Source organism: Stenella coeruleoalba (genome assembly GCF_951394435.1).
Source record: "Stenella coeruleoalba genome assembly, chromosome: 8".
Taxonomy (NCBI): domain Eukaryota; kingdom Metazoa; phylum Chordata; class Mammalia; order Artiodactyla; family Delphinidae; genus Stenella; species Stenella coeruleoalba.
The window spans coordinates 94008205-94151767 of NC_137154.1; the positions used below are offsets into that span (position 1 = coordinate 94008205).

At 45.1% G+C, this 143563-nt stretch overlaps 5 protein-coding genes and 1 pseudogene across 8 annotated transcripts in view; 1 reads left to right on the top strand and 5 right to left on the bottom strand.

Annotated features, from left to right (window-relative positions):
- The window catches only part of SCN4B (sodium voltage-gated channel beta subunit 4), a 15675-nt gene extending 8765 nt beyond the window's left edge, over nucleotides 1–6910 (bottom strand). Inside the window, exon 1 of the mRNA XM_079929703.1 lies at nucleotides 6812–6910. Within this exon, the coding sequence (XP_079785829.1) occupies nucleotides 6812–6872 (61 nt within the window). The 5' untranslated portion in view covers nucleotides 6873–6910. The remainder of the gene's footprint in view (nucleotides 1–6811) is intronic.
- A 12935-nt stretch (nucleotides 6911–19845) lies between these two features.
- Nucleotides 19846–30251, bottom strand: SCN2B (sodium voltage-gated channel beta subunit 2). Its single transcript, XM_079929267.1, has 4 exons — nucleotides 30167–30251; nucleotides 21436–21602; nucleotides 20924–21134; nucleotides 19846–20235 (listed from the first exon to the last, which is right to left on the bottom strand). Exons 1-4 carry the CDS (start codon nucleotides 30234–30236, stop codon nucleotides 20036–20038), a joined length of 648 nt encoding a protein of 215 aa, XP_079785393.1. The 5' UTR covers nucleotides 30237–30251; the 3' UTR covers nucleotides 19846–20035.
- Nucleotides 30252–40041: 9790 nt separating this feature from the next.
- Nucleotides 40042–72882, bottom strand: JAML (junction adhesion molecule like). The gene is made up of 10 exons (XM_079929896.1): nucleotides 72839–72882; nucleotides 62285–62347; nucleotides 59267–59421; nucleotides 57461–57686; nucleotides 53353–53465; nucleotides 49565–49802; nucleotides 45790–45928; nucleotides 43661–43721; nucleotides 42091–42174; nucleotides 40042–40478 (listed from the first exon to the last, which is right to left on the bottom strand). Exons 2-10 carry the CDS (start codon nucleotides 62325–62327, stop codon nucleotides 40386–40388), a joined length of 1152 nt encoding a protein of 383 aa, XP_079786022.1. The 5' UTR covers nucleotides 62328–62347; nucleotides 72839–72882; the 3' UTR covers nucleotides 40042–40385.
- A 1071-nt stretch (nucleotides 72883–73953) lies between these two features.
- MPZL3 (myelin protein zero like 3) lies at nucleotides 73954–100047 on the bottom strand. Of its 3 annotated transcripts, none has more exons than XM_079929898.1 (6): nucleotides 99917–100047; nucleotides 89588–89754; nucleotides 84070–84280; nucleotides 82557–82722; nucleotides 80981–81041; nucleotides 73954–76854 (listed from the first exon to the last, which is right to left on the bottom strand). In XM_079929898.1, exons 1-6 carry the CDS (start codon nucleotides 99987–99989, stop codon nucleotides 76828–76830), a joined length of 705 nt encoding a protein of 234 aa, XP_079786024.1. In that variant the 5' UTR covers nucleotides 99990–100047; the 3' UTR covers nucleotides 73954–76827. The 3 variants fall into 3 exon arrangements, with proteins under 3 accessions (XP_079786024.1, XP_079786025.1, XP_079786023.1); XM_079929899.1 differs by lacking the exons at nucleotides 73954–76854; nucleotides 99917–100047 and adding exons at nucleotides 91763–91824; nucleotides 99692–99743 and having other exon boundaries at nucleotides 80725–81041; XM_079929897.1 differs by lacking the exon at nucleotides 73954–76854 and having other exon boundaries at nucleotides 80725–81041.
- LOC307189824 (prolyl hydroxylase EGLN2-like) lies at nucleotides 86125–87919 on the top strand (annotated as a pseudogene). Its single transcript has 2 exons — nucleotides 86125–86209; nucleotides 86712–87919. The product of its transcript is annotated as a prolyl hydroxylase EGLN2-like (transcript).
- A 784-nt stretch (nucleotides 100048–100831) lies between the features above and the next one.
- MPZL2 (myelin protein zero like 2) lies at nucleotides 100832–113403 on the bottom strand. The gene is made up of 6 exons (XM_079929386.1): nucleotides 113123–113403; nucleotides 111978–112144; nucleotides 111501–111711; nucleotides 108597–108744; nucleotides 105233–105308; nucleotides 100832–102994 (listed from the first exon to the last, which is right to left on the bottom strand). The coding sequence occupies exons 1-5, from the start codon at nucleotides 113178–113180 to the stop codon at nucleotides 105245–105247; spliced, it is 648 nt and encodes a 215-aa protein (XP_079785512.1). The 5' UTR covers nucleotides 113181–113403; the 3' UTR covers nucleotides 100832–102994; nucleotides 105233–105244.
- Between the last annotated feature and the right edge of the window lie 30160 nt (nucleotides 113404–143563).

Here is a 143563-nt window from a genome sequence, read left to right on the forward strand (position 1 = left end):
CTGGACCTTGCTGAACCACCGAGCGGGACCCCGAGAAGAGAAGGGAGACAGGGCGGGATGGCGTCCAGAGGGGTGGGGTGGAACAGAGCACGTCTGGGCATCGGTCAGCAGCAGCGAGAACCGAACGGATAAAGCAATAACACAGAGAAAGTCAGGGCGGAAGACGCTTTGTGGAAGCCGACTGCGGGCAACCAGGTGCACGCAAGCGGGGTGCCTGGAGAGGGCGCTGCACACTCCGTCCCCTCGTGACCCGAAGTGGTCCATCCTGCCCCCCACTCCCCACAGCCCCACTGCGGCCTCTTGTCCTGGGAACATCCCCCGAGCCCTACACCCCCGCCCCTGCTTCTTTCCCACACCCTCGCATCAAAACCACCCCTACCGCTTGAGCAGGTGGCAATCGTGAATTTCCACTCGTGGCCCCCGGGTTCTGCCTCATGAGTTCTTGTAAGGAAACCTGGAACTCCTGTCCTACAAAGTCCTTGAGGATAGTCCACCGTACCTCAAGGTCATGGGGAAGAGGGGTGTCGGAATCAGAGAGTAGCTCTCCTTGCCCCTAGATGAACCAGGCACCCAGGGTCACCCTGGGTGAGGACTCAGAGGGAGTCCTTCTCAGGTTTCCAGTGATCCTGAGAATAATGACCTTTTCCTGGGCCGGGATGCTTGCTAAGGCTATGTGTGAGTAATCTCATATCACCCTCACCTCACACCTGTAAGGGGGTCTTATTAATCACATTTTACAGGTGGGAAAAATGAGGCTCAGAAGAGCAAAGTGCCCTGTGCCTTGGCCGAAGTCATACAACTGCTAGAGGCAGTTGAAATCTGAACTGGGGTCTGACCTCAGGTCTAGTGGGCAGTTGAGAGCATCCATCTGGCTGTACCAACTCCTATGCCAAAGTTTCCCTGGCATCTCTTCCCAGACTGTAATTTCTCTCAACTACTTGGACCTCCAGCCTAGAGCTCCCAGAGTGTAAGAGCTAAAGGATCCAGACTGATCCATGTTACAGACACTAAGTTGCCACTGCGTGATTTTAGAGACAGGACAAGACTTAAAATGGGAGGAAACTTGGCTGAACTGACTGGGTTTAGTGGCCGAGTGACTTGAGAACCCTTCTCAGGCCAGGTCAGCTCCCAGCTCTAAAGGCAATTCCCAGAACTGCCCTGGTTCCCAAGACAGCTAGGGTCAGTCTTTGTTTTAAAGGCCACCGACCTTGCTCTTTCTCCCATCCTCACTCTCAGGGAAGGACCTCTTTTGTCAAACTTAATTCCCTCGTGGTACATCATAAACCAGCTTCCTCTTGTTTTGCCCACATGAGATAATGATGCCTGGTACCACATGGGCGATGCTTTTTAACTAGGGGAGGAGGAGTTCCCCGGCGGTGGGGAGCTAAGATCACACATGCTGCGCGAAGCCCAATAAATAAATAAATAAGAGGAGCTCCAAGGAGAGCTGGCAGCCCAACTCTGCTCTCAGGGCCCCCCTCAGCTTCTCCATGTCCACTTCACTTCTGAAGGCAAAGTGGACTGCTCTTACCACGAAGCTCAGAGATAACACCCCGGGTCCAGGATCCCCTGCCACTGTCAACAACTGCTGATACTTACTCAGCAATTACTATGTGCCAGGCACATTTAACCTTCACATCCATGCTATGAGTGGTGTACTGTGATACCTCCCTATTACAGACACGGCAACTGACCATAGACAGGTTAGGTGACTTAACCTAAGATCAAAAAAAAAGAGACATTTCTAGCATCCCAAAGCCCCAAAGCAAGAAAGTCCTTCCTTACATCCTTAAGCAGCAGGGTTTGCCCACCTGCTGGGTTCCAATTAGTGCTGAGAGGTCATTTCAATTAGCCTTCATTCTTTGATCAGCTCCTCTGTGCCAGGAATTGTTCTAGAGCAGTGGCTTTCAAATTCACAGAGCGTCAGAATCACCTGGAGGGCAATTACAGCTAGCTCTGTGGGGGAGTTACTGATCTAGCATGTAGAATGGAGCCTGGAAATTTGCATTTCTAAGAAGGTCCCAGGGAATGCTGTGGTCAGGGATGACACTTTGAGAACCACTGTGCAAGAGGATTGCTACCTGTTAACTCCAAGTTTTATTAGAATGCCAAAAGGTAGGTATCATTTTTCTTATTTCACAGGCAATGAAACTGAGGCTCAGAGACGTTAAGTCACTTGCCCAGGGCCACATAATAAATGGTGAATCTGAGTTGAGCACCTATTATAAAATAGGACAGGCGTTTTACATGCACTGTCCCATTTAATCCTCATAATAATCCTATAAGGTAGTTAGTTATTATTTTTATCTCCAATATACAAAATGAAGAAAAGAGGCTGAGAGAGATTAACCTGCTCAAGGCCACACAACTGGTGAGTGGAATAAGCAGTGTACCGACGGCACTCTGCTGTCCACCCCTTTGTGACGGTGCCTCTCCAAGAGAACAGTGCTGTCAGGGCCAAGCTCTCCTTAGCACTCTTGGTTTTCTTTTTATCTCTCCCCTCCCCCAACCCCCTGCCCCAGAGGTCTAGGGATGGGAGCCAGACATGAGATCACCCTCCAGCCTAGAAGATGGCCTTCTGATCGGAGACCCCAGCTTTGCTGCTCTCCCCCTACCGCCCCCGCAAACCAAGGAACAGAGTACAGAGCTGTGACAGGGAAGCTCTCGGGAGAAGGCAGCTTCCTGATGGCTACAGTGCTCCCTTGGGGCCTGAGCATGTGCTCCAAGGATCACCACACCGCCAGCCTCCAGCGTTCGGAATCCTGGGGAAGGTGGCGGGGAATGCAAGTCAGGGGCCAAATCCCTCTCCCCAACCTCAGCCAGAATGGGCTCTCCAAGAGCACCAAAGATACACATCAAAAGTGAAATTATTTGACTGCTTTAAATAGAAGCAAAAAAAAAAAAAAAAGAAGCAAAAAAAAAAAAGTCCAGAACAGAGGAGAAAAGTATTTCTTTAAGGTCTGGCTGATGACAGTGCACATTTCTGCCTGATTAGTGTGTGCCCATGTGCATGACTTAACTCTAATACAATCGGGACTCCCCGACTCTCAGAGTGAAGCATTGCCATTTCCATCGTAGCCCGGAGGGGACAAAGGAAAGGCAGAGACGTTTCCACGGAGAAGTTCAGAGCCCTGCCCGAGTTAAGGCATCAGAGAGGCCAAACAAGCCTGGCTTCTCCACAGCACGCCCTCCCAGCAGGCAAAAGTCCTGCCAGCTGTGTCTGGGAGACTCGTGCACAGGAAAGCCCAGGGGCCTGCTTCTTGTACCTTCTCCCCTGTGAGCCTGCGCTGCGGGGAGAGGAGGGAGCAGGGGCAGGTATAAATCCACTAGAGGACCCCGAGAGGTACTTCAGCCAGGGTGGATGGGTCAGCAGACACAAGGCAGGCCCCACTCTGCCCGCTGACCTTGAGAAAGTCAGAGGTGCCATAGCCCCAAACCAGGGATGGCTGTCTTTCCTACCTTCTGAGCTTGGTATAACATGAGCTTATAAAACACGAGAAGGGGGCTTCCCTGGTGGCACAGTGGTTGAGAGTCCGCCTGCCGATGCAGGGGACGTGGGTTCGTGCCCCAGTCCGGGAGGATCCCACATGCCGCGGAGCGGCTGGGCCCGTGAGCCATGGCCGCTGAGCCTGCGCATCCGGAGCCTGCGCATCCGGAGCCTGTGCTCCGCAACGGGAGAGGCCACAGCAGTGAGAGGCCCGCGTACCGCAAAAAAAAAAAAAAAAAAAAAACACAAGAAGGGCTTCAGTGAGTCCATCCTCTGGCCTGGGCACTCTGCAGGTGGAGGCTAGTGTTTAAAGGGAGGGAGACAGAGGTGGCCCCCATCACAGGTCTAGATGTAACCAAGGCACCCCAACTCAATGACCAGTGTCAGTCAACAATATCTCCAGGCCATTCACATGCTGTTTTATACTTTCCCCTTGTATTACTTCTTGGAGGTAATTATTTCCATGTGGTTATTTCCTTAGATAAAGAAGGACTTCCTTTGCTTTGTCCCAAACTAAACTCTTCAGAATTTCTTGTGTGTGTTTCAGATTGAGGGCCTCTTTCTGGCATCGTGGGATTGATGAACAAGTCCTCCTACTCATGATCTTGTGGAATTCAATCCTAAGCCCCTAAGCCTTGCCTTTGCTCACTGAAAGACCCTAACCATGGAGCCACTCTCAGAGCAGCCGTTTCCTTTGCTATTTACTGATTGGCCCCCTCCTATATCATCTGGGTGCTGTGGTTTTGTCTAAGGATTGACTCAGGCCTCCCATTTAAAGTAAAAATGTGTTGGGTACATGCAAATGTTATCATTAAATACACCAGCAGGGATCTCAGGGCTACCATCAGACCTTCCAAGGCAGATGCCAAGGCAGAAACATTCTGCCACCTTTTCCCACGTCTGGGGACAGTGACACCCACCTTGGGGTGGAGGGAGGAAAGAGGGGCAGCGTGGTGCCCTCTCTAAGTTTAGCTCCCAGGGCTCTCCTGGCAGGGCAGGCGGAATCACAGCTGACGTTAATAAGGAAGCTGATACACTGGCCCCCGGGGGAGTCAGACAGGCTCAAAGTTAGAGCTGGGAGGCAGAAAGTGGGCCGAGGTCAGCAGGACAAGACCCCTCCTGGGGTGCAGGCCCTGGGGGCTGTGGGGGGGGGGCAAGGCTGAGCCAGGAAGCCCCCTGGGCCCAGAGACAGAGGAAAGATTTCAGCTCCCTCGCCCTAGGCAACCTGCCTCCTTCCGGCCCACACCGAGGGGCTTTGCCGGGATAGAAACATGCACCTGAGACAACACTGGATGCTCAACAAAACCAGCTCTGCAAGCAAGTCCAAGCAGAGTGCCCATCCCTCCTCCTGCAGGCCACGGAACGGGTGCACTGGTGCAGCCAGCCCGTGGCTTATGCAGAGAGCCCTACACCCACAGCAACAGGGCAAAGCGGGAGGATATGTACCTGGGGTCTACCATGCTGGTCCCACCAGCCAAGGCAGGCATTAGGGCTCGGGAGACCCCACAGGCCTGCATCTCCTGAAGAAGAACAAATCCCCCGTTCCAGATTCAAACCTGGGGTCTTTCTCCATTTCCCCCCTTTCCCATCCTCTTCTCCATGAACTCCTCACTTACCCTTTCCTTTTCCTTCCTCTGAGCGGGACTCAGCACCCTCTCCTTCATTGCCTTCTCGTTAAACAAGCCCTTAATAAACACGTACCAAGGGAAAGAGGGTGGGGCAACATAGCACCCTCACAAGTGATCATTACACAGAGGTCACAGTAATTAAGCAAATCAGGGAACACGAAGGGGTGGGCAGGACACGTACATTACCAGTTACATGCTTAGGAAGGGACTGGTACCCATTTTATCCTCAACTTCGCAGTTGAGGATAAAACGGCCATGGCCACAGTGGGAACTCGGGCCGATCAGGGATGGGGTGAGGGGCAGCTAGTGTAGAGTGGCCCTGTGCCTAGCCCGTGAAGAGGAGCCTCAGTCCTACAGAGGCCCACTTCCTAGGGTCACTGTGAAACCAGCACATCTGTGCCTAAGCTACAAGAGAGAACACCAGTGACTTCGATCCAGCTGTGGGGATGTAATAACATCAGTGGCTCCTGAGTGCAAGACATCCTCTATCCCCCTCCTCCACCAGGTGCCAACGTGACGGGTCTGCACACAGTTTACATTTGCAGAAGCAGCAGTGACCGCCCTTAAAGGCTTCTGTCTCCCTGTTTTCAGCCCAAATGCCTACATGGTGTGCCTGACCCGGCGAGGGGGGAGCTGCCAGAAGCCAAATGTGACTAATATAAACAGGAAGCGGTGCAGGTGCCGGAGATGGAGTCGGCTTACATTGAAATCCAGCTATGATTTGTGAGGCGGTTACATTCTGGCCTTAATAAATATCATCCCCCAATCTGTTGGAGTTTGACGCTCGAAACTATCGCGTGCATACTAATAATAATCTGTTCCTTCTGTGTCCTCTGGATGTGCCCCCTCCGTCTTCATACTCATCCCAAAAATGAAGAGCCAGGAGCAGGCTAAACAGGTTCCCCCACACCCCCATGGAACCTTTACCTAAGAAGAGAGATAAGATCCTTCCTAAAAGGGGGCTTGGGGAATTCCCTGGCGGTCCAGTGGTTACAACTCCGACTCCGCGCTTTCTCTGCCGAGGGCGCGGGTTCAGTCCCTGGTCCGGGAAATAAGATCCCGCAAGCAGGCGCGGGCCAAAAATAACTAAATAAATAAATAGGGGCTTAAACTGTCCTCCAAGTCCCTTCAACCCCATCCAGTCTGCAGGGAAGGCAATGGGCACTGGGGGAAGTAGAGAGCAGAGGAGTCAAACAGAAAAAGGACCAGGAGGAAGGGGAGCTCCCCCACCCCCAACTGGTGCACGCTACTGCCTGGGCAACAAGCATCCAAGTTGCAAACGGCTCTGGGCAGAGGTAGAAACCAGCATCCGAACAATCACACGTTGGGATGCAAACCCACCTGGCATCCCCTACACCCAAGGCAAAGACACCCTCCCCCAGCACGCTTAAACCTCCGAACTCTGGGCCCCAAGATTCAGCTTTAGAAGCCCGGGGCTGAAGGCACCACAGACAGCAAAGAACTAATCTCGGGGCTGGCTGGCCGGATGGGGCAGGGGACGGCGCACGGTCCCCAGGGAGCTCAGCAGTCCGAGCCCGCGTCCGGCAAGAAGCGGTAGCCGCGATGCTCATTCCGTGCCGCACTCCAAAGCCCACCCCGTCCAAGGCGCTGCTCTTCTAAGTGTCTCCTCCTCTGGGGGAAAGTGGGGGAAGGGTGGGGGAAAGAGGCAGAAGAAACCAAGCCGGGGCTGCCTTACCCAAAAGCCCAGTGCCCAGCCATCTCGCCCGGGCTGCGCCTCGGTGCCCAGCCCCGGGCATCGTGCTGTTCTCTGCCGAGCGCACCAGGGGTGCGGGGACAGGATACACAGGTCACAGCCGCGCTCGCAGCCCTCGGTCTGCAGTCGGCCCCGAGGCTGCCGGGGAGCTGTGCGCCGCCGGCCGGGGCTCGGGAAAGTTGGCGCGGAAAGGGCGAAGAGGGGGAGGGAGGGAGAGGAGGAGCCGGCTGCGGGAGCAGCCGCGGAGGGCAAGGGGAGGAGAAGGAGGGGCCCGAGGAGGAGGACCCGGAGCAGCAGGACCTCCGAGCTAGTGCAGACGCGAGCGACGCTGCTCCTTTGCTTTGGAAGCGCTCCAGCCGCAGGAGGGGCGGTGGCCGCCGCGGAGCCCCGGGCGCCCCCGCCTCGTGGTCCCCGAGCCCCGGGAGCCAGCCGTACCGGCCCCACCACCACCACCCCTGCTTCCGCTCTGGCTCGGGCTGGGCGGCTGCGGCTTCGCACTGCAGGGCCGCCCTCAGCCGCGCGCATCATCCCGTGCGCTGAGCTGCCAATTAGGAGGATAGTTTGGGGAGGGGTAGAGATGGAGCTTTTCGGCTGTTGGAAGGCTGTGATGTTCTGCTTTGAGGAACACGAGTAGGGTAGCGGCTCCCTCTCCCGGGGCCGCGAAGGGACCGCTCGGATGCCCGCAGCCAGCACTGCAGCAGCCGGCGGGCGTGTGCGGGCTTGCCCGCCGCGGCCGCCGACCCGCGAGTGGGCAGCCTCGCGGAGCCCAGCTGTGCAGGGTCCCGGGAACCCGGCTTCCAACTGTAAAGTACCCCCGTCACCGCCCACCATCCTCTCCCACTGCTTCATGGACTCCTCGAAAATCATGATGCTCCTAGTTAGGGAATCGGCCAGACACCGCCGATCGGGTCCAAGCCCTGCTTCACCCTCCCGCGGCACCCCTACTTCTCATTTTTCCCACCTAGGCCACCCCCCTCAGACCCTCCCCTTTTACCCCCCTCCAAGGGTGTCCTGAGTCCTTCAGAATCCTGGAGGACTCCCTTGGCCTCGCCTCCCTTTTGGGGTGGGGGTCGAGGAGCCCAGGGCAGATGTCCGGGCTTGGTGGGGGTCGCAGCCAGGTCAGAGGGCTTTTTCCCAGACCCTCTTGAGTTACAAGTGACTAGTGCTACTTGGGGTGGTTTGGTGACTCATGTCTGCTATCCTCCTCAGCAGCCCCTTCCCAGCCATCCCAGCCCCCTCCCGCCACCACAGGGCCTGTCTGAGGTCCTGACCCTCCAACCTTTGCCTGTCTGGAGACTGGTTCAGACCTGGAAACGTGCTCCCACTTCATGGCCTGACCTCTGCTACTGCCCCCGCACCGCCCACCTTCTTAACCTGGGGTCCCTGGGGGGCTTCAGAGATCATGGACCCCTTGAGGTTGTACTGGAAATGCTGAATGTCTCTCTTTTTTTCCAGGAGAGAGGTTTGCTCAGTATAGCTGTGATAGTGGTATAGGGGCTCTGGAGTTAGGCACTGGGGAATCAAGTCCCAGCTCCAGCATATGTTGTCGTATGACCTTGAGCAAGTTATGCAACCTTCTGCAGCAGCTTCATCTGTAATATGGTGAAAGTGACGATATTCACCTCTTGCAATCGTTAAGAGCAATGCCACCCTTAGACCTGGGCAACAGGGGCCTCAGCCCTGGGCTCCTGAGTTTGGAGGGCCTCACTCTGGCCCTCCTCTGGCCCTACACCTCCTCACTGGAAAAGTGGTTCCTGGGACAGAAGGGAGGGTAGTCTATACACCTCCTCTTCTAGACCATGCTCCGAACATCCGGGACCCTGGAATTCCCTGTTCACATGACCCGATTCCGAGCAGGCCTCTTCCCCGGGTCAATCCTCTCAGGAACTGCCCATGCCGGATGTGCACCCCCAGGCCGGGGCAAAGGGCAGCTGTTTACAGAGGGTGGGAAGTGGATGGAACTTGACATGCAGATGGAGGGTTCCCAGGCATGCCTGAGAGACCCTGTCCCAGCAAGACCAGGGAAGAGTGGACCAGGGAATGGCTTTTGGGCCTGGCCTTAAAATTAAGACTGAGGAAAATTCATCAAAGGTGGAGGATAATAGATGAGTTTTAACACTTTGTTATCTTGATTCATAACTTATATTTAGACATATATGTAATTATCATTTGTGCAGTTGCCCCAGGCCTCACAAACATCAGATGTGGACCTATGAAGACTGAATGAGATATTATCATACGTAAAAGTGCTAACAGAGTTCTAGGCACAGGGTCAGCCCGAAGTCCATTTTAGCTCTCATTATTCTCAAAGAGGTCTGTGGCCCTAAAAAGGCTAAGACTCTTCCTGTCTCCAAGTTTGCACGTTTACCCCCTCCTTCTCCAGGAGCTTCCAGACACTAGATCCACAGGGCCAGACATCCACACTGCCCACTTTATTTTTACAGCAGGGGTCAAGTTTCTCAGAGCCGGAGGCTGATTTGAGACAGGAGGTGAGCCAAAGGGAAGGAAAGTGACCCCTGCCCAGAGAAAGGGGAAGGGAGGGGACAGCATTCCCTGGATATCTTTAGACCCTGGGGACACAAAAACAGGCCAGCTTCCTCCGCACCCTCCACCTTCTCAGCTGCCTCGCTGCTCGCCAATTCTTAGAGCCAGAAGGGTCCTTAGGAAACCCACACGCCTCCCAAATGAAGAAACAGGCCCAAAGAGGTAGAATGTGTGGCCCAAGGTCACAGAGAAAGTGATTCTTAAAGTCAGAATTAGAACTTCCCCCATTATTTGATTCCCTCCCTCCACACCCCCAGCTTTCCTCCAGAGAGCAGGAGGGCTCCACAGCTGGGCAGGAAAAGTGCTTGAAAGATGCATTAGCGGCTAGAGGAATTTTACATTTAGAGAGCACTTTCCTCAAAAATTCTCAAAACCCTAGTGCATCCGTCAGATGGACGGGCACTTTGGCCCTTTCTGCACCTCCGGCTGCAAGTCCCTAGAGGGCAGGATGGTGGTTTGGACACAGCCCCCTGCTGTGCCCAGCAGGCTGGCTTCGTGGTGGTGGGGTCCTGGGCAGCCTGTCTCAGAAATACCTCGAAGAGCAAGTTTTCAGGGATACAGAGACGGACTGGACCCTGAGCCAAGGAGCTGCCAGGAAGCTGTTCTCAGGTGGGAGGAGATAGGGCCTAGATTTAAGGGGAAAGGAGATTTTTCCAGGGGGGTGGGTGTGCGGGGGAGGGCTCAGGGTCTTTGAAGCAGTTAGTCCAGCAGTCCTCTCTGAGACCAGGCAAGCCTCTGGGTTCCTGCCCTCCGCCTCCACCTCAGGGCCAGGATGGGAGCTAGGAAGCAGCGCAGGTATGAGGTTCAGTGTGTGGTGGGGAAGTGACACGGGCAGAAATGGGGGCCGAGCTCCGGCTCCCAGCCTCCGGGAGATGCTTTTATCCAGGCAGGTACTCAACCCTGGGGGTGGTCCCACCTTCCACCTACACCAGGGCGGGTAGGTGGAAGATTCCATCTCTGTCAATTCTCAGAAAGCTAGCCAAGACCCCGGCAGGGGAGGAAGGGAGAGCTCCGGTGAGGCCTCCAGAGCTATTTTGGGAGGAGTTCCTTCTAAGTAATAAGAGCCTGGCAGGGAGCCTCCTCCCCCTCTGGCTCCCCTATTGCCCTTGCCCTTGCCTGCCTCTCCCCCTCCCGCATAAGCCCTCTTGGCTCCTGTCGGGGCATTGCAGGTAACGGAGCTGGACGGCAGCCACGCTGACCCGGCTCAGAGAGGCAGAGAAGAGGGAGCTCTGCAGGGATCCATCCCCCCGCAATGCCCCCACCTCCCAGCCCCTCTCCCTCTGACCTCAGATCACTCAGATCGACACCAGGAGCTTATAGCCCAGTTATCAACAGGGCCCCAACCTCAGGACAGTGGAACTACAGGAGCCGGGATGCTCTGCATACAGTAACTTAAAGTTGAATGCTCCCAAATCCTTCTGCCTCTGGGGTTGGGGCTGCGTGGATGCTACCTGGCCAGGCATTTGGGTGTCTCCTAATGCACCTAGGTCTGTTCCCTGCCCATCCCGACTCACCATTCCTGCCCTCCAGCTCAGCGCTCACTTGCCTCAGCCACAGTCTCAGCATCCACTGAAGTTTGGCAGGTGCTGAGGGGGTTAACAGGACAGCATGCACCAAACCAACCCGCAGGCACGTGGCTCAGCAGCCCAGCAAGGAACCAGTACTGGCCCCCTCGCCCGCTGCTCCCCAGCCCACCTCGAATCCGACCTGGAGCAGCGATGAACTCTTCCTGAGCTCTCCTCACCCATCTCCACTTTCTCTAAGGGCTCTGGGCGCACGCACCTCCTCCATCCCTCCCTTCCTCTTTTTCTGTTTTCTGCCAGGTTCTTTCCAAACGTCCCTTCAGGCAAAGGGGGGTGGGGAGCCCCAGACAGATGAGCTCATTGGGAGGAGGAGGGCAGAGGGAGGAGGGAGCTAAAACATCCTGACCAGGGAGGTGCTCACTGGACAGTCCCAAGCTGGAGAGGGGCATGTGCCCCCTGGCAGGAGCAGGCGTCTGCTTCCCTCACTGCAGCTCAGAGATGGGGTGAGTCCTGGGCATCCCTTTATTCTGGGCCACTTTGGGGTAGGGCGTGAAGCCCCATGGCAGGGTCTCAGCCACCCTACCCAGCACCCCAGAGCTGTGTTTACCTCTGTGTTTCATGGATTACCATGCCCCACTGCTTGTCCATCATGGGAGGATGGGGGCTCAGGAGGGCTGGGGGTCGGAGGCATTGGGAAGGTTTGTCATTCATTGTAGGGGGACTGCCTAGTCCGCTGAATGGCTAGATGTCCTCCTGGAACCCTAGACCTGGTCCTGCCGCTGAACTGGGCGCTGGGACAGACTGACCAAACCAGAAGCATAAAAAGGTGCAGAGCGCCAGGCAGGGCTCCCCTAGTGTTCAGGTCCCATCCGCTATGAATATTTTAGTGTGAGAGCAGTGGATCTTGCAAAGTGAGAGGAGAGAGAGGATGTGGAGTAGAAGAGGAGATATGGCAGGGACAGAAGGTCAGGAGAGATGGCCGAGAGGAAGGGAAGAAGCATGGGAGCAAGGGAGAGTCTGCCTGGAATGAAGGGGAACCTGGGGAAGTTGGAGTGAGACACAGGCCGAGGAGGAGGGGTAGGGATGGAGACAACTGGTCAGCAGGTGAAGAAAAGGTTTTATAGGTTTTCAGAAACCAGGAGAGGAGAGGGTGGCCAGCGGGAGCCAGAGCTGTTTGCACAGAGCTGTGGGGTCAGGGGCCAGGCCAGGCAGGAGGTGGGATGTTAGAGACCCACTGGGAAGCCTTTGCCTCTGCTTCCAATCACTTTTGCCCATCTCTGGCTGTCCACGGTCATTTTGAGATTGGCTCCCAGTCACCCTTCCCCCACCCACTCCTAGGTCTCTGGGCTGCAAGAGGCCAGTCCACTGTCCTTTCCCAGTCACAGCCTGATGTGATTGATGGCTTTGGCATCGCTCCACCCTGGGTCTGAATTCTCTGCTATTTTCTGTGTCACCTTGAGTGTACCCATAACTTAGTATAACAGGTCTCCTCATCTGTAAAAGTGAGAAAAGAATGCATATTTGGGGAGCTGTCCTGAGTACTGTCAGCTAATACACATAGAATATTGAGCTCAGGGCCAGGCACAGAGTAGCTACTCAGTAAATGGTGTTCATCCTGATTAGTCTAGCCAGCTGTCACTCACCCTGCTACCACCCCGGCCCCACCCTCCAAACCCTTTGCGGCTGGATATGAGCCCTCCCATCCCACAGCCCTTCCCAAGAGCATCAGCTCCTGTGGAGAGCCCACAGGGTGTGAGCCTGCTATGGGACAAGGATGGGAAGGCTGAAGACTTTGACAAAGCTGGGAGGGTGAAGGGAGGAGAAGGCTGAAAAGATTGTCACCATTTTCTACAGTCTTGACTGAAGGACAGGGGAAGCTTTGCCCCAGCTGGAGGGCCAAAGATACAAGTTAGACTTGGCCTGATCTTTGGAAAGAAGTTCCTGAGGGTTCCTAACTCCAAATTTCCACCCTCTTCCGGCCTATTTCTCACTGTGAATAGGGGCTCGCCACCTACCCTCTCCCCACCACCATCGCTAAGTCGGGTAAAGATGAATAGGGCAAGCAGGTAGAAGAGTGCAGAGGCAGCCTGGGGTAGAGCGTGACTGAGTAACAAGGCAGAGGGACAGGAGTTTGCCCATTCATGTGTCCTGTTTATCTTCAGGCAGGCAAGCAAGAGTTAATCCTACTTCTATCATTTGAATCCTAAAATGAGGGCTGCAGAGGGCCATTGTCAGTAAATTTAGACAGCGTCTAAAAGTATGCCCTGATATATGAATCTTCTCGACAACACCCCCAAGCTATGCTTGAATACCTTCCGGGATGGGGAGCTCATTACCTCAGAGAAACTCAACCCTCTGCACAGCTCTGACTTCCATTGGATCAATATCTGCCTCTGTCCGCCAGCCCTAATGTTTCGCCCTGGGGCAGAATGGGTCAAGGCGAATCCCTCTCCTTGTGGCCACAGCCCCACCCGCTGTATTAGCCATCGGCTGTGACACACACTTCCCCTCCAGGAGGTACACACCCCCTTCTTTTGCCCATTTGCCCACAGGAGGGTCTCAGTCTGTTGAGGCAAACAGTTCTAGTCCTATGCCACCTGTTTACAGGGAATTTGTCGCCGTTGAGAAGCAGAGGCAGCTGCAGTTGGGATAAAAGTGCCTTTGCCAAGGCTGTAAGGGACAGCCCCTCTCATGGACTCCAGAGTAGCCAAGCTGAGCACCCAGTGTCCACTTGGCCCCCTTCCCAGCGCCTCGTGGGCTCTCGAAGTCATTATTGCCAGAGAAAAGGAGAAGCTGCTTTACAAGCTCCCTACTCCCAACTCACCTGCTCCCACCACCTCCCTCCCGCAGTCTTTCTCCCTTTTCTAGACAGAGGCCTCCTCAGCCCTGCAGAGGAGTGGGGTCCTAGGCTAATCTGTTTTAGGACCAAATTTATGGGCCATGTCACGATGCCAGGATATAGTTCTAAGATGGGCTTCCTTCCCCATGGCCCTCTGGAGCTCTCAAACACTGGGTGGCCAGAGCCTGTCCTAAAAGGTGGTTGGTACCCTGCACATCAGCATGGTAGCAGGCAGCCAGGAATGACTAGAACCTGGCAGGCTTCAGGGTCAATTTCACCATGGCCATCCGAGAAGAGCGCCTGCAGCGCCCTGCCAGCATGGACTTTCTGAGCCCCTGCAGTGCCAAAGGCAGAGGGCAGGAGACCTCAGTGGGGACCCAGCTGCCCAACCCATATCCCACCAGGCACTGCGCCAGCTTCCTCTCCCCCGAAGTTTTTTAGCACAACACCTGCAACATGGGAGGGAGACAAGTGGCCTAAGATGGACCATATACAAACCAGCATGAGGAAAGGCACTCTACTGAGGTGTGGAATGGGACTTGGAATGGCGACTAAAACCAAGCTCTGTCGTTAGCCTACTGTGTGACTTTGGGAGAATGACTTTCCCTCTCTGAACCTCAGCTTTCAAAACTGTGCCCTTACAAGAAGCATGGGGGCTTCTTTTTGTTCAACTCAAGCCCACTGGGAAGGGGCAGGCAGGAGCCTGGGCTGGTGTGGGCTGCTGTGCCGAGCTGTGCCGAGCGCTAGGCTCAGACTGGGTGTGGGCTGTGGGAAGAACAGGCGGCCTGGAGCCAGCTGGGAGATCCTGGATTGTCCTTGACTCATCTTGTGGCCTTAAGCAAATCACTTCCCCGACCTGGTCCTCAGTTTCCCCGTCAGGATAATCAGGAGACTTGGCCAAGTAGTCCCCGGGATCCCTCCCCTCTCTGATGTTGTAAAGATCTACTCTTCCCCCTCCCCCGCTCCTTTTGGGCCTCAAAACCTGTCCTGGGGACTCTGAGAGGCTCCGCATACAGCCTACCATTCCGCATACAGCCTACCATTCCGGGGCAGCCGGCCATGGGCAAGCCGATGGCTGTGCCTGAGCCCTGCAGGGGCTCCGGCGGGAAGCAAAGGAACGGTGGGAATGGAGAGGCACCAGCACCTCAGGTGGGGGACACGGGAAGCCGGTGAACAATTCTGAGTTGCGGGGTGGGAGCTAGCCCTTCCCGCACACGGCAGCCCCCTCCTCAATCAGAACTACCTCACCAGGCCCCAAGCAGGCTGAGCCCCAAAACATCAGTTTAGGGGAGACACCTGAGCCAAACCCAGTCCTCCCAGAAGCCAGGCCCAGCTCCACAGTGTCCTCCAAGTGTTCTGGGGGAGAAGCCTTGGACTGAGTTAGATGCTGTGTCCACCCGGAAGGAACCCAGCACCTGAGTCCACATCCCCTGCCTCAGTTTCCTATCTGTTAAGTAGGGAAGCATCCTCTCTGACATCCCATCCTTGGAAGGACTCAGGGGCTCCAAGGGCAGACATCCTTTCAAACCAAGGTACCTTTGGTTCTGTCAAATACCAGCCACCTCTGTTTAACACTGCCACCTTCTATCTGACTTCTTTCTCGGGTAGCAGCTGCCGACATTAGGACTACGAATGTTAGGCTACTCCTAGAATAGTCTAAAATGCATCTGACCACTAAACCAGTGGCGAAGGTCTCTGGGTTACCAGGGAGCAGGCAGAAATGACAAAGGAACCATGAGAAAAGTAGAAACCAAGCACTTCAGCATTCCCTTGCATTCAGAAAGCTGAGGACTTTCTTATCGGGTGAGCCTCCTTGGCAAGGGTGTGTGGGTGTGTGTGTAAGAAAGAGAAAAGTGCAAAGAGATACAAAACCAGAAGGCAAGAGAGAAGAAGACTGGGTTGTCTGGGAGAGCAGAGCCCCTGGGCCAGGTGGTTGCCTTTGGTCCTGAATTGAGGACCGATTCAGCAGCACGTAACTAGGATAGAGCAGTTCGCAGATGGGACATGAGCGACCTGATTCTTCCCTGCAGCCACCCTCATCCGTGAAGTTGCATGAGGGCAGACTCTGCACCAGCTGTCAGCTATTCCTCTTGAGCCCAGAGCAGATGAAACAGATGTCTGCCTAGTCAGACACAGCTTAGAAACAGGGGGCAGGAAGGATGGCCCGTCCACCCATGGAAAGAATAGACAACATCGGCATGACGGTTAGCCTTGGGGACATAAAGTGTTGTCATCTTCCAGAAATAACCAAGAGCCCTCCAAGAAGTGGGTGTTTAGACACCCTGTCCCCAGGGTGCTTTCAAGGTGGATGGAGTCCCCCAGGATTCTGTGAAGGCAATGAGGGGAAAAGAGGAAACATCTAACAAGAGGGGAGCAGAATGATCTCATCATTGATGGGGACCCAGCAGTGTCAATGGCATCACCAGGAAAGGAACAACAGGACTCCCTGTGAAAATCCTGGCACCGCCTCAACTTGCCCCACTCTGCACCCCTGAAAAAAGTCACACTCAAGGGATGTTCAGGGGAGACCATCTGTTTATTGCAGCCAATAAATCCAAGCAACGAGACAAACTGCAACAGAAACGGTCTGCTCCCCAAAGCAGACACATCACAGCAGTTGGGTCACAGAGGACCATTTCAGTTTCTCTCTCCACCACCTCTTCCATTACCACATAGCACATAAATCCTAGAAAGTGCATAAGTAGTTGTGTTTTCCCCTCCAAGTGCACAAAGAGCAATAAGAACGTTCCATAATTTGCCTTTGGTGAATCAACTCAAAACACTGAGAAATAATTGTTGCCCCCTCAACGTAACTTTTGGGGTAGATGTAGTGAGATGTTTTATATTTGTATATATCATATATCTCTACCTATATATAGACTATGTACAAACGCATCAGCAAGCTTCAATAAAGGAAGACATCAGCAAGAGGCACAGCAAGAGACACAGGCTTTCTATCCTTAAGACGTATGTAGGAAGAAAAATTTCTCCATTCATCACCCGTTCCAATTGCACCAAGCCATTCCTATGGCCTGGGACGGTCTTTTGGACCTGGCCAGCATTTTCAATTGTCCATCTGCTTAACCTGACCTTGCAAATACTTACCAGCCCAACCTCACCAAGGAGACTCACAGGGAGAAATATGGGTCCAGCTTTTCCTTTTTATAAATTGGGAATAACTGTGATTAGTCCAGAGCTAGGGGGCAGATAGCTATTTCCAAAGCCAGTTCCAAGGCACCTCAAGGCATTTCAGTCCTGAAAAAGTGTGCTTTGTTCCTACAAGCTAAATCCCATGGGTTGGCGAGCCCATCTCTCTTTCCAGGGGCCCTTAATGAGGAGAAAGGGACAGATACGGGGTTCCAAGAGAGCAGGAGAGGCAGAGGCAGTTGAGAAAACCAGCAGACTGAACCCAGCAGAGCGCAGTGATGGGAACATGCGGCCAGAAGTAGGGCTTGAGCCCCACGGTGCAGGAAGAGGTATACACTAGAAAGCAGGGTGCTGTGGAAACATCTCACCAGTCTCCCACCTCTACGCACAGAAGCTCCATTTTGTTCCCAGCCTCATTGCCCTGGGGGAGGCAGCTCTATGAGGCCTCTGGAAGAGACTCTAAGAGGCTTGGGGAGAAAGTGCATATGAGGATGGGTACCTGAGACAAAGGTGGTTCCTGGCCCATCCCCATCTGCTTGGGCGCCTGAGGCCCCTGGACAGGCACTGCTCTCCCTAGGACCCTCTAGGGCAGGGCAGAGAAAGGAAGGAACCCAGAAGTCTTGGGCTTCTTTTTTTTTTTTTTTTTTTTTTTTTTTCTTGGGCTTCTTAATAGAGAGTTAGGACTTCTTAGAATAAACCTAGGGAATCTTGCAAACAATTTCCCTAAATGTTATGAGTCCTGGAAAAAGAAAAGTTCCCAGCATCCACACAGATCCTCACTCATCCCGGAAGAGGAGAGCACTTAAGAAGTTGCCAAAAAGTGAAATCTGCAAGCTGCAGACATGTTATTACAACCACCCTTGGTCTCAGCTGGAACGAGGGTGCCCACTACCCATCTCTCCCCTCTCAGCTGGTTGGCTCCAAGGATGGGCAATGTCCACCTACCCCAGGCATCCTGGGGGCTTAGCCCACCCCCATTGGCAGTGTGTTGATTGGCAGTTAGGTACTGATGAGCTAGAATTTCCAGGTGAGCTGGACTCATCACACCCAGGAGCTCTCAGGCTGGTTGCCCACCCTCCACTCTGTCTGGCCTCTCACCCTCTTCCTTATTGCATCTTCCCTCTTTCCTTCCTTTCCCCCCTTCCCAGGGCCCAGATTCTGGAATCTCTTCCTTTTTCTCCTACTCCAGTCCTGGAAGCAGTGGCTGCAGAGGTGGAATTAGATGCACCAAAAGAAAATTCATCTTGGTCCCCACAGTGCTGACCTAGCAGTTCCCAGCTCTGTTATGGCTTTGTGTACATCTCCAGTACCTGGCCCAGTGCCTGGCACATAGGAGATGCTCAATAAATGGATGTTGAATTGAAGTGAATTAAACTGAATCGCCCATATGCTATTACTCTCTCCCCAAAAAGGCCATCTGCTGGGCAGAGGCAGAGAGGGGTCCCAGAAGCTGTCAGAGTCCCATCTCTACCCCCTTTCCCCAGACTCCTACCCTGGGCTCTGACCCCCTGAGCCCAGGCAGGGCCTGAGCTCTGAGAAAGGCTGGGAAGTGCTTCAGAGGGTCAGCCTGGGGTGGGCATGGGGCATTCCAGCAGCTCTGCCCTCCCACTCCCATCACCCCATCCCTGCCTCAGTCACAGCCTGGAGGGGCTGGGCTCCAGGGAGGTGAGCAGGGCTGGAGGAGCTCACCTCCCTCCCCTCATCTCCTTCATCTCTCTGTCTGCAGAGGCCCCTCCCACTGGGCAAAGCGTGGCTCTATTCATCCAACCTGGAGACTGAGGAACCAGAGGAGAAGCAGGCCCCTCGGTTGTGAGTTTGAACCTCAGTCTCCTGGTCTGTAGTATGGGTGACTTGGCTAGCTGATCTCTGAGGATCTTCCAAGGCAGTTTCTCTCTGTCTCTCTCCCGCTCCTGAGGCTTGAGCGATTCCCTCTTCATGTGAGTAAAATGGCAGTGAAAGTTGGCTCCCCACAAATGCTACTTTCCGTCCCCCCAGAGAGAACTGTCAGGGCAGGGGAGGGTGTGACATGGCTCCAGATGTGACATGGCCACAGGGTCTCAGAGGCTACAGGGCTCCCCTCAGGCTTCCCTCAGGGCCAAAAGCCAGATGAAACCCTGCTGAGGGTAACGGGGAAAGTCTGAACAGAAGCCCCAGCGAGGCCCCCGCTCTGCACACCTACTCCTCTGACGTGGCTCCCACCCCCTCTCTCCTTATCTCCGCACCTCAGCTGCTCCTGGCCCAGGTGATGGTGGCCACCCTGGGGGAGGAGGCAGTCAACCTTGAACTCCATTTTACAACGGAGCCCGCAGCCCCTCGTCCCTCAGCTAACTTTGCAGTTGCCTCCTGTGAGTGGGTAACTGCGGTGAAAAATGACCAGCACCTGGAGAAACACGACTCCCCGCCCCCCACGGCCTAGCTCAGCAGCCCTTTGGTACTTTTCCTGCCAAAAATCCCAAGGGCTTAAGCAAGCCCACAGAAACCCAGAGGCTTCTGTGGTAGCAGCTATCGAAGGAGAAAGGTGAGAGCAGAGCTCCCTGGGGCAAGGCTTGTCTCCAGCTGCCTCCAGCTTCCTTCCCTTCAAGGCCCAGGAAACGCACGGTCATCCCTTCAACACACCCCCAAGTTATAGGAACCCATCACCACCTCCGTGACAAGGCTGCCCAGGGCTAGGGGCAGCTCTGGGAGCAGAGGCATGCCACACCCCAGGCCTTCTAGAGGCAGCCAGCAGAGCCCCGTCCCACCTGCAGGTCCCCTCTGAAGCGGCCACCAGACCAGTCCACGCACTGGGCAGACTGGACAGCTGGCCTCCTCCTCCTCCACTACCCACCCTCCCCCTTCTCTCTCTGCGCCCCTCCCACAGGCCTCCTGCCTCTTCTCAGAGGCTGGCAGTTTTGAGCCCGCTTCTCCCTCCCCCCCCAGGGCCCACACATCCCAGACGCCAGGGCAGGTTTCTCGAATCAAAGAGAGGTGAGTCTCTCTTGGTGCAGGGTGGCGGATACGAAGGGAGGGGTTCAGGAGGCCCCAGGTCAGCCCTGGGATCCTGGTTCGAGAGAAGCACACCAAGAGAGGGCAGGCGGGGGCACACAGTGCGGGGCGGAGAGTGGGAGGGAGACAGGACGCAAGGGAGGGGCTGCAGGGCCGGCCGCCCGCCCGTTACTTGGTGCCATTGTCCGCGTTGCCCTCTCCATCCGTCTTGCCCTCCTCCTCCGTCTTCAGGTCATCCGTGCTCAGTTTCTGCTCTTTTTTCCTCCTCACACACTTTACTACCATCAGCACCAAGATGACCACAGCCAGAAAGCCCCCGACGGAGGCGCCCACGATCACGGCCACAGTGGAATCCCGCTCAGGGGGCTCTGGAGAAGGAGAGGAAACAGACCCGCTGAGCCCTAGGGCTGGAAAAGGGAGCCTCGTCCACTGGCCCCTGCTCCCTGCAGTAGGTGTGGGGTGGTCCTGACTTTACTCTCCTCCGTGGAAAGCACTCTAGTCAAAGCAAAAATCAACCCAGGCCATGGACCTCTAAGCGCCCCACCCACCCCATAATCCCAGGACACCTAAAAGCCCCAGGGGAGGGCAATATAATGCAGTATCCAAGAGGATGGACTTTGAGGTCAAATGGACCCAATTTGAGTCCTGATTGTACTATTTATTAATTGTGTGACCTTAGGTACCTTACGTAGCCTCAGTTTCCTCATCTGTAAAATGGGAATAATCATAGTACCTCCCTCATAGGGTTGTATGAGGATGAAGTGAGATATTGCATCTAGAGGGTTTAGCCCTACCTATAACTGAGACATAGCAAGTGTCCAATAAATGAAAGCTGCTCTTGGGATTCTTAAGATCGTGATCGTGCTGGACAGCATCATCAGGACTCCCTGAGACATAGTCCTCAAGGATGGGAAGGAGTAAAACAGATGCCTTCCACCCAGCACGTGCTGTTGCTCCCGCCCCTCAGGAGGGCACAGCCTCTCCCAAGGAGCCCCAGCTAGTCCTGCTGGAGAGTAGCTGGGTGGGAATGGGCAGGGCCCCCCAGCAGCCCCTCACCTTCCATCAGGACTTGCAGGTAGATCTTGCCGTGGCCGCGGTGGCGGTCGGGTGGGTTCATGATGTAGCAGTTGTAGGTGCCCTCATCCTCCAGCTGCACGTTTCTCAGCGTGACTGACACGTCATACTTGCTGGGGTTCCCTGAGAACTCCACGCGGTCTCGGAACCGCTCCAGCTTCAGGTTAATGATCTTCATGCGGAACTGGAGAAACTGGGGCGGCAGGAGGCGACAGGATAGGGGGCTGCATGAACAAGGAGCTGCAAGGACAGCAGGATGCCCCTCCTCCCATGCCCCCTTCTACCTGGAAGAGAGGCAGTCACCTCTAGGTCTCTGCCACCCTCCCAGGGCCACCCAGGCACGACAGCACACCTCTGCCAATGCCCTCAGGAGCAGATAGCCCACCAGGGTATGCTAGGGTCCTGGTACAGTGCAGGGGCAGGTGGTGGGAAAGGGGAGCTTCACGCTGTGGGGCTCCTGCCTCCCCCACCCCTGCCTCCATCTGAGAACTCACCATCTCCTCGGAGCAGTTACTACACTCCTGGTAAGTCCAGTTCAGGGAGAACTGTTTGTGGTTCACGGTGTAGCAGGAGTTGAAGGTGCAGGACAGGCGGGCATCAGAGCCATTGAGGACGTTGAGGGTGGTAGGTACTGTGACTTCCATGCTCCTCCCTGGTGGCACTGTGGACAAAGCCACAAGCTGGTGAGGATTCTGGCAGACAAGGCCAGGGAGGGGCAAGCCTCTGCATCTGGTGGGGAGCGGAGCAGAGCTAGGACAGCTGGCGGGGTCCCTTATGGCTGAAATTAGGGGGTGGGGTGGAGTGGGGTGGGCAAAGCTCCTAAGCGGTAACTGATGTGGCCCTTGGGGTGGAGAGAGAGCACATCATCTGTCAAGCCAGGGACAGACAGATGGCCTCAAGCCTGCCCTCCATCTGGCTGTCCTGCCACAGGCCTGTCATGGCCACCTGATGGCTTGGACAAGGGGCTGCACGGTGCTGGCCTCGGTTCCCCCTCCTTCCCACCACTTTCAACCATCTCGGCTGAGCCAAAGCCCTTCCAGCTGAAGCTGCAGTGTCCCCTGGGGGCAGGCAGCCTTGAGGACAGATGCAGATACAGAAGTCCTCGCTCTCTATACCGCAGGGAAGAGTCAAGCCATATGCCCAGCCCAGCCCAGCCCAGCCCCCTTCTCTTCCTCAGGCTCCTGACAGGGACAGCAGATGGGCAACAGGAAGGAAGAGATGCCCCAGAAGGATAGGCACAATTTGAAGGGATCAACTGATGGGTCTACAAGGACAGGAGCCCCTTTTGGAGATGCCAGGCCTGGACACACCACAGCAAGGAGCTGATACAGGCTGCAGGGACAGCAGGGTGCAGAATCCTCTGGGTAACACTGGACCTGGTCCAGGAGCCCTGGGCGTGTGGCCTGAGAAGGCCCATCCCACTCTGACATTCCAAGCAGGGCAGAGTCTAGGGTGAGGGGAATGAGCCGAAGCCCTCCCAGCTGAAGCTGCAGTGCCCATCCCACCCCCCGCCCACAGAGGGGCAGAAAGCCTTGGGCACGAGATTTAAGGGGGTGCCCACCCTCAGGGTCATGCAAACACCTCCTTAAATTTTGCACCCTAGGCACTGCACTCACCCCACCCTAGCCCTGGGCTGAATTCCAAAATTCTCTGCCAGTATGGTCAAAACCTCATCCCAAAAGATGAATATTCTTTATAAAGGAGAAGCAGTAATGCTCAGTATCAATCATTCATTCACTCATTTACCAAATATTTACAAATCACCTCCGGTGCCCCAGGCACTCAGTATAGGGCCCAGGGATTATTGCTGTGATGGAGGCAGGCAGAGGTTCTGTAACATGGAGTTTATATCCTAGGGAGGGGGACAGACATTAACAGGGAAAAGAAATAATGTAACTTTAGCTATTGATTCACAGGCAAGGGCTGTAAAAAATAAAGCAAGGTGCAGGGTGTGTTTGACATCGGGTGGTCAGGGAGAGCTGCTCCGAGTGCCGCCCTGTAGGTGGCCCCCCACTAAAGTGAAGGAGTGAAGCCATTTGAAATTTTGAAGGAATGCAAGGCAGCCGAACATCAAGAGGAAAGTTCCAGCGGTTGGAATGAGCATCACGTATCTGAAGCACAACCAGCAGAGCGATCAAGGGGGCAACTGGAGAGAGCTGAGGTCCCAGAGTTAGGCCAGGACCAGGACACTATTCTTCTGAGTGAGAGAAGAAGCCGCTAGGGGACGGCAGGGGGGCAGCTAGGAGGCACGGAGACCCCAGTAGATGTGGTTCAATCCCAGCTCTGCCTTCTGTCGGCTGGGAGAACATGGGCAAGTTCCTCTATCTTCTGAGCCTCAGGCCCCTCCTCTGTAAAACGCAGCTGATGTTACCTACCTCCTGGGGGTTACGGTAATAATTAAATAAGATAAAATACGTAAAGCAAAGGGTAGGGGAATTCCCTGGCGGTCCAGTGGTTAGGACTCAGCACTTTCACTGCGGTGGCCCGGGGTTCAATCCCTGATGGGGGAACTAAGATCCCGCAAGCTTCAAGGCACAGCCAAAAAAAAAAAATACAAAATAAAAATAAGGCAAAGGGTAGCCTAAATTCTCCTCAAGTTCTGCCCCCTAAGCAGGAAGGGCATAGGCAGGGCCACGTTGGAGCCTGACCCCTCAGGGCAGCCCCTTGGAATTCCCCCGGATTGCACAGGGCTCGCGTTTTGCAGAAGATTTCGCTGTGCAAAGCTGCCGGGCCCCACCCCAGGAACAGCAGCACTGCAGCCTGGAAGCAGGGATAGCGAAGCCCTTCCACTCGGCTCATCCCTTCGGATGAGTGGCCAGGGCCAGCAGGCAGGACTTAAGAACAGGAGATGCTCTGAACTGCTGGCCAGGGAGGTCAGGACCCAGCCCTAGATGGAGGGACAGGCGCACGGCTCCACCTGCAAGGCCAGGTGTGCTGAAGTGCTCATCAGGGAAATATGAACTGGAGAGGCTGAGCGGCAGCCCCAGGAGAACACAGCCCAGTTCCCATCTCCTCGCTCTCACAGCGTTATGAAAGCACTGAGCACAGCGCCAGGCGAGGAGGAGGAGGGCTGAAAATGCTATCTCCGCCCCCGCTCTGCAGAGGCGGAGGTATCTTCAGGGAAGGAGCCCGGCAGGGCCTTGCCCTGAGCTTACCTCACATCCCAGGAACACCTTGCTTCTCTAGCACCTTCCCTGGGAAGGTTCCGCGACCTTCCCAGGGCACCTGAGCAAAAGGAGGCTCCAAGTGGCAATAGGAAGTAGGTCCCACACATCTGGCTGACCCATCCCTGCCTGTGTCCCGCCCCAGGCCACAACATCACTCCAGAGACAGAACTTGAACCCTACCAGGAGCTGCCTCCAACTTGAAGGAGCTAGCACTCTGCCGTGCGGGAGGGCAGGGCCCTGGGGAGTGAGGGGCCTTTTCTGGCCAGCAGGAGGGGGGCAGACTGAGAGGTGCAATGCGGCTCCTTCCCCGCATCCCTACGGCACAGCCTGCAGGAGGCGCCAGGCGGACACGTGTGCCCTCTAGTGGTCAGAGAGGTCAACCGTCAAGTCCCAACTGCAGAGAGAGGAACAGGAGTCACCAAAGCAGGGGGAACCTCAGGAATTGTAGATCCAGCTCCATCATCTTACCAACGAGGAAACTGAGGCCTGAGAGAGACACACAGCAGGTAGGGACAAGCCGGGTCCCGAATCACGGTTCCTGACTCCCAGTACAGCGCCCACTTCCGCCTGAGGTCTCCCAGCGTCCCAGCTCAGGGCAAGGGCCTTAGGCCTTTCACCAATCCAGGCCCTCGTTAAAGATGAGGAAATCATCGTGCAGCGAGGACAGAGCTGTGAGCAAAATCCTGGGCTCCTGGTGAGCTCTGCTGCTTCGGGAATTTAGCCGAATCCACGGCTAGGGCCACAAAGGGACTTCATAGTAACAACGAGGTGCTTACCGTGCGCCAGGCGCTGTTTACATACCCTACAGATATCACCTCATTTAATACAGCAACCCTATTATCACCCCCACTTTCCAAGTGGGGAAATGGAGCACAAAAAAGTTAACTGAATAGCCCAAGTTCACAGCTGGTAAGTGACAAAGCCAGATTGGAACGCAGGCTGCCAGGCTGCCAGCCTCTAGACAGCAGGTTGAGGGGTGGAGGCTGGGTGAGGGGGTGAGTTTTGTACCAAGGGGTCCCAGGGCTCAGTCCTCCTACTGTCTACATGGCAGGTCCAGCCCCCATGTCAGCCCCCAGGCAGTCAGGCTGGCCAGAGGGGAATGGTCTTCTTTAAAGGAACCTCCATACAAGGGGGGCTCACAATCTTCCTGGTTTTCCCATTTGGGACCATGTCTGGAGCCTGAGTCTCTGATCTCCAACTCACAGAAAGGAAATGATTCAACAAGGGTACCGTAAGGATGTGGCTTTTGAGCTCAGTTCCAAAACTTCACCAATGCCCAGGGCCCCTCACTCTCTCTAAGGTGTATCTGGGCACCTCAGGCCCCATGTCATATACTTTTCTAACTGGCCCATCTTGCAGAGATCACAAAAATTTGCTCATCTCCTGTCAAACACTATTTCCTACACAGACTAGAAGTTAATTCTCTTCATGCCTCTTTCCAACCCTGCAGCAACCTATGAGGTAGGTTAATTTTTTTCTTGGTTAAAAAAAAAAGAACAGAGTTTGTCTAAGCAGAGAAATTAGTCCCCACCCTTCTGGAGCACGCTGTGTCCCAGGGCAGCCCCTGCTACCCAGGTGACTGTGACACGCAGCCCAACTCCTGGGCTGCCTTACCATTCAGACCCACCACCTCAGGTCTCCCTCCCAGGCCAGGCCACCCCCATGCAGCCAGAAGAGCACCTGTCCTTGTCACCCCTCATCCCCAATTGCCATTGGCTCCCTGCTGCTTTCAGGATCTCGTCCAGGCTCCTGGGCTTCTGAGCCCTTTGCCATCTGGGACCATCCAGCATCCCAGCCTCATTTCCTGTCCTGCTCCCAACCCTTCACGCTTCCTCCACTCCAGTGACCCTGGAGTTCTTACTTTCCTGAAAACGCCACCTTCTTCCACTCCTCCATGCCTTTGCACGTGTTTTTGCTGCAGGTTGGAAAGCTCATTCACCCTGCTGCCCCTGAGCCCTCCTGCTTACCCCGCAGATCCCAGCTAACAAGGCATCGCCCCCATGGCAGCTTCTCCAGTGCCCGTGACCTCTCCCCAGACCGGGAGGTTTCTGTCACTTCCAGACCGGGAAGCAGAATGGCATAGTGGCCAAGACGAGCGCTCTAGCACCGTGGTCTGATCTTAGGCAAGATGGTTCACCTCCCAGCACCTCAGTTTCCTCATCCATAAAATGGGAGACAACAATAGGCCCTACCTCCTGGGGCCGTTGTGAGGATTGAATACTAAAACATAAAGCGCACAGCGGTGCCTGGATCATGGTCAGCCCCCAACAAAGGTTAGCTGCTAACAGCACATGGGATGCTGCATTACTATTTTTTGTTTATATTCCCTAGTCCCTTGGGAGGCTCTGGGAAGCTGATTCTTATTTATCTTGGCATCCCTGGACCCGGAACAGCATGTGACACACAGTGGGCACTCGATAAAAGTCTGGAGAGGGAAGGGAAGGTGTTTTCCCCTGTGTGTCCGTGTGCAGTGGGGTTGAGTGAGGACCAGACTCCACTTTCTAAGCCTCGCCTAACATAACCCAGACTTTGGTAACCAGGTCAGTGACCGTGGAGCCAAGAGTTTTGAGAAAAACTCTAAGGAAAACCAATCATTTGGATTGCTTCTAACTGAAAACTAGTCCCATGTGCTTCTGTCGTGTGTACAGCAGGTTGGCCAGCTGTCCCCTGTCCCTTTGTCAGCTCTGTAGTCATCCTCCAGGCCCTGTGTCAGTCCCCTCCCTTGTCACTTGGGACATCCCTCCATCTTGGGGACTGATGCTGCTACAACCACCAAGGTTCCATTGTCCACTTGAGCCCTCGGCCTCGGAGTACCAGGGCCTGTCTCATCACAGCACCAATCAAGTTCAAGTTCGAGGTCCTACTCCTGCACCCTCCCCCCATCCAGGTTTGCAGAGGCTTTAGCCTCCTCCCACCACTGCCTCACAGCCCCCATGCCCTGACCTCTTCACCCTAGATTCCATCTTCCTCTAAGCCACACCCTGGTCCTGGTCCCCGAGCCCCCTTGCTTTCTTCACTTAGATAAGGCTCTCCCTCCTGCAGGAAGCTCTCCCTAACTCCCCAAACAGGTTGCCTGTCCTCCATCCTCATTTCCTTGCACACTGGTCACTCACCCAACTCCCCTCTTTTGCCTGTACTTAAGATTCTTTGATCCAAATTATTGTTACTATAGCAGCATCATTTCTTAAATATCGGGGGCAGTAGAATTCAGTGGTTAAGAATGGGGTGAAGCAAAAATAAACTCAAAATGGATTAAAGACCTAAATGTAAAGCCAGACACTATAAAACTCTTAGAGGAAAACATAGGCAGGACACTCTATGACATAAATCACAGCAAGATCCTTTTTGACCCAGCTCCTAGAGAAATAGAAATAAAAACAAAAATAAACAAATGGGCCTAATGAAACTTAAAGCTTTTGCACAGCAAAGGAAACTATAAACAAGACGAAAAGACAACCCTCAGAATGGGAGAAAATATTTGCAAATGAAGCAACTGATGAAGGATTAATCTCCAAAATATACAAGCAGCTCATGCAGCTCAGTAACAAAAAACAAACAACCCAATCCAAAAATGGGCAGAGACCTAAATAGACATTTCTCCAAAGAAGATATACAGATTGCCAACAAACACATGAAAGGATGCTCAACATCATTAATCATTAGAGAAATGCAAATCAAAACTACAATGAGGTATCACCTCACACAGGTCAAAATGGCCATCATCAAAAAATCTGCAAACAATAAATGCTGGAGAGGGTGTGGAGAAAAGGGGACACTCTTGCACTGCTGGTGGGAATGTGAATTGGTACAGCCACTATGGAGAACAGTATGGAGATTCCTTAAAAAACTAAAAATAGACCTACCATATGGCCCAGCAATCCCAGTACTGGGCATATACCCTGAGAAAACCATAATTCAAAAAGAGTCATGTACCACAATGTTCATTGCAGCTCTATTCACAATAGCCAGGACATGGAAGCAACCTTAGTGTCCATCGACAGATGAATGGATAAAGAAGATGTGGCACATATATGCAATGGAATATTACTCAGCCATAACAAGAAACAAAATTGAGTTATTTGTAGTGAGGTGGATGGACCTAGAGTCTGTCATACAGAGTGAAGTAAGTCAGAGAGAGAAAATCAAATACCATATGCTAACACATATACATGGAATGTAAAAAAGAAAAAATGGTCATGAAGAACCTAGGGGCAGGACGGGAATAAAGACACAGACCTACTAGAGAATGGACTTGAGGATATGGGAAGGGGGAAGGGTAAGCTGGGACAAAGTGAGAGAGTGGCATGTTCATATATGCACTACCAAACTGATAGCTAGTGGGAAGCAGCCGCATAGCACAGGGAGATCAGCTCAGTGCTTTGTGACCACGTAGAGGGGTGGGATAGGGAGGGTGGGAGGGAGACACAAGAGGGAGGGAATATGGGGATATATGTATATGTATAGCTGATTCACTTTGTTATACAGCAGAAACTAACCCACCATTGTAAAGCAATTATACTCCAATAAAGATGTTAAAAAATAAAAAAGAAAGGGGTGAAGTCAGACAACAAGGGGTTCAAATCTCACCTCCCCTTAAACTACTGTGACCTTATTGGGCAAGTTACTTAACCTCTCTGAGCCTGTTTCCTCATCTGTAACGTGAGGATCATAATGTATCTGCCCCATGCGGTTACCAGTTGCCGTGAGGACTAAACAAGATACACAGCGCGTGGGCACGTGAAAAGAGTTCATAAAGCGTAGCTATTATTAGGCACTTGCTATGTGCCAGACTCACAAAAAACCCAGGCAGTAGGTATTCTCCAGTTCACCCAGGAAAGAACTGAAGCTCAGAGGGAGTAACTTGCTGATAGTATGAAGTAAATGACAAAGGTGGCTTTAAACCCAGATCGAGTCCAAGGCTCATGCTGTCTCTACTGCCTGAGCTTCCCTAACACTCCTGCTCTGTTGTTAATATGTTCAGTAACTCAGCAAAGCTCACAGGCCTTACCGTGCAGGCTGCCAGGGGCCCTGGGCTGTCTCTAGCACTCCAGCCCAATATCCAGCACAGCATGCCAGAGAAGGAGAGAAAAAGAGCAAGAGAAGGAGGGAGAGAGAAACTTTGTGATGGGGAATATTCCCACTGACAGCCGTTGGACTGGATCCTCAACTGTATGCCAGCAATGAGTAAGTTTAAGAGCAAAAAGGAGACTACCTATAAAGCAGGCTTGCAAGTGACCCCCTAGCCCACCTGCCCACCAGGAAGTCCCTAAGTGGCCATGTATGAAATTAGCATTTGGATCTCTTGACAGTCGGCAAGGTGGGGCTGGACAGTTCAGAGACGTGATCCAAAGGGCCACAACCACACTCATGTGTTCCCTTTTTTTCTTTTTTTTTTTGTTCTGATCCCTTCACCTGACCCCTCCTCCACTCCATCTGGCCCAAGCCAGAGAGCTTCTCCATCAGTGCCTGCTTCAGCAGTTCTCTTCCCAATGCAGAGATTGCTCCTCAAGCCTGCTTCCCACCTACGCCTCCGCACACTGCAACAAATCGGTGGTACAGATTTCCAGGAAGCCAGACCCAGACTCAACTTTCTGCCCCTCTACTCCCCCCATACACGCTTTTCTGACATCCTAAATCCACCAGATTCCAAAGATCAAGGTTCACAGAAGAAGCCCCTTAAGGGAGCATTAAGTCCCAGGAGATTTGTAGCAGCTAAAAGAAAAAATCCATGAAGAGGCTCTGCACATCAGCCTACCCTCGGCCCCCAGCCCCACATACGTCCATTTCAGGGAAATCCAAAGAAAAATCACCTCCCTTGACAATTGACACCTCCGAGGAACCCTCAGATCCCCTGACCCAACGCTTCTGCGACCAAGTCGTCCCAGCGTTATGCAGTCCCCAGCCACATCTCCCTCCATCCCCGCGCCTCCCTTCCCAAGGACAACGCCGAAGGGAGGCTCAAGCGATGTCTTCTTTCCTGCCCCCGGCCCCCATCCTCCTCCTGTTGCGGCTGCACTTCTGTACCCTCAGAAGCATGCAGATGTGCAGTCTAACTTACCCAAAGAGAAAAAGAGACTGAGCCCCGTGAGACTGAAGGCAGGGCGAGGTAGCCAGGCATCTTTGTGCATTTTCAGAGACTGAGATGTTAGTCGGGTGGGATAGGGAGAGGGTGATTTGAGGGGCCGAGGGCTACAGGGGAGGAATGGTTAGATGCTAAAAGAAAAATGCACAGATGTACTTCAAAGACACATACAACATTAAGGAAGCTTTATTTCCATCTCTCTAATATGGCCGGCTTGTATGTTGCTGCTAAAAAGAGAGAGGGAGTGTGGAAGGGAGAGAGAAAAAAGTGGATGGAGTAAATTTTGTGGTTGGTGGATTTCGAAAAGCAGGTGGGAGGGCATAAAAAAGTCTGTCTGCAAAGAGCAAAGTTCCTCGGAAATTTTTACCCTCCAAAACCAGAACTAAAGCATGGCCTGCCTTTCTTCTCCACTTGGGTGATGGTTGGAGTTGGAAAGTTGTTTGAGGAACCCATTTATTTCAAAGCTGCTGTGAAGGGTGAATTCTTTTTGTCATTTAAAAACACCCAAAAAAGGAGATGCTAGTTTTTGTTTTGTTTGAAAAGGGTTCAGGGAAATGAGGTGGGAGACTTTCAGGAAGTAAGAACTTCCTCATTTTTCTAGCATTTCCACTGAAAACAGAACAGCAGGTTGGTGTAAAAATACCTGAGAGCTCTTACAGTCATTTGTAGCATGAACTTTTGGGGAATCCTGATTCAATCAAATCAACAGTAAAAAGATATTGTTGAGATCATTGGGAAGAAAATAAATATGGACTGGGTGTTAGATTATATTAATGAATAATTCTTGATTTGGTGGGGGGGGCGTTAAAAATTTTTCGTGGTTGGGACTTCCCTGGCCATCCAGTGGTTAAGACTCCGTGCTTCCACTGCAGGGGGCGCGGGTTCGATCCCTGGTCGGGGAACTATTATCCCACATGCCCCATGGTATGGCCAAAAAAAAAATTTGTGGTTATGTTCTTTAACATCTTTATCTATTATACACATTGGAGTGCTTATAGGTGAAATGATACGATGGTTGAAACTTGCTTTAAAATATTCCAAGAAAAAAAGTGGGGGGGAGGTAGGTGACACAAGACCAGATGTTGAAACTGGTTGTTTCAACAGATGTTGAAAAAGGGAGAAAACAATAGGCTAGTGTCACAAGTAGGAGAACTTGGGTGGAGTACCCACGTGGCCCTAAGCAGATAAGGTGACCCCCACTCCTCTGGGGAGACATTTGAGAACACAGGTTCTCCTGTAGCCACTACAGGCACTTGCAATGGGCCACTGGTGCAGCGAGGGAGCCACCCACATCTTAGAGCATCAACTCTGTGCCAAGTCTTTAAAAGTTTGTACTTAATTGTAAGCCTGGAAGAGGTGATTTCTTCTCTTTTCTTTTTAAATTGCAATGAGGAAACAGAGGCCGACAGGGCCTAACCCACTCAAGTTACCTAGGATAGTTAAGGGCAGAGTCAGAGCCAGGACTCAAACTGAAGTCTGTGTGAAACACTGGGTATGTCCAGTATTCCACATCGCCTGTTGCCAAGGGGAGGAGACACGACACCTTCCCTTGGGGTGTTTAGAGACACAGAGAAGAGCAGACTGGACTAGATGAAGCAAGGGGCCTCTGCGTGTGTGTGTGTGTGTGTGTGTGTGTGTGTGTGTGTGTGTGTGTGTGCGCGCGCGCGTGTGTGTGCGTGTGTGTGTGCGTGTGCGTGTGTGTGTGTGCATGTGTGTGTGCGTGTGTGTGTGCGTGTGTGTGTGTGTGTGTAAAAGAAGGTGCTAAGAGGCAGGGCATGGAGGAACCAAATGAGAGGTCAGCACAGTGCTTGGTTCAAAGCAGACACTCAATAAACAGGTGCTGCATAGCTGCACGGGGGCACCCTGAATGAATGAATGAATGAATGAATGAATTTGGAGAGGAGTGAGACATCGTCCACATCATCGTGAAGGCAGTAAAATCTAGCTGAGGCCGCTGAGGCTGTCCTAGGCTGGGGAGGAGTGAAGTGGGCCAAATTTGGGTGGCAGTTGCTAGAGGCAGAAAGGCGGAGAGGAGGCCTCTGTGCTTCTCCACACCAGAGGTGGTTGTCCATGCCTGCATCTTGCACAGACTGTCGCCAAAGTTCCTCTATCACTTCCCCAGAGTCTGCCTGCAGCTGGCTCATGCATTCACAGAGCTCACAGCCCAAGGGAAGGAAAATCAGAGAAGAAGAGATGGGGCAGCCTAGGGAGAAAAGTGTCTTCCGGTGGCCACAACCCTCAGGCCCCAGGCCTCCTCCGCTGTCAGCAGTGGCCTGGCTCACAGGCGTGCCCGGAGAGATAGATTGGCACCAGCCCGTGCCCTGGCTCCCGCACAGCCCCTCGGCCAGGTCTGCAGCACCATGTCAGCCCGAGAGTTTTCGTTTGACATAGCCGGCCTCCTCCTTTTTCTTAATGCAGCTGAGCGTGCCTGTGAGGCCCAGGGAAGCTGATTACTGGGCTCACTTGGTCTCACACTGGGTCCAGACGCTTCTGTTTTGGGGACATCTGAGACAAGAAGGGGATCCAGAAGTTCCTTTGCCTCAATCCAGAATTTGGCCAAGAGAAACCAAGTATATGACTTTACAGACTTTGTCCAACCCAGCCCTCCAGGACCAAGGGTCAGAAGGCTCCAGTTCAGGGGAGAGACACCCTGGCAGGGTGAGTCGGGAGGAGAGCTACCCCAGAACCTCCCCTCAACTCACGTGGGCCTCCAGATGCCCATTTGCTCCAAAAGAATACGCTTTTCCCAGGAGCCAATACAAGCCTGGGAAGCAGAAACTTGAAGAGGTATTTTGCAGAATGAAGACACCACTGTTGAAGACTGGCCATTTGGGAAATGAAGCCCTATTTTCGGCATTTCTACCCAGTGCCATTCATCCGTGAAGATTTTATTAGACAACACTCCATTACCTACCCTGCTGGGGAAGACTGTTACAAATAATCTAAAGGAAGGTAGCTTCCTTTTGCCTTTGGAATTCGTGGTTGAAGCTACAAAGAGGCTCCCTAGGTACCACTGCCTTACTGGACCAGCATCCTCAGCATCACCTGGGTTCTCCTTTGAAATGTACAGTCACAGGCCCCACCTCAGGCCCAAAGAATCAGAACCTGCATTTTTAACAAGATCTTTAGGTGTTTCTTGAGCACAGTAAAGTTTGAGAAGTAACACCTTCAGCTAATACTAAAAGGTTCGCATCCCAGGAGCAAGGGGCAATGCAGAGGCCAGGCTTGCGGGGTTGGGGAGAAGGCACCGGCAAGCAGAAACAAACTTAGGGGTAAGTGGGCAGAGCAACCGGCGGCCTGCTCAGGGGTAACAATCTCACTCCCCTCTCTCCTCTGCCCGGGCCCTTCCCAAGCCATTCCACACCAGGCGAGGTTTCTCTTACCCCACATAGGGCTTTACATCACGGTGTCTCTGCCTCTGCAGTTTCCTCTTCTAGGAATGCCCTTCCTCCCTTGTCTACTCAGCCAGCTCCTAGTCCTTCTTCAAAAATCTGCTACAAAGTAACCCCTTCTTTGTCATACCTACATACCTCTCCTCTCTCTGCTGCTGTGACCCTGGGTCCATTCACTCATTTATCAATTCCCTCAGTCAACAAACTCAAGTATCTATTTAATGTCCCCTATGTGCCAGACACTAGGCTAGAAACCGGAGGCCCAGAAACGAGTGATATACAGCTCATCCTTTGAGAGCTTACCTTCTAAATAGAATGACAAATGTATCAATTCCCATCTACAGTACACCTGGGTTGCCCGAGTCAGGGAGTATTGTCATTTTTTGTTTATACTACTTATCTCCCCAACTAGACTGTAGCTTCTTAAAGACAGGGCTTGTGTCTTATTCTTTTTAGTTTGTGCTGGGCCACTACTGGTCCCTGAGCAGATGAAAATGAATGAATGAATGTCTATTTTACATCTGGGGAAACAGCAGAAACTCCATCAGCCTGACCTTTCACAGCCAAAGTGTGGTAGAACCAGGACTGGGAGCCAGGCCCAGCCACTCCACACCCTAGGAATTCCATTCAACAAGGGACTGTCCCACATGGGGTCAGGTGCTGCAAAGCTCACAGAAAAGACCTAAACAGGATCTCTAAGAGTTTAAGATCTCTCGCAGAAAAGAAAGCCTCACACCCATGAAACAATTAGAGAACATCAGAAGATAAAATCTGGTAAGTGTAGAGACATCTAGGAAGATGTGAGAAATAGGAGATCACCCAGGCGAGACTCAAGCAGGGCCTTGAAGGAATGTTGACTTGGGCAGGCAAGAAGGAAAAGGGAATTCCAGGCAGGGGAACACCAAGAGCAAAGGCTCAGAAGCACAAAAGACCAAGGTATATGGAGCAGAGGGTTCCTGTCACGGGAAAAAAAAAAAAAAAAAAAAAAAATGAGAGACATGGATGGGTAGACAAGATGGTACCCAACCTCAGAAGGCCATGAACATATGACGTGGAGTTCAGACAAGGGCTTTGAAAGTTCTGGGACAAGTAAATCACGATTGCTCTCACCACCTATGAAATAAGAAAGGGTTTAGCTTTCTGTGAAAACTCCAAGTTCCCTTATTTTTTGATAAAGAAGGGGTGTTTCGAAAGTTGGGCTTTATAGAAGTGGTAATGGATCGCCTGATCTCCCTTGAGGAAGACCAAACCACATTTGCAAACCAGCTGGCCAGGACAGAAGGTCAGGAGTCTTGAGAAACTTTGTTTATTCTTAGTAAGAAGATAACTGGTCTGTGTTGGGATAAAACTTGCAACCTAAGGTTCTTTGGGTCTAAGCAACTGAGCCAAATCAGTGGCAGTGGGACCCCTTCCACACACACACACACACACACACACACACACACACACACACACAGAGCTAGCATTTTATAAAAGAAAATTGCCAGTATAGACACGCAAGCATATGGGCTAGCCAGAAGGAGAAAGAGTGGGGTGGCAAAGAGAAACAAAAGACCAAAGGGCTGGCGGAAGGCTGCAGCCTTTAATAGGAGGCACATCTTCTGCAGGTCCGCAGTGGACAGACAGGCTGAACTGTTTTCAATTCCAACAGCCAAACTCTGACGGTGCCAGATTATCCATTATTCTTGGGTGGTCCCACCCCCTCTACCCTTATGCTGCTTTCTGTTGGCAAAGGCCTGCTTGCTTCTGGAAGCCTTTGAATATGGGAGCATCTGGTGTCCTAGAGACTTAAAATACTACAAATTTGAGTAACAAAACTGCTTGGGTCTACCAGGAGATCCAGCTTGCTCCACCTCCAGCAGGTTTCATACCCTTCAGAATGTCACCCCTTGGGGCTATGCAAAGCCCTTCCCTGAGCTCAGCTTCCTAACTCTTTCTTTGAATGGGAAGAGGGACTTAGGTATTTAGGGTTGCAAGGGCTTCCTACCCATAGAAATAAAAATTAATGGGAGATGGGGACTGAATCATCAGAAGACAAATCCACTGGGGGAAACACACTGGAAGAGAATGGAGGGCCCAGACCAGGCTCTAGCTCCTAACTGACCTCATTTAGTCCCCACAATGTATTTTATATCTGGGAAATAGCCTCAAAGAATTGACATAAACTTTGCAATACTGAAGAGAGAGTAAGAGGCAGAGGCAAGATATAAACCAGGCCTATTTGACCTTGAAGCCATTCCCTACGCCATATGCCTTCATGGCCCTGGATTTAGTAGACAACCACCCCTAGGCGAAGGGCATGAGGGAGCAAGCAGGTCTTTTCCATGGTCCCTTGCAGGGCTATTTTGGTTTGGGGCAAAATTATATTTGACAGCTGTGGACTTGCACTCTCAACTTTGACTCCATGCCTGTGTATAAGAGGAAAATTTGTGGAGAGGTAGGCTTGTGGGAGAGAGGTGGGCTTCCTCTTCCTCCTCCTTAGAATGGAAGCCAAACCTTGGATGAATCAAATTCAGATTTGATGTGGGCAAGTCAAACTCTGGAGGGGCATGCCCACACTTCCCGGGGGAAAGCACCCTCTGCAGGAAGGAACGTATGCAGAAGCTACCCAGCCCACCCTCCAGCTCTTATCCCAAGTATCCCCTTCCACCCAGAGCAACAGATGTACAGTCACCATCCATCCATCTCACTCGGTATCCTGAAGGTCATCATCCTATGAAAACAACAATTGAGGAAATGGAAAAGGGTCCCTTAGCCCAGGACAGCATGTTACCTTATAGCCCAGAAATGAAACCACTTCCTTCCCATGAACTCTTAGTATATGAAAGACTCCTCCTCCCCCCTCTCCTTATCATGTCAACACGTGTCCCCTCTCTGGTATGTCTTGAACAGGCTATTGCCTTCAATTCACATACTGTAAATTATTGACATACTCCTTATTGAGAGCTGACAGGTGAGAAGGAGACATTTAATGACTCTTAGCCATGGCTGAACAAAAAGAGGCTTCAGGCCTCCAAGTGGAGACCTGAGAGCCTTTGGTAAAAGAGAAAGATAATGATGAGTGTGTTATAGAGGGTTCTTGATATTTGCAGAATTAAGGAAACCCTTCAAAAATGTAGCTCCACTTACAGCTACGTGTAAAAGAATGAAATTAGAACACTCTCTAACACTATACACAAAAATAAACTCAAAATGGGTTAAAGACCTAAATGTAAGGCTAGACACTATAAAACTCTTAGAGGAAAACATAGGCAGAACACTCTATGACATAAATCACAGCAAGATCCTTTTTGACCCACCTCCTAGAGAAATGGAAATAAAAGCAAACATCAACAAATGGGACCTAATGAAACTTAAAAGCTTTTGCACAGCAAAGGAAACCATAAACAAGACGAAAAGACAACCCTCAGAATGGGAGAAAATATTTGCAAATGAAGCAACTGACAAAGGATTAATCTCCAAAATTTACAAGCAGCTCATGCAGCTCAATATCAAAAAAACAAACAACCCAATCCAAAAATGGGCAGAAGACCTAAATAGACATTTCTCCAAAGAACATATACAGATTGCCAACAAACATGTGAAAGGATGCTGAACATCACTAATCATTAGAGAAATGCAAATAAAAACTACAATGAGGTAACACCTCACACCAGTCAGAATGGCCATCATCAAAAATTCTGCAAACAATAAATGCTGGAGAGAGTGTGAGAAAAGGGAACTCTCTTGCACTGTCGGTGGGAATGTAAGTTGACACAGCCACTATGGAGAACAGTATGGAGGTTCCTTAAAAAACTAAAAATAGAACTACCATATGACCCAGCAATACCATTACTGGGCATATACCCTGAGAAAACCATAATTCAAAAAGAGTCATGTACCACAATGTTCATTGCAGCTCTATTCATAATAGCCAGGACATGGAAGCAACCTAAGTGTCCATCGACAGATGAATGGATAAAGAAGATGTGGCACATATATGCAATGGAATATCACTCAGCCATAACAAGAAACGAAATTGAGTTATTTGTAGTGAGGTGGATGGACCTAGAGTCTGTCATACAGAGTGAAGTAAGTCAGAAAGAGAAAAACAAATATCATATGCTAACACATATATATGGAATCTAAAAAAAAAAAAAATTGTCATGAAGAACCCAGGGGCAAGACGGGAATAAAGACACAGACCTACTAGAGAATGGACTTGAGGATACGGGAAGGGAGAAGGGTAAGCTGGGACAAAGTGAGAGAGTGGCATGGACATATATACACTACCAAATGTAAAACCAATAGCTAGTGGGAAGCAGCCGCATAGCACAGGGAGATCAGCTCGGTGCTTTGTGACCACCTAGAGGGGTGGGATAGGGAGGGGGGGAGGGAGGGAGACGCAAGAGGGAAGAGATATAGGGATATATGTATATGTATAACTGATTCACTTTGTTATAAAGCAGAAACTAACACACCACTGTAAAGCAATTATACTCCAATAAAGATGTTTTAAAAAATCTAAATTTAGAAAACACATTATAAAAAAATAAATAAATAAACAAACTCAAAATGGATTTGAGACCTAAAGCTAAGGCCTGACACTATAAATCCCTTAGAGGAAAACACAGGCGGAACACCCTTTGACATAAATCGCAGCAAGGTCTTTTTTGACCCACCTCCTAGGGTAATGAAAGTAACAAGAAAAATAAACAAATGGGACCTAATGAAACTTCAAAGCTTTTGCACAACAAAGGCAACTATAAACAAGACGAAAAGACAACCCTCAGAAAGGGAGAAAATATTTTCAAATGAATCAACGGACAAGGGATTAATCTCCAAAATATAACAGTTCATGCAGCTCAATATCAAAAAAACAAACAACCCAATCAAAAAATGGGCAGAAGACCTAAATAGACATTTCTCCAAAGAAGACATACAGATGGGCAACAAACACGTGAAAAGCTGCTCAACATCACTAATTATTAGAGAAATGCAAATCAAAACTACAATGAGGTATCACCTCACACCAGTCAGAATGGCCACCATCAAAAAATCTGCAAACAATAAATGCTGGAGAGGGTGTGGAGAAAAGGGAACCCTCTTGCACTGTTGGTGGGAATGTAAGTTGACACAGCTACTATGGAGAACAGTATGGAGGTTCCTTAAAACACTCAAAATAGAACTACCATATGACCCAGCAATCCCCCTCCTGGGTATATATCCGGAGAAAACCATAATTCAAAAAGATACGTGTACCCCAATATTCATTGCAGCACTATTTACCATAGCCAGGACATGGAAACAACCTAAATGTCCATCAACAGAGGAATGGATAAAGAAGATGTGGTACATATATACAATGGAATACTACTCAACCCTAAAATGGAACGAAACTGGGTCACTTGTAGAGACGTGTATGGACCTAGAGACTGTCATACAGGGTGAAGTAAGTCAGAAGGAGAAAAACAAATATTGTGTGTTAATGCATATATGTGGAGTCTAGAAAAATGGTAGAGATGAACTTATTTCCAAGCAGAAATAGAGCTGTAGATGTAGAGAATAAACGTATGGATACCAAGGCGGGAAACGAGGGTGGGATGGAGCGGGAGAGTGGGACTGACATATATACACTACCATGTGTAAAATAGATAACTAATGAGAACAGAATGTATAGCACAGGGAGCTCTACTCGATGCTCTGTGGTGACCTAAATGAGAAGGAAATCCAAGAGGGGATATAGGTATACATGTGGCTTATTCACTTTGCTGTACAGCAGAAACTAACACAACATTGTAAAGCAACTATACTCCAATTTTAAAAAATGCAGCTCACTTAAGATTGGATCAGAAATCAGAGAGCCACAAAAGACCTGCTCTTTATCCAGGCCCTGAATGGCTAAGAGGGAAAAGTGGGATGCAGAGAATGAGGAAGGCCCTGTGGGAATAAAGACGAGGAGATCTGAGCTGGGCCCAGACTAGAAATAGGAGTTCAGAACCAAAGGATTTTAAAAACTAACCTCATTAAATCTTACAATAGCAACCCAAAGGTAAGGGAGCCTCACATTTCAGACCAAGAGTTAAATCACTGGCTGTCCACTTTGGCAACGCGTGAGTGTCACTTTTGTAAAAGGTAAGTGCCCCAGCTCCACCCAAGAATTCCAAACCAGAGCACCTCTGGTGGAGCCCAGCAGAGAGCCACCAGCCACTCTGAAACCCAGCCAGAATCAAGAAGCACTGCGTTAAGTCAAAGAGCCGTATTCATACCCCACTTCCAACCCCATTCACCCCCTCAAAACCCCAGTGTGTAAGTCACAGCAGGGCTTTCCTCCAGTCACTTCAATTGTTTCAGGAGTTCCAGACCATAGATTCCTCACCAAGACTCCACTTGCCCCTCAGCCAGGGTAGAAACACAGGATGATTTCCACAAACTGCATTTATTTGGGGATAATTGGCCAAAGAAATCATTTGGGTTGGTTTTTATCTCTGTGATTCTTCCCTGGAACCATCCACAAAGAGCACCGTCCAAGCAGAGGGTCTGACCTGATGGGATGCTTGCGGCCTCTGGGGCAGCTCAGTCAGGGTCCCCAGGGCCAGTGTCCCGCTCCAGAGGGACCAAGTCCATGCTCCCCCTAATCAGGGCCTGTTCCTCCAGAGCTGTCCCGTCTCTCTGCCAAGCTTCAAGCCCTCCATCTTCAGCCCTTTGCCCAAGCAATGAGGCCGGGGGAGGACTTGGAGGGCAGGGGATCTGACATGGACTCAGGACACAAGGAAGAGAGAGTCTGTGCCATGGCCAAGGGCAAAGGGAACTCCCCCTTCTTTTCAAAAAGCTTGCTCTGTCCTTGGCATTCCCCCATCTGACTTTTTGTCAGATGGGCTAGTTGGTGCTGACCTCAGAGAAGGCCAAACTGGGTGCTGTGGGGAGAGAGAAACAAAGCACATTTGTAAGAAGCATTTCAATCATAATAGTTACCATTTATTGAGCTCTTTCCATCTGTCTGGCCCAATTCTGAATTTCACATGCACTGTCTCATTTGATCCTTACCACCCGAGAGATAGGTTTTATTATTCCCATTAAGGATTAAGAAACTGAAGTTCAGAGAAGCTAAGTTACCTGCCTAAGACTGAGCTATAGCTTCTAAGTCAAGGTAAAGATTTGGACCCTGGTGTGTCCAACTCCAAAGCCTGTGATCTTAACCATTGTGCTATACAGCCTCAGAAAGGGGACACGGCGCGGTGCCCCCTTCATTTAAGTAAATTTAATCAAGAAGCAAAGGTTCTTTGTTACCCTGCTCTCTTTCAGATAACACCTCCCTACCTGAGGTCTCAAACAAGTGGTACGCAGGCCAGAATTCACCCACGGGCTTGTTTAATTTGGTACATAGTGTTTTAAAATAACTTGACAACCCCTGAAGGGCTTTGAGTTTGTGGCCCTGTCCTCTCATCACACTCGCTTTATTGAAACCGTTTCAAGGGGACAGGGCTGCCATTTTCTGCAAAGTTTAAATCGCAAGCACCTGGCAGTGAACATGGGGAAGTTGGCTTTGAAACTGGCTTTCCCTCCTCCATCATCTCTGCCCCACAGACTATCTGCAGACAGTACCACCCAGGTGGCTGACACACTCCGCAGCAGCCACTGTGCAGCTGTATCAGCAGGTCTCTAAGATGAGGTTCTGGCCGTCACTGTAGCACCACATGGCTATAACAGGAGAAGGATGGGGGGAGGGGAATGACTATATTCAACTTCAGAGGGGAGCTTATGTTTCCCTTGGTGGAGCCAGGCCAGGGCTCTGATCTCACACTTCCCTGGCAGAACCTTTCTCTGCTGTAATTATCTGGAAGTTCATGTGTCCTTAGTGCTGGTGTGACAGGAACAAACACAAGCCATCATCCTATAAACAGAGGAGGCCAGCCTCCCTGAACCCAGCAGAACACGGCTCCCTCCATGGCTGGGGTGCCTATCGTTAGTCTACAGATAGCATCATATCTCTCGCCAGCTCAGTCCTTTTGTCCTTACCCCTACTCACTACACAGCAAGTGTCTTTTTTAGGTGCTGGACTTCCCTGGACAGTTGAGCAAAGAGAAAGTAGGAATCAGACTCTGTATTATTACATGAAATTCAGCATGAAGCCTTGCTGGCAATTAGATGATGCCAAGGTATAACAAGTCACGGAATTTAAAAATCTAAGAGTTGGAAGGCACCTTTTGAAAGGAAGGAAAACCATCCCTTGTGACACGATGCTTGTGCAAGCCCCCTCGTTACTATGCTAAGATCAATCCTTTCCAGCCCTAGAGATGCTCATAATACTCGAAATTGGGTAAAAGGACAAGTTTGATATTACTTTTCTATCCAGCAGGACTTCAGCTTCTCACCCTTTCCTACTACCTAGAAAAATCTCTGCCCTCAGCAGAGTGGCCTCCCCAGGGGACCTAGCAATGTGCATCCCCCATGAGTTTGCCGTATCCTTCCCAGCTCCTTTTCCTGCCTCCAGATGCCTGGCTTGGCTGGACCCAGAATATTCCTCACCATGGTCATGTAGGTAGCCTCTGACTTCCCACTTGATTCTTCATCAGTCACCTCTTGCATGGTTATTGAGGAGTAGATATGTTTCTAGAGGGGAGAAAATCATGTAAATATTCCTAAACCTCAACAAGTCTTACACGCCAGAGAAAAGGCTATCTACCACTCTTCAAGGGGACAGGGGTTCTCGAGGGCATCAACCACCAAAATCAGTAGGTCAGAGGGTTACTAAGAGCTAGAGAATTATCATAGGTCACGATAATCCAGTCCTCAGACTTCCTGGAAATTAAGAAAATTAGCTCATCAGCAAAGAGCACTATCTTAAGAACCAAATTCTTTGGTTCAAAAGTCAAACATCTGGGACTTCACTGGCGGTCCAGTGGTTAAGACTGCACGCTCCTAATGCAGGGGGCACGGGTTCGCTCCCTCGTCAGGGAACTAAGATCCCACGTGCTGCATGCCGTGACCAAAAAAAAAAAAATCAAACATCTTTGTTTGGGTGGACATTGAGGTAGCAGCAGAAAATTCTTATCTTGCCAAATTATTTGTACTTTGTGATTATTTCCTCCTAATTAGAGTCACGGCAGGACGGCATTCATCAGCAGCTAACTGTCATCATCTCTTCCAGAGGGTTTATATGCCAGGAACAGCCCTCACTGAACTTCACATCTGTGAGGTCAGAGGTACTTTGTGATTCCCATTCCTGTCACTATTTGGAGAAGTGATATCATCCACTGACAAAGTCTTGGACTTCTGGAGTCCCCTGCACTATGTTGTGAGAAAATCCTACTCTTGGGACACAAACAGCCCAAAAGATGGAAAGGTAAATATGATAAGAGGAGTTTTTCAAAGGAAAGAAAGAGAGAGAGAGAGAAAGAAAGAGAGAGGGAGGGAGGGAGGGAGGGAGGGAGGAAGGAAGGAAGGAAGGAAGGAAGGAAGGGGGGAAAAAAGGAGGGAGGGAGGGGGAAAAAGGGAAGGAGGAGGGAAGAAATGAAAGAACAAAAGGGGAAAAAAGAGTTCAAGGAAACTAATCCATTTCTCAGTCCCTGGTAGCAATTATTTATCACAACTAATATGGTTGAAAAAGTTCTTGATCCTCTCTTTCTAAAGGTTTCCGAATATTTAATCTGAACAATTAACTCCTTCACTTAACTCTGGAATGGATCATAATCATCCTTTATATTGATACCGTGCCTCATAGATTACAAAGCACTTGCCTGTCATCATGTTATCTGAACCTTACAACGGGGCAAATATGTTTGTCCTTAAACTCATTTTACTGATGAGAAAACTGAGGCTCAGGGAGGTGGCAGAGCTGGGCTTGAACTGGGACTTTCCCAGGGCCCTCCAAGGATGTACTGGGCTGCTGGACTGGCCCTGTCCGCCCCACGCCACTCACTCTCCCAGGGACTCATTGCAGTGATGGAGATTTCCTGAGCCGCTGCTCTGTGCCAGGCACTGGATGCGCCGAGACATAACGATGAGTGAGACACAGTTCACACCACCTGGATCCTGGAGCAGCCTCCACCTTGCCCTCACTGAGCACAGCAGCAAAATGGCACAGTTCTTCTCTTACCTCTGGATTTGCCTTCTTTGTGTTCTCCAGGTTTTTGACCAAGGTCGTGGAAGTTATTGAACTGCAAAGGCATGAAAAGCATGTGGAATTACCCAAACAGCACCGTATATCCAAGGGTGACAACATGAGACCACACAGAGTTTTATGAAGAGAGAGACCCCAGGTTAGGAACTACTCCCAGACACCTACAGCCCACGCTACCCAGCTCCGCTTGAGATCTGAGAGATGCATCTCTTTCACTGAGAGCAGAAAGGCATCTGGAGATAGTTTAGGCTGAACGACAGCTTCAACCTCTCTATTGTCACACTGACAAGTTTTCTGCCCATAACAATTTTAAGTGAATTAATAGAGAGGGGCCATGGGATTCGATTTTAACATTTCCGAGGACTGGGGAGATGGAGCTGAGCCAGCAGGGAGCAGCAGAAGCTCAGCGAGACACTGGTTCAAAGGCTTCCGGCTTCTTTCTTCCAGGGAGGAGGCCAAGCAGAATTATCCCCTCAAACACCCAGGGCTGGGAGCTCCGGCCCCTTCCCTGCCCTTGGCCTTTGATCGCTCGACCATCTGCCTTCTGCATTTGCCACTAAATAGGTTTCCTTTTTTTCCTATTTTGGCCTAAGGTGGAGCGAGAAAAGAAAAATAATAACAACAACAACCAGGGTTAAAGCTAGAAAGGAATGTATATATATTTTTTTATCTCAGAGTAGAAATATTTTAATCGTATTTTCTGATTATAAAGCTGTATGCTCTGATTGTAAAATAACTCAAATAATACAGAAATGTAGACAGTCTGAAGTTGAAGCTCCAGTAAACCCCCTACCCTCCTAGGACCCACGTTTTCTTTTATCCCAAATAGCACTATTAATATTTTAGAATTATCCTTCCAAACCTCTCTCAATGCAAGCATAAGTATACTCACACGAAATATATTTAGTATATATGCTGCTGAAGAGAGAATTACATAATATGCTTTTTTATTAAAATGAGATCATACTATATATTGTATAATACTACTCCTCGGACATCTTTCGCCATCATTACATACAGAGCCATGCGGTATTTCATTGACTGGAATACCAATTCATTGAATCATTACCTTTCTGACAGGCACTGAGAATGATTTCAGTTTTTAATTATAATCTTTGCTACAGCAACCACGTTTATGCACAAGTCTCGGCACATCCGTCCGACTATTTCTTTAGACTAAACTAGTAGACAGACATGGGAATGCTGCTCTTCATTTTAAGGGAAACTGAGGCCCAGAGCAGAGAAGTGAGTTGATAGGGAAAGCCAGGTTGTCTAACTCTCGGTTCAGTGCTGTCCACATGCCCAAAGCAAAGACCTTCAAGTTCAAAACCAAGTCAGAGAGCCCCTGGGGAGTCAAGTGCAAACCTAGCAGGCAGCACCAGTTTCTGGATAATACAGGTCCCATGGGGAAAGGAGTCCCAAAAGTCAGCACTACTCAGTCTCAATGGGGGTTCTTGCCCATTGACACTATTTCAAAAAGAGAGTCAATTTGCCCTAGCAACATAGTTCATCCATAGTTGGATAAACGGAAGGATATGAGCCTGCCAACAGCCGGTGAAACACCAGTGCCCGTGCCCAGAGCCTCGGTGTATTTCTGAGGTACTGGTAGAATTTCAAGCCTTTAAAAACACATTTCAACAATAAATAATTTAGGACCTGAGGCCATTCATTCAAAAGTAGCTTCTCATAATTAAAATGTGGTCCTTCAGATAAAGCCACTGACAACCCTCAGAGCCTGAGCTTCTCTACGAAGTACATACATACTGTGGGCAATTCAAAAATCGTTTCGGGCATCGAATAGCACCATTACGGTTCTTGCATAAGATTTACACTCTTAATTGTGCTCTACTTGGACCAACATTTGTAAGTCTGTGTAATCTTTGTAAAATGAGGATGGTGTGGGAATGTGCAAGGCCTTTCAGGATAACAGTGAGCAAAGGGGGGGGTCACTATACGATGACGTCTAATGTGGTAACCACAGATGATTCTGGTTTAAAACACCCCCTTCTGTGAAACTGGCACACTTAGAGCCTTATCACTCTCTTCCACTTCAAGCTAGAGGCATCTCCAGCCCCCCAGCCGAAGAGATGGGAGCAGCCCTGTACCTCTTATTCCCATAGGTCCTCTTCACAATCAATATCAGAACCGGAAGCAGCAGGATAGTGGCGCAGACAACTCCCACAATGATCACCAGCTGATTACCGCCCAGGATCTCAGGTCTGAGGGTTACTGAGGTCACCAATGCTTGGGAAAGGAGAGAAGTAACGACAGGGCCTCAATAATCCAGAAAAGAGCTGGGAGCCTCACCAGTTCTAGACCAAGTAGCAACAGCCACGTCAGAAGTGGGAGGAGAAGGTCAGACTCCACTCCATGTTGAAACACTAGGACTCCAGCTGTCCCCATTAGATTGAGAACCAAAGTCCGCTGACACACACACACCCCCGCCCCCGCTTACCACTAAAATGTAGACTAAGGTCGGTGGGAAAAGAGAATATCACCTCACCTACAGTAGAGTTTCCTTTCACGTTAATAATTCTGTCTTAAAATGTGGTTTACCAAATGACAGAAATAACAGACATGTTAGAGCCTGCTCCACAACACTCAGCCCCATAGTCATGATACAAAGTAAAGCACTTCCACCCTTATGGCGCCCTTCACTCATTTCCTCAGTTCACTCTGAACATACACATCAAACACCTCCTGGGTGCCAGATATCGCTAGGCACAGAAGATACAAAGACAAATAGTGCGTGGTCCCTGCCTTCAAGGAGAGAGACAATGTAAACAGAAAACCACAGACCGCTTATAGATGCTTTGAGAGCTGTCCATATAGAGTACAGAGCAGCACAGAGAAAAGGGTACCCAATTCTATGGGAGAAGAACCTGAGAATTTGTCAGCAAAAGTTTAAGAGTTTAAGTTGAGTCTTAAAGGAAACATCAAGGTTTTTTTGGCAAACAGTATGGGGAAGGATGGTAGGGACCTTATACCCAAGGTCTGGAGCTCTTAGGTGCTTTTTTTGTTTGTTTGTTTTGTTTTGTTTTGTGGTACGCGGGCCTCTCACTGTTGTGGCCTCTCCTGTTGCGGAGCAACAGGCTCCGGACGCGCAGGCTCAGCGGCCATGGCTCGCGGGCACAGCCGCTCTGCGGCATGTGGGATCTTCCCGGACCGGGGCACGAACCCGTGTCCCCTGCGTCGGCAGGCGGACTCTCAACCACTGCGCCACCAGGGAGGCCCTCTTAGGTGCTTTTAGGTGACAGGATGGTGCTTTTAGAAACTAGCAAGAGTTCCATGGGTCTGGTTCAAAGGTTGTGTTTGTCGGTGTGGTGGGGAATGAGGCTGGATGAATAACAGGAGCTAAGTCATGCAGGACCTTGATTATCTCAATGAGGAGTTTGGATTTTTTTCCTTGGCGATGGAGAAGACATTAAGAGATTATAAGCAGTTGAGATTTGTTACTGAGAAAGATGGCACTCAGAGCTGCATGAAGAATGAGGGGTAGTGACTGAGAATGAAAGCAGAGACTTGTTAGAGGCCTACAGTCCAAGACGGGGATGAGACAGCCAGAATAAGGCGGTGGTGACAGATGGGAGAGGAGGCAGATCCAGTCAGTAGTAGACAGCCATAAAAAGGAACGAAACTGAATTATCTGTAATGAGGTGGATGGACCTAGAGTCTGTCATACAGAGTGAAGTAAGTCAGAAAGAGAAAAAGCAAATACGGGTTGCTAATGCACATATATGGAATCTAAAAAAAAAGGTATGATGAACCTAGCGGCAGGGCAGAAATAAAGACGCAGACGTAGGGAACAGATTTGAAGACACAGTGGAGGAAGGGGAAGCTGGGATGAAGTGAGAGAGTAGCATCAACATATATACACTACCAAATGTAAAATGCGTGGCTAGTGGGAAGCTGCTGCATAGCACAGGGAGATCAGCTCAATGCTTTGTGACGACCTAGAGGGGTGGGATAGGGAGGGTGGGAGGGAGGCTGAAGAGGGAGCGGATATGGGGACATGTGTATGCATATGACTGGTTTGCTTTGTTGTGCAGCAGAAACTAACACAACATTGTAAAGCAGTTATACTCCAATAAAGATATATATATTTTTAAAGTCAGTAGTAGAAATGACAGGACTTGTCAACTTGTTAGACTGGGGGTCATGGGAAAGGGAAGAATCAAGTACAGCTCCCAGGCATCCAGTTGGATAACTGTGTAGATGGTGGTGACATTAACTGAGGTTGAAGAGATGGGCTGGGGAGAGGTGAGAGGGGTAGGTTTGGATATGTTGTATTTGAGTATTTGTGGAATATTTGGGTGGAGCTCATATAATACATAGAGATAGATAGATAGATAGGCAGACAGATAAAGTTGTATCTAACATAGAATATATTGAATGTATATAGAACATGGTGTTCAATACTACTGAGGTAGAGAAGGTCAAGGATGTGCCTTTAGAGTACCATTGGTGATCTATGCTAGAGCAGAGGTAGAAGCAGAAGACTGAATGCAGTGTGCTATCAATTAATGGGAGATGAGATAGGAGACACCATGTCCAGCCCTTTAGCAAGCTATCTGGCTGTGTAAAGAAAGAAATACATAATGTACTGTGGGGAAGGTTGCACAACTCGGAATATACAAAAAACCATCAAGTGTACACTTTAAATGGGTAAATTGTAAGGTATGTGGGTTGTATCTCAATAAAGCTGTTTCAAGAAAAATAAAGATATAGGATGAGAGCTAAAGGAGACAAGGACATAGGTAAGAGGAAGAGTGGAGTGTATGTTTGTGCTGAGTGGTAGAAGCCCTTGGAAAGTACGGGCTTAAAGAGCCATGCTGTGAGGATCCTGAGAAGGAAGAGAGAGCACCACCCGAGCACAGGGGCTCAGATAAGCCCTGGGTGGAAGGGAGCTCAGGATGGCAGGGCAGGGAGGACGATGGGAATGGATGTAGGTCCGTTTGTGGGCGGGGAGGGCTCCAAAGTTGAATGAGCTCCCGTTAATGGCTTCTATTTTCTCTGTGAAGTGGAGCTAAGACTTCTGAGAGTGAAGAAAGCCATCTGTCTGCTTCCCTCTCCAGCTGGGATTCTTTGCTATTGGCAAGAAGGCGCCTCCATAGACTTAAGTCTCTGGCCAGAGGTACTGGGGTGTGTTGCACCCTCACCTCTATCCCTGCCCCCAGCCAACCACAGCCCAGCCCTGGGTCCCTAGCAAAAGGCAAAGTCCACAGGCCACATCCTGACTGCTAACTGGGTTATGGTTTAACTTGAACTCCTCACTTATCAACCTCTATCAGTCAACACAATTTAGTCTTTACTCTCCTACACACCAATGGCCTTAATACACAGTGTTTCACCAGAATACAGAATCTTTGATCAGGAAACCCCTCTATTTTTGGTTCTGACCCCTTCCTGTTTTCTCTCTGTTCTTTGCTGTCTCTTACCAGCTCGGGACCATCTTCCTTTCCACTACAGAGCACAGAGCATCTCCCTTGAAGCCAAGTCAAAACAACTCCAATCCACCTCTGAGCTCCTGTACTTTTAACTTAGTATATTACACCAATGATGAGTGAGGTCCGGCAGAGGGGTGGTGTTCACTCAATATTAGCTTTTTTTTCCTTGACCTGCCAGCAGGGAAGAACTAGGGTGAGGCAAGTAAGGTGCATAGGGCCCCAAATTTGAGGAGGTATCACTCTCAAGGTCATGCAAGTACAGGGTACAAGTGCCTGATAAGTGCTGGGCTTATCAGGTTCAGGCAAGTACAGCACCTGGGAGTGATGCCTCCTTAAATTTTGCACCCTAGAAGCCTCTTCAGCCTCACCCTAGTCCTGGCCCTGCCTACCGGCTATGAGGCTCCTCCTCCCTCTCCAACCAAATGTTAGATACTTCGAGGCTCTTTCAGGATCACGTGCAGCACAGTGGTTTTCCTGACTGTCAGGTTCCCCAGGTGGATACTGCAGGTGTAGCTTCCTCCATCAGACTCCTTCACTCTGTGGAGCACAATGGAGCCATCGTTGTGGGAAGTGTCCCCCACCAGGTTTACACGGTTCTGGAAGCGGCCCCAGTTCTGGGGGTATCCCATGGCTGCCTTGAGTTTGGGGTAATAGCGCAACACAATCTCCTCCTAGAAGGGAAAGGCAAAACGTATGAGATTGAAGGGCTGGGGTAGAGGGGCGCCGGGAAGGTGGAGAGGGGGAGCTCTCAGGACTCACAGACTCTGTGTGTGGAAACAGTAAAGGTATTATCAGAAGGTGTTAAGTAACACAAATCCATGGACACATGTCTCTGCAGGCACATAGCTGTGCAGGATGCCACCAAACCACAAACAACTCTTCCATCTCAAGAGAGGGATGAGGAAAGTGGGAATGAGGGACTTTCAGGTTTTTGCACTTCTCCAGTAAAAAAAGTAAAAGTACACCTTTACTTTTTATGACATATCCAGTTGGATTTCCAATAGGCACCTGAAACATGTCTAAAACTGAACTCCAAAATTCTCCCCCAAACCAGTTCCTTCTCATCCATCCCATTTTGGTAAATGGCAACGTCTTCTTCCTTAAGCTCTGGTTAAGAATCTTGCAGTCATCCTTAACTCCTCTATTTCTTGAACAACTCTCATCTAATCCCACAACAAATCCTCTACCCTCGAAATACATCCCAAATCTAGCCACTTCTCACCTCTTCCACAGTCTGGTCCAAGCCACCATCTCTCACCTGGATTTCTACAAGAGCTTCTCAACTTGTATCCCTCTATACTCCCCACTACAGTTTATTCTCAGCAGATGAACCTTTAGAAATATAAGTTAAATCATATCACTCCTCTGCTGAAAACCCTCTAATAGCCCTCCATTTCTCCTAAAAGTACAAAGTCCTCCATGAGCTGCCCCACCCCCATCTCCTCTCTGATTTCATCTTCTACTGGCTTTTTCCTCACCTACTTGGGTCACTTCACTCCAACCACACCAGTCTCCTTGCTGCTCCTTGAGTACTGGCCTCAGGGCCTTTGCACTTGCTGCTTCCTTTGCCTGGAACACTCTTCCCCCCTAGACAGATGCACGGTTGCCTCCTTCACTTCCTTGAGACCTCTGCTCAAATGTTACCTTTTTGGTGAGGTCTCCCTGACCACCTACATAAAATAACAACCACAAAACCCTGCTTTCTTGTTCTCCATAGCTCTTACTATTACCTGACATATCATGTATTTATTTCTTCATTGTTTTACTATGTATATCCCTCCATCTTTTTTTTTAACATCTTTATTGGAGTATAATTGCTTTACAGTGGTATGTTAGTTTCTGCTTCATAACAAAGTGAATCATCTATACATATACATATATCCCCATATCTCCTCCCTCTTGTGTCTCCCTCCCACCCCTCTAGGTGGTCACAAAGCACCGAGCTGATCTCCCTGTGCTATGTGGCTGCTTCCCACTAGCTACCTATTTTACATTTGGTAGTATATATATGTCCATGCCACTCTCTCACTTTGTCCCAGCTTACCCTTCCCCCTCCCCGTGTCCTCAAGTCCATTCTCTATGTCTGCGTCTTTATTCCTGTCCTGCCCCTAGGTTCTGTCCCTCCATCTTGATTGTAAGTCCCCCATCAGGGCAGGAGCTTTGAGTATTCACTGCATAGCAGATGCTTTAAAAACACTTGTTAAATAAATGTGTTGGAGTTTTTTATAAAGTTATATAAATATTATTATTTTTTAAAAGCTTTTAAGAAAAGGAAATGGGCATACAAACAGAAACATGAATGAAAAGACCTGGCTTGTCTCTTGTGATTCAAATTCACAACCCAAAACGTCAACTCTCATCCTATTTTCTGCAGTGTCTCAATTGGTGAATGACATATAAATGCATGACGAGTTCCCAGAGGTGAATCTGGAACTACATGTAATTCCCCAGACCCCACCATGATGCCACCATTTCTTTTTTTTTTTTTGAATTTCTGAATTTTATTTTATTTATTTTTTATACGGCACGTTCTTATTAGTTATGTATTTTATACATATTAGTGTATACATGTCAATTCCAAACTCCCAATTCATCCCACCACCCCCCACCACCACTTTCCCCCTTGGTGTCCATACGTTTGTTCTCTACATCTGGATGCCACCATTTCTGACCCACTCAGCATATAGGAATCAAGTGAGTATAAATGACTTTTTGTAGGGATGACCTGGAATATGTCTTCATTTATAAAAGTTAAATCTTTTCTAAACTTTGTACCTTAACTTTTATTAACAATAAGTTACCTGAGATATCTCTTACAACACACCTTGACTCATCAGGATATCATCATGCCATAGTTGACATCTACTGGTCTAATGAACTAACTTGCTGTTTACTACTTCAGAGTTCCCATGAAGTACTCCTCAACCTGGCCCCCAGGACCTACTAATCCCAACATTCGAAGCATCCATGAAGATAAAGAAAATTCCCTCCATCACATAAATGGGGCAATGGGGCACAGAAGAAAACTCACAAAAATAACCCAAATAAGAATAAGAGGGCTTCCCTGGTGGTGCAGTGGTTAAGAATCCGCCTGCCATTACAGGGGACACGGGTTTGAGCCCTGGTCCGGGGAGATCCCACATGCCGCGGAGCAACTAAGCCCGTGTGCCACAACTACTGAGCCCGTGCGCCACAACTACTGAAGCCCGCGCGCCACAACTACTGAAGTCTGTGTGCCTAGAGCCCGTGCTCGGCAACAAGAGAAGCCACCTCGGTGAGAAGCCCGCACACCGCAACAAAGAGTAGCCCCCGCTCGCCGCAGTTAGAGAAAGCCCACACGCAGCAACGAAGACCCAGCGCAGCCAAAAATAAATTAATTAAATAAATAATTTTTTTAAAAAAAAGAATAAGAATGCAAAATGGTATAGACGATCTTATTTGCAAAGCAGAAATAGAGACACAGATGTAGAGAACAAACGCATGGATGCCAAGGGGGATGGGGGGATGGGATGAACTGGGAGATTGGGATTGACATATATACACTATTGATACTATGTATAAAATAGATAACTAATGAGAACCTACTGTATAGCACAGGAACTCAATGCTCTGTGGTGACCTAAATGGGAAGGAAATCCCAAAAAGAGGGGATATATGTATACATATAGCTGATTTACTTTGCTGTACAGTAGAAACTAACACAACATTGTAAAGCAACTATACTCCAATAAAAATTAATTAAAAATAAAAATCAAAAACATTTTTTTAATTTTAAAAAAAGAATACAAATGCAATTGTGCTTATGCCTAGCCCATTGCCTTCCTGGCTGGGCCACCAAAATCATCCCCCTTGCTATCCCACGGACTCTATGAAAAGGAGAAGGGAGAAGAGGAATTAAACTAAAATGCAGTGGCCAAGTCATGTACAAATGCTTTACACCAGCGTCTCCTATATGCGTCCTGACAACCTGAAAAGCTGAGCAGCAGCAGCATCTGCTTCTTCTTCTTCATCATCTTCATTAGAGTCATTTTTCCCAACCGGAAGCTGAAATTGCCCAGCCAAGTGGCTGAGCTGAGAGGCCCAGCTTTGCCAAGGTCCAAAGCCCAAGCCCTCACAACACCACCACATGGCACCTGGTGCCTGGATTCTTGATCTCCCCGCTCTGTCCTGACAGCATCAGCCAGGGGCTTCTTATACACAATGAGGGTTTCTCCTCCTTACCTTGGTGTGCTCTCCTGATGAGAACATCCAGTCTACCCTGGTCATGTGTTTCTCTTCTGTGCTGTGGAAAACACATCCCATCTGAGTCGAATCACCCACATGAGCCATGAGCTCTGGGGACAAAATGATAAATCAAGTCAAACTCAAGGTATAATCTATAGAAGCCAAAGAACTTCTAGAAGAGATAATATTTAGCCAAAGATCCTCAACAGTAAAATCAATGTCACCACCAAACACTGCACACTTTCCCTCCACAGGTGATCCAGATTATTCTGTGTGGTCAAAGTACTCAGAGGTTTCTCACTCAAATCCACACAATACCCCAAGGATAAGACAATACCCTCTAGCTACCAACATTGGGGTCCCACTGACTTCAGTAAACACTTTCTGGTTCTCTTAATTCCTTTCTCCTTCTCCTTTTCTAGAACCTCTCCCACAAGCCCCAACTCCACTTCAAGCTTGTGATAAAGAAAGTACAGAAAACCTTGAAGCCCCCCACTTTCTGTTCTCCAACTTAGATACCCACATCTGCTTAACATAAACAGGAAGTGGAAAGTTATATAACTCTCATTCTTAGAAATAATCCACTGGCTCTCCTAGCTGAAAAACTGAATCACGGGTAACTCTCTTCAACTTCTTTTATTCTTCTACAAGTTGTCTTAGGACTTGCTTAGGACAATTCTGGCTAGAGTACAGGTCACAGGACTGCTTGCTAATTAGGCCAAGACAACAGACAGTTTTCCTCTTGGCTTTTCTTTCTGTTTTAATCCCTGCCCCCACTTCCCCATCTGCTCCCCCTTCCCCTGCTCCTGACTTTCCAACAAATAGTCTCTTCCTCCTGCTTATTTGTATAAGCAGCTGACCCCATCATATGTTTACTGCTTTAGTCATTTCAACAAGTCCCTGAAAAAGAAAACAATTGGAAAGATGCTTCTGATTTTTCAATAGTGCTCTATACAAATCGACCACAAAGTCAATTAAGAAAAGAAAGGCAGGATGATATTTAGGGGAGACACAAGCCTAGGTCTTAACTGGACAGAGTTCCTTCAAGAGAGCATTAAGCGGAGCTCATAAAGGAACACAGTACATCAGCTAACCTTTTCATCCAAATTGTGTCCCTGGGAGAACGTTAACTTACCACCCAGGAGGAAAGACGCACAATGGGAGGAAAGCAAAAGAAAATATTATGAACTCAAAACTCTATGGAGGGAATTATTTTGGAAGTAATAAAAATTCACTGCAAAGAATACCAATAGGGAAGGAAACACCCTCTAAATCTATGAGTATATTAAGAATTGGACCCTGTTTTTTAAATGCAATAATAAGAACTGAACATTCTGAGTTCCTTCAACACACCAGGCATGTGCTAGACACCTAGGATATCACCTAGTCATTACAATATTTTGAGATATGCACTATTACTCTCCCATTTCACAGAGGAAGAAAGTGAAAGAGCCCAGAGCTTCATGGCCAGTAAAAGGCAGAGCCAGCACTCAAACCCAGGCCTGAGTGAAAACAAAGCCCACGCTTTCTCACTCCCTTTACTGTTACCACCTCACATAAGTGGAAGGATGGCTGATTCTAGAGCAAAAATATGGGAAGTTAATATTATTTTATTTGTAAGAAAATTGTCTATACCACTGAAATTTTGTTTTCCAAATATTAGGAACTTTCTCTAAATTAGGATTTAAAGCACTGTTAGGTGTGATTCCAAAACATGGGCTTTTAATTATTTCATTAGATTGCCTCCCTTCTAGAATCATAGACCTTTATAAATTGAAAAGAGATTAGTATAGAATAAAAATAATAGAGTAATGAAGTTAGGGATCCAGAGGCCACCTAAAGCTCACATACTATACGACCTACCATGTGCGTGAATCCCTTCAATAAGAATATTTTCTCTCCTTGAACAACATATTTTCCAAAATGTTAAACCAAACTCAAAACATTGTTCAAGCAATTCATCTGATATGAAAACTTTAATTCAATTTTGAATCTTAAAAATGAAGATCATCTGACTGAAATTATATGCACAAGTTTGAATAAAAATTACTTTTTGTTCTCTTTATACTTTTCATCAACTATTATACAATATATCTATACAGTATAAGTGTATAATCTGAGGACACACACATTCAGATGCCTTAAAATCCTTTCATAGAATAAAATGGAAGCAAATTCCTAAGAAAGAAAGAAAGGGAAAGAAAGAAAAAAGAAAATTGTCTATGGTGTTTAAAATAAGAACTACGAATAAAAGAGTTGAAGTAGTAGAAACACAGAAAAATTACAAACTGAAGGATAAACTTTGTGGAGGAAATCTAGATGAGTTTTCACATGGAAGGAGATGGCCACCAGGCAAATGGTCAGTAGTTAGAGCTATTCCCACGCCGCTGGAAAGGAAAAGTAAATACAAGTTGCTCCACTGGCTACTGGGAAATCTGACTACCCCTAAAATTGCTCTAGCCTGCTCCCATGGACTCAGTTCTTAAAACTGCCTCCTTTGGGCTCCTTCCCTCTGTGTCTCTTCTAAGCAGGAATAGGCACCCGTTTTGTAGGACATGCTTGTAGTCCTCAGGCCCAGCATCAGAGAACAAAGTAGAAAGGGGTAACTCAAACATAATCCTTGGGGGACACAGACAGTTGGTTCATTTCTTCTTCCTGGAGAGCCATAGATTTAAAATCGAAAGAAAAATGCAATTGATAAAAGTAGGAAAAATTAGGAGAGAGGCCAGAGGCCACCTTCTACAATTCCTTCTACCCTTCCATTTTTTAGAAGTCAGATTCAAGTGAGGGATGCTAATTTAAGAATTTCCTTCATTTGACAAATGTTTACTGAATGCTTACTCTATGCCAGGCATTGTGTCTAGGGCTGGTCATGGGACAAAGAACACAGATCCAGGTGAGCAGGGGAGACACAACTGAACAGGTGTGTTGAATATCACCAGAGACGGGGACAGGGTGCTCCAAAGGAGCTCATTGAAAGAATGGACCTAAACTAGCTGGCAGGAAGCGGGGCGTCCAGTTTCTAGTTCACTCACTAAACAGCAAGCTCTCCTGAGGCCAAAGACTGTTCCTTCTATCTCACACTTTTTTTTTTTTTTTTTTGAGGTACGCGGGCCTCTCACTGTTGTGGCCTCTCCCATTGCGGAGCACAGGCTCCGGACGCGCAGGCTCAGCGGCCATGGCTCACGGGCCCAGCCGCTCCGCGGCATGTGGGATCTTCCCGGACCGGGGCACGAACCCGTGTCCCCTGCATCGGCAGGCGGACTCTCAACCACTGCGCCACCAGGGAAGCCCTATCTCACACTTTTAAAGAATGTATTTAATTCTGTGGTTTTCAAACTTTTTTTTTTTTTTTTTTTTTTTGGTTTTCAAATTTTTTAAAGCAGCAAAATTCTTTCTTCAAACGAAATCTTATCTGGCAGCCCAATGAATACAACAGGAAAAGGAAAAGGACTTTGGTTGTAGTAGAGGTGGAAGCCTGAGGTCCTGCCCAACTAGATCCTTTATCAATCCCCTGCCCTGTTCTCATGCTTTGTGTGGCCCACCAGGTTCCTTGGACCTTGAGTGTTCTATAGAACATGTTTTTTAAAACCAACAATCTACTGAAGCCATTTATAAATGGGAACATAAGGTCCTAGGAAGTCAGAGAGATCTGCTCATTTCTTTTATATCCCGCAGAACACCTAACATAGTTACCTACAAAATATGGACACAACATCAACATGGATAACTGATGGGAAGCATCAGGGTATAGTGAAAAAAAAACATGGACTTTGTTGACAGAGGTACCAGGGTCCAAGTACTGGATATGCCATTTAATAAATATATGTCCTTAGGCAAGTCACTTAATCTCTCTAAGCCTCAGTTAACTCATCTGTAAAATGAAAAGAATACAGTTCTTCCTTCACAGCATTTTCATGAGGTTGAAACATGATAAAGTAATAATAAAATAATGATCATCATTATTTTTATTTTATTGAGGACTCACTCCATGGTAAGTACATAGCACAATGGCTGTCACTTGCTCAACAAAATCAGTTCGCTTCCCTCACCGCATACCAAATCTCTTGCCCCTTCGCCCTTCTCTGAGTAAGCATTTATGTACCTTTGGGCTCCTCTGGTAGTACATGCAGGACCACTGCTTTTTTGAACACCAGGCTCTCCATTTTGAAGCGGATTTCACAGGTATAGTTTCCCTGGTCAGCCTCTTCCACATTTTGCAGCAGGAGAGAACCGTCATGGTGTAAGATGTCCCCCACCAAGCTCACACGATTCTGGAAACGCCCCACAGGCACACTGATGTTGGCATAATAGAAGAGCACGTAATCATCCTGGAGGGCAATACAACATCAGAGAAAATGTAAAGTCCATGGCACCAGACCCAGCAGTCTGGATTCAAAAGCCCCTGTTCTGTGGAGGCAGCATAGTCATCATCACCACTGTGATCAAAAAGTACTTGGGGGCTTCCCTGGTGGCGCAGTGGTTGAGGGTCCGCCTGCCGATGCAGGGGACATGGGTTCGTGCCCCGGTCCGGGAAGATCCCACATGCCGCGGAGCGGCTGGGCCCGTGAGCCATGGCCGCTGAGCCTGCGCGTCCGGAGCCTGTGCTCCGCAACGGGAGAGGCCACAACAGTGAGAGGCCCGCGTACCGCAAAAAAAAAAAAAAAAAAAAAAAATAGTACTTGGTACCCAATTCATCATCAACAACATCATCATCATCATCACCATCATCGTGTGCCTGGCAATACACTAACTTGCACAAGGCTCTGTGGCTCATTTTACACAAAGACAATTGGAGAAACAGGGTCAACACATTTCCATTTCTTACAGTTTAAGGTAAAATGTAACACCCACTCTGAAGATCACTCTGGGGATTCAAACTCACAACTTTTGAAAAGCATCTCCCATCTTCACCCTGTGTTCTGCCATGGCCTCCGCATTCGACGGCATCCAAATGTAATCCCACAGACAGGCTGTTGTGAGAATCCCCAGCATGTTGGCTGTTACCGCTGTCCTTTCTGCCCTCCTCCAGGCAGCTTATCATAAGGCATGAGAAGGAGTCATCAACAGGGAATGGTTTACAGACTGGGAGGGGGAGCCACTTAGACCATGGGTATTTCCCTCTTATAACAATAAATAGTAATAAAAATTTGAGTGACAGTAGCATGATAGGGATAACATGCTCTGAGCTACAAAAGCGATATTTCATTTGCAAACATTGGGACTTTATTGTCAATAATACATTACTTAGGACATATTTCGCAAATGATCCTGACATACAAGTATCTCCACAGAATCTCAGATGAGGCTTAATACATTCTGTTTCCTAATCCAAAGAGCTCCCATGAAAGGCCTTCACTCAGCCATGCTGAATCTGCTAATGCCAACACTTCAAGCAGCCATGAAGGAGAAAGAGATGATTCCCCAGCACATAAATGGGTCAGTGGAGTGCTGAAAGAATCTGTCCCCTCCCCAAAGAAAAGATTCCTGTGACACCATTCCTGTGCCTAGCCCATAACTCTTTTTGTCTAGACCAATGCGTTTTCACTCTTCTCGCTCTCCTACCCACCTATGCTACTCTACAAATGGGAGAAATAGAGGAAAGGAACTAAAGAACTTTATGTGCATGTCTCCCATTAGCTTCTCAAGGTCCCGAAAAGTAAGCATTACCATTATTATAATCACCTTCATCTTCACAGATGGGGAAGTTGAATGTCAGAGAGTTTGAGTCATTTACCCAGCTGATTACACAGCCAAGAGGCCAGGAGGAGGCTCCGTTCTGGCAAGCTCCAGAGCCCAAGCTCCTGCAACCCCGTCTCCTGGCACTGGATGACCTGATTCTCCCTCTCCCCACATTCTGACACCATTGGCCAGGGACTTTTAATACACAGCAGTGTTTCCTCCTTCTTACCTTGAAGTGCTCTCCTGATGAGAACATCCAGTCTACCTTGGTCACAAGTTTCTCTTCTGTGCTCTGGAAAATACATCCCAACAGGGCTGAATCACCCACGTGGACTGTTAGCTCCACGGAGGAAACAATCAAGTCATTCAGGCCCAAGAAATAACCTACAGAAGTCGAAAAGGCAAGAGGAGGCATCATTCAGACAAATACACGCAGCAACAAAAACTAGTATTAATCTCCAAGTATATGCATCTTTCCACCCCAGATGACCCAACGTGGACAAAGTATTCAGAGGCCCTTCATTCCAACCAGCATGGCATTCCCAAGGGTAAGAGAAATACTCTGTAGTTCCCCCCACGTAGCTCAAGTCAGAGGGGTTCTACAATCTTCATGCTATATAGATGCTAACTGGTCCTGTGCTCCTAGCCAGTCCCTTCCCCTTTTCTAGGATTCATCCCTGCAATCTCCTTTCTAAAGAAAGAAGAGAGGGAATTCCCTGGTGGTCCAGTGGTGAGGACTCTGCGCTTTCACTGCCAAGGGAGCAGGTTCGATCCCTGGTCGGGGAACTAAGATCCTGCAAGCGGCGTGGCATGGCCAGAGAAACAAAACAAAAAGAAAACAAGAAGAAAAGAGAAGAGAAACCCTGAAGTCTCTCCTTTCAGGTCATGAATTTAGACATCCATAAACAGGAAATGGGATGTCTCTGGCTCCTAGTTTCAGTTAGGGAACTGAAAAGCCAGTTCACAGGTACTTTTGCTTCCCTCTGCCTTTCTCCTTCTTTAGTTCCTTTACAAAAGCTTATCTCTGAATTTGCTGGCTGATTCTGGCTGTAGTGCAGGTCCTTGTAATTAGGCCAGGACAGAGCACAGCTCCTCCCTTGAATTTCCTTTGTTTGCCTTCTCCCCACCTCCCTCCTCCAGCTCTGCCCTCAGCCCTGGCTTTCCAGTCTCTAGGGTTAGCCCATGCGGTACCCCTCCACTATCTGTCCATTGCTCAAGTAATTTCTCTTTTCCCTTAAAGAAAAAACCATTTCTAAAGAGAAAACCATTACATGGATATTTCTGTTTTCACAGGACATGCTCTATGCAAAGAGATAACCATAGCAAGAAAGACACATTTAGATGCTGGCCAGTTCCTATCAAAGAAGAGCCAAGTGAACGAATTTTGGAGTAAACAGAAAATGTGCCAACCTCTCCATCCAAGCTGCTGCCCCGGGAGAAGAGTGTTAACTTCCTGCCCACAGCAGGCAACACGCAGTGGGGAGGATGTGAAAGAAAACATGAACTCTCCACTCTCTGGAGGGAATTATTTTTTGAAAGAAATCAAAAGTACCTGCAAAAGCGACCTGGAATTTTCCTGTAAGGAAGAACTGAGCAACTTTAAGTGTGGTTAAAGGTATAAGAAGCTTATTTAATGTAATATGAAGAGCACTGTCTGTAGAATTAAATGAGTTTGCTAGAAAGCAAGAGCAACAACCAAAGCAAAGAGAAACTTATACCTGATAGGTAACCTTTGTACAGAAATGGCTGAAGAAATCGAGACTTTCTACAGAGGAGGAAAACCTCTCCAAGAAGTACTATACCCCCTGATGTCACCAGGCCACTCCACACGGAGTTGGATTGTTAAGTCTCTGGATGAAAGGGCAAAAACCTGCAGGCTGCTTCACCCAGGAAATGTCTAAATAGCCTCTGAGATTTTTATAACCCTGATTCCATGGGGAAAAAAATTCTCTAATACATACCAGTTTCATGTGTGTGTGTATGTCTGACTGCATGCTTGTGCACATGCTATGTTGCCTGGAATTAGAGCAAAGACAATTCTTTTGTGCACTTTGCTGAGTCAGTGTTTAGGTCACCATGCAAAGTTTAAGAAACTAATAATAAAGAGAAAAATAGAATAGATAAACAACAAGGTCCTACTGCATATTACAGGGAACTATAGTCAATATCCTGTGATAAACCATAATGGAATATAAAAAAGAATGTATGTATATGGATAACTGAATCTCTTTGCTGTACAGCAGAAATTAACACAACATTGTAAATCAACCATACTTCAACCATACTTTAAAAAGACAAAAAAATAGGGACTTCCCTGATGGCATAGTGGTTAAGACTCCATGCTCCCAATGCAGGGGGCCCGGGTTCAATCCCTGGTCAGGGAACTAGATCCCACATGCATGCCACAACTAAGAGTTCACATGCCACAACTAAGGAGCCCGCCTGCCACAACTAAGACCCAGAGCAACCAAATAATTTTTTAAAGTTTTTTAAAAAAGAGAAAAAAATAAAAAGCTATGAGAGCAAAGCATCTCATTAATTTATTCTTCCAACAGAGCTGTATCCATGGGATAAAGAGAAGACAAGGGGACAAAAGGATGAAAAAGTTAGAAAGAGATGGGATTAGCAAGAAGAAGCAGCCCTGAGCACCGTAGGAACAGGAGACTCCAGAGCAGGCTTTTTAAAAGTGGAGCTTAAGGAGAAACCTGAAGGATAAGGAAGGCTTAGGCATGCTTGCTAGGGTGAGGTGGGGAGAGAAGGTTCCAGGCAAAAGAAACCATCCAAAATTGGGAAAGAGCTCAGCGCATTTGAGGAACTGCAAGAAGACTAGTGTAGCTAAAGCACGAAAACAATTACAGGGATTCTGGGACTCCCTTTGGTAATTTCATTTCCTGATCTGAGACTAGCTGTGGTTTTAAAGATAACAATTTAAAGTGCAGGAATACCAGCGAGAAACTTTCTTTGTATCCCATAGGAAGGTCCTAAAACACCCAGTCAGGACCCAAAGGCATTCTGTTTCTAATAGCAGCAGAGGAATATTCAGCTTTCCAAGGAAGAGTCTCCTACCTGGCTTCTAAAACAGCTGTTGAAGCAAAACGGCTGTTTCAACAAAACTGTGAAGTTCCAGGTTGGGGTTTCCATTTTCAACAAAGCAAGGGGAAATGAAAATATATAAAACTGGCTTCTGAACACGCATGAGACTTACAAGAAATCAAATACCCTCCTTGGTCCCTTGGCTTCTACTTACTGAGTAACACCGGCACCAGGATGCGTTTCGGTGGGTAAAACATGCTGCTCTCAATTTTTCAACCTTAAAAGAAAAAAAAAGTCAGAAAATAGTGTCAAGAGAAGTTCATTAATTTAACACATCAATGGAGAGTTCTGTGAGTCAGCCTCTGTCTGAGGCACTGGGCTGCAGCACGTAGCAAGGAAGACAAGGTCCCGGCTGATAGCAGCTTGCACGTGGAGGGGAGATGGAGAGGAAAAAAGCAGCAAATGAATGAATAAGAAACAGTGGATGCTGGTAACTGCTATGATGAAACAAAACAGAGTGGTATTTGGAGAGTCACTTGCGGGCTGCCTCAGACTGGCTATAAGGGAAGATTAGATGAAAGTTGCTTTTAAAGAGAAAAAAAGCAAACAATTCCAGGATAGCCTTGAGGTGACAACCCTAGACAATCTACAACCTGAGAGTTTCACATAAACAAAAGATTACAGGATACTCAGCCTGAAATTTTTACCTATCTCTCCAACTAAATTAAAATGACTACCTTTAAATATATAAAGAATGTTCTGGACATGTAAGAAAAGAGATACGCAAATACGAGGAAATTTTTTAAACTCAGTTATGACACAAAGAAGCCACATGAAAGGTCCACAGTGAGATTTTTTTTAATATTTTTTTAGGCAGGATAGCATGGATAGAATGCGAATTGGGTTGTGCATGGGCAAAAGTACTTTTAAAACATCTATATTATCTCTGTGGTATTAATTTCACTGCATCCACCAGCTCCTGGGAAAGAATTCACTGTCTGCACAATGCCCTGCAATTTTCTTAACAAAACAGAAGAACCCTAACTCCCAGGAGTTACAATTCAACAAGCCTTGGGTTCCTACCTACTACTGTGGCTGGTCTCTGTCATGATCCCTGCACCTCTAACATTTTGGAGTAATTCCACCTCAGAATATGCTAGGAGGAAAGGTCTTCTTTGTGTATTAACATCATAGTACCCTACCCAGCTCTGCTGGAAGTCCAGCACGTATGGTGGCCATTTTAATGTATAAAAAATGATTACCTAAGAGATTTTGTTTTTTAATAATTTGTCTGTTTGATGTTTGCCGTTTTGTCTGTCTGTTTTTCTTTCTTTCTGGCTGCATTGGGTATTCGTTGCTGTGCACGGGCTTTCTCTAGTCGTGGCGAGCGGGGGCTACTCTTCGTTGCGGTGCGCGGGCTTCTTATTGCGGTGGCTTCTCTTGTTGCGGAGCATGGGCTCTAGGTGTGCAGACTTCAGTAGTTGTGGTGCACAGGCTCAGTAGTTGTGGTTTGCAGGCTCTACAGTACAGCAAGAGATTTCTTACCTGTATTCTAATCAACAAAGTCCTCCATCTGAAAAATCAGGGTCAAACTGTTTAAGGTGGCCCTACCTAGGTCTCACTTATGCAGAAAGTCCATTGACCTTGCTGAACCTCAGTTTCCTCACCTATAACATGGGGATAATGACACAAGGATCAAATGTGATAATGCAGATAACAGTGCTTTGAAAAACAGAAAGCATTACCACATGAGATCCTATTTTTATAGCCTAAAAGTCAGATAGGAAACAGAGTTTGTAGCCTTAGAGGAGATTTTGGGCTCTGAGAATCTACCTTTACAAGAACAGCAAATGATGAATCAGAATGAACTGGAAACTTCTTAAGTTTCAGTTCTTGAATTCCACTACAATGTAGATAACAATTACACTGACTCAGATTACCAAAAGTCACATTAAATTTCCCCAAATATGAGTACTTCTAATGAAAATACAAGCTCTCAGGATAGCCACAGCTTTATTCCTGCTGCATGACACATGCCTTACCCTACGCATACATGCGTGAGCATGATAAAGGGCTTCCTTTATATCATAACTTTAATTCATCATATCTCAGATATCTAAGATCCCTGTCGTGTTCTGGATGAATTCTTCTCCAGGGAGTTGGTTGTGCTCCCTTCACTGCCCAGCAAACAGCTCTCATATATTCCCCAAAGCAGTGCGCCATTTGCACGGAGAAGTAATCATTGATTACAGTGTAGAGTTATCTATACTCTCAGGGGCAGGACCATATGCGTCTCATTTATGAGTGTCCCACACCCATGTTACAGTATCGGTGAAGTGCCTGGCATATACTGGACAAGTGCTGACAGCTGCCAATACAACCATCAAACTGAAATCAACTTAGACATCGTGCAAATGCACCACTCTATTCTAAGAGGAAATCGGCGACCCCAAAAAGACTCTGAATCTAGTCACCAACCTCAAGACACACAGAGCCACACCCAAACCATTTTCAAACAAATTCTAAGAAGTGTGCAAAAATCTGATAAATAGAAGATACCCATTTTCAGTCTTAAGTACTCAAGTGCACCACTAGAACTCTGTGTGAATGAATAGAGAAGCAATGATTTAACATAAAAAGCATTAAGTTTTTAAAAAATTATCTTCCCAGATCAGACATTCCATTAACTAATTCTTTGATATTTGGGAAACCACTCAGTCTCCCCAGGCCTCATTTTTAACATTAAAGGGTCAGACTTTTTCCCCCTAGTTAATATAGCACCACACTAGAAATCAGGAGTGGATACTCAATAAACTAGAGAAGGTTATATGCCAGGCACTGTCTGAGCGCTCTGCACATTAACCAATTTAATTCTCACAACCCCCTATGAGGTTTTACAAATGAGGAAACTGAGGCACGGATTGGTGAAGTGACTTGCCTAATAACACAGAGCAAGTGGTAGGCCAGGATTCAAACCCGGGCATTCTGGATCAGAGCCTGTCTCTTTACTAGCCTGTACTGCTCTTCCATGTGTGTGAAAGTAATCAATGTTTTACAGCAAAGCTTCCCTGAACTTCATTTACCAAAACAAGATTAATCTGCTCCCCCTGACTGAATGCTCTTCCCATCCCCTTCCCCTTGTTAACTCCTGTTCATCTTTCATATCTCAAATTAAATGTCATTTCCTCAGGAAAACCTCTCCTGAACCACCCTTCCGAGGGCAGACCCTAGCCACATGTTTTAATAGTACCATTTCTCTTTCCTTTAGGGCATTTGTCACAACTTCTAATTATCTATTTACTTATATGCTTGTTTGATTAAAGTCTTGCTCTCCACCCTCACCCCCACGAGGCCAAGAGCTGTGGCTATGGGCCAGTGCATCTCCAACACCAGCGCAGAGTAAGACCCAGAGTGGGAGCCCAGGGACCACTCATCAGATGAACTAATAACACCTAACCAGGCCAAGAACACTAGTCAAATTTGAAGATTCCTAGTTAGTTGGCAAATATTCAGAAATTCCTATCATATAATACAGATAGATAGATATTACACACACATATATATATAGTTCAGAATTTTATCATTCAGATATATAATTCAGTATACATATATATTAATCTCAGTCTCTAAAAACCTAACCAAAGCATTCAGATGCACCTTCAGCACCTTGATAGACTCCAATTGAATCCTCAACTCAGCCTGCTTCCTTTCCCGGATACTGACTTATCTCTTCACCAGCATGTTCTTGAGATAATTCTGCATAGTAAATTATCTCACATGTTGGCCAAATGTTTGGACCTGAGCTTATGGCTCTTTCACAATATAACTCTTGGCAAATACTTTCTATCACTCCTGGGGAGTTGTAAGTATCAGGACCCCCTTTTCCCCAGTGTAGGGGAATTGTTGTCCTTGGCACAATTATAACAGAAAAAAAGATCTTCAGAAAAGAGACTCATGACAATGAGACTACAACACAGGATGTGGAAATGACCCCCAAATATTACGATATTACAAGACAAAATAAGGGAGAGGCATTCTCTCTCTCAGTCAAAGCATTTGCCCCTAGTGAGGACAAGCAACCACTGAGCACACAGACAACCTCACTGCCCTCCCTCACTCAGGCAGCTGCTCTACCTGCAAGGCTAAGTCCCCTCAATTTACACATCACTGTGTACCTCCAGGATTTTGGATGTTTTTAGGTATACGAGTCCACATAACCACTCTGAGGCATGAACCTCTTAAAATGCATCCTTGTTTTTCCTTCCAAGACCATTTAGTACAGACTGGTAGGTTACATGGCTTCTTATAATACAGTCTCAGTTACATCGGTCAACCCTGTACTTGAAGGGGACCTTGAGAGTCATTACTCCTGCTCTCTCCTTTAGAATGGGTTCTATCTAAACCATCCTACTTCATCTTTCCTGAGATCAGGGCTATGCAGAGGGTGTGGCAAGTATAGACAACAGCCTAGCTCTCTAGGGAGGTTTAACTTCCTGACTTCTTAAGGTTAAATATTGGCCTGTCTAGGACTGGGAGAAGAGAAACAGTGCAGGAAGAGTTCTGCCATGAGTCCAAGGACAGCTAGTCACAGCTCTACCCGAAGCCACAGGCAACTTAAAAGCTAAAGCCTTGAAGAAGGAGTAGGAACCATTTAAAGATGCGTAGAGCAGGTGATAAACTAAGATGTGATGTGAGAAAACGTGTAAGAAGGAGGAAGCAACACAGTTGAGTTTGAGAGTCTTCTGCTGACTAAGGACAAATCTGATGTGAGTTCATTTTGAGATTTGAATGAAGATCGTAGTGTAAGGTGGTTGCTGAACTCAAGCTGTGTTAAACTGCCTGACTGCCCTGCTTCATTGTTTGTAACTAGAGCCGTGTGGCTGACAGAGTCTTTGTGCTCTGATCAGGTGTCAGGGCTGTGCCTCTGAGGTGGGAGAGCCAAGTTCAGGACACTGGTCCACCAGAGACCTCCCGGCTCCACATAATATCAAACGGCGAAAGCTCTCCCAGAGATCTCCATCTCAACTCTAAGACCCAGCTCCACTCAATGACCAGCAAGCTATAGTGCTGGACATCCTATGCCAAACAAATAGCAAGACAGGAACACAACCCCACCCATTATCAGAGAGGCTGCCTAAAATCATAATAAGGTCACAGACACCCCAAAAGACACCACCGGATGCAGTCTTGCCCACCAGAAAGACAAGATCCTGTGTCATCCAGCAGAACACAGGCACCAGTCCCCTCCACCAGGAGGCCTACACAACCCATTGAACCAAGCTTACCCACTGGGGGAAGACAACAAAAACAACGGGAACTACGAACCTGCAGCCTGGGAAAAGGAGACCCCAAACACAGTAAGCTAAGCAAAATGAGAAGACAGAGGAACACACAGCAGATGAAGGAGCAAGGTAAAAACCCACCAGACCAAACAAATGAAGAGGAAAGAGGCAGTGTACCTGGAAAAGAATTCAGAGTAATGATAGTAAAGATGATCCAAAATCTTGGAAATAGAATGGACAAAAGGCAAGAAACATTTAACAAGGACCTAGAAGAACTAAAGAGCAAACAAACAATGATGAACAACACAATAAATGAAATTAAAAATTCTCTAGAAGGAATCAATAGCAGAATAACTGAGGCAGAAGAACGGATAAGTGACCTGGAAGGTAAAATAGTGGAAATAACTACCACAGAGCAGAATAAAGAAAAAAGAATGATAAGAATTGAGGACAGTTTCAGAGACCTCTGGGACAACATTAAATGCACCAAAATTCAAACTACAGGAGTTCCAGAAGAAGAAGAGAAAAAGAAAGGGACTGAGAAAATATTTGAAGACATTATAGTTGAAAACCTCCCTAATAAGGGAAAGGAAATAGTCAATCAAGTCCAGGAAGTGCAGAGAGTCCCATACAGGATAAATCCAAGGAGAAACATGCCAAGACACATATTAATCAAACTATCAAAAATTAAATACAAAGAAAAAATATTAAAAGCAGCAAGGGAAAAGCAACAAATAACAAACAGGGGAATCCCCATAAGGTTAACAGCTGATCTTTCAGCAGAACCCCTGCAAGCCAGAAGGGAGTAGCAGGACATATTTAAAGTGATAAAAGAGAAAAACCTACATCCAAGATTACTCTACTCAGCAAGGATCTCATTCAGATTCGATGGAGAAATTAAAATCTTTACAGACAAGCAAAAGCTAAGAGAATTCAGCACCACCAAACCAGCTCTACAACAAATGCTAAAGGAACTACTCTAGGCAGGAAACACAAGATAAGGAAAAGACCTACAATAACAAACCCAAAACAATTAAGAAAATGGTAATAGGAACATACATATCGATAATTACCTTAAATGTAAATGGATTAAATGCTCCAACCAAAAGACTGGCTGAATGGATACAAAAACAAGACCTGTATATATGCTGTCTACAAGAGACCCACTTCAGACCTAGGGACACATACAGACTGAAAGTGAGGGGATGGAAAAAGATATTCCATGCAAATGGAAATCAAAAGAAAGCTGGAGTAGCAAATTTCATATCAGACAAAATAGTCTTTACAAGGGACAAAGAAGGACACTACATAATGATCAAGGGATCAATCCAAGAAGAAAATATAACAATTGTAAATATTTATGCGCCCAACATAGGAGCACCTCAATACTTAAGGCAAATGCTAACAGCCATAAAAGGGGAAACTGACAGTAACACAATCATAGGAGGGGACTTTAACACCCCACTTTCACCAATGGACAGATCATCCAAAATGAAAATAAATAAGGAAACACAAGCTTTAAATGATACATTAAACAAGATGGACTTAATTGATATTTAAAGGACATTCCATCCAAAAACAACAGAATACACTTTCTTCTCAGGTGCTCATGGAACATTCTCCAGGATAGATCATATCTTGGGTCACAAATCAAGCCTTGGTAAATTTAAGAAAATTGAAATTGTATCAAGTATCTTTTCCGACCACAATGCTATGAGACTAAACATCAATTACAGGAAAAAATCTGTAAAAAATACAAAACATATGGAGGCTAAACAATACACTAGTAAATAACCAAGAGATCACTGAAGAAATCAAAGGGGAAATCAAAAAATACCTAGAAACAAATGACAATGAAAACACAATGACCCAAAACCTTTGGGATGCAGCAAAAGTAGTTCTAAGAGGGAAGTTTATAGCAATACAATCCTACCTCAAGAAACAACAAACATCTCAAATAAACAACCTAACCTTACACCTAAAGCAATTAGAGAAAGAAGAACAAAAAAACCCAAAGTTAGCAAAAGGAAAGAAATCATAAGATCAGATCAGAAATAAATGAAAAAGAAATGAAGGAAACAATAGCTATGATCAATAAAACTAAAAGCTGGTTCTTTGAGAAGATAAACAAAATTGATAAACCATTAGCCAGACTCATCAAGAAAAAAAGGAAGAAGACTCAAATCAATAGAAGTAGAAATGAAAAAGGAGAAGTAACAACTGACACCGCAGAAATACAAAGGATCATGAGAGATTACTACAAGCAGCTATATGCCAATAAAATGGACAACCTGGAAGAAATGGACAAATTCTTAGACAGGCACAACCCTCCAAGACTGAACCAGGAAGAAATAGAAAATATAAACAGACCAATCATAAGCCCTGAAATTGAGGCTGTGAATAAAAACCTTCCAAAAAACAAAAGTTCAGGACCAGATGGCTTCACAGGCAAATTCTATCAAACATTTAGAGAAGAGCTAACACCTATCCTTCTCAAACTCTTCCAAAATATAGCAGAGGGAGGAACACTCCCAAACTCATTCTACCAGGTCACCATCACCCTGATACCAAAGCCAGACAAAGATGTCACAAAGAAAGAAAACTACAGGCCAATATCACTGATGAACATAGATGCAAAAATCCTCAACACAATACTAGCAAACAGAATCCAACAGCACATTAAAAGGATCATACACCATGATCAAGTGAGGTTTATCCCAGGAATACAAGGATTCTTCAATATACACAAATCAATCAATGTGATAAGCCATATTAACAAAGTGAAGGAGAAAAACCATATGATCATCTCAATAGATGCAGAAAAAGCTTTTGACAAAATTCAACACCCATTTATGATAAAAACCCTCCAGGAAGTAGGCATAGAGGGAACTTACCTCAACATAATAAAGGCCATATATGACAAACCCACAGCCAACATCGTTCACAATGGTGAAAAACTGAAACCATTTCCTCTAAGATCAAGAACAAGACAAGGATGTCCACTCTCACCACTATTATTCAACATAGTTTTGGAAGTTTTAGCCACAGCAGTCAGAGAAGAAAAGGAAATAAAAGGAATCCAAATCAGAAAAGAAGAAGTAAACCTGCCACTGTTCACAGATGACATGATACTATACATAGAGAATCCTAAAGATGCTACCAGGAAACTACTAGAGCTAATCAATGAATTTGGTAAAGTAGCAGGATACAAAATTAATGCACAGAAATCTCTTGCATCCCTATAAACTAATGATGAAAAATCTGAAAGATAAATTAAGGAAACACTTCCATTTACCACTACAACAAAAAGAATAAAATACCTAGGAATAAACCTACCTAAGGAGACAAAAGACCTATATGCAGAAAACTATAAGACACTGATGAAAGAAATTAAAGATGATACAGACAGATGGAGAGATATACCACTTTCTTGGATTGGAAGAATCAACATTGTGAAAATGACTGTACTGCCCAAAGCAATCTACAGATTCAATGCAATCCCTATCAAACTACCACTAGCTTTTTTCACAGAACTAAAACAAAAAATTTCACAATTTGTACGGAAACACAAAAGACCCCAAATAGCCAAAGCAATCTTGAGAAAGAAAAACGGAGCTGGAGGAATCAGGCTTCTGGACTTCAGACTATGCTACAAAGCTACAGTAATCAAGACAGTATGGTACTGGCACAAAAACAGAAATATATCTCAATGGAACAGGATAGAAAGCCCAGAGATAAACCCATGCACATATAGTCACCTTATTTTTGATAAAGGAGGCAAAAATATACAATGGAGAAAAGACAGCCTCTTCAGTAAGTGGTGCTGGGAAAACTGGACAGCTACATGTAAAAGAATGAAATTAGAACACTCCTTAACACCATACACAAAAATAAACTCAAAATGGATTAAAGTCCTAAGTGTAGGGTCAGAGACTATGAAACCCTTAGAGGAAAACATAGGCAGAACACTCTATGACATAAATCACAGCAAGATCCTTTTTGACCCACCTCCTAGAGAAATGGAAATAAAAACAAAAATAAACAAATGGGACCTAATGAAACTTAAAATCTTTTGCACAACAAAGGCAACCATAAACAAGACAAAAAGACAACCCTCAGAATGGGAGAAAATATTTGCAAATGAAGCAACTGACAAAGGATTAATCTCCAAAATATACAAGCAGCTCATGCAGCTCAATAGCAAAAATAAACAATCCAATCCAAAAATGGGCAGAAGACCTAAATAGACATTTCTCCAAAGAAGATATACAGATGGCCAACAAACATATGAAAGGATGCTCAACATCACTAATCATTAGAGAAATGCAAATCAAAACTACAATGAGGTATCAGCTCACACCAGTCAGAATGGCCATCATCAAAAAATCTACAAACAATAAATGCTGGAGAGGGTGTGAAGAAAAGGGAACCCTCTTGCACTGTTGGTGGGAATGTAAACTGATACAGCCACTATGGAGGACAGTATGGAAGTTCCTTAAAAAAAATAGAATACCATATGACCCAGCAATCCCAGTCCTGGGCATATACCCTGAGAAAACCAATTCAAAAAGAGACATGTACCACAATGTTCACTGCAGCTCTATTTACAATAGCCAGGACATGGAAGCAACCTAAGTGTCCATCGACAGATGAATGGATAAATATGTGGCATATATATACAATGGAATATTATTCAGCCATAAAAAGAAATGAAATTGAGATATTTGTAGTGAGGTAGATGGACCTAGAGTCTGTCATACAGAGTGAAGTAAGTCAAAAAGAGAAAAACAAATACTGTATGCTAACACACATATATGGAATCAAAAAAAAAAAATTGTTCTGAAGAACTTAGGGGCAGGACAGGAATAAAGGTGCAGACATAGAGAATGGAATTGAGGACACAGGGAGGGGGAAGGATAAGCTAGGACGAAGTGAGAGAGTGGCATGGACATATATACACTACCAAACGTAAAATAGAAAGCTAGTGGGAAGCAGACACATAGCACAGGGAGATCAGCTCGGTGCTTTGTGACCACCTAGAGGGGTGGGATAGGGAGGATGGGAGGGAGACAGAAGAGGAAGGAGATATGGGGATATACGTATATGTATAGCTGATTCACTTTGTTATAAAGCAGAAACTAACACACCATTGTAAAGCAATTATACTCCAATAAAGATGTTAAAAAAAAAAAGCTAAAGCCTTATCACCATCATCATCATTATCATTATCATTTACTCTTTCATTAAGAGCAAACCTTACTCCTTTTTTCTCTAAGCATCTTAACACAAGTTACTCTACACTACAGAAAGGAAACGTGTCCCCATTAGACTACCTTATGGCAGTCCTCCTGCAGAAATTGACAGTTCTGTGATTGTGGCCTCACAATGCAAAAGGATTGCCATTAAATGAATACTTTTAGAACCAGCCTTCTTCTGAGTGAGAAAAGTTCAAGTCGCTGTTTAAGAAATACAAAGAAACTGCTTACCCAAGATGAGGAATGCCAGGAGAAGCAATGCACTGAGCTCTCCCACAACTGCAATTGCCAAGTCCAACTGAAGACACTTCTGCCTGCACAGAAGTTCAAGCTCAGAGCAAACCAATGCGTGCATTCTGAGTTGGCTGCAGAGACACAAACAGGAACCTTTAAATCAAGGTTCTTGTTTCAGTCATCTGGCCTATTACCCACTTGTTATTTACACTTTCATTCTAAAATGAGGTAACAAATTCACCTTACTGAGGAGAGCCTCATGTTCCAGACCTCTGCAGGTGTCATCTCCCCTTCTAGATTACAAACTCTCCAAGGGTGGGATCTCAAATGGTCCCAGGCAAACATGCTGAGAAAGAAATCAGCCTCTTGCAAACAAAATAAATTTAAGATTAACACAAAACATTTTGCTCTGTATCTAAAATATAGCAACCTTTCATTTTTTTTCTCTCAACACAGAGGGGCAATATAGCCAATCACTCAATCTCTGCTTCCAAAGATGTGCCTGCCCAGTCCTCCAACTCACCACCTAGGCATGTCAGTTTCCACTGACCATGTGATATCAGCATTTCTAGAATACAACAAGCATCTTATTCCCCCAGAGAATACTGTGGGTGACTAGATAAAAACTCAAAGCTTCTTCACGTTGAGCTATCTTTTGCTTTTAAGTTGCCACTTGAAAATATGTGTTCTCAGTGTACGCTCCTTCAACCTTGCCTGCACTGGCTTGCCTCACACGTGGGCATACTTGGTTTTTGGAACTTGTCCTGTATCATTTGAAAAGCTGTTGAATGCTTGCTCTTTACCAGGGCTATGCTACATGGTTCTTGAAAACTGGTGTGCTGATAAGTCAGCAATTGAGTAAATACCCCCACCATGGCCTATTTCAAGCTACCAACACTTTAACAATTGGCCTGCAAAATTCCTAAAAATTTAACAATCAGCTCTTATGGTGTGAGCTGGCTGCAGCACCCCTTGGAATCTATGCAGATTCTTGCTGGGGTACGGCTCAGTCATGAATGGTTACTTGATGCTGAAAACCACAAACCACCCCCCTTCTCTTTCACAGGACAGCTCTCATCTAATATGTAGATATACACCAAAAAGTAGCCAGAAAGTGCAAAGAAGTTTATTAACTATGACGTGGTAAAGATCTCAAGAGTTACACGTCTGTGTGCATGACCCAATAGTGCATACCCTCCTACAAAAACAAACAAACAAACAAAAAACACAGTGAAATGCAGCAGTTAACAGTCCAATACTGGAGTCAAAGGGTTGGAGCTGCCTCGTCTTGCAGCAAAGTTCTAAATTGTGCAATTAAATGAGAGTGTTGGTCCATGCCCTACTAGTCTTCTTACAGGTCCCCTTTGGAACCATAACTGAGTGACACACAAGAATATTCAGATTCAGGATTTGGCCGCCAGAATTTTTTCTAAACAAGGACGTGCAACATCCCCTCATGAAGCACCAGAGTCCAGTTTGAGAGCTGCAGAGAATGTGCCCCCAAGAAGCTTGAGGTTAACAGGCCACATGGGAAACACAAAGCATTTTATAAGTTCACATTTGGTAACAGAATTAAGAGTTCAATGGACAAAACTCATAAAGTAATGTAACCACAAGTAAGACTTCAGCAGGCAAAGAAAAATTCTGAAAGGCTTTTAAGCCTCTCTGAAGCTTTCAGAATTCAATTCCCTTTCTAGACAAGGCTGGTCTCCATACAATGTGATAAGAACTCATGGAGCAGCAAAAAGAAAAATAGAAGCTATTAAACAGAAGATATTAAAGATATTAGAAGATATTAAAACAGTAAGTTAAAAAAAGAAAAAGCTTGATCTTCCTTCCATCCTTAAAATGCATGTGTCCCAACACTGCTTTGTGCTCCTTTGAAGAAAAAAAGCTGTAACCCAGACCTCAATATAAGGACTGAAGAAGGAAACTGAGAGCAGCCCTAAGACTGTGATAAACATATCCCATTGTATTAATCCTCATAACATGCCTGAAAAGAAATTACAAGAAAACTCAGCCAAAACTCGTCCTTTATTCAATGGGATGTGACTTTACCTGGGTTCCTATAACATCATCTCTTTCTCAAAGAAATGAGGACCCACAAAAATTCTATCTCACAGCTAGATCTCTATCTTCAAATGTCCTAGAGCCCAAATTATTTACTTTCATTGCTCAAATTGTTTTCCTCTCTGTGTTGAGGTGTCAGATTGTCTCACTAGATTGGCCCTAGACATCCACATACTTAACAAGTAGCCCAAGACTGTGAGATTTAACCACTGGAAATGTAGACTGCCAATCTCGCCTTTGCCTCTTCTTCTTTATATGACCAGAGGTAAATCATAACATCTATTAACTAATCAGACTCTCTAATCGATGGACTAGATTAACAAAAGAGGCCAGGCCAAATCTATGAGAACTAATAACCCAAATTTTTAAAAATAGGTCTTAGCAAAAAAATATAAAAGTGATTTTTGCACAGCATACAGTATATTATGCTATAATATGGAACCCTCCTGAGCCACCTAGCAAAAAATCATGGAAACGGGCTACCTTGTTAAAAAATCAAAGATGGGAAGAGAGGATAATTTTTGTCTCTCATAATTAAGAAGTGAACTCCATCCCTCTATTACAGAGGACTGCACAGTCAACCCTTCCTGATATGTCATATATTTTTTTTTAATTTATTTTTATTTTTGGCTGCGTCAGGTCTTCGTTGCTGGGCTTTCTCTAGTTGCAGCGAGTGGGGGCTGCTCTTCGTTGCAGTGCGCAGGCTTCTCAATATGGTGGCTTCTCTTATTGTGGAGCACGGGCTCTAGGCGTGCAGGCTCAGTAGTTGTGGCACATAAGCTCAGTAGTTGTGGCACATAAGCTCAGTAGTTGTTGCTCATACATATTTCTTAATGGCTTCTAGAAAATCCCATGTAAATTAAAATTTGAAATATGTTGCTGCAGTAGAATGGAGGAAGCTCATAGAAGGTATCAGGAGAACAGAAGGAGGAAGTATAGGTTATTCACACCCTCACTTCCTTATCTCAAATATTATGCAAAAACGGTTTGTAAATACATTAGTTTGCTCATATTTTCCGCATTTTAGAAATCAAACAACTTTTGAAGAACAGCATAGGTTAAAAGATGATTTCATTGCCAATTACTGGTAAAATAGTCTACTTAGCCCCACTAAAACCTTTTGAAGAGTTTTTCTTGCCTCTGATCTGAAAAGTCAAGAAGGAAATCATAAATCAGTCAGCTGTCAGAAAGTAAAATAACAAATTGCACCTAGTAAGACAAAAGAAAGGAATCCCTCTATCTCATCATTTCTTTCCTTAATTGTAAACTGAATGCACTTTAACACTTTAAAAACCCAGTCAAAGTAAACCACTGACTCCCGAGCCTACCAACTCTAAAAAAAAACTGGGGTTATGCACTCCAAGCCTCCCAAACACAATTGATGATGAGATCATTAAACCAACGAGTATATGCTGTATGCTAACTCACAGCTGAAAATGTTCATGGAGCAAAAAATAAAGAATAGCTATCCCAGACAAACATTTTGCCCGGGAGCACATCAGGAAGATCCAAGCTCCATTTCATTAAATATATGTACACATTTTGGCATCAGCAGTATGGCCAACATCTAGGATTCTCCCTCAAAAAATTGGAAGAAAACATGTAATACATTCAAGAGCAAAGGCAAAACAAAAAGTATCTTTCTATTTAGGAAAAGAATTCCTTCATTCAATTAGAGTATAAGTTATTGAAAGGGGTAGTTATAAGTTTCTTCTGAGAGTTTTTGAACAGTTTATAAATACAAAAAGAACATTTCTTCAATAAATAAATGGCTCCTAAAGTCTTCACTGATGGCTTCCAGAATTCTCCATCACTACTGTCCAAGTCAGCTCCACTTCTCTGGGAGGCTTTAGCTGACAGTGGAATGGGATATTTTCTGTTATTAGGTGACTCTTCTTCTATCATGCAGACTTTCATCAATAAGTCTCTTCATAGTCTGAATCCTGGAGGGGAAAGAACAGTAGTTGTGGTGTGTATATGAAGCACAATGCCACAGTCAGAATTCAGGCAAAGACCACACGTTAGGGTCCCCCAAATGGAACTTGGCTAGGGGAGACATCAACAGTGAAATGGCACTGACTCAACCCACCTAAATTCCCAAGAAGCATCACAGGACCTCATTATAATTGGTATCTATTGGGCTAATTTCTGCTTTGAAACCCTAAGGGTTCCCTTTTCCTGGGTGACTATTTTTTAAAACCTCAACACACATGAAAACATGCCTGTCTGTAGCAAAATGTGCAAGACTGTAGCTAGGAGTTTAGGCTAGGAGTCAGTCTACCTCTGGATTCCAATCCCAGCTCCACCCCTTGCTGGCTATGTGACCTTGAGTAAAGTTATTTAACTTCTTTAAACCTCAGTTTCCATCACTGTGCCTGGCAATTTGTAAGCACTCATTCATGATGAACTACTATCACTATTATTCTTATTCTTATCTTTATTGTTCAAACTTGTATTCATGATTTCTAAGCTCGAGTAGGCCATTAGTACTACCTGGCATACCCCATTTCTCTAGTCCACTCATTCTCCTATTCTCCTAGATGACTATTTTCATATCTTTCCCTCTTTCTCCAAACCTCCAACACCTTCAGCTCACTTCATTCTCAGCTGATGACCTTATTTTCTCCCATCATTGGGAACAGAGAAACAGTCAGTAGGGAACTTCCACAAGCTCCCATCATATTTACCCACCCACCTGCATCTGGGCCCACCTACTTGGCCTTCCTTACTCTTCGTATGGATACACTCTCGCTGCTTTTATCTAAGGCCAACATCTCCACTGGTGCACTAGATCCTGAAGTCACTCCAGCAATCCTCCCCCCTCTCCTGTAACATCAAATTTTCACTTTCTACTGGCTCATTCCCATCAGCATACAAATGTACTGTAATTTCTTCCATTGTAAAAAGAAGAGCAACCCTTGACACACACCTCTCTCTACCTACTGCCCTATTTCTCTGCATCCCTCCACAGCAAAACTCCTTGAAAGTGTCATTTATACCCACTCTCACCAAAACATCTCTTTGTATTCTTTCTTGACCCTACCTCAGTCAGGCTTTCATCCCCACTATTCCACTGAAGCTGCTTTTGCCAAGGCCACCAATGACTTCCACATTACCAGATCATCCAGTAATCAAGTCTCAGTTCTCATTTTACTTGACCTGACTCAGGAACAACTGACACAGTTAATCACTTTCTTTTCCTTGAAACGCTTTCTTCATTTGGCTCCCAGGATACAGAGCTCTCCAGGTTTTCCTCCCACCGCACTGGACATTCCTTCTCAGCCTCCTTTGATAATTTCTCCTCATCTCCCCCATCTATAAACCTTGGAGAGCTCCAGGGCTCAGTCCTTTGAGTTCCTCTCTATCTACTCTCATTTCCCTGGTGGAAATATCTCTACCAGTCTCTATATATGAATAACTCCTAAATTTATATCTCCATTCTAGACCTCTCTTCTGAACTCCACACCCATATAACCAATTGCTTACTCCACATCTCCACTTGAATGTTTAATAAGTATTTCAAATTTAAGCTCCCTTAAAGCTTGTTCCACCCACAGGCTTGTACATATTAGAAAATGGCAACTCTGTTCTACTAGTTGCTCAAGTCAAGAACCTTGGATTTATCCTTAACTCCTCTCATTCTTTCACACACACACATGCAACTCGTCAAGAAGTCCTTCTGGCTTTACCTACAAACTATAACCAGAAAACAACTACTTCTCACCACCTCCACCACCACCACCACCTTGGTCCAAATCATCACCCTCTTCCCTTACTTGCATTATTGCTAAAGTCTCTTAATTGCACTCTGTTTCTGTCATGGTCCCTCACCACCTGTTTTCAACAGAGAAGCCAGAATTATCCTTTTAAAACATACATCGGTTCAAAGTGTTCTCTTCTCAAAAACTTCCAGTGGATTCTGTTTCATTAAGAATAAAATTCTAGGGCTTCCCTCGTGGCACAACGGTTAAGAATCTGCCTGCCAAGGCAGGGGACACGGATTTGAGCCCTGGTCCAGGAAGATCCCACATGCTGCAGAGCGACTAAGCCCATGTGCCACAACTACTGAGCCTGTGCTCTAGAGCTCGTGAGCCACAACTACTGAACCCGCATGTCACAACTACTGAAGCCCGTGCGCCTAGAGCTGTGCTCGACAACAAGAGAAGCCACCGCAATGAGAAGCCTGTGCACCGCAACGAAGAGGAGAGCCCGCTCACCTCAGCCAGAGAAAGCCCATGCGCAGCAACAAAGACCCAACGCAGCCAAAAATAAAATAAAGTAAATTTATTTTTAAAAAAGAATAAAATTCTAGGTGATTACACTCACTATAATGTTCTATAAGATACGACATTATCTCTCCAAAGAAATACTATTCTTTGCCTTGCTCACTTCATTCCTGCCACACTGGCCTCTGTGCTGCTCCTAGAACATGCCAATCATGGCCTCTCCCCAGAGACTTTGCACCAACCACTTCCTCTGCCTGAAATGTTCTCCATGATAGCCAAGTTGCTTGCTTCTACTTTTAGGTGTTTGTTCAAATATCATTTCAGTGAGGGTGTCCCCAACCATCCTATTTATTTATTTATTTAGGTCACACCTTGTGGCTTGCAGGATCTTAGTTTCCGGACCAGGGATTGAACCCGGGCTCCGGCAGTGAAAGCACAGAGTCCTAACCACTGGACCTCCAGGGAACTCCCCCAACCATCCTATTTGGTATCATACTCCCTTATCCAGCCATTCCATCTCCCTTTCCTATTTTATTTTTTCTCTACAGCATTAAGCACAATCTGACATACTATATATTTTACTAATTTTTAAAAGATTTAGTTTGTTATTGTTTGTACCCAATTTAAGAGAAGGTAACATTTCAACTGTGTCTCAGACCACGAGTTTTCCAGGAATGGAAAGAATGTAATTTCTTCTGAGGGCAGGGATTTTTGTCAGTTTTGTTCACTGTTGTTTTCGAAGTACCTAAAATCACAGCTGGGGCATGTCAGATACATGCTCGAAGAATAACTGTTGAACAAATCAATATCTGAAATGTGGACAATAATCTTATGAACATTAGCTTATTTAGTTTTTTATTTACTTTTTTAAATTTTTATTTTATATTGGAGTATAGTTGATTAACAATGTTGCATTAGTTTCAGGTGTACAGCAAAGTGATTCTTTTTTCTTTGTTTTTTAATTTTTACTTTATATTGGAGTATAGTTGATTAATAATGTTGTATTAGTTTCAGGACATTAGCTTATTTTTTGTTATTAAAAATATTCAAATCCCAAAGGGTTGGAATTAGATCCTATCCACCTTTCTCTCATCTTACCTATAATACTCAAGTACGTGAGAGAAAGAGAAAAAGGAACACTGTGGTGAGTAATTGGGCTGCAGTCATCCGGCCAAGTGCTGAATTTGGCAGTAAGTACAAAGAAGGCTCAAGTTTAAACCCTGACATGACAGGTATGCTTTGTATTAGATCATGAGTTGCTTTTGACCTGTTTCCAACAGTACCACATCAGAGAGTCTCTCTCCCTCCTAGGATCCTGGAACAGCACACAAGCCTACCAGTCACAGCAAGCACCCAAAGGGGGAGGGATGACAGTTTTCTGAAATGTAAATCAAAACTCAAGCCTTGCAACATGGGTATGTCTTATTGACAAATGCCATCGAGTCACCTAAAAGTTTATATCACTGGGGAAAACTGAGGCTCAGAAGAAAAGTTCAATTCAGGGTTTTAGGTTCAGCCAGTCCAGCCAGGTCTCCTAGTATGACCTCAGCAGCATAGGACACTCCTCTTTCAGGATGTTCCCTGTCAGTCAGCAGAGGCTGCCTACGCAATCCCCTTCCCTAACCTAAGGACACCACTCTCTGCCCGTAAGACAGAAAATAAAATAATGCTTAGAATTGGTGGGGGTCCCCTGAGACCAAAATGCTTTGGGGAAAGACCTTGGTTCATACTTTGCTTCAGACCTATTTGCATATCCTCTGCTGCCTCTGAGGGTGAAGGATTCCATTAATTAAGCAGGAAAATGAAGCATGAACAGTGAACAGAAGAAATGGCATGGACTTACCAGGCACTCGGCACAACGGACACAAAGCTTGCCCATGCAGTCACCCTTCTCCTGGTCACTGCTGTAGAAAGAGGACAAACCAAATGTGAACAATCACTATCCTCAGTATGGTAGAGCAGTTAAGAGGACAAGTGTTGAAGTTAGACAGGTCTGTTTTTAAATTTCAGTTCTGCCACTTACTAGCAGGATGACTGGGAAAATGACTTAAGCTCCAGGAACCTATTTCCTCATCTACAAAATGCAGACATTACCAGCTACACTTAAAGGGTAATGGTTAGGAGTAAATGCAAAATAAGTACATGTAAAACAGGTACCACAGTGCTTGGCACATAGTAAGTGCTCAATAAATAGGAGCCAGTCACAATCGTTCATTTAGAAATGTACTGAGCACCAACCATGACAGAGGCATTGTGCTGGGCTGGGGATAAAGACATAAATAAAACATGGTCCCCTGAGCTCATTTTGTTAGAATACAATGTGGTAAATGTTTTCATAGAGTTAAGGTCAAACCGCTGTGGCAGCAAAAAGGAGGGAGTGATCAGTTTTCCCTGAAAGAGTCAGGGAAACTCTTGAGAAGCAGACATTTCATCAGGGTCTTGGAAGATAAGGAAGAGTTTTCCAGGCAAACAAGGGAAGGAGGGAGGGGATCCTAGGTAAGAGGAAAGCATGTTGAAAATTTTTTAAAAGGTCTAAATGAGTACAGTATGTTTGGAGAAGGAAACGGCTCACTGTAGTTGGAATGTGGAGCAAATGAGAAGAAATGGCAAGAAACAATGCGACTTAGGGTTAGATCATAAAGGATCTTGTTAGACCATGCTTCGAAATAGACGTTTTAGTATTTTTACCAAGAGTTCTTTGCCTTTTTGTGGGGCCACAGATTCCTTGTAAAGGGCACTGTTACTCCCATTAAATAAATGTGCACACGCACACACATGCACACACACACAGAAAGAAGATTTTAGACTCTCTCAAAGTAAGACTTCTCTCCCCAGGTTAAGAGCCCCTGATATAGATAATGGAGAATCAACAGGGTTTTATGTAGACTTCTGTTACCTGTTTTTTGGTGGATTTGTTCTTAGGGAAAATACTGGATCACACCTGCTCACTGGCAAATGCTTTTGATAACCAGAATCAAATTAGCCCCTTCCGAGCATCTGCTGACCAAGAGTAGTTCTCACTTATTTAAACTGTTTTGCTCTCCCTGGCTGTTCTAAAGCCTCTCTCACTGCTCAGGCACTTCTGTCAGGAGACATCAGCTCAGTGCCAAAACAAGGAAAAGGGGAAAATAACTGACTTGTTGGAATTTCCTGTCCATTTTGAAGGAATGAGAGATTCACTTCAGAATTTATATTCAGAACCACAGCACTACACAATCTCATTTCAAAAAAAAAAAAGAGACTAGGACTATGCTATCAATCCCTCCATCTCTCTCTCCAAATTAACATCCACACATTTCCCTTTCAGCAGAACTAAATTCAGCCTGGAAGAAAGGAAGGCATGATGCAGAAGCCTGGGTACTGTCCACAAGCCAGGGCTCTGAAGAGGGTTGACTGCTCAGGACTGCAGCTGGACTTACTCAGCTGAAACCTCAATAGATGACTTCTTAGAGCCAGACTTGCTCCTCTTCTTCAGCCCCGCAGACTTCCTCCCCATTCTCACCAGCAGCAGCACACCCACCACAGCTGAGGGAATGAAGACAAGAATGGAAAGAAGGGCCACGGAGGACAGCATCATGCCAAAACCTGGAGGAGGAAAAAGAGGTCAAAGAGAGGGACATGCAAAGTGCTTCCTTTGACATGAGATAGTCTTACATTTGCTCTTGTATTTCTTCTGGTTACAAAGGGCATAAATTCATTGTAGAAACAGTAGAAAATACACAAAAGGACAAAGAAGAATTAAATTTTACCCATAATCCCACTCCCTAGGATCAATATGTCAATATCTACCCGTTCAATCTTCTTTCTAGGAGTATGTGGGTATGAGTCTGAATATAGGGAGGAGAGTACATGTTCAGAAGTATTGATCATAGTTTACATACTATTTCTAGCCTCTTTTTTATATACTATATTATACATATTTTCCATAAGTATTCCTTCCAGGTGTGATTTTTTTAATAGCTGCATAGTATTCTACCATATTAAATAATTTATTGAATCAATCTTCTATTGCTAGATATTCAAATTATTTCCAATTCTTTGAATCTATGAGTTATATAATGATGATCATCCTTGTATATAAATACTTAGCTCTATTTTTTAAAATAAATTTTAAAATGGAATTACTGGATCAAAGGGTATATACTTTTAAGGCATCTGATTTATACTACCAAACTGTCTTCCAGAAAAACTATACCAGTTTCTACTTCTACCAGCAGTATGAACGTTCCTATGTCTTTGAAACCTATGAGTTGCCTTAAAAAAATAAAGAAAAAAGAAAGAGGAAGGGGAGGGAGAGAGAGAGACATACAGAAAGATTTGAGAAATGACAAGGTATCTATAATGAACCATAGATACCTTGTCATTTCTGAATCTCTAAATCTTTGGTTCAAATTCAAATAAGGACTAGAATGACCACTCAACAGTCACCAGGGAATAGTGTAGAAAAAAAGGTCAACCCTTAACCCACTCTCCTCATGTTTCACACTAAAAGGAAACAGTTGCTCTTTGCAACATAAAAGAAATGTGCTGCCTCCGTCTTTAGAGGAGGTACCCTTTCAAGAAACAGGCAAGAACACAGTCTCATAACTGAGGGTATGAACACATTAGGGAAACCAGAATGACTTCTGTTTCACACAGACAGCAACCCTCCATTTATTCAGGGGTTTGCCATACATTCCACAAGACCTCTGGTCACCTGAAATTAAAATTTTAAAAGGATAATGGAGAAACTATGACGATATTTGAAAAAAAGTCAGTTTGAAAAATAAAGGTAAAAAAACTCATCCTCAGACAATTCAAAATGGCAGAATGTCCCAGTGACCAACCGGCTTATGGAGATAGGTAGTTTTGCTTCTCACTGATCTCCCCACAAACCACTACTGTAGTCAGAGAGCACTCACTACAGAAGAAGGTCGGTGGCAGTTAGCTTACCCCTTTCTGTGACGGTTAGCTCTGTCCCTGGAATATTATGGTACACATCCGGGGGATTCTTCACAGCACAGCTGAAGGTCCCATTGTCCTTCATGGTAGGGTTGATTATGCTTATGGACGCATCCCCGTTGTACACATCTCCGACCCAGGAAATTCGATTCCGAAACGTGCCCACTGTGGTTGGGTACTGGAAAGACTGATAATGAAAAATCTAAGAAAGCAACACCATGAGAAAAAAGTTAATTTGGAAAATGCAATGAAAACGTAAAGCTAAGTGGGTCCAAAATAAAATACAAATGTGTAGTGGGTTTTCCCAGTTGGACAATTTTTTTTATGTTTTGTTCACTTCCATCCGATAGATTAAAAGACAGGCTAATAAAACTTGTCCAAAAAAGGCCTGACGAAAGAATCCAGGGATCCTAATTCTTGAACCCCTTTTAAATTCTGCCCCAAGTCCTAAAGTAGCAGTTCTCAACCAGGGGCAATTTTGCCCTCAAGATACTTGGTAATATCTGGAGATAATTTTGGTTGTCTCAACGGGGAGGAGTGCTACTGGCTTCTAGTGGGTAGAGGCCAGGGATATTGCTGAAAATCCGACAAAGCAGAGGACAGCCCCCACAAAAAAGAATTATCTGTATCAAAATGCCAGCAGTGCCAAAGCTGAGAAACCCTACGCTAAAGCGGCATCTAAGTCATATGGTACTTTATAGTGTGCAAACGACTTCTATACGTTTACTCATTTGAGCTTCACAACAACACTGAACTATACATGGAGCAGGCGGAAAGGGAAACAAGGACAAAAACAAGAAATTAAATGAGTTACTCGAAGGCACACAGCTAATAAGTGGGAAAGGGGAGATTTTTGTTTATTCTCAAAATCACCGGGAGACTGTACCATAAGCCTCTCTCAAGTTATCTATCTTGGCAATTAATAAAAACCTCAAGTCAGATGCATGATTGGCATTCGATGAATATACATTGAATTAAAACAATGCTACTTCAGATTGGTAATCATATATTTCATCACCAAAAACACCTAATTATATTTGGTGGTAGGCTGGGCAAGCACTACAATACAATATGATCTTTCTCTCTCTCTTATGCAAGATTCAAGCCTTTCCTAGTTCTTTTCTTACTTGGTACCTCCCCACTTAAGAACCCAGGCACTTACGAACACCGAATTGCCCAATTTTGAAAAGCAACTTCCCAGAGAAGATGCTGAATCACTTCTTGGTTCATTTGTTCATGCATTCATTCAACAAATATTTACTGCACACCTACTATGTGCCCTTAGGCACTGTATTAAGCAAAATGATACAGTGGGAGCCAATCAGGCACAGTCCCTGCTCTCACGGAATTTACCATCTAGTGGGAAATACAGATATTAGTAAATAATAAAATGTGTAGAATGTTCCAAAGAGGGAGCTAAAGAATACCTATCTCTGATCATCAGCATCAGTATAAAAGGGTTTGAAACTCCTTATTGACAAAACAAAGCCTGCTGTGAATCTGCAAGATTAATCCGACCTGTGAGTTTCAAGTTAAACTAGTGATACTCAAATCCTGCTAACTGATTAGTTTGACAGAATCCTGACTGATCACGTAACTGCAACATAGTGTTATGCAACTTTAAGGGTCCACTAATTCCAACTTGGATGGGTTTGCTGATTTCCCGACTAGCCTCACAGAGAACAGCGCCATACGAGAACTGCTGTTTGCATTTAAGGCTTCTGCCCCAGGAAGATCCCCACTGTTTGTACTGTCCTACTTTTGGCCAAGGAGGAAGAGCCATATGAAGCCAGCCATAGTTTCCTGACCACTCAAAATAAAGTGACCTATTTTAAGTCTAAAGAAAAAAGGACCAGAAACTAACACAACATTGTTAATCAACTATGCTTCAATATAATTTTTTTTTTAAGTTGAAAGAAAGAAAGGAAGGGAGGGAGGAAGGGAGGGAGGGAGGTAGGGAGGGAGGGAGGGAGGAAAGAAGGAAGGAAGGAAGGAAGGAAGGAAGGGAGGGAGGAAGGCAGAGCGTCGCAGGTGGTGGGGCGGGGAATGGCATGCTGTGCTGCGCAGGGCGGTTGGCACAAACGGCGGCGCCGGCGCCGAGGCGGGAGTAAAAACCTCGCCACCGTGACAGGTCCTTTCCCAAGCCCCTAGAGACAGCAGAGGACTTGGGGACCAGCAAGCAGCCCCAGGGCACGAGAAAGGCCTCTGCCACCTGTCCTGCGTCATCCTGCCCCACGCCAGGCCCAGCGCCCCGGCGCGCGGCTGCATCAAGTGGAGGAGGAGGAGGGGGGGGGAGGAGGAGGGGGAGGGGGAGGAGGAGGAGGAGGAGGAGGAGGAGGGGGAGGGGGAGGGGAGGAGGGGGAGGAGGAGGGGGAGGAGGAGGGGGAGGAGGAGGGGGAGGAGGGGGAGGAGGAGGGGGAGGGGGAGGAGGAGGGGGAGGGGGAGGAGGAGGGGGAGGAGGAGGGGAGGGGGAGGGGGAGGGGAGGGGAGGGGGAGGGGGAGGGGGGAGGAGGGGAGGGGAGGGGGAGGGGGAGGGGGAGGGGGAGGGGGAGGAGGAGGAGGAGGAGGAGGAGGAGGAGGAGGAGGGAGGCAGCAGGGGCCTGGGCCGCGCCCTCCACGCCCGGGGGATGAAGACACTGCTGTCGTGGACAGCCCGCGCCAGCCGCAGCCCCTGAGTCAGGCTCTCCCTCAGTTGCCGGGTTCGGTGTCAGAGCCCTTGGAGCCTAGCAGGGCCAGGATGGGGGTGGAGAGTTACCTGCCCTGTCCCCTGCTGTCCTCCTACCACCGTCCGGGAGCGCCTGGTGAGGCCTCGGCGGGGAGTGGGACCCCCAGAGCCACAGCTACTTCCACCACAGCCAGCCCCCTGCGGGAGTGCTTCGGTGGGCAGGATGGCGGCGAGCTGCGGCCGCTGCGGAGTGACGGTGATGGGGCACTGGTCACCAAGGGGTGCCAGCGCCTGGCAGCCCAGGGCGCCCGGTCGAGGCCCCCAAACGGAAATGGGCAGAGGATGGTGGGGATGCCCCCGCCCCCAGCAAGCGGCCCTGGGCCGGGCAGGAGAACCGGGAGGTGGGGCAGAGGGGGAGGGCTGCAGCAGTGGCAGTGGTGAGGCCAGCGCCGGGCTGAGGGAGGAGGTGCTGCCCGCTGCACCTGAGCGCCTGGCCCTGGGCTATATTGTGCCCTGCATGCGGTACTATGGCATCTGCGTCAAGGACAGCTTCCTGGGGGCGGCACTGGGTGGCCGAGTGCTGGCAGAGGTGGAGGCCCTGAAGCGGGCCGGGCGCCTGCGTGATGAGCCAGCGGGCTATCCTGCCACGCAGCATCCGTGGGGAGCAGATCGCCTGGGTGGAAGGCCATGAGCCAGGCTGCCGAAGCATCGGTGCCCTCATGGCCCACGTGGATGCTGTAATCCGCCACTGTGCTGGGAGGCTGGGCAGCTACGTCATCAATGGGCGCACCAAGGCCATGTGGCGTGTTACCCAGGTAACGGGCTGGGGTACGTGAGACACGTTGACAATCCGTATGGTGATGGGTGCTGCATCACCTGCATCTATTACCTGAATCAGAACTGGGACGTCAAGGTGCATGGCGGCCTGTTGCAGATGTTCCCTGAGGGCCGTCCTGTGGTAGCCAACATTGAGCCACTCTTTGACAGGCTGCTCATTTTCTGGTCTGATCGGCGGAACCCCCATGAGGTGAAACCAGCCCATGCCACCAGGTACGCCATCATTGTCTGGTATTTTGATGCCAAGGAGCGGGCAGCAGCCAAAGACAAGTATCAGCTATAGCATCAGGACAGAAAGGTGTCCAAGCACCCGTATCACAGCCGACTACGCCCACCTAGTGTCTAGCCCCAGAGCTGCCTGGACAGACAGCTTGCCCTGACTTCGGGAGAGCCCTGGGCCCCAGTGCCACCAGTCTCGGTGCCTGCTCCTTCCCCGCCACTGCCGCTGCTTCTGTCTTTGCCTCTGTTCTGCCTGGTGTGGAGGGCTCCATCCATCGCTGAGGACCAAGGAGCAGGAGAGATCACTGCTGCCCTGGGATGGGGGTTGGGGTTGTGACCTGGGCAGAGGCCGGTGTTGGGGACTGCCTTTACTGGAGGTGGGGGTCTGTGTCCTGCCCTGTCTGGTCACGCATGCCCCTCTCAGGTTTGGAGAGCTGGAAGGAGGCACTGCCACCTCCTACGAGAATGCAGGATTTGGGGTTGGGGTGACTCATGGCCTCTTGCTGGCAAAGGTTTGTGGGAGAGTATCCCCAAGCCCCCCACTCCTCCAGCCTGGAATGGGAAGTGACTCCCCAGCCCCTTTGGCCATGGCACACATTGGACTAGGCTGCCGCTGCTGGGCAGGATGAAAGGTGCTGGGAGGAGCATGGGTCTGCAAGTCCTGTCAGCCAAGAAATAAAAGTTCACCTCAGAAAAAAAAAGAAAGAGAGAGAGAGAGAGAGAGAAAGGAAGGAAGGAAGAGAGAGAAAGAAAGAAAGAAAGAGAAAGAGGGAGGGAGGGAGGGAAGGAGGAAGGAAGAAAGGAAGGAAGGGAGAAAAAGGGACCACAAATACAGCCTAGCTCACTGGAGCCACCTTCACTAGGACAACTGGAGCACCTACTGTAGTTACTGAGAGATGCTACATGGCATTCCATAATGGTTCCTAAAACAAAATCCAAAGCTTATACATTAAAATCAAAGAGAAAGTACTTCTAATGAAGGAAACAGGATAAACAAATCAAGGATACTTTCAAAAATACAATCTTACATGCCACTCTGATATTCACATTCTCGATAAAAAGTATCCTGACCTAGGATATTGCTGGAAGCGTACAGAAAAAGGGTTTTTTAATAGCATTGCATCTTCAATTAGACATCCGCAATGGGATTTGAGCCATAAATGTGTTTTATCTGTGTGATTAAAATATATTGCCTCTAATATTGCAAGACCATCTGTCATCAACAGCATCTGTCATCAACATAAGGTGCCCTATAATTTCCTTCAAAGGGAGCTGTATAAATCAGTGCAGATGTTTATACACTGGGAGAAGGTGCCAAGATAAATCTACAAGTACCGATATACAAACAGAAACACCCACTGAGACAACTTCACATGACAGGAAATGAGCAGCTTTGAGCAAAAGGATGTCTAAGACTGGGACCTATAGAATTTCTCTGTCCAACAGCCTGGAGGTACCCTTTTTAGTACAACAAATCTGAAACTCAAGCTATGAAGCCAAGCAAAAAGAAACAAAAAAGAGAAACAAAACTAAACCACATTTCCTCTGAGTTTCTGACTGTTTTTCCTATAGCTTATTTGCAAGATTCTTACACAGAAGAAGAAAAAGCCCTATATAACCAGATGAATGTGATATAGGGTAGAAGCTCATCTCCTTCTATTTAATAGAAGCTCATCTTCTATTTTAAGATGAGAAGGCCTAAGGTGTACCTGTGACATAAAATAAAAGGATTCCAGAGCTGTTGACCACAGAAGGCTCAAAGAAATATCCTTAAAATTATACACTTACTGATTCTGTGCGACTGCTGCTTGGAGGTCGATATGTCCAGTCTATGGTGAGTTTGTCAGTGATAGATGAGGTTGACTTGAAGGTGCATTTCAACTTGATATTTTCTCCAACATAACCCCGGACATGGGCGTCTGCTTTAATCTCCAGGGAAAGGACGATGTAAACACCTAGTCAAAGCAAGCCCAAACATTTAAAATGTGTACACTGGGTGGAATATATAGACGTGAGTGAACAATATAGAAACCCTATTTTTTTTATTTCTTTCTTTAATTTATTTATTTTTGGCTGCATTGGGTCTTCGTTTTTGTGGGCAGGCTTTCTCTAGTTGCAGCGAGCAGGTGCGCGGGCTTCTCACTGTGGTGGCTTCTCTTGTTGCGGAGCACGGGCTCTAGGCACGCGGGCTTCAGTAGTTGTGGCACGTGGGCTCAGTAGTTGTGGCTCGAGGGCTCTAGAGTGCAAGGGCTTCAGTAGTTGTGGCACATGGGCTTAGTTGCTCCACAGCATGTGGGATCTTCCCGGACCAGGGCTCGAACCCGTGTCCCCTGCACTGGCAGGCGGATTCTTAATCATTGTGCCACCAGGGAAGCCCTAGAAACACTATTTATCACTTTTAGGGCTCTCATCAGAAAGCTGTAGCAATAAATGTCTTCTCAGGCAGACCCAAAAGGATAAGGAGCAGATATCTGCATTAATCAAGGGTGCTATTTTTGTCATTTTACGATATTAAATCATAGAATGAATGTTTGGGTAAAAATTTAAAATCTGGTCACATCAGCACTTTTTCCAAATACAGAGTTGTGGATAAATTAACTACAGCCAAGCGGGTCAGCGCACAGAAGGCTAAAAGGCAACACCACCCACTCCCTTGACACACTTATACTCCAGGAATATGGCAGTTGCTGTGGTATGAGGGATTTACCCCAAGTACAGCACGACTGTAACCTGAAGCTATCACTGCCTCAACCACCAGCAAAATAAGAGTAGAAAACAAGAATAGGATTTTTTTTTCAAAGAAAAAATAATTTTTATAAATCTACGCCAAGGTTCTATCTAGTTTTGTTCTGTTTTTCCCTTTCTTAAGGCTCGTTAATGAATCACTCATTCATTAAAAGTAAATCATGGGGAGGAAAAAGTTTATTAAATTTACAATTTAATGCATTTTAAAATGTAAAAAAAGATATCATTTTTAAACTCTTTAGAGACTTCCTCTTTCCAAAACCACTTCGTATATCCAACTTTTTTAAAATTTATTTATTTTATTTATTTATTTTTGGCTGCATTGGGTCTTTGTTGCTGCACGTGGGCTTTCTCTAGTTGCGGCCAGTGGGGGCTACTCTTCATTGTGGTGCACGAGCTTCTCATTGCGGTGGCTTCTCTTGTTGTGGAGCACGGGCTCTAGGCACGTGGGCTTCAGTAGTTGTGGCACGTGGGCTCAGTACTTGTGGCTCGCAGGCTCTAGAGCGCAGGCTCAGTAGTTGTGGCTTGCGGGCTTAGTTGCTCTGCGGCATGTGGGATCTTCCCAGACCAGGGATCGAACCTGTGTCGCCTGCATTGGCAGGCGGATTCTTAACCACTTTGCCACCAGGGAAGTCCCCTCGTATATCCAACTTTGACATCCCATCTCCCCCAAAAGAGTTGGCACTTTCTTCTGACCATTCCCTCTGCTTTCACAGAACAGTGGTAGAAATTTCTCTTCCATTAGGGAGCCATTTTTTAGGAAAGTAAGCCACCAGCACTTTGTTTTTCCTGCTTCCTTCTCCACTACAATGAGCCATGATTCACCTGGCAGGCCAAAGGCAAACAGAGCAGCAAGGTTTCAGAAGAGAGCAAACCCACACACCATCCTGGAAAACAGCAGTCCCTCTGGTTGAGAAAGGACACAAATCCCAGCCCTATCACCTGCTGACTCTGTGGCCTTCGTAGGTTTACTTGATTTCTTCAGTTTCTCATCCTGGTAGGAATGATAATAATAACACTTACCTTAGAAGGTCACTGTGAAGGATAAATGAATTAAAACATGTACCACACTAAGAAGCCCACCTAACCCAGAGTAAGTGCTCAATGCACGTTAGATAGCTTCATCATCGTTACTGACACCTCTTTAGTTCTGTCCTTAGTCTCTCAAACTTTCCTATCAGAGACATACTTATGAATCATCATTTCCACTGCCTTTACCTCTGCTGCTTTGAATCATGTTTCTGGCTCCTCTCTAGACAATCCAGTCTGTTCACATTCCTCTTAAAAGCAGGAGACCAAAAAAAAAAAGCAGGAGACCAAGACTGAGCTCACAACTCTACTAAGAATCTGACCATCCCAAAGATGAGGACTACCTTTGGTTCATCCAAGACATCCTCTCTGACTTTGCCATGCCAAACTTGTTATTCCTCCTATGCCTTTGCAAATGCTGTTCCTCTGCCTGGAAAGCTTTCATCCCTCAATCCCTACTCTCTCCTAAGCCCTCACTCCTGACCCACTTTACTCATGACTTAAGATAAAGCTCTAAAAAATGGAAGGCAGAGGGCTTCCCTGGTGGCGCAGTGGTTGGGAGTCCGCCTGCCGATGCAGGGGACACGGGTTCGTGCCCCAGTCCGGGAAGATCCCACATGCCGCAGAGCGGCTGGGCCCGTGAGCCATGGTCCCTGAGCCTGCGTGTCCGGAGCCTGTGCTCCGCAACGGGAGAGGCCACAGCAGTGAGAAGCCCGCATACCGCAAAAAAGGAAAAAAAAAAAAAAAATGGAAGGCAGAAATGAATGGATAATCTTCACACTCCCCATACTCTTTATATATCCTTTATATACTCAGGATATATATCCTTTATATACTCTTTATATATCCTAAAACATAAGTATAGCAAAGAGACTTTGAAGTTTAGATTTAGAATTAGACAGACCTGAACTTGAGTTCTAGCCCAGCTGCTTTCTGGCTGTGAGACTTTGATCATAGTTACCTAACCTGTTCAAGATTCAATTTCCTCACTTGGTAAGTGGGAATAATTAAAAGACCTACTTCATTGTGTCACTGTGAGGATCTAATAAGATTAAAGAAGGTAACACATAAAATGCTTAGCATAGTACCTGAAACTGAAACTTTCAATAAATGTTAACTATTATCATTAAAATGAACACCACAAACACTCAAAAACTTTCAGTAATTCTCTATTGGGCTATAACATAAAATCTAAATAGTGCCAATCTGGCCCCCAACTTCTGCTACTCTGCCCACCTACCCATCCCATCCCCTTCACTATGCCCAGAATGTCCTGCCATTTCCCAAATTTACTATGTCCTTCATGCCACTGTGACTTTCTTTGAATATGTCTTTATCTGGAAGTTTCTCCCCATCCCTACCAATCCTGCCTGGTAACCACATCCCCAATACTCACGCCCTTCAAAACCCATCTCAAATATCACCCCCCTTGTGATGCCTTCCCAAATTCTCTGATGCAGTTTGTTACTATTTTTCAATTTTCACATAACATTTAGTACATAATGCTACTCAAGCACATATACCATTGCTTGCACTCAATTTGTAAAGACGATTTCCTCCATTAAATTAAAGGAAGTACCTTAAGAGCAAAAGTCAGAGGGAAGGGAGAAGGCAGAGAGAGACCAAGAGAAAGAGGTGGACAGGTCACCAAAAGTTCTCATGTAGGAACAAAGTGTGCTTATTAGTCACCCACTCTCTTCATATCCCCATTCTTACAGTATTTTCAACATTCTTAAATCCCCCAGACACCTACCTTCCCATTAAACAGAATCAGGAAAAGCTCAGCCCTAGATGACCACTTCTAGACTATGGCTGGTGTGCGCTGAAGGAGAAAAATCACACCACTGCACCGATAGTTACCATAAGAAATTCATCAGTTCCATCCACAGCTAAGTCCTTAATGAGGCATGATGATTCTTTAACCAGCCTTGGTCATCTCCTCTTTCTGACCCCTCAAACTTTGCCATTCTCTTTTATCTTCTGTGCAACCTATAAACCCCTCATTCTCAGAAGAAAATGTCTCTCTTCTTCAAGGAACTTGAAGCCATACAAACTGCTTAGTCACATATCTTCCTGCATCTGCACCCATTCTTACCTCCAATCTGAAAGGATGTGGTGTCCCTTTTTCTACGCAAAGTCAAGCCCTTCTTCTCTGCCTGGATCCCTCCCTTCCAAGCCTTGCTCCAGGAAGAAAGAAGAAAAGAAAAAAAACCCTCTCTACTATCTTCAACATTTCCCTTTCAAGAGGGGCTTTCTCCCCTCAGCCTCCAAATACACAGAACTCTCTCCCATCTGTAAAAACAAATATATAACAATAAAACAAAACAACAACAAATTTCCCTTAACCCTGTAATCCTACTCATTACCAACTACTGCCCTCTCTACCCTAAGCCAAGTTTGTGAAAGAGTTGTTTATATCTGATGTCTCCCTTTCCTCCCTTCCCATCCACTTCTGGACCCCTACAGCACAATTTGGACTCCACTACCACTTCTAGTAAAAGGCATTATTGTCTTAAAACAGCAAAATCAAAGGGACAAAAACTCCAATAGGCAGTTTTCTCTCCTGATTTTACTGGATCCCTCTGCAGCAGTAACTGTTTACTCCTTGACCTTCTCTGTCTCAAGGCTTCCAGGATGATACACTCATTCATTCACTCATTCTTCAAACAAAGATTTATTGAGCGTCTGTTTTGTGCCACCCTCTAAGTTCAGGATTAAATGTGAGCAAAATACATACACTCCCTGTTTTGGAGCTTAAAATGCAGCAGAAGTTCAATACACTAATCAAACAGTCATAAAGACAAATGTATAATTACAAACTCTGATAAGCACTGTGAAGAAAAGACAGAGTGGTTATGAGAACTGTAGCAGTTATGATAGGGGAGCAGGGAGTGGTTAATGAAAGCTTGCCTGAAAAAAGTTACTTTTGAGTTGAGTTCTGAAGCAAGGATAACGTGAGGAGAGGGGGAGCATTCCGGGCAGAGGATACTGCGTATGCAAAGGTCCTGTGTCAGGAAGGAGCAGTCAGTCAAGGAACTGAAAAAAAGGCAGAATGGTAGCAACACAAACAGCATGAGAGAGAAGACTGAGACATGGCTAGGAGGTAAGCAGAAACTAGATCAGGCAGGACCTTAGAGATTTGGGTCCTTATTCGAGTAATGGGAAGCCATGGAAAATACTTAAGTATGGGACTGAGTGAGAAGGGGCATGAAGAAGTTTGCATTTTTAAAACCTCACTCTAGGGAAGACGATTAGGAGTCACTAAGAGTATATATAAAGAGATTACTTAGGAAGCTACTACAATAGTCAAGTGGGAAATAAGGAAAGATTGAACTAAGTTGGTGGCAGTGGACATGGAGAGAACTAGGAAGACAACAATACAAGGTAAAATCAGCAAGAACTGGTGTTAGATCATATGTGGAATGTTTGGGAAAGAGAGGCATTGAGGATGACTCTCATATTTCTGGCTTGGTGATACCATTCACTGACACAGGAAAGACTAGAAAAGTACCAGGCTTGGCAGGAAAGAACATGAGCTTGATTTTGGATAAGTTTAAGGTGCCTTTGAGATATCCAAGGGATAATGTAAAGGGGGCAGTTGGTTTCGGGCAGGGATGGGCAAACTATGGACCATGGGCCAAATCTAGCCCACAACATCTTTTTATAAATAAAGTTTTATTAGAACACAGCCAACTTTATTCATTTATGTATTGTCTAGGGCTCCTTTTGTGCTACTCCAGCAAAGTTGAATACTTGCAACAGAGATCGTGTGACCCACAAAGCCTAAAATATTATCTGGCCCTTTACAAAAGTTTGCCAACCCTGCTTTAGAGCAAAAAAGAACTATGGATTAGAGCTATAAATCAGAATCTCATTAGTCTCCCTCCAACCAACTCTCCACACTGATTGTGTTACATACACACACACGCACACACTCGACATCTCTGCTAGTTTCTATCAAATCTCTTTCTAAGGCTCCTCCTTTCCTACCCATCCCTTAAACACTGGTGTTCCTCAGAGTTCCACCCTGAGCCCATGGTCCTTCTTTCAACATGTTCTCTTTGGCTAATCCTACCCACTTTTATAGATTTCACAACCACTAATAGGCTAATGATTCCCCAAACTATGTTGCTAGCCATGACCTGCCTCTGAGTGTCCAAATATTACTGGATATACCCACTTGACTATCACCACCACAGGAACCCAAACTGAAGGTAGTGAACTCTTGTTACCAGCTCAATATCCATTCCCCTCATCTCCTTTCCTAACAATACCCAGATTTTCTTTAGATATCCACCCTTTCCTACATAGCCCATGAGCTTGGGGGTAGCGGCCTCTGTCAGGGTCCAGGCAGGAAACAGAAGGCAAAATCAGCTAAAACTTTGAAAAGCGTGTGGGTCACTTTTCAAAGGGACTTTTTCTCAGCATCAAGGAAGCCAACAAAGGCACAACGCCTTTAGCACTCCATGCCTGAAGGGGCAAAGGGAGGAAACGGTGTTACTGAAGCCTGGTAGGAGGTGGATCTGTGGGCCATTTGACAGAAGCTGTAGCCACAGAGGATCATAGCCACTATCAGCCATGGCACCATGACAGGGAGGGAGCAGGGAAGAAAAATGTTTTTCTCCTCCTGCCCTCCAATCTCCTGCCAATGCCTCCCACTGACCAAACCTAACTGGAACCCAGAGGACGGGAGCCTGGAGGATGTGGTTTATAGGTCAGCTTTCCAGGGAGGAGGCAAAACGGAGAAGAGAAGTGAATGGATCTGGTGAGAGAGGAGCAAACCAAGAATAACGAGACCCTCCTCCCAGCTCTGGACGGTAACTCAGATTGGCCTAAACTAATCATTACATCCAGAGGTGTGATGGTGAACAGCTAAAAATAGAAAACCCAAATATGTAGGTTTCAAAATTTTCTGTGGTACAAATACTCCCACCATGGCTAATTTCAAGCTATGAAGGTAAAAGTCTCTGAATGCTGAGTTAGGAAGACATGTGCATGATTGGCTCTTGAGAGCCAGTAGGAGGTAGCTCCAGCACACCATTCTCCTGACCACAGAGATATATTTGGAGTAAACACGGGATTTAAGTTAATCTAATCAAAGTAAGTTTCAGAAAATTTTCTTGGAAAGTTACCTCTATGCCTTGTTTATGCTCTTCTCTATGTCTGGAATTTTCCTCATTCCCTTTCTCTAACTAACTCTTATCCTTCTTTCAGATTTAACTTTGGAGACACCTCCAGGAAGTCTTCCCTGTATCCTCTTGGCAGATTAAGGGCACTTCCTCTGTGATGCCATGGTTTCTAGTGCATTTCTCTCTTAGCACTAGATTTTAAAATTATCTGCTGACTTTTCTGTCTTCTTCGATAGACCCTAAGCTCATTGAAATAGAACGTAGCACATTATGGATGCTCAGTAATATTTATTCAACTGAACCAAACCAAGAGTTTCCTTTTATAAAACAAAAATTGTCACAAAATAAGCATAAAAATTACAAGTTCTGAGCAAATTTTGGTTACTGAATTACAGCAAGTACACCTTTAATCAAACTACCTACTAGCAGCTTCTTCCTTCTTAATATATATAAACTCCATATTCATGAACATAATTTTGCCACAAAGCTATCAATATGTAAAGTCACTTCACATAATCTAAACACCGGATAAGCAGGTCTTAAATATATAGTTACAGAAAAGTAACCATAACATCCATGGATGAACTAAACAAATCTACACTACTAATCTATACATCAGGATATTGGTTCCCCCTGGAGGAGAAGGAAGAATGCCTGAAAGGAGGCACAGGGAAAGTTTCTGGAATGCCAGTAACAATCTACATGCTGATTTGGGTGCTGGTTGCCCAGGGGTGTTCAGTTTCTGAAAATTCATTAAGCTGTACACTTATAAGCACTTTTCTCAGTTTTACTGAAATTACAATTATTCTAAAATCAATGGATATAAAATAATTTTCCTCTTCCACTCAAAAAGTAAAATAAGAAGAAAAAAATATCAATCCAATGTTACATTCATTCAGAAACTTTCACCCTAGGCCTAATGTGCTAATGGATATTTATCTCTTCCCCAGAGGGAAAAAGCATTCTTGCCAGGTAAAAACAGCCAACTATAGAAATAATTATAATAATTAAAAAGAAATTTAATCTGGGAGGAAAACAAGAAAATCACGTTTAACCATAAGTAGTTTTATACATGGAAGAAATGGAAAAAATGACAAAAACTCCCAATTTTATACACCCAATTTTCCAAAATACAAATCTGTCAAACTGATTCATAAAATTGCACACTCAAGTGGAAAAGAGAAAAGTGTAAGAGCCCTAGGCTTGTTAATCTACTGGTTTTACATACTTAGACAACTGATATAGCAGGACCATACTTATAACTTAGGAAGAATTCAAACAAGTTAATAATTTAACAGGTCCTAAATATGAAGAGGAAAGGCAAATAAACTGGTATGAAACCAAAGTCTATTACCTAAGAGACTCAAAACAAAAGACCCCCTCAAAGATGGATGAACCTTAAAACATACTAAGTGAAAAAAGCTAGTCACAAAAGAACACATATTGTACAATTCCATTTCTATGAAATGTGCAGAATTGGCAAATCCACAGCAATAGAAAGTAAATTGGTGTTTGCCAGAGGCAGGGGGGGAGGGAAGAATGAGGAGTGACTGTTAATGACTATGGAGTTTCTTTGGGATGAAGAAAATGTTCTAAAACTGATTGTCATAATAATTGCACAACTGTGAATATACTAAAAACTATTGAATTGTACGCCTTTTTTTTCTGGCCGTGCCATGCTGTGCATCATGAGGGATCTTAGTTCCCCAACCAGGGATCGAAACCATGACCCCCTGCAGTGGAAGCAAGGAGTCCTAACCACTGGACCACCAGGGAATTCCCTGAATGGTACACTTTAAATGGGTAAATTGTTCGGCATGTGAACTATATCTCAATAAAGCTGGGGTTTTGGGGTGGGGGGGGTTTAGGCAAAAGATAAATGAACAAATACATACAGATCATAGACTCAACTTTTAACATTTGAATTATTTGGTTGCTGAACTGATGGACAGTTTTCAATGTGAAATGACATCAAGTTTGTGAAACCACCCACCATTTCTAGAATTTTTTTTCAGTAGGACAATATTTGAACATTTCTCTGTGTGTGTGAGAGAGACAGGCAGACAGAGAGAGGAAACTAGGATGATTTGGAGTGACAGTAGGTCAGCCTAAACAGTATATTGGAAAAGAATTTAGGATTATTTGGAGTGACAGTAGGTCTGCCTAAATAGTATATTGCAAAATAATTTAGCTGAAAAACTGGACACCTGTTATGACACAGGCAGCTGGGAGGGATCAGGGAGTATGCTGGCAGCATAAATACTAGTCATCAAATAAATTAAAACTCCCTAGCCCTACCTGCTGAGACTTAGCACACCTGAAGCCTTTATATCAAAGATCCCCTTCAGAAATTCCTATTACCCACAGGGAAATTTTATGAAGTTAACAATACACTCCTATGCTAGCTCTACTAACATATGATTTCCTGGGGAAGACACACACACACACTCACACAAATCCAGGGAATAATTGCACCCTAAATGAAGGTAATTAGGTTGACTGAAATTTATGCAACTTGAAAATTGCATGAAAGCAAAACTTATCCGAATTTTAACATTATGTGATAGCGTGAATACTATACTTCTGATATTGGTTAATAGATTAAAATCTTAACAGAATTGATATTCCCTTCCTTGTATTAAAAAAAAAAACTGTTATTAAAATACCAGAGCAGTTTCTTTTCCTCAACACATGCATCTCTGTTACAATGCAATCAAAGCACATCCTTTCTGTGACTCATAAACGTTTTACTTCATAAGCCCTGACAATCACCTACAAAAAAAAAAAAAATACCAACAGTCATCATTTTCTTTCACAAAATTACTGGAACTCCTGAAGACTAGAATTGTCCTTTCCTAATCAGGATATACGGCCCACAAAACCACAGCCGAGTCAACCACTGATAACTCATAAGACAACACCGGATGCCCCCAAACCCAGTGCCCTCCGTGATTCTATCCAGCCGTGCCATCACCACAATACAACGCACAGTGATCGAGCTGCCAGGGGCTCAGGAAAGTACGGACAGGCTACCGACGGCCCTCAGTGGGTGTTGATTACGAGAAGAGAACATTGTCCCCACGCCCTCCCGCTTCCTTCCTTCCCAGAAGCGCAGTAGGGTCTTTCCTGAGACCCCCACCGGAACCGGAAAAGCGACCATCTTCCCTAAGCCCCCGGCCGGAAGTGCGACCGAGCCCGCTGCCGACTCACTCACCCTGGAAGAATAGGACGCCCAGCAGTGGGCACAGAGCACAGCCACGGCCTCCAGCCGCCACGCTCTGCAGCATCCCGACAGCTCTCCAGAAGTTTGCACACCTTGTTTACGGCTGCCTGTAACCACACAGGTAACACCGGAAGTGACGCGAGGGCGGGAGGCCGCGAGAAGACCTAAAATGGCGATTCGAAGTTGCCATAGTAACGTGGCTTCTTTCCAGAGCCACACCTGGACTTGCTCACTTCAAGTCAGCGATTCTTAACTCTCAAGTAGGAGTTCATTATTCCCGTTTGCTCGAAAATGAAGTCGGACAGGCTTTGGAGAACTTACTATTTATTTTTACGGAATTCTGCAGCACTTAATCGTCTTGATCCCCTTGACTCTAAGCCAGAAGTCCTTTTTACTCCCTACAGATTATTTTATTTGAATGCTCTCAGAATAGATTTCTATAAATTTAGAGTTCAGAGGGACCTAGGAGATCATACAGGATCAGTCAGTGAATAGATAAATATGTATTAGGCCTTCCTGTCAATTTGTGCCTCAAGACTGTTTGGTTCATGTTCATTTTTTGTGTGTGTAGCTATTACAGCGTCCAGTTCAGTACTTACCTAAATTGGGTGTTTATTAAATTGCTGTTGACAGTGGCAATGATGAAATCATTACAAAAAGGAGCTGAGATTTGTGCCACTTTTGGTTGGAACAGTGAGGAAGTGCTTGAAGTGAAATGAAGAGATGGTGTCACATTCTTCTGAAAAAGAGATGGGATGGTACCCTGCTCTAATCATTAGCCAACCTATTCTCCTGGAATCTATGTATATTTAATGAAAGCAAGAGAGGAACGAAAATATGCTTCAGCTTTTGGGAAAGTTAATAACTTTCCGTTTTTCAACTCCCATTCCTTTACTAGACTTGAAAGCTGGTAGTTTTCTCTATTAAGAAGGTAATGTAAGAGTATCAAATGGAAGCGATGATACTGTTCCTTCAAAAGAGTCCCCAAACTAAGTAGTTGGTTGTGCCCAATTCTCAGTTATTTGAAGCAATGTGGAAATTCATACAGGTTTATTTATCCAGTAGAAACTAATTCTATCCATTATTGACTTCCAGGCTGCCTCTAAGAAAATTTTTCAGTGAAGATAAAATGTATTCCCATCAGTTTTCTGTGACCTGCTATGTAAAAATTTTAGATTTGCATAAAAGCAAATTATATAATTGTAATGCTTTATTACTGAAGGTTATTTACATAGTGTTTAAAGCACAATAAAAAATAAGTTACAATACAAAAGTTCTCTTCAAGTAAAAGACACTGAACAGCCAGGCTATATTAACCCTTGAATATTTAGTCAAGACACAAAAGCTACAAGTTTTGCTGGAAACACCTTCCATGAGTTTTTAACTACCTCTTTACATTTATGGAACATCACCCAGGCCATCTGTTTGAAGAAATGCCCAATTACTATATTTTCAAAGGTTGAATTATAGAGAAAAATAGAAAATGTGAAAGGTAATGTAGACTTTAAATCCAATTTTTACTTTCAAAACTGGGTACTGAAACTGTACTTTTTTAGACAGTATAAAAGGCAAAATGAGACAGGTATGGAATGCATTTCGAATCAAGGTTCACATGTAAATTATACCAGGTTTTTTTTTTAGTGTTGGAAAACATATCAAAGCTCATCACCTTTAAATACAGATAAACTATTTGGAAATTCCAGTTTTAAAAGAAATAATATCTTCAACCTAGTTGGTGAAAACTGAAAATATCAAGCTGTAAACATGGGGGGCAGGCAGTAGGGGGAGAGGTTCCTAAACATTTAGATGTTTTCTATTCTTTAAATAAGTGCTGCAGTAGCTTAAGTTTGGAAAGACACTGGGAGACTACACACTTCTTGAAAAGCACTCTTCTTTCCATGACCCACTTATAAAGTTTGTTTTATCTACTAGTATAAGAGAAAAAAAAAAAAGTTGGTTACATTCTGTTAGTTTTGGTATTTCTTTGCCCCCAAACCAAATCCTCCCCCCAAATAAGCAACTGAATTAAAAAATAAATAAAAGAAAAAAATTTAATGTCTTCCAGTTCTCAGAGCTTTGTATAACACCATACAAAATTATTATCATTTAGGGTGATTTTTTTCACTAGCCCTAAATTTTTTAATTGTAATATACTCCTTCAGAAACTCCATTTAACTGCTTAATGATTCCAGTCTACAAATAAGCATAGATTTTGCTCTGTTGTTATAAATAATTGAATTGGGGGAAAAACTATAGTAAGCTAAACAGTCATTCACTGCTCATGAAAGATCTGAGCTGTTGATTGCTTGTCACAGCAGAGAAAAAAGGTGACAAGCAATTCATCTTGAGGTGGCCTTTGTCAATCTACTAGCACTTCTGTAACCTTCCCTAGTTACTCTGTGGTTTAGACTTGTACTACTGTAAACCTTGGATCAATTGACCAAAAACAAACAAAAACAAAAACCTGCCATCTAGGGTATTGAAAGAAATTCAATAAAATAAGATGTGTCCCATACTTAAGGAGAGCCATAAAAATCAAACTGTTCTTTAACAGGTTGAATTTAGAATTTTCTGTTAATCAATCAAAAACAGTTGGGAGAATCAGCTCACCTTTTAATTGAGAGTGTGAGAAGGAAAGAGTAAACATGTTAACTTTAGTAGCAAGAGTGCTGCTCTAAGGAAACTAATATATTAAAGGAAATCTTATGACACACAAGTGGACTTTTATCCCATTTGATGCCAATAGATATGTATACAAATCATAATCCACAAGGAGTGTTTAAGGGCAAAAATGTAGCTTCCTAGTATATAAAAGCTAATGAGCATTTGAAAAAAATACAATATTTGTACTCTGAAATTAAATAAAACCTTAGTAACAGGGCTGTGTGTGAGTCTGCTGGTATCTGCTCAAGAAGGGCCCTATGCTGGCACCAGAGGAACGTTGCTTGTCTAGGTGGTTATATACTGCAGAGCTGGTTGGAAGACAGGTCACAACTGGAAAAGCCAAAGAAAAGCTTCCATTAACACCAACTTATCTCAGGGTTCTTGTTCTTGGAAATCTTCAGCTTCCTGAAATACAAAACAAAAGTTTAAATGGATAATGTATATGGCAAGAGTGCAATAGGAGTACCTGGCATTATGAATACATATATATATGATCTATTCTCCATCGTGAAGGAAAATATTCGTAAGTATATTTGTCCTCTTCTAACTTAACTTTTAAAAGAAATTTCCTGATCCTTATTACATATTTCTCTGAGTCAGTGTCCTTAATTCATAGTCTCTGCCTTGCATGGACACTTGGATGATCCATAGCTGCTCACTCACATGCATTCATTCCTCTCCCTCTCCCTCTCTCTCTCTCTCTCTCTCCCCCCCCCCCACCGTCACCCCAACCCCTTTATTATAAACAAAATCAAATATACAGGGGCTTCCCTGGTGGCGCAGTGGTTGAGAGTCCGCCTGTCGATGTAGGGGACACGGGTTCGTGCCCCGGTCCGGGAAGATCCCACGTGCCACGGAGCGGCTGGGCCCGTGAGCCATGGCTGCTGAGCCTGCGCGTCCGGAGCCTGTGCTCCGCAACGGGAGAGGCCACAACAGTGAGAGGCCCACGTACCGCAAAAAAAAATCAAATATACAGAAAAGTAAAGAAGGCAGTGTATGGAATTCACTGTCACTTAATTTTAAAGTTTTTTTTTTTTTGCCTTATTTGCTATAAATACATATATTGGCGGGGGCTAAAGTTTTTAAAACAAATTACTGACATTTTAACCCTAAATACTCCAGTATGCATTTTTATAATAGGGATATCTTCCTGTGTAACCACAATACCCTTATTATACCTAATAAAAGTTAACAATAATTCCCTATTGTCCAGATTGAAATTTTTCATATTAAGACTTGCCCAATGTCCCCCCAAATCTTTTTTATAACTAGTTTATTCAAATTAGTATCCATCCAGTCAGGGATTGTACACTGCACTTGATTGTGTTACTTCTTTAAACTTTTTTTTTTAAATTAGGGTATAATTGCTTTACAATATTGTGTTAGTTTCTGCTGTACAGCAAAGTGAATCAGCTATATATATACATATATCCCCTCTTTTTTGGAATCCTTAAATTTTTTTCAATCTTAAACAGGCTCCATCTTTATTTTCCATGACTCTGGCTTATTAGAAAATCTGCTTGATTTTAAGTATAGCCCTTGGTAAAAATCTCTCTGACACCAGATTTTTTTTCTAGGTTTACAATAGAACCATTTTTCTCCATATTCTATTTTATAAATCCTTGAGAACTTTCACTGGAGCTTTAGGCTATAAAAATGTGGCTCTTTTTGCAAATAATAATAGTGGACCTACTTCAGAGAATAGAAGAAATTGTGATCATATGAAAAATAAATCATCCTACCTTTTAAGCCTAATAAACCTAAAAACTGGAAAAACAAAACTAAACACCACTAAAATTGGATTCATAGTCCCAATAACTAAATGAGAGTAGTAGAAATCAATTCCAAATAATACAGAAGTTCTCCTGTCAAAATGTCAAGCATATCTATTGAGTCACTCTCTTAAATGCCATGATTAGGTTACAATAAAACAAAAGAATAAAAGCAGATATTCTTTCATTTAAAAAAATTTATTTACATGTTGAAAGTTAATTTATTATTCTTTATGGTGGTAAATATAACCCCAAAGCCTCAAATAATCATAGAATTCTCTCAGCTTTACTGGTAGTAGGGTCTAGCTTCCTATCCTTTGCACAAAACACACTCAAAGGGGAAGCCATCGATAACACAATAGAAGCCTTTTATCTCTCTGCCCAACTCCTCTAATTTCATACAGGAAACACATATCATATAATCTGGGAGATCCACAGTAGAAATGAGCCATATAAGAAAGCTAAGGAGGGACTCCCCTGGTGGCACAGTGGTTAAGAATCTGCCTGCCAATGCAGGGGACACGGGTTTGATCCCTGGTCCAAGAAGATCACACATGCCGCGGAGCAACTAAGCCTGTGAGCCACAACTACCGAGCCTGCGCTCTACAGCCTGAGAGCCACAACTACTGAGCTCACGTGTTGCAACGTATGAAGCCCATGTGCTCTAGGGCCCACGGCCTGCAACTACTGAAGCCCTTGCCTTAGAGCCCGTGCTCCACAATAAGAGAAGCCACTGCAATGAGAAACCCGCGCACCGCGAGGAAGAGTAGGCCCTGCTCACCGCAACTAGAGAAAGCCCACGCACAGCAACGAAGACCCAATGCAGCCAAAAAAAGCTAAGGAAAGAAATGAACCCATTTGTGAACCTTACCATATAATAATGTTAGTCTGTGTCTTCTAAATAAACAGAAACCTTTTTTTCTTGGTTGAGCTTTTCTTCTTCTTTTCTGTAACATAGAAGCAGAAACCAATGTCAGGGGAAAAAGGCAAGAAGCAAGGGAGGCAAATCCTACAAAGGTTCAGGTGTGATATATTCTGCCAAATTTGGGGAAGAATTGTATGCACCTGGGAGTAGATCCAAGCTTACAGAGCACTAAACCTATTAGCGCTATCTAATAATACTCATACCTCCACATGACCCTGGGTATCTGAACTTAGACACTTTTCAGAATATTTCTAGAAGACAATATTATTTTGGAACTCCAGGTTTAAAGCAGACACCTTAGTTTACCATTACTATTCTACCTCTAATTCTACTTCCTATTCAAAAAAGAAAAGCATAAAATAAAAAATAAACAAACAGAAACAAAAAAAGAGTGACCTAGAAGTCAACTTTATTGATCGTATTCTATTCAAACCAACTCAGAGTTGGGTTCATTAGTCTCCTTAAAAATCAATTCTATTTAGTAAATATTTCTTGAGGAAAAGAAACAAATGGTGCTGGGACAGCTGAAAATTTACAACTGCAAAAGAATAAATTTGAACTCCTACTTCACACCATATACAAGAATTGATTCAAAATGAATCAAAGACCTAAATGTAAGAACTAAACTGTAAAACTCTTAGAAGAAAACATAGGCATAAATCTTTTTGACCTTGGATTAGAGAGTGGTTTCTTAGATATGACACCAACAAAACAAGCAACAAAAGAAAAAAAAGATAAATTGGACTTCTTCAAAATTTAAAGGACACTAATCAAGATAGTGTAAAGGCAACCCACAGAAGGGGAGAAAATAATTGCAAATCCTATATATAATAAGACGCTTTTGTTTACTCCAAAATATATTTTGAAAAACTCGTAGGGCTTCCCTGGTGGCACAGTGGTTGAGAGTTCGCCTGCCGATGCAGGGGACACAGGTTCGTGCCTTGGTCTGGGAAGATCCCACATGCCGCGGAGCAGCTGGGCCCGTGAGCCATGGCTGCTGAGCCTGCGCGTCCGGAGCCTGTGCTCCGCAACGGGGGAGGCCACAACAGTGAGAGGCCCGCATACCGCAAAAAAAAAAAAAAAAAAAAAAAAAAAAAACTCTTAAAACTTAACAATAAAAAGACAAATAACCTAAATTTAAAGTGGGCAAAATATTTGAATAGGTACATCTCCAAATTAGATATTTAAATAGCCAATAAACACATGGAAAGATGCTCAGCATCATTAGGAAAATGCAAATGAAAACTTCAATGAGATACCACTTCACACCCACTAGATGACTATAATCAAAAGGACAGACAATACAAGTGCTGTTGAGGATGTAGACAAACTGGCACCCTCATACATTGCTGGTGGGAATATAAAATGGTGCAGCTGTTTTGGAAAACTGTCTAGCAATTCCTCTAGAAGGTAACACAGAGTTACTACATATCCCAGTAATTCCACTCCTAGTTATATACACGGGAGAATTGAAAACATATGCCCATGAAACTTGTAGATGAATGTTCATAGTAGCATTAATCGAAATAGCCAAAAAGTGGGGAAAACCTAAATGTGCATCAACTGAATGGATGAACAAAATGTGGTATATGCATACAATGGAATATTATGCAGACACAGGAAGAATGAAGTACTATAACATAGATGAACTTTGAAAGCATTATACTAAGTCAAAGAAGCCAGACAGGGCTTCCCTGGTGGTAAAGTGGTTAAGAATCCGCCTGCCAATGCAGGGGACACGGGTTCAAGCCCTGGTCCGGGAAGATCCCACATGCCGCGGAGCAAATGAGCCCGTGCGCCACAACTACTGATCCTGTGCTCTAGAGCCCGTGAGCCACAACTACTGAATCCTGTGCGCCTAGAGCCCCTGCTCTGCTACAAAGAGGAGCCACGGCAATGAGAAGCCCGCTCAGCGCAATGAGGAGTAGCCCCTGCTCGCCGCAACTAGAGAAAGCCCGCGCGCAGCAACGAAGACCCAGCACAGCCATAAATAAATAAATAAATAAGAAGCCGGACGTAAAAGGTCACATATTGTATGATCCCCTTTATATGACATGGCCAGAACAGGCAAATCCATAGAGACAGAAAGCAGATTAGTAGTTGTCAGGGGCAGGTGAGGGAGGAAAATAGGGAGTGGTGGCTAAAGGGTATGGAGTTTCTTTTGTGGAGGTGATGAAAATATTCTGGAATTAGTGGTGATGGTTACACAACTTTGTGAACATTAAATAATGAATTCTATTATATGTAAATTTTATCTCAATAAAAAAATATATTATGCACCTTATATCAGCATGGCTGACTTTGCTAGGCACTAATTCATAGAGCCCCTGCTGACAGCCCAGTGGTTCTTAGAAATGTATGCTTTACATTAAAAGTGAGGAATATCCAGGACTTCCCTGGTGGCGCAGTGGTTAAGAATCCGCCAGGGGACAAGGGTTCAAGCCCTGGTCCGGGAAGATCCCACATGCCACAGAGCAACTAAGCCAGTGTGCCACAACTACTGAGCCTGCGCTCTAGAACCCGAGAGCCACAACTACTGAGCCCACCTGACACAACTACTGAAGCCCGTGCGCCTAGAGTCCGTGCTCCGCAACAAAGAGGAGCCACCGCAGTGAGAAGCCCGCGCACCGCAACGAAGAGTAACCCCCTCGCCGCAACTAGAGAAAGCCCGTGTGCAGCAACAAAGACCCAACGCAGCCAAATATTAATTAATTTTTTTTAAAGTGGGGAATATCCTAGAAAAGCTTTATATAAGTAAATTTTTATAATATCAAATCCTGCATAGTAAAGAAAGCTTATAATAAAATCTTCTATAAAATTAAGAAACTAAAGTTACTAGACCCACAGACATAGAAAACAAATTTACGGTTTGTTTGTTTGAAAGAGTGGGGAGGGATAAATTAGGAGATTGGGATTAACATATACACGCTATAATATATAAAATAGAGAACCAACAAGGACCTACTGTATAGCACAGAGAACTATATTCAATATTTTGTATTAACCTATAAGGGAAAAGAATCTGAAAAAGAATACATACATATATATATATATATATATATATAAATCACTTTACTGTACACCTTAAACTAACACAACATTGTAAATCAACTACACTTCAATTTAAAAAAAGCTAAAGTTACTAATTCACACCCTAATTTATCCATCCTGTGAATTTGAATTCTGTTATGTAAGATTAACTCAAGAGGAAGAACATCTGTCCAACAATTATTTAGCCCCACTATAAAATACCAAGAGTTGCCATAAAACAGTGTTAAAAGAAGACTTTCCCAGAACTGCCCAGCCTTACGATTTTATCTCCACCACTTTATGAGCTCTTTCAGCCCGTCGCTTTTTCCGGAAATGCTGGAAGAGGACCACCACAATTACTATTATGACCATCAGTGCACAGGCGGAGCCAATGGCCAGGGCCAGGAAGTGGATCTCAGAGAAGCGTACTGTAAGGAGAAAAGATCAAGTTGGGGTTCTGAAAAGAGGACGACTATAATGAAATCTAAAGATATTCATCCTTTTTTTAAAAAATAAATTTATTTATTTTATTTATTTATTTTTGGCTGCATTGCGCCTTTGTTGCTGTGTGCGGGCTTTCTCTAGTTGCGGCAAGCGGGGCCTGTTCTTTGTTGCCGTGCACAGACTTCTCATTGCGGTGGCTTCTCTTGTCACGGAGCACGGGCTCTAGGTGCGTGGGCTTCAGTAGTTGTGGCACACGGGCTCAGTAGTTGTGGCTCACGGGCTCTAGAGCACAGGCTCAGTAGTTGTGGCGCACGGGCTTAGTTGCTCCACGGCATGTGGGATCTTCCTGGACCAGGGCTCAAACCAGTGTCCCCTGCATTGGCAGGCGGATTCTTAACCACTGCACCACCAGGAAAGTCCCAAGATATTATTCCTTAAATGGAATCATTTAAGGGTGTATTTTCATCTTTAAATGAAATCTTCCTTTCTTCTACGATATTAATTTTGTAAAGTCTAGTAGCAGTAGAAAAGCCATACAGGGATTTCCCTGGCAGTCCAGTGATTAAGACTCCGTGTTTCCAATGCAGGGGATGCAGTTTCAGTCCCTGGTTGGAGAACTAAGATCCCATATGCTGCGTGGTGTGGCCAAAAAAAAAAAAGTAGGAAAAGCATACAGACTACTTTAGTGGTTCTCAAACTTTGGTTCTAGGAGTAGCAGCTACAGAATTACTTGAAAACTTTGAAATGCGAGTTCTATCAGGCCCCACCCCAGGCCTAATGAATTACAGGGGGCACCCAGCAATCTGTTTTAATTTGTCCTCCAGATGATTCTGATGCATGCTAAAAGTTTGAGAACCACTTGGCCAGTTGATCTACCTAGTGGGGTAAAGTTATTGCTGACCTAATCGAATCCAGTGTCTAAACTATTTCTCCCCGAATCCTTCTCTCCTCTGTCATGCAGTCAGTCATTTATTCAGGCTTATTAAGGGCCTATTATGTTCCAGGGACTCTGATGGAAATACAAAGCCAAAAGAGACATTACCTTCAAGGAACTCATGCCCACTGGAAAGATAGACAAGTAAATCAGTAACTATAGTCTAGTGGATATATGATGCAAGAGAGAACCCAAAGGGAAGGGTCCCTAAACCAGGCTAGAGTCTGTGAAGCCTGGGTCTCTTAATTTTTACCTTGATTTCTGACTTAAATTTCAATGAACCCTCAGAGCCAGAAAAGACATTAGAGAATATCTAGCCCAGGGGTTCCCAGCCTGGAGTCTATGAAGGAAGATGGGGGGTGGGCAGGGCACAAGCCCACAGAATCCATGTCATATTGTGTGTGTACATTGTTGTGGTAAACAGGGGTTATGGCATTCATTAGGTTCTCTAAGAGTACTGATCCCAATATGTTGAAGAACCATGTGTTCTTATCTACCTGTTCATTTTGCAGGATAAGAAACTGAGAGCCAAAGACATTACATTACTTCTTTCAATACTCAAATGACTTCTCCAAGGTCATACAGCTCTCTATTGATAGGGCCTTGAAGGATGATACTAGGAATGAAAGGAGGAAATGATACCACTGTAGAGGCTTTTACGTTTTGGGTAGTAATGTTGTGTGTTGGTTAAGAGCATACAGCAGAGACAGCTAGGTTAAAGTACCAGGTCCTAAAAAAAAAAAAAAAAAGTACCAGGTCCTGTGTGATTTGGGGTAATTAACTTCTTTGAGCCTCAGTTTCTTCAGTGTATAAAATAGAGACAACAATATTCACTTCTTGAGTTCTTATAAAATATAAAATTGCTCATGTAAATTGTTCCACGCTGTGCCTGCACATAATAAAGTTTCAATATATGGTAATTATTATAATTTTCAGTACAATTCAGTACAATTCAAGAAGTATTTTCATTACTTCATTTTATCCTCACCATAATTTTTGCCATATTATTCTCACTTTACAGGAGAAAAAGAAAAGTTATTTACAGCTGGTAAACTGTAGCAGTGACTCAAACACAAATTTACAACTTGTAAGTTTTATGGTCTTTGCTTTTTGTTGTCTGGCAGTTTTCCAGGTTGTCCTTTATAGAACTGCAGGCAATACAGTGCCTTAGTTTGGAGCACAATTTTGGAGACAGAGATGCTTGGGTTTGAGTTCTGAGTGACTCCATTTAGGAGCTCCATGACTTTAGACAAGTGACTTAACCTCTATGAGCATCGGTTTCCTCATTAGTAAAATGGGGGGGGGAGCACAATAAAATGATATGATATGTAAAGATTAGATATGATATGTAAATCCCCTAGCACATGGGAAGTGTTCAATAAACAATAACTACCCTTATTGGGATCTGCCTCCAACAGTGGTTGCGAGAATTAAATGAGATAGTACATGTCAAGAACTTTGGACAGTGCCTGATGTAGAGTAGGTACTCAATAGTACCTTGTGAATAAATGAGTGAATGAATGGACCTATTGTGTTAGCCTTTTATCGGAGGGTTGCTTCCTCTCCCTTTCACGATCTCAATGCCATTTTTGTAACAGATTCCTTAGGTCCCTCTATTTTCTGTTTCTTTCCACAGCCAAACAAAGCCTTCCTCTTTTTTACCCCAGGACTCTTCACTCTCCCTCTGCAGTTTCCAGATCCAAAGGGTTGGTCCCTCTCTACTCTTTCAGCCATCACAAAAGTTTGCCCCTCTCTTTTCTACAAGCTCTCACGCTTTCCAAAACGATTTTTCTCTGCATCACCTACCAGTTTGCACAACGCTGAGCTGGATCTCCCCTATCAGCCCATCAACATCAGGTGGGTTCTTCACCTGGCAGGTGTATGTCCCATTGTCATCAAACTGTAGCTTCCAGAGGAGGATGGAGACATCGTACCGCTCAGGGTTCCCATCCCAGACCACCCGGTCCTTGAAACGCCCACTCATGGGTCTGAAAGGATCCACATGGTAGTAGAAAACCTAGAGAGGAGAAATGGCCAAAGGTCTTATCTGGTACCTGGGAAGGGAGGCTGAGATGGCAGGACCCGAAGAGAAATGCCAGCAAGCCTGACTGCCCCATCTGCAGCTCTCCTGCAAGAACCTCTTGCTTTCCCCTTCGCCAGCCTCTCAGTTCTGTCTGTTGATTTGTTTCCCAGCTTTACCCTGTGCTTGTTGCTAAGAAAAATACAGGAAGGGCAAGGAGAAATGGACTGGCTTCTTTTCCTAACAAAGGGACCCTTACTTACAAACTGCTCAGGGCCCCCATCTCGAGGACGGAAATTCCAGGTCACTGTTAGAGCATCACCCACAGGGGCAAAGCTGGAGAAAGTGCATTTTAACCGAACATCGGTCCCATTGACAGCCTCCAGCACACGGGGAGTGTAAATTTCCACAGCTGCTATTGGCCAAAGAGCTGCAATGAAAAAAAGGGAAAGGAAGGGTTAACAAGAGATGTGTATTAAGAGAATTTCTGCTGACACTACCAAAATAAAAGTATGAGTAGGGCATCAAACAGAACTGAGATGCCTCAGCTCTCACTCAAACTCACTTCACCCAGAGTCTGCATACTCCTACCTACATGCAACCTTCACCCTCCCATTCCTTAAACAACTACAAATACCACACAGCGCTCTCGCTTTCTCCAAAGCATGATACCCTAGCCTCATGGTACCCACTTCAACACTGCTGTAAGCAAACTACAAACATCGGCAAATAAAATTGAAAGCAGAAACAAACCATCAGAACTAATCAGAACATGAATTAGACATGTATTCAGATTAAGCATTGTATGTTATGTGTCTGATGGTCCCCTAGCAGGTATTTTCCAGAAAGTGTCCTTGTTGTGTGAATTTCACACTGTTCCTAGTCTTCTGCAGAAACTGAGTTAATCAGTCCCAGACAGTTTAGCTTGCCTGCGCCACTGGCACCTTTATACCACATGACATTTTTTTAGCATGATATTTACATTTAGAATGTGCATGTTGGGGCAGTTACAAAGCCCCAGTGGGTCTCTCTCCTTAACAATCTCAGCTTTCCCAGTGCTGCCGAGAGCCCCAGGCAAGACCCACACACAGAAATCGAAGTGCTAGGTTCTGCCAGCAGTGGGAGGTTGAGAGTAACCACAAAAAATGGTGTGTAACCTGAGATTAGAAAACTCTCTCTGTGCCTGAATCACTGGCACCTGAGAACACACCTAAACCTGTTTTTCCAAAAGCAACTCCCCCCAAACAACCCACCACTTCAGTTTCACTAAAGTCAAAACTAAAATGAAATGCAACTGTGGCTCAGGCTCCAAAGAGCTCCAAAGCTCTTGCAACTTCTTCAACAATTAGCTAACTTTATAGGGTAGGCAGTGAAGGAGGTAGGCTCAGAGAAGCCCGCGAGCTCTTACCTGTGAGCTGTATGCCGAGGAGAAAAAGCACAGCACGCGTAGGGCTCTTGCCATACATGAGGGAAACCCAGCCCTGGCCCCAGAGACCAGACCGGGCAGACGGAGCGTTCCAGCACCCCGCCAAGGCCACTCCAGGAAGAAAGCGCACTGCGTTTTTCCGGAGAGGGGAGTCAGTCCCTCACCTATGGGAACCTGAGCACCCGTGCCTGTGAGTCATTCCTGCTCTGCCGGTGCTGGAGTGAAAGGTGGGGCCTCAGCTCCCAACGCCCTCCTTCCCTCCTTCCTTTCCTCCCTCCCACCCTCTGTGCTACAAGCGCGCCTGTAGAAAGTCCCATGCAGTCCTGTCTTAACTTTTCAGTTTATCTGGACCCTGGCCTCTGGATGGCCTTGAAAACAGCCAGAGGAGGTGGTGCCCGTCTGAAATGTCCCAGGCTGCTTTGGTTCTGGCCCACACACACACGTTTTTTTAAAAACAGGTTTCAGGCTCGTCTGAGAAGTGAATGCTGAACCTACCTGCAGTGATTCCACTTATCAAAGCACCTCCCTTGGGCCACAGCAGCAGAAACTGGGTTTCCAAATCCAAAGTAATCAGAATTCCTTAGGACCCTCTGTGCTCAAGAAGTCCTACAGTTTATACCCTCAATTTTAGCCAAATGTTACCACAAGGATTGCCGTACCTTTTCTAGCTGCTAGCTTTCCCCGAGACCCACGTAAAATAGACTGACCAAAACAAATCTCAGTGTTTAATGACCCTTTACGTTTGAAGGATTTAAAGAGGAATCAGGACATCATCCCAGCTCATTTAGCCTATCTCAAGACAGTTTGCAAAGTGCTTTTATCTACACAACACTGCCGTGAGGCATTCCCATTTCACCAGTGAAGACGCTAAGAGCCCAGAGAAGTGATTTGCACAGCCAACAGGTAGCAGAACTGGAACTTTTTTGACTTTTTTTTTTTTTTTTGGCCGCACGGCATGTGGGATCTTAGTTCCCCAGCCAGGGAGGGATCCAACCCATGTCCTCTGCAATGGAAATGCAGAGTCTTAAGTCCCCTTTTTTGACTCTTAAATCTAGTTCTCTTTCCACAAAATAATAGCTGATGTGAACAATCAGACAGAGGACTCTCAAGGAAAAGTTTTTCCTAATAACTTTTTTGTAGCTCTGATTTTATCTGCCATTTTGGGGGCAGCCATCTGTCTGAGAAATCTAAAGCGTTGAGGACTTTAAATGAGCAAAGGTGCCTCCTTGTCTGGAAGGACGATGGGTAATTGTTACAGGTTAATGAAGCAGCGTGGAAACAGCAGTAGGAGGGGGATGAAGATTACACACACAGTTAAGAAGTAGGCTTGACCAGAACCTAGAACAGAAGAAACAAATTGCCCTCATGCCTGGATTAGCAATCTAGAAACTCTTTAGTGATTCATAAAGTCTCCTAGTGAAACCCTGGAACAAAGAAGTTTCCAGGACGGGGAGGAAGGGGCAAGCTAACTAGAAAAAATAAAACAGCATAAAGAGGGAAGCAAAGAGAAAATTCCACCAAGAGAGAGGCAGATTACGGAAGAAGAAGAAAAGCAAAAGAGGAGAGAAAAGCAGCAGGAGAAAGATGTCATGATGATGGAGCAAAGAAAGGTAAACAACAGCAAAAATCAGTCCCCATTAGAACTGAGAAAACAGGGGCTCCCCAAGTGAAGATCAGCGGTGTCCCAGCGTGAGTGTCCTGGGAAGAGTGTTTCTGAACACAGAATGTTTAGCTCCTTTGTCAGCTTCTAGGTCGGAAATGCTGGGGAAACATTTCAAATGGTGATAGGATAAAAGAGCTTTTCTGGTATGTAGGTCCAAAGAGTTCAGCTCCAGGAGCCTGAAAGAAAAGGAGTTAAGGAAACTTGAGCCTCTTTGTTGGCTTTCAAATTGCAGGGCAGTGCAGCTCTGGAGAGGTAAAGCCTGAGGTTTTGAAGTCTACCACAAATTGCAAACTTTGGTCAGAGGTAGGGTTACCAAAAGGCTCAGGGATGCAGTGAACAGCCGCATGAGAGGAATCGGGGCGGGAAGGACTGAACAAACTGCTCCTTTGTCAGGAGGAGAAGTTTCCCCCCTCCCAGGTAGCCAGAAGCCCTGTGAGCTGGCTGCCAGCACTGCTCTGGGGAGTCAGCCGCTGCCCAGACCCCATTCCTCAGCAGAGTTCAAGTTCCTGGCTGTGTGCCCGGCAACACCCAATTCCTTCCAGTTAGCAGGAGAGTCACCCGGTTCTCCTCCCTGGGTGGGGAGGGGAGAGGCCAAGGGCTGGACTTGCTAAGTAGAGAAAACACTAAAGAAAAAGGACGTTTGTCCCTAAGCGTCCCCAGGATGCCAATCAGCAGGAGTCTGACCAGAGCAGGAGGCATCTGGGTAAGGCCTAAGTTACAGTTCAGTTTGTATCTGGGCAAATGAGAGAAAAGGAAGAGGAGTTCTGGAGTTTAAAGAGAAGAAAAGTGAAGTTTTCAGAGACATTACTTTTCCTCTAAACTTTTCCAGAGAAAAATTCTGATTGTCATTAAAATTCGTGGCATACTAAGTTTGGAAAGCACCTCATCTGTCCCTTCCCCTACACATTTCCTAAAAATATTTCTGATGGATACTGAGACCTTGGTCAGTAGGAAACTCACTGGGGGCTCAGAAGACAAAGAGGACAACCGGCCTGTATCAATATTTGTAAAAATTGTTTTCTTAGCATCCTAGGCAAAAATGTTTTTTTTCACCACAAGATGAAAATAGCATTCTGTGAAGCAAGGAAAACAAATAATTGAGCTCTTGGGGTGGTTCAAATAAAGTATTTAGTTACTCAAAAGTTTTGGTCCATATGTCTTTCTTACTAGAAAAGCTTTATGAAATTTTTGTTATATGCTAGGCTAGAAATACAAAGTAGAATAAGAAGGACTTCTTAAATTAAATAAATAAATAATTTTTTTTTTAAAAAAAGTAGAATAAGACATTTCTGCCTGGGAGGAAGAATCAGTCTAAACAGAATTGGGAGGTGGGGTGTGTATGTAAGCAAGTAGTTACCGTGTTTGTGACTTTTGAACCAGTCCTAAAAGGCTGAATAGAGAGGAGAGCAGAGAAACAGATGGGTGGAATGTGGTATCCACAGGAACCTGCAAGCAATTCCTCAAATCTAGTGCATAGGGAGGAGTGGCAGTTCAGGAGGCTGGAGAGAGGTTGGGCCCAGATGTTGAGGGTCCTCATTCGCCATCTGAAGGTGTATGGACTTGATCCTGACAAATATATCCGTTGGGAGTAGCTAACATGTGACCAGAGGAGAGAATTTGGTATTTCCCAGAACCATAAAAAATAACAAGGTATAACTGAATCACTTTGCTGTACACTTGAACATGTAAATTAACTAGACTTGAATTTTTTTTTAATGGTTAAAAAACAAATAAGGAGGGACTTCCCTGGTGGCGTAGTGGTTAAGAATCCGCCTGCCAGTGCAGAGGACATGGGTTCGAGCCCTGGTCCAGGAAGATCCCGCATGCCGCGGAGCAGCTAAACCCGTGCACCACAACTACCGAGCCTGCGCTCTAGAGCTTGTGAGCCACAACTACTGAGCCCACGTGCCACAACTCCTGAAACCCACGTGCCTAGAGCCCATGCGCTGCAACAAGAGAAGCCACCGCAATGAGAAGCCAGTGCACTACAACAAAGAGTAGCCCCCACTTGCCGCAACTGGAGGAAGCCCGCGTACAGCAACGAAGACCCAACGCAGCCAAAAATAAATAAATAAAAACAAATAAGGAGCGAAGGCCTTGAGACATCAACCACCACATACTCAACCAACTGTCTCATAAGGCCCCTGGCCTAGGAGCCAGAATGAAAATATAAACTTATTACGTGTTTTCAGAAGACTCAGACTCCTAGCCTTCCCTAACCAACAATTCCAATCTATAGCTCCTTTGTTTTTTTCTAACTTCCTCTGGTTTAGAGACCTTTTCAAAGATGAGAGAGAATGTCAGAGTCCTAGATGAGAGGTGGGTTCTCAGCCCAAGGAAGAGGTGTGTTCCCTTGGGTCCTCCTCCTTGCCTCAAGGTTCCTACAGATAGTCCAGGGCAAGTCTGGATCTGAGCCTGAGCTCTAACGGCTTAGTGAAACCACAGGTAGGAATGCTCTTCTACCTCCCCACCTCTTGGCATCTTATATGTACACTTCCCCAGTAAAGCCTCAGACTCCTTTCTTAATTATAGAGGAGAGGCGTCATAATCTTATTAAACAGCCCAAGGAAGAGACTCTGAAGTTTAACCCTTCATGTTCTAAAGAGAAGTTAGATGGATTTGCACAGGGTTGGAGAGATAGGGTGTCTTTAAAGATAAACTTGAAGAGTCTCCCAGGAGGATAAAGAGACCTTGTTGGAGGCATTTGTCTATCTCCCTGTTTACCATAGGCACTACATCTAAATACTGGGTGAGAATTTACATTTACATAGTGCTTATTGATGAATGTGGTACCTTTTGGTTACCATGGCCAATTTCATTCTTAGGAAATTATTTCATTTCCTGAGAAAAGAAATAGCCTCTTCTTATACTTCTTTTTCTTCTTTTTTTTTTTTTTTTTTTTGTTTTGCTAGTAAATATTAGGAAGCATGAGGCATAGGAACTGGAGTCCAACCTGCTTAGATCCAAATCCAAGCTTGGCCACTTAGTTAGCTGTGTGACCTTGGGCAGTTATTTAATTCTCTGTGCCTCAATTATCTTACACGTAAAATGAGAATAATATCTGCCCCATAGGTCTCCCCTGGTGGCGCAGTGGTTAAGAATCTGCCTGCCAATGCAGGGGACACGGGTTTGATCCCTGGTCCAAGAAGATCACACATGCCGCAGAGCAACTAAGCCCGTGCACCACAACTACTGAGCCTGTGCTCTAGAGCCTGCAAGCCACAACTACTGAGCCCACGTGCCACAACTACTGAAGCCTGTGCACCTACAGCCTGTGCTCCGCAACAGGAGAAGCCACGATAATGAGAAGCCCGCACAATGCAATGAAGAGTAGCCCCCGCTCACCGCAACTAGAGAAAACCCGTGCGCAGCAACGAAGACCCAACACAGCCATTAATTAATTAATTAATTAATTAAAACTATCTGCCCCATAGACTTAGTATAAGAATCAAGTGAAATGCTGTATTTAAGTAAAGCTCTATGTGCAGTGCCCATAGAAAACGCTCAGTAAATTTAGTTGTTTGTGGTTATACTTAGTTAACATATTGAAAACTGTTCCCATGACCACTGGGAAAAGGTCTAGCAGCTTCTTGTAAAGCTAAGTTTCATATAAAGCTAACCACCTTAGCAATTTCACTCCTAGGTATTTATCCAAGAGAAATGAAGTTATATATCCACAAAATTACTTGTATGAGACTATTTGGAGAAGTTTTATTCATAATACCCCAAATTGGAAACAGCCCAGGGGTCCATCAACAGAAAAATAGATAAATACTCCATAGAATACTTGTACGATGGGTTACTACTCAGGGATAAAAAGGAACAAACTACTGATACATACAACCACATGCATGAATCTCAAATATATTATGTTGAACAAAATTAGCCAGACATAAAGGAGTACTTGCTCTTTTTTTTCCAACTTTTCTGAAGATTTTTATTTATTTATTTATTTATTTATTTATTTTTGGCTACGCTACGCTGGGTCTTCGTTGCAGCGTGTGGGCTTTCTCTAGTTGCGGTGAGCGGGGACTAGTCTTCGATGCGGTGCACGGACTTCTCATTGAAGTGGCTTCTCTTGTTGTGGAGCATGGGCTCTAGGTGCGTGGGCTTCAGTAGTTGTGGCACGTGGGCTCAATAGTTATGGCTCACAGGCTCTAGAGCTCAGGCTCAGTAGTTGTGGCGCACGGGCTTAGTTGCTCCATGGCATGTGGGATCTCCCCAGACCAGGGATCAAACCCGTGTCCCCTTCATTGGCAGGTGGATTCTTAACCACTGCGTCACCAGGGAAGTCCCAGTACTTACTCTTTGATTCCACTTATTTGAAGTTCTAGAACAGAAAAAACTAATGTTTGGTGGGAAAAAATCATAACAGTGTTTGCCCTTGGGGGAGTGAGTGGGGGAAGGAATAGACTGGAGAGGCATGAGGGACATTTCTGGAGTGATATTAATGTTCTGCATCTTGATATGGATTTGGGTTATAGAGGCTTAGGCATTTGCCCAGTTTTTTGAATGGTACGTGCTTAAGTCTTGTGTGTTTCATTGTCTGCAAATTTTATTTCAATGTATTCTTAAAAGGAATTATAAATGAATATTGAACTCTCATTAATGCTGAAGTATGTAGGAGAATGTGTCCTGATGTCTGAAATTGTAAAATGCATACAAAAAATAAGATATTAATGGATAGGTGGATAAAGGGATGAAAAGAGAAATGAATAGATATATGATATAAATCATGTATTGATATATAGTAAAATGTTAGCTGAAGAACCTAAGCAGGGAATATAGGTGTTCACTGTAAAATCCTCTCAATTTTTCTGCATGTTTGAAGCTTTTCGTAATAAAATGTTGGCAAAAATCTGCTTCCTCCTTTACCAAGTTTCCTTAGCATTCAGTAAACGACAACAGCAAACTTAGAAAAAAAATGAGAGTCATTATTTTACATCATTCTAGTTTAGACATCATTCCTTAGAATATTGATCAATTTTAACAAATAAAAATTACCATTTATTTAAAAATTACAATTTATCAAGTGCCTAATATGTTCCCAGAACCACCACAGGCATGTCACAGATATTATGTCTGATCCTCATAATAGCAAGACAAGCAGAGGTCTCCATTTTATAGATGAGGAAATTGAGGCACAAAGAGACTCATTCATTCTAATACCTATTGAGCCCTTGTGGGTGGAGAGAAAAGGGGGAAAAGGAGAATGAATGACCAGAGATGAGGCTGAAAATCTAATCAGGGGCTAGACCCTAAAGGTCCTTGATAAGGGTTAAGGAGTTTGGACTTTATCTGGAGGGCAATGGGAAGACATTGAAAACTTTTCAGCAGAAAGTGATCTGATCAGATTTGTATATTTAAACATCACGTGGGACTTCCCTGGTGGTTCAGTGGTTAAGAATCTGCCTTCCAATGCGGGGGACACAGGTTCGATCCCTGGTCAGGAAACTAAGATCCCACATGCCGCAGAGCAACTAAGCCCCCCACACCACAACAAAGAGCCTGTGTGCCACAACGAAGACCCAGCACAGCCAAAGTTTTAAAAATAAATCAATAAATTAAAAATAAAAGATCACGCAACTACAATTTGGAGAGAGACAATGGAGAGGAACAAGACTGAAAGCAAGAAGCTGCTTCTGGGAACAGTAATCAACAGGCAGATGATTTGACAGGAACTGAAACAATGGCAGAGGGAATGGAGAGAAGTAGGGATTTGAGAGCTACGAAGGAGGCAGAATAGATGGAGATTCGTACATGATTGGAAGTGGAAGTGAGGGAAAGTGTTGGAGGATAATTCTCAAATTTTTAGCATAGGTAACTTGGTGGACAGTGGCTGCCCTTCTCTGAAATGGAGAGGATGAGGAGTTGTCAAGTTTGCTGTTCCTGTGGGACAGCCAAGCAGAGATGTTCAGTACAAAATGGGAAAAATGGATCCGAGCTCCAAAGAGAGCTCTGGGCTAGAGATGCCAGACTGAGGTCTCCAGCCCTTCCAGAAGGCAATTGTGGGGCCACTGTAGAGTGAGAAAGGACGCGGTCCTAGGACAGAACCTACAGGCTGAACATCACCTAAGGAACAAGAGAAAAGGAGAATCTCTGAAGAGAGTGGGTAAACGCAAGAGAGAGAGAAGAAAATAACTGGAGTGGTGTCCCAAAGCTAAAGGAAGGGGGGGGTTCCAAAAAAAAAAGGGGGGGTTTCCAAAAAAGAATTTTGTATTTTGATACAAAATATCAAATGCTACTGAGAGTCAAGTAAAATAAGGACTGAAAGTATTCACTAGATCACCCACTGGTGACCTTGGTGGAAGCACTTTCACCTGAAAAGCAGTAAAGGTGGAGGTCGTTTTGCAGTCGATGGAGGGGTAAACGGGAGTGAGGAAGGGGTTTACTTATGGTCAGAGCTTATGAAGAAGAGCAGAAGAGGTGGTAGCTGGAAGGCAATGTGGTAGAAAGAAGTTTTTTAGCTTTTGGCTCATTTGTTGGTTTTAAGAAAGGAAAGTATTAGCATGTTAAAATGCTTCCTGGAATGAGCCAGCAAACAGGAGGAAGTGTACCTCCCTCATTGTTAACAAGAGGTTAAGAATGTTCAGAGACCTCCCTGGTGGTTAAGAATCTGCCAATGCAGGGGACACGGGTTCAAGCCCTGGTCTGGGAAGATCCCACATGCCTTGGAACAACTAAGCCCATGCGCCACAACTACTGAGCCTGCTCTCTAGGGCCCATGAGCCACAACTACTGAGCCCACGTGCCACAGCTACTGAAGCCCGCGTGCCTAGAGCCCGTGCTCTGCAACAAGAGAAGCCACCACAATGAGAAGCCCATGCATCGCAACGAAGACTAGCCCCTGCTCGCTGCAACTAGAGAACGACTGCGCACAACAACAGAGACCCAACGCAGCCAAAAACAAGTAAAATTAAATAAATAAATAAATAAATATATTTTTTTAAATGCTCAGGGGATGCTTAGGACAGTCCTGCTTTATACTGTTGTCCTCTTGTAATGGTTAATAGTACCCCTTTCGGAGGACTTCCCTGGTGGTCCAGTGGTTAAGACTCCACGCTTCCAATGCAGGGGACACAGTTTCGCTCCCTGGGTGGGAAACTAGGATCCCACATGCCGTGCAGGGTATCTAAAAAATAAAAAATTAAAATTAAAAAATAGTACCCCTTTCACACTGTGACAGTGTGGAAGATAATTTATATGGTCAACCTAGATAAGGGGGAAGCCCAGGCTGCGCACAGACTTGGCTAACTTTGAAAGTGAAAGTGTTGGGACCAAAAATTGAAGTTTTCATCCGTGCGTGTGTGTGTGTGTGCGTGTGTGTATGTGTGTGTGTGTGTGTTTATAAAGTTTTTTTCGCCTCCTGAGAGAATTCTCATCTAGTGGTTCCTACTTCATTTGTGTACTAGGGAAGAAAGGTCACTGTCCTAGGATGAGGCAAGGAGACAGAGGAGCAGAAGTCGGAAAGGGAGAGGAGGTCTGACACAGTTGGTGACAGGAATGAGAGGAGAAATTGGCCAAAGTCAAGTAGCATTCCCAAGGTCACCTACCTAGTGACATGGTCAGAATTCAAAACCAGGCCTGCCCAGCTCTCAAGTCAACTCCAGAGCCAATTTGAACTCTTCCTACAATACCAGTTGCCCCTTCTCATTACAATGTATCAGATGGGACTTCCCTGGTGGTCCAGATGTTAGGACTCGGCGCTTCTACTGTCAGAGCCCGGGTTCAATCCCTGGTTGGGGAACCAAGATCCTGCAAGCTGCGCAGCACGGCCAAAATAAAAAAAAAAAGAATGTATCAAGCATGTCTACAGTCAGCCCTCCATTGTATGTTCAGGCCACTCTCTGACCAGTGGTGCCTTCCTTCCCTCCCCATCACTACCACTGCCACCATTCTGAGACTTCTGAAGCACAGGTAAATGAAATAAACATTAGGCATCCTCTTCTCTGCATCTCTCCTAAAAGAAAACATTTGATGGGGGCTTCCCTGGTGGCACAGTGGTTGAGAGTCTGCCTGTCGATGCAGGGGACACGGGTTCGTGCCCCGGTCCGGGAGGATCGCACGGAGCGGCAGGGCCCGTGAGCCATGGCCGCTGAGCCTGCGCGTCCGGAGCCTGTGCTTCGCAACGGGAGAGGCCACAACAGTGAGAGGGCCGTGTACTGCAAAAAAAAAAAAAAAATAGGTGAATGGATAAAGATGTGGGGTATATATATATATATATATATATATATATATATATATATATATATATATTACTCAACTATAAAAAAGTCAACTATTGCCATTTGCATCAACGTGGATGGACCTAGAGATTATCGTACTAAGTGAAGTAACTCAGAGAAAGACAAGTATCATATGATATCACTTTTATGTGGAATCTAAAAAATAATACAAATAAATCTATACACAAAACAGAAACAGACTCACAGCCATAGAAAACAAATTGATGGTTACCAAATGGGACACGGATGTGGGGAGAGACAAATTAGGAGTATGGGATTAACAGACACAAACTACTATACATAAAATAGATAAGCAACAAGGATTTACTGTATAGAACAGGGAGTTATACCCAATATCTTAATAAGTTAATAATAACCTATAATGGAATATAATCTGCAAAAACAAAAAACAAATCGCTATGCTATACGCCTAAAACTAAAACAATATTGTAAATCAAATACACTTCAATAAAAAAAAAGTTTACCTGTTCCTTGGAAAAAATGCTCTGTCTCATTGATCAGACACAGTACTTAGCACACTGTAGGTGTTCAGTAAACACTGGTGATTGAGTAAGCTGATCTCAGGTTAGCAGAAACAAGCACTTTTTTTTCAAATTAAATTTATTGTTCATCTTAAAGCAAATCAAATACACAGTAACATGACAATTCCAGCTTGTTCACAAAAAGTGATAACTGAGCTCTACTGAGAAATAAATACTTTTGGGATAATAGGGAAAGCGTAAGTTTTGACTAAAAATTCTTTCTTCTTCATAAAACCAAAGTCAACTCAAGGTGTTCTTTCACCAAAAAAAGTCTACCATTTTGAGTTTTTCCCCTAATCTAGTTTATTTCTTTGGTATTTTTATATGAATGATTTGTAGTAATTTGTTTGTAACAGCCAAAGAGAATTTAACCATGGTACTAGTAATAAACAGTAGATTACCAAAACTTTAATATTTATTCCTCTCTATTTTATCTTGAGAAGCAAAACCTTTATGAAAGAAAATGTAATTTAGCAGAATCACTGAAAAAGAGTTCTACCATCCTAAGTTCATTCTTATTTTCATCTCTATACCTTTCTCAAACTGTTTCTTTCCTTTAACATTCTTTACTGCTCCCCACCTATTCACAGCCTTCTTTTTCTCTTAGGGTGGGGGTGGGTGACCATATAATTTACTGTCCAAACCGGAACAGTTGGTTTTTGGTTTTGTTTTTGTTTTTCATGGAAAGACATTTTATATTAAATATAGCAGTGTGTACAAGTCAATCCCAAACTCCCAATTCATCCCTCCCCCCAACCCCCACAACCATAAATTCATTCTCTAAGTCTGTGGGTCTGTTTCTGTTTTGTAAATTAAGTTCATTTGTATCTTTTTTTTTTTTTAGATTCTGCATATAAGCAATAATATCATATGATATTTTTCTTTTTCTGTCTGACTTAGTTCACTTCAAACTGGAACTGTTTTGAGACTGAAAGTGGCATTATTGATATTTACACTGGAAAAATAAAACAGGGCTTTCCCAGGGACACTGGGATGTAGGGGTCACCCTACTTTAAACTCTCGGGTCCTCAGTTTCCACATTAATAAAGCGAGGGGGTTGGACCAACTGACTTCTAAGGACCCTTCTAGTCTTAACCATCGAAGAGTCTACTGTTCTGATTTAACGTGCTTCATCCTCAAAATTCAGTCTTACTCAGAAAACCTCAGATGTCGCAAGGCCTCAGAACCACTCTTTTTCATCACAGGTCCATTGAATGCTGAGAAGCAGCAAAGGTGCTGAGTTAGCTAAGGCCTTTCAGCCTCTCTGCACTCCCCTCCATTTCCCATCGAGGCCTGTTGCCTGCAAGAGAACAAGCAGGTTGGACTTGTCGGCTCAGAAGCATTTCTGGGTGGAAAGGGCAGCCCGGCTGCTTGTCCAGGCAAACAGGATGTGTCTTCCCTGGTGAGTCAGAGCCAGATAGAGAAAGCACGCCTGCCCAGCCCCCTGGGGGTTTCCCCTTCGCCTCCCCAGCTTCCAGCTCCTGAAAGGGGAAGACAGGGAAAAATTCTCAGCAACGTTGCTGTTTTCTTCCAGCCTGCCCCCATGTTATACACCCTCTGAGTGTCAGTGTCTGCTGGGCTATACTAGCAGTAAGCAGAGGAAATGAAGCTTTCAAAGACAGAGCGAAAAATGATCATTTAAAGCTGTCACCCTGAGTGCAAGCTCTTACTCTAATGATGCTGACATTATTCCAAACGTTTCTAGAATGACTCTTCTGGAACGGCCTTAGCATCTTGAACCAAAAAAAAATTTTTTTGAGATCCTTAACGATGACAAATCTTCACGCTTTTGAGAGCTAGTTTGATTCTCCAACACATCTAAAAGTCACATAGATCAAATCCAAAAAGTGTGAGAAAGTGAGTAACCAAACACCACTGATTATAAAATCAGGAGAATGAAGATCTTGTGTAGTGTGTACATGCTCCCTGAGGAGCCTTTCAAAGACAAAAAAACTGAAGAACTCTTTTGTGCGTAACTATGATGAGAGGATAATCCCTCCTAGAGCTTAAGATCGCTCCTGTGGTTACGGAGTTGGATATAGACACAAGCAGGGGAGCTTCCCTGCAGGTCCAGTGGGTAAGGCTCCACCCTTTAAATGCAGGGGGTGAGGGTTTGATCCCTGATCTGGGAACTAGGATCCCACATGCCGAGAGGCAGGGCCAAAAGAAAGAAGGAAAAAAAACACTCAGAGGCTCTTCTCTTTTCATGGAATAAGGCCCTTCATGATCTGGCCCCACCAACTATCCAGCCCCACTTCCATGTTTTCCAGGCTCCTTGAAACTCACTCTTGGCCATGTCAAACTAACCACATATGTGTTCTTACCTTCACGTATATATCTGTACATGCTATTCTGTCTACTTTGTCCATCTGATGAATTCTTATTTGCTTTTCAAAATTAAGCTCACATTCTATGAAGGCTTCCCTGAGCCCTGGAGCCAGAGTTAATAGTTCCTTACACCTTGTGACACCTTTATTATGGCCCTTGCTGCACTATGCCGTCATTACTTGTTTACACGTCTGTCTCCACTCTAGACTGAGTCCTTTGAGGGCAGGGTCCAGGTCTTTTCATCTCTGTGTCCTCAGCACCTAAACATGCTAGGCACATAGTAGAGGCTCAATGTACATTTGCTAAAGGAGTGACTGCATACCTACCAGATAGGCTCCTGTGGGCTCCATGCTGGGCTCCCACACCTCAGCGAAGCCATGAGGTATGGAGCGCCCTCTGGTGGAACCCAAAAAAGCTCCAAGGGTGAAGACCTAAAACCAAGTCCCAGCTTTAACTTTGCTTATTTTTATATCTCAGTAAAGATCCTCTCCATAATTGAAAAATCTACACTTAACAAGAGTTTTCCACCTTCCACTGTTTTCAGCCTAGTAGCCATCATGAAAGGAGGGGAGCAAATATAATCTATAATATATATAATAGATTCTATTTGAATATGTACAATGTAATGTATTAAATCATAATTGTCAGGGTGTGTCTCCTACTTTTATTCATTTATTCTAGGTCTTAACTACTGAATGGATGATTCAACCTAGAGTTCTGAAACCTAGAATTTGGAATGTACTCATCCATTCATTTATTTAATAAATAATGATTTGATTGAATAAGAAAACTGAGACTAAACACTTAAGGAGCAACTGATATATGCCCCACACTGTGCTGAAGAAATATTAAAAGATGCCATATTGGGCTTTAAGGAATTCACAGATACTTGATACTAGAAGCTTCCATCTGCAAAGCTCTTTGCAAAGCATTTGAAGACATCACCTCCTTTAATTATGACTATTCTTTTTTAAAGATGAAGAAAATGAGGAGGATAATGTGAAGCGATTTGCCCAGCTATCCAGTTCACTCCCACTACAAAATAAATGGAAGAACTATGGCCCATTCTGGGGGTTCTGTATTTAAAACCAAAGCTCTTCCCATGGATTCTCACAAAGCCCCACAAAGTCAAAGGCAATTTTTTTTTAACCATTTTACTTTAGAGAATTTCAAACATATACAAAAGTATACAAAATGGTATAATGACCCCTAGGGACCTATCACTCAGCCCCGATTATCAGCAACTCACGGTCAACTTTTTTTCACTTATACCTTCACCTATCCATCCAATCTTATTTTGAACAAATGGAAAAAAATCATTTCACCCATAAATATAACTTCAATGCCATTGTCACACCTAAAAAGAATTAACATTTCCTAGGGCTTCCCTGGTGGCGCAGTGGTTGAGAGTCCGCCTGCCGATGCAGGGGACACAGGTTCGAGCCCCGGCCTGGGAAGATCCCACATGCCGCGGAGTGGCTGGGCCCGTGAGCCATGGCCGCTGAGCCTGCACATCTGGAGCCTGTGCTCCACAACGGGAGAGGCCACAACAGTGAGAGGTCCACGTACCGCAAAAAAAAAAAAAAAAAAAAAAAGAATTAACATTTCCTAAATACCAAATATCCAGTGTTAAAATTTCCACTTATCTCATAAATGTTATGTTTTTTACAGTTTACATATTTGTGTTTTATTATTGTTTTATTTTTTTTAATTGGAGTAAAGTTGCTTTACAATGTTGTGCTAGTTTCTGCTGTACAATGAAGTGAATCAGCTATATGTATACATATTATCCCCTCCCTCTTGGACCTCCCTCCCATCCCCCCATCCCACCCATCTAGGTCATCACAGAGCACTGAGCTGAGCTCCCTGTGCTAAACAGCAGGTTCCCACTAGCTATGTATTTTACACATGGTAGTGTATTTATGTCAAACCTAATCTCCCAATTCATCCAACCCTCCTCTTCCCTCCCTGTGCCCACATGTCCGTTCTCTACGTCTACGTCTCTATTCCTGCCCTACAAATAGGTTCATCTGTACCATTTTCCTAGATTCCACGTATATGTGTTAATATACGATATTTGTTTTTCTCTTTCTGGCTTACTTCACTCTGTGTGACAGACTCTAAGTCCATCCACATCTCTACAAATGACCCAATTTCGTTCCTCTTTATGGCTGAGTAATATTCAGCCATGTTGTATATAGGTACCACATCTTCTTTATCCATTCATCCATTGTTGGACATTTAGGTTGTTTCCATGTCTTGGCTATTATAAATAGTGCTGCAGTGCACATTGGGGTACATGTGTCCTGAGAAAACCATAATTCAAAAGGATACAGTTTACATATTTGAATTAGGGTCCAAATAAGGTGCAAAATTTGCAATTGGTCCATATGTTTCCTAAGTCTCTTTTAATCTATAGCTTCCTCTTCATCACTTTTTCATTTCCTTGAAATTTACATTTAAAGAAACTGAGTCATTTGTCTCTGGATATTTCCACAGTCTGGACTTTTTGCCTACATTATTATGTCGTGTAATATGTTCCTCTGTATTTCCTATAAATTGCATTTAGAGCAATGGTTCTCAATCTTTAGTGGGCATCAGGGTCTCTTCTGAATGGTTTGTTGAAACAGATTGCGGGGCCCCACTTTCAAGAGTTTCTGTTTCTGGTCCGAGGCAAGTCCTGAAATTTTGCATTTCTAACAAGTTGTCAGGTGATGATTGACCACACCTGAGAGTCATGCTGTAGCCTTGACTGAGCCTCAGTCGGAATCAGAGTTGATTTTTTGTAAGACTACCTCACATGTGGTATCGTATTCTTCCTTCAAGAGGTACATAATGTCATCTTTTTGGTTCTGTTAGCAGTCTTCAATGCTCAGTGCCTAGAACCATTCATTCATTCACTAAGCATTATAAACTATGATGTTCTAATTCTATCATTCCTGCTTCATTTACTAGCTAGGCTACTTCTAGGAAGAGAAACTCCCTCATCTGCTAAATGGTTACCCAGTGGGATAGTTCATACAGGAAAGACTAGTTTTGAACACAACAACCTGGTTCACTAGTATCGTCCAATTGTTACCATTTAAAGATTTTCTTTGTGTGTTTGTTTGTTTGTGGTGTCGTTATAAACTCATGGCATTAAACATATTTGATGCATTGCAAACATTACAGATATTATACTTATTGATTCTCAAATGATCCCATCATTAGCTGGTGGGAGCCTCTTCAGATTGGCTCTTGAATCCTTGTAAGGTGTGTTTGCTATGTTATTTAGGAATATTCAGGTCTGGGAATTTCCTGGTGGCCCAGTGGTTAGGACTTGGTGCTTTCACTGTCTCACTGCCGGGGCCCAGCCCGGGTTCGATCCCTGACCCGGGAACTAAGCTTCCGCAAGCTGCACAGTGCGGCCAAAAAAAAGAAAAAAGAATATTCAGGTCTGCTATGGAAAATAAGAGAAGGAAACAAATAAAGAGGATAGAAGAAATTAAGTGTAGAAGTGAGTAGCTTGTGAGGTAGAGCAGGCCTTAATGAATAAAGCAGATATCTGTTGATATAGGAAGCAACGGACAGACTAAGTAGGTGAATACTAATCTACACAAGGCACATGAAACACCAGATATTTCTGACACACTCAATATTTGTAAAATCTTAAATCAGTCATTTGCTTGTGACACCTATTGTGGCACTCTGTGTACGCTGTCTGACATACGCAGGTAAAACCCATAACTGCCTATCACAGTAATTGACAAGCTACAGCTGTAGCCTGGAATTGTTGCCCTTGTGTTCCTACAACAGAGTATAGGAGAGGGGAAAGTCTTCCTTGACCCTCTTAGGGTCCCTGGCTGGGTCTGAAAATTAAACTGACAAAGAAAGGTTAACAGGAGGAAAACCTACACATTGATTTAATGTAATTTTGCAGGACATGGGAGACTTCATAAGGAAATGAAGACTCAGAGAAACACACCTGAGTATTTTATGCTGGGTTTGCTGAAGAGTGGACCATTGTGGTGGAATAATAGTTTGAGGAGTATGAGGTCATTGTACCACACTGGGAGAAATTTAACAAGGACAGATTCTTCGAGTTCCTCTGTCTTTGGAGATAAGAATCTTCTTTTCCTCCAGGCATAGGTAGGGCACCTATCACATGAGGATTTATGACCTACATGTTTCAGGGTAGAAGGGCAAGGGGGGAAGGTGAGAGTGAGCTTCCTGCTGCTGCTGTTTTCTCAAAGTCCTTCAGCTTAAAATATTCAATATGCCAAGGTGCCATCTTTTGGGGTAGTGTGTCCTGAGCCCCTCGATGGGAGCAAGAGGCAATCCAGCCACCATCATCTGCAGAGCCTCCCTGTTCATCCACAATCCCAGTCCTTGCAGCAGAGAGAAAGGTAGGGCTGATGAACATTATGTAGACAGGATTCACACCCAGTGGGTCTTCCACCGGTTTATACCCTATCCCAGAGGGATTAACCTTCCACATCTCTTTCCCATTGCTACTCACTAAATGTTTTTAATTGATTTAATAAACCAAATGAATCAAGGGTATTAATTTTGTCTGTGAACCATTCTGCTCTGTGATCTCTGGGATTGTTTGTTATATAGTATATTAAGAGGCCATCATAACATCAAGGTAATTTCTCACATGACAGTCTTTTTGACACATGTGACAAGATGTTGCAGCCTCATCTTGTCTACTTCTTGCCCCAGGTCTGAAATCATCCACAATTCTTCAGGTATCCTTGATTACTTTTTTAAAAAATAAATTTATTTATTTTTTATTTTTAGTTTGGGCTGCATTTGGTCTTTGTTGCTGTGCGCGGGCTTTCTCTGGTTGCGGCGAGCGGGGGCTACTCTTCGTTGTGGTGCACGGGCTTCTGATTGTGGTGGCTTCTCTTGTTGCAGAGCACAGGCTCTAGGCGTGCGGGCTTCAGCAGTTGTGGCACACGGGCCGAGTAGTTGTGGCATGAGAGCTCTAGAGCGCAGGTTCAGTAGTTGTGGCACATGGGCTTAATTGCTCCACGTCATGTGGGATCTTCCTGGGCCAGGACTCGAACCCGTGTCCCCGGCATTGGCGAGTGGATTCTTAACCACTGCGCCACCAGGGAAGCTCTCCTTGATTACTTTTAATGGGAAATAGTATTTGAGGCCTACTTATCTGGGCTTTGGGGGTGCTCATTGCTACTGAACTGGTAAATTATTTTTTTAACTATGTACTGTTTTATGTTATATAGGCTTCTTAGTTCTTCCATTAAAATGAATAATTTAAAGTTAAATATGCAAGCTCAGATCTGAATGTACTCTTTATACAATCAACTCTCAGCTAGTCCAACTTTACAGATATATACATAAGTGGGAAAGGAAATAGAGATACCAGATTTGGTATGACAAACTGAACACACACATGTTATTTATCCCCTTTCACTCCTGAAACCCTACTAAAATGGCATATACCCGTAAAAGACAAGGAGAATGTGAACATAACAGCAGATAGGAAATAGAACAAAAGTTTAGAAGCTGAAAAACCAGTTAATGAGTGGCAAATGACTTACCATACCAGAAAAAGTTAAATTCTTGCAGAGTATTGAAGAAGTAAAATACTACTTAACTCATTCATTGAGGTCAGCATAACGCCAATACAAAAATCAAAGATACTGTAACAAAGAAATTTCAAGCCTATTTCACTAATGAAAATAGAGGGAAAAATTAGAAAGAAAGAAGGAAAGAAAGAAAGGAAGGAAAGAAGGAAGGAAAGAAGGGAGAAAGGAAGGAGGGAGAAAGGAAGGAAGGAAGAAAGAAAATACGGAGGGAGGGAGGATGGAAGGGACCACTACCAAACAGGATTTATCCAGTTGTATGGTCAGGCCATTCAAGATGGTTGTTCTCTTGCTCTCTGTACATCTCCTGCTCAACCAGTCGCTGCTTCACTCACATTACTATCCAATTAATCATAAGGCTTAATTAGCCCCTGGTAACTGAGCCCAACTGACATCAATTCCCACCACCACGCCCCCCAGAGCAAAAGCCACTATGTCTTTCCAGGTCATCTGCCACACACAGTGGGGTGTCGCTCCAGGATACTTTGTGGAAGATCCCCTGTCCAATAAACCATTGATGTCTCTGTCCCTGTCTCCAGGCTCTTTCTTTGGTCACTAACTGGGCAACTACAAAGTGTTCAGGCCTGCAGGGTGCAGCCCAACATCAGTTATATAACAATGGTTTAATATTAGAAAATCTACAAATGTAATTTGCCACATAAACAGATTCAGAGAAAAACTACATGAGCAACTCGATAGAAGCAGAAAAAGCATTGAATAAAATCCCATGCCTATTCAGGGTAAAAATTCTTTGTAAATCGGAACTAGAAGGGAATTCTTTAACCTGTAAATAATAACTATTAAAATCCTTCAGCAAATATTATCCTAAATGGGGAAATAGCAGATTCATTTCCAAATTAAGAATTGAGAGGAACACCCAATGTCCCCACTTCTATTCCATGTTGTATCATACAGAGCCCTGTCCAGTGCAGTACAATAAGGAAAACAAATTAGAGGATTACAGAAGAAAAAAAGAGGAACTAAAGCTGTAATTGTTGGCAGATTACATGATTTTTCACAATACCATAACAAAAGAATATAAAGAAATGATTAAGAATAATAGGAGAGGGCTTCCCCAGTGGCGCAGTGGTTGAGAGTCCGCCTGCCGATGCAGGGGACACGGGTTCGTGCCCCGGTCCGGGAAGATCCCACATGCCGAGGAGCGGCTGGGCCCGTGAGCCATGGCCGCTGAGCCTGCACGTCCGGAGCCTGTGTTCCGCAACGGGAGAGGCCACAACAGTGAGAGGCCCGCATACCGCAAAAAAAAAAAAGTTAGTAGAAGGAAAGAAATCATAAAGATCAGAGCAGAAATAAATGAAATAGAAACAAAACAATAGCAAAGATCAATAAACCTAAAAGCTGGTTCTTTGAGAAGATAAACAAAATTTATAAACCTTTAGCCAGACTCATCAAGAAAAAGAGAGAGGACTCAAATCAGTAAAATTAGAAATGAAAAAAGAGAAGTTACAATGGACACCACAGAAATACAAAGCATCATAAAAGACTATTACAAGCAACTGTATGCCAATAAAATGGACAACCTGGAAGAAATGGACAAATTCTTAGCAAGGTGTAACCTTCCAAGATTGAACCAGGAAGAAACAGAAAATATGAACAGACCAATCACAAGTAATGAAATTGAAACTGTGATTAAAAATCTTCCAACAAACAAAAGTACAGGACCAGATGGCTTCACAGGTAAATTCTATCAAACATTTTGAGAAGAGCTAACAACCATACTTCTCAAACTCTTCCAAAAAATGGCAAAGGAAGGAACACTCTCAAACTCATTCTATGAGGCCACCATCACCCTGATACCAAAACCAGACAAAGATACTACAAAAAAAGAAAATTAAAGACCAATATCACTGATGAATATAGATGCAAAAATCCTCAACAAAATACTAGCAAACAGAATCCAACAACACATTAAAAGGATCATACACCATGATCAAGTGGGATTTATCCCAGGGATGCAAGGATTCTTCAATATACACAAATCAATCAATGTGATACACCATATTAAAAAATTGAAGAATAAAAACCATATGATTATCTCAATAGAGGCAGAAAAAGCTTTTGACAAAATTCAACATCCATTTATGATAAAAGCACTCCAGAATGTGGGCATAGAGGGAACCTACCTCAACATAATAAAGGCCATATATGACAAACCCACAGCAAACATCATTCTCAATGGTGAAAACCTGAAAACATTTCCTCTAAGATCAGGAACAAGACAAGGATGTCCACTCTCGCCACTATTATTCAACATAGTTTTGGAAGTCCTAGCCACGGCAATCAGAGAAGAAAAAGAAATAAGAGGAATACAAATTGGAAAAGAAGAAGTAAAACTGTCACTGTCTGCAGATGACATGATACTATACATAGAGAATCCTAAAGATGCCACCAGAAAACTACTAGAGCAAATCAATGAATTTGGTAAAGTTGCAGGATACAAAATTAATGCACAGAAATCTCTTGCATTTCTACACACTAACAACAAAAGATCAGAAGGAGAAATTAAGGAAACAATCCCATTCACCACTGCAACAAAAAGAATAAAACACCTAGGAATAAACCTACCTAAGGAGGTAAAAGACCTGTACTCAGAAAACTATAAGACACTGATGAAGGAAATCAAAGATGACACAAACAGATGGAGAGATATACCATGTTCTTGGATTGGAAGAATCAGTATTGTGAAAATGACTCTACTACCCAAAGCAATCTACAGATTGAATGCAATCCCTATCAAATTACCAGTGGCATTTTTCACAGAACTAGAACAAAAAATCTTAAAATTTATATGGAGACACAAAAGACTCTGAATAGCAAAAGCAGGCTTGAGGGAAAAAAACGGAGCTGGAGGAATCAAACTCTCTGACTTCAGGCTATACCACAAAGCTACAGGAATCAAGACAATATGATACTGGCACAAAAACAGACATATAGATCAATGGAACAGGATAGAAAACCCAGAGATAAACCCACACACCTCTGGTCAACTAATCTATGACAAACAAGGCAAGGATATACAATGGAGAAAAGACAGTCTCTTCAATAAGTGGTGCTGGGAAAACTGGACAGCTACATGTAAAAGAATGAAATTAGAACACTCCCTAACACCATACACAAAAATAAACTCAAAATGGATTAGAGACCTAAATGTAAGACCAGACACTATAAAACTCTTAGAGGAAAACATAGGAAGAAAAGTCTTTGACATAAATCACAGCAAGATTTCTTTTTTAATTTATTTATTTTTTATCTTTGGCTGTACTGGGTCTCTGTTGCTGCACCCGGGCTTTTCTCTAGTTAAGGCGAGCGAGGGCTACTCCTTGCCGTGGTGCACTGGCTTCTCATTGCTGTGGCCTCCCTTGTTGTGGAGTGCCAGCTCTAGAGCGCAGGCTCAGCCGCTGTGGCACACGGACTTAGTTGCTCTGTGGCACGTGGGATCTTCCCAGACAAGGGCTCGAACACATGTCTCCTACATTGGCAGGCAGACTCCCAACCACTGCACCACCAGGGAAGCCCAGCAAGACTTTTTTTGATTCACCTCCTAGAGAAATGGAAATAAAAACAAAAATAAACAAATGGGACCTAATGAAACTTATAAGCTTTTGCAAAGCAAAGGAAACTGCAAACAAGACAAAAAGACAACCCTCAGAGTGGGAGAAAATATTTGCAAATGAATCAACAAACAAAGGATTAATCTCCAAAATATATAAACAGCTCATGCAGCTCAGTATTAAAAAAACAACCCAATCAAAAAACGGGCAGAAGACCTAAATAGACGTTTCTCCAAAGAGGACATACAGATGGCCAAGAAGCACATGAAAAGCTGCTCAACATCACTAAGTATTAGAGAAATGCAAATTAAAACTACAATGAGGTATCACCTCACACCAGTTAGAATGAGCATCATCAGAAAATCTACAAACAACAAATGCTGGAGAGGGTGTGGAGAAAAGGGAACACTCTTGCACTGTTGGTGGGAATGTAAATTGATACAGCCACTATGGAGAACAGTATGGAGGTTCCTTAAAAAACTAAAAATAGAATTACCATATGACCCAGCAATCCCACTACTGGGCATATACCCAGAGAAAACCATAATTCAAAAAGACACATGCACCCCAATGTTCATTGCAGCACTATTTACAATAGCCAGGTCATGGAAGCAACCTAAGTGCCCATCGACAGATGCATGGATAAAGAAGATGTGGTACATATATACAATGGAATATTACTCAGCCATAAAAAGGAATGGAATTGGGTCATTTGTAGAGACGTGGATGGATCTAGAGACAGTCATACAGGGTGAAGTAAGTCAGAAAGAAAAAAACAAATATTGGATATTAATGCATACATGTGGAACCTAGAAAAATGGTAGGGATGAACCAGTTTGCAGGGCAGAAATAGAGACACAGATGTAGAGAACAAACGTATGGACACCAAGTGGGGAAAGTGGCAGGCGGGGAGGGGCGTGGTGGTGGTGTGATGAATTGGGAGATTGGAATTGACATATATACACTAATATGTATAAAATAGATAACTAATAAGAACCTGCTGTATAAAAAATAAATAAAATAAAATTCAAAATAAATAAAATAAAATTCAACAAAAAAGGAAATAAAGGAAAATAGTCAAGCAAGACAAACTAATAATAGTTTAGCCATTAAACAAAGTCAAGGACTTTTAGTTCCTCCTCAAGGACTATAGATGATATTCTAAGCCATGTCCTTTGAGCTGTTTTGCAGATACTGAAACCCCCACCAGGTGGAAGAAGTTAACCGTATGCCACCCACAGCACGTAGACCACAGACTGGTTGAAACCAAAATGTTGATGATGTTGACTCCCGCTTACCTCACCACCAACCAACCAGAAGAATATCCACGAGCTTATCACATACCCCACAATCTCCCTCCCTCACCCTGTCTTTTAAAACCTTTCCCTGAAAGCCATCAGGGAGTTGAGGTCTTTTAAGCACTAGCTGCCTGGATTCCTTGCTTGGCTCCGTGCAATGAACACTGCACTTTCCTGCACCACAACCCAGTGTCAATAGATGGGCTTTACTGTGCACGGGCGAGTAGACCCAAGTTTGGTTCAGTAAAGCTAAGACCTTTGTTATCCACAGCCACCTACGTATTCCTTCAGCAAAGTGTTGGATGGAGAAACAATATTTTACAGGACACGGTGATCTAGGTGGGGGAAGACAAGTAAATGGCAGTTATAACAAGTGTATGGAGGAGTGTTGCCTAACCTAACTTTTTGTTTGGCGTTTAGGGCAGGCTTCTCAGAAGCTGATACATCTAGTTAAAACCTGAAGCCTTAGTATGAGTTGAATAGATGAGGGTGAACCTTCTAGGCAGAAAAACCAAGTGTTTCTTAGAAGTAAGAAAAAGAAAAAGCATGAAGCGGTTAGCCATCTACTAATAATTTAGCATAGCAGAAGTGTGGGAGAGGGGGAGGAAGGAATATAAGGCTAGATAAATCTGGAAAGAAAATCAGCGGCAAGACTCCTTCCCCACCCCCACCACCATCCCTGGGCTTTATAATCATCCTGAGGGTGACGCATGAGTGTTTTAAGCTTCAAGCAGTAGAGTGACAAAGTCACATTTTTGGTGTGTTTTTTTTTTTTTTTTTTTTTTTTGCTGTACGCGGGCCTCTCACTGTTGTGGCCTCTCCCTTTGCGGAGCACAGGCTCCAGACACACAGGCTCAGCGGCCATGGCTCACGGGCCCAGCCACTTCACGGCATGTGGGATCTTTCCGGACCGGGGCACGAACCCGTGTCCCCTAGCATAGGCAGGCGGACTCTCAACCACTGCGCCACCAGGGAAGCCCTTTTGTGTGTTTTAAGTTCACTCTCACTGTCTTATGGAGAATGGATTGGTGGGACCAAGCATGGAGGCAAAAAGACCATCATTGCAATAGCTAAGTGTGACTCAAAGGATTAATCCAATCCTCCTCCTCCTCCTCTTCCACAGCCTGAAGGGTTCTCTAGGCTGGCAGTAAAATGGGGCCACTGCATGACACCAAAAGCATAGGTAATAAAAGTAAAAAATAGATAAACTGGACTACATCAAAATTTAAAGCTGTGCATCAAGTTTCACAATCACCAGCATGAAAAGGCGACCTATGGAATGGGAGAAAATATTTGCAAATCGTATATCTGATAAAGGGTTAATACCTAGAATATATAAAGTATGACAGCTTTAAAAAAAAAGCCCCGGGCTTCCCTGGTGGCGCAGTGGTTGAGAGTCCGCCTGCCGATGCAGGGGACACGGGTTCGTGCCCTGGTCCGGGAGGATCCCACACGCCGCGGAGCGGCTGGGCCCGTGAGCCATGGCCGCTGGGCCTGTGCTTCCGGAGCCTGTGCTCCGCAGCGGAAGAGGCCACGACGGTGAGAGGCCCGCGTACCGCAAAAAAAAAAAAAAAAAAAAAAAAAAAGCCCCATTAAAAAATGAGCAAAGGATTTGAATGGACATTTCCCCCAATAAGATATAAAAGGGCCAACAAGCACATGAGAAGACACTCAACATCACTAATTATCAGGGAAATGTAAATCAAAACTACAATGAGATACCACATCACACCCATTAGGATGACTATTATCAAAAGAACAGAAAAGTGTTGATAAAGATGTGGATAAGTCGGAAACTTGTGCACTGTTCGTGGGACTGTAAAATGGTGCGGCTGCTGTGGAAAATACTGTACGAGTTCTTCAAAACATTAAACATAGAATTACCATATGATCCAGCAATTCTACTTCCAGATATATACACAAAAGAACTGAAGGGTCTTGAAGAGATATGTGTACACCCATGTTCATAGCAGCATTATTCATAGTAGCCAAAAGGTGAAAGCAACCCAAGTGTCCATCAGCAGATGAGTAAACAAAATATGCTATATACATAGGATAAAATATTATTCAGTCTGAATCTTGAGGACACTATGCTAATGAAATAAGCTAGTTCCAAAAAGACAAATACCATATGATTCCACTTAAATGAGAGAGTCAAATTCATAGAGACAGAAAATAGAATGATGGTTGCCAGGGGCTGAAGGGAGGGGGAAATGGGGAGTTGTTTTTCAATGAATATACAGTTCCTGTTTTGCAAGATGAAAAGACTTCTGGGGATTGGCTACACAATACAAATGTATTTAACACTACTCAACTGTATACTTAAAAATGGTTAAGATGGTAAATTTTGTTATGTGTATTTTACCACAATTTTTTTTTTAAATCGATCCTCAAAAAAAAAAAAAAAAAAGACTCCACTGCTTGGGGACTGCAAGTTTGCTAGGAACTGAGAGGTGGGGACCATTTGGGAAGCCAGAGGGGAGAACATACCTAATAGACTCCCAGTGAACAGAGTGGGCTTCTGGGCTGGTCTAGTGGCTATGGAGCAGGTTGAGTGAGGGCAAAGTTCAGAGGAGTAGAGACATTTCATACCAAGCATTTATGGGCCCATATTGCTGATTTCCTAGTCAGTTGTTGCTTCCTTCTGTTCATTTTGAGAGGGAACTGCAGACTGGGTTCTATAAACCCAGGATGGAGGAAAGCTCTTGAATAGTAATTCTCAAATAAGATGGCACTGTTCTCTAAAGGGGTGTGGTGTTGTTTGTGTGGGATGCTAAAGGCCATGCACAGAATAGGTCAGCAAAACAAAAAATTATCCTACACCCCATATGACTTTCAAACGGCCCAAGGGACATTTATGGACATAGCAGGTGGCAGAACCCTCCCCTAGCTTCCTCAACCTGTAAGAGCTGTTGTGTTAGGAAAAGCCAACAGAAACCCTTGAAACTGTCCATGACTCCCAGCCAAGATTATAAATAAAAAATAATATGGCACCGTAAAGGGAATGGTAGAGATTAGTGTCACTCTGAAGGACTTAAAGGATGCTGGAACAATGATTCTATCATATCCCCATTTAATTCACTAATTTGGCTTTTGCAAAAAATGAGGAATCACTGTACCTGAGAGTGAATTACTGAAAACCAAATAGTAACCCCAACAGCAGCAGCTGTGCCAAATGTAATACCTTTGTTAGAGGAAAACAGGAAACAGACATAACAGACATATACTTTCCTGGTCTTGCCTGGGGCTATGTTAATTTTTCCACTCTCTGTCATAACATAGTCTGAAGGGACCTGGATGATCTGGACATTCTTGAGAACATTATAGCAGTCTACTGTATCAATAACCTCAACGCTAGCCAAACCGAATAAGCAAGAAATGGCAAGTACTTTGAGGCTTTGGGGAAGGGGAGATAAACCTTATGAAGATTCAGGGGACTGCCACCTAAGTGGCCTTCTTAGGAGTCCAGGGTCTTGCGCCAGCCAGGCCATGCCTTCCAATGTAGAAGACATGTTATTACACTTTGCACCGATCCTAACTTTAAGAAGGAAACACAGCACCTCATGTTTTGGAGGAACATACTCCACACTTGATTATTTACCATGTGACCTGGAACTCTTCCAGGTTTGGGTGGAGCCCAGAGCAGTAAAGGGCTCTGCAGCAAGTCCAGGTTGCAGTGCAAGCAGTTCTGCAACCTGGGCCATATTTTGGCACACCTGATGGTAATTAGAAATATCTGCGGTGAGAAAAGTTGCCTTTTGGAGTTTATGGCAAGTTCTTTTCTTTTTTAATTTATTTATTTTTGGTCATGTTGCATGGCATGTGGGATCTTAGTTCCCTGACCAAGGATCAAACCCACATCCCCTGCTGTGGAAGCTCGGAGTCTTAACCACTGAACCACCAGGAAAGTCCCTATGGTAAGTTCCAGTAGGAGGATCACAATGTTGACACATAGGGTTCTGGAGCAAGGCCATTCCATCTTCAGCAGAGAATTGTATACCATTGGAGAAACAGCTCCAGGCAAGCTACTAGAACAGACACACTGGTAGAGCTGAGTGACTGACTATGGGACATCAACTGGCCATTAAATCAGAACTGCTCATTATAGGGCTTCCCTGGTGGCGCAGTGGTTGAGAGTCCGCCTGCCGATGCAGGGCGCACGGGTTCGTGCCCCAGTCCGGGAAGATCCCACATGCCGCGGAACGGCTGGGCCCATGAGCCATGGCGGCTGAGCCTACGCGTCCGGAGCCTGTGCTCCGCAACGGGAGAGGCCACAACAGTGACAGGCCCGCATACCGCAAAAAAAAAAAAAAAGAACTGCCCATTATAAGTTAGGCACTTGTCAGATCCACCAAGTTGTAAAGTTGGGTGGATATAGCAACAATCCATCATAATATGTAAGGAATACAGTCTGGTTCAGGCATGAGTAGCTACAGAGGATACAAGCTCCAGGAGTACCTAGCCCATACTCCTATGTCCTCCACCACTGATAGTGGAGAATAAAGCCTGATCTTTGTTGACAGATGTCAGCTCAGTATGTGGATACAAGTCAAAATGGACTGCTGTAGCCCTGCAGGCCACTCAGAAGTGGCCTTGAGGACTTCCCTGGTGGTGCAGTGGTTAAGAATCTGCCTGTCAATGCTAGGGGACACGGGTTCAGTCCCTGGTCCGGGTAGATCCCACATGCCGTGGAGCAACTAAGTCCGTGTGCCACAACTACTGAGCCCACACACTGCAATTACTGAAGCCCGCAGGCCTAGAGCCCGTGCTCTGTAGTAAGAGAAGCCATCGCAATGAGAAGCCCGTGCATCTCAATGAAGAGTAGCCCCCACTCACCGCAACTAGAGAAAAGCCCGTGCACAGCAACGAAGACCCAACGCAGCCAAAAAATCAAAATAAAATTTTAAAAAGTAGTCTTGAAAGCCAGTAGTGAGGGGAGATTCTCCCAAAGGGCGGAGCTTCTGGCATCGTACCTGGTCATCCACTTTATGGATGTTTGAATATATAGAGATTCATGCACAGTGGTGGATGGCTTAATTTATTGATCAGGGGTTTTAAATAAGATTAGAAGATTGGGAACAAGAAAGTATGGAGAAGAGGCATGTGTATGGACCAATGTGCATGATTATAAAGTGAGTAGGTCTTTGTGTCACGAGTTAACACCCACCAGAGAACATCTATCATGGAAGAGGCACTACAGCACAAAGTAGAAGAAAATGACTTGGCCAGCTAATGTCAACTAGCCTCTGTCCTCAGCCATCCCAACACAGGGACAATGGACTTATGAATGCAGTAACTATTGGTGGCAGTGATGGAGGCTATACCTGGGTACAGTAGTGTGAGCTTCCACTCACCAAGGCTGATCTAGCTACTGCTGCTCCCGAAACAGAGTTCAGTGCTGAGCCTGCACTTTGGGACCATCCTTGGGGGAAACCAACCAGCCACTTCCTGCCAAGATGATTACATTGGACCCTTCCAAACCAAACCTGGAAAGGACTCAATTCATTTGATAGGAATTAATAGATATTCAATTCTATCAAATGAACGGTACGGGTTTGACTTTCTTGCCTGTAAGGCCTCAGCTAGACCTACTATCCAAGATTTCACATACTGTCTGATCCATAAGCACTGGATCTTGCATAGCATCACAACAGACCATGGAACCCACTTTATAACAAAGGTATATAGACGTACGACAATGGGATCCACTGGGCCTATCATATACCACACCGTCCTAAAGCTGCCAGCCAATGGACCAATGGAATAGCCTTTTGAAGACATAGCTAAGGTATCAACTTAAAGATGACACCCTGCAGCCTGGGGCACTATCCTTCAGGATGTGACATACATCTTAAATCAGTGACTATCATATGATACTGCATCCCCAAGGCATAGAATATATGCATTCAGGAAGCAAGGGCTGGAAGTAGGAGCGTCCATAGTTACCATTACCCAGTGAAGCACTTAGGAAATTTGTGTTTCCTGTCCCTGTAACTCTAGACTGAGTTTCTAGAGGCCATGGTTTCCAGAGGCAGAATGCTTCCACCATAGTACACACTAAGAGTCCTATTAAACTAAGCTACACCTGCTGTCTCCCCTGCCAAGAGACCAGTAGGCAAAAAAACAATTCGCTCTCCCAGCAGGATGAATCTCTCCTTATCATCAGGAGGAGTCAGGGTTGCAGGGGGCAGGGAGACTACATATAGAACCCAAGGGTTCACGGCCTGAGAAGGCCATGCCGACCAGGAGCTCAGGCTCCCCAAGCTATGTCTTCTCTTAGTTCAGCAGAAGGGCTTGCTGAGGCCGGGAGCAATCTAGAAGAGTAATAAAGGAGGGAGATGATGACTATTAGATGGGACCCCCAGAAGAGCTGTGTAGTGGGACTGTAATTTTCCTTTCACAAGCTTCTCCAGGAAAAGAGATCAACCAGAACCCTGAAAAGGCTGTTTTAAAAATGGCGTGATGGGCTTCCCTGGTGGCGCTGTGGTTGAGGGTCCGCCTGCCGATGCAGGGGACACGGGTTCGTGCCCCGGTCCAGGAAGATCCCACACGCCGCAGAACGGCTGGGCCTGTGAGCCATGGCCGCTGGGCTTGCGTGTCGGAGCCTGTGCTCCGCAACGGGAGAGGCCACCACAGTGAGAGGCCCGCGTACCAAAAAAAATAAAAATAAAATAAAAATTTAAATGGCGTGAAATTTTTATACAGCAAGTGGATCTGAGCAGTGCAAGGGGTGAACTGCATGGGTACTGCCCAGGTTCCCCTTTGAGGACTGCTTACTCCCCTGGCTGCTGGGAGGGTATCCTCTGAAAGCCCACAGCTGAGCCCTTTCACAGACATCGTTCTCAGTGGAAGCCGCTGTAACACCCAAGTTCACACCTCTCTGGAACCAGCTCATAAGCAAAACTAAATGATATACCTGTGGCCTCAACTCAGGACCACTCTGACCGGTCATCCTGTTATCGAGTCCAAGCTCATACTGCTTGCTGCACTACAGACCAATAAATAGAGAGAAGAGTTATTGGGGAAAGGAACGGCCACTTTATTCGAAAAGCCAGCAGATGGAAAAGATGGTGGACTAGTGTTCCAAAGAACCATCTGCCCAGATTCAGAATTCAGGCTTCTTTTATACTGAAAAGGGAAGGTATAAAGTCCTGGCTCCAGCCAGACTCCAGAGGGGTTGTATTAATTTCTTCCTTCCTGCAGT

Coding starts and splice junctions, on each gene's coding strand:
- SCN2B (XM_079929267.1), bottom strand. CDS start 30,236: ATGCACAAAGATGCCTGGCTACCTCGCCCTGCCTTCAGTCTCACGGGG. Junction 21,603..30,166: donor CAGTCTCTTTTTCTCTTTGG/GTAAGTTAGACT, acceptor CTTTGTCCACAG/TGCCACCAGGGAGGAGCATG. Junction 20,236..20,923: donor CCTGCAAGTCCTGATGGAAG/GTGAGGGGCTGC, acceptor CTCCTTCTCCAG/AGCCCCCTGAGCGGGATTCC.
- JAML (XM_079929896.1), bottom strand. CDS start 62,327: ATGTTTTACCCACCGAAACGCATCCTGGTGCCGGTGTTACTCA. Junction 57,687..59,266: donor CATCAGGAGAGCACTTCAAG/GTAAGAAGGAGG, acceptor ATTGCCCTCCAG/GATGATTACGTGCTCTTCTA. Junction 40,479..42,090: donor AGGCTACCTACATGACCATG/GTGAGGAATATT, acceptor CTCTCCCCACAG/CACCCAGTTTGGCCTTCTCT.
- MPZL3 (XM_079929897.1), bottom strand. CDS start 99,989: ATGCTGCAGAGCGTGGCGGCTGGAGGCCGTGGCTGTGCTCTGTGCCCA. Junction 84,281..89,587: donor GCAGCAGTCGCACAGAATCA/GTAAGTGTATAA, acceptor TTGCTTTCTTAG/ATTTTTCATTATCAGTCTTT. Junction 81,042..82,556: donor TCTATTGAGGTTTCAGCTGA/GTAAGTCCAGCT, acceptor CTCTTTCTACAG/CAGTGACCAGGAGAAGGGTG.
- MPZL2 (XM_079929386.1), bottom strand. CDS start 113,180: ATGTATGGCAAGAGCCCTACGCGTGCTGTGCTTTTTCTCCTCGGCATA. Junction 108,745..111,500: donor GCTCAGCGTTGTGCAAACTG/GTAGGTGATGCA, acceptor TTCTCCTTACAG/TACGCTTCTCTGAGATCCAC. Junction 105,309..108,596: donor AAAGTGGTGGAGATAAAATC/GTAAGGCTGGGC, acceptor TCTATGTTACAG/AAAAGAAGAAGAAAAGCTCA.